The 127785-nt window shown below is 49.8% G+C and overlaps 4 protein-coding genes and 1 non-coding gene across 14 annotated transcripts; 2 read left to right on the top strand and 3 right to left on the bottom strand.

Moving 5' to 3' along the window:
• Window positions 1–11693: 11693 nt before the first annotated feature.
• TTBK1 (tau tubulin kinase 1) lies at window positions 11694–50761 on the top strand. Of its 2 annotated transcripts, none has more exons than XM_059701616.1 (15): window positions 11694–11925; window positions 14927–15084; window positions 19542–19689; window positions 19951–20024; window positions 20306–20446; window positions 21135–21239; window positions 21645–21710; window positions 22629–22721; window positions 22805–22930; window positions 24074–24228; window positions 25362–25593; window positions 25804–25982; window positions 28262–28823; window positions 47207–48777; window positions 49350–50761. In XM_059701616.1, the coding sequence occupies exons 2-15, from the start codon at window positions 14977–14979 to the stop codon at window positions 49735–49737; spliced, it is 3948 nt and encodes a 1315-aa protein (XP_059557599.1). In that variant the 5' UTR covers window positions 11694–11925; window positions 14927–14976; the 3' UTR covers window positions 49738–50761. The 2 variants fall into 2 exon arrangements, with proteins under 2 accessions (XP_059557599.1, XP_059557598.1); XM_059701615.1 differs by having other exon boundaries at window positions 14923–15084.
• An 11902-nt stretch (window positions 50762–62663) lies between these two features.
• On the top strand, window positions 62664–68594 carry SLC22A7 (solute carrier family 22 member 7). Of its 3 annotated transcripts, none has more exons than XM_059701607.1 (10): window positions 62664–63133; window positions 63731–63834; window positions 63969–64123; window positions 64239–64407; window positions 65113–65213; window positions 65533–65642; window positions 66042–66256; window positions 66388–66496; window positions 67247–67453; window positions 67861–68594. In XM_059701607.1, exons 1-10 carry the CDS (start codon window positions 62675–62677, stop codon window positions 67897–67899), a joined length of 1668 nt encoding a protein of 555 aa, XP_059557590.1. In that variant the 5' UTR covers window positions 62664–62674; the 3' UTR covers window positions 67900–68594. The 3 variants fall into 3 exon arrangements, with proteins under 3 accessions (XP_059557590.1, XP_059557589.1, XP_059557591.1); XM_059701606.1 differs by having other exon boundaries at window positions 65113–65236; window positions 67861–68590; XM_059701608.1 differs by lacking the exons at window positions 67247–67453; window positions 67861–68594 and adding an exon at window positions 66793–66863 and having other exon boundaries at window positions 65113–65236.
• A 201-nt stretch (window positions 68595–68795) lies between these two features.
• On the bottom strand, window positions 68796–74429 carry CRIP3 (cysteine rich protein 3). 3 transcript variants are annotated; one of them, XM_059701609.1, is made up of 8 exons: window positions 71350–74429; window positions 71017–71111; window positions 70552–70609; window positions 70323–70454; window positions 69481–69552; window positions 69272–69366; window positions 69117–69174; window positions 68796–68942 (listed from the first exon to the last, which is right to left on the bottom strand). In XM_059701609.1, the coding sequence occupies exons 1-8, from the start codon at window positions 71474–71476 to the stop codon at window positions 68881–68883; spliced, it is 699 nt and encodes a 232-aa protein (XP_059557592.1). In that variant the 5' UTR covers window positions 71477–74429; the 3' UTR covers window positions 68796–68880. The 3 variants fall into 3 exon arrangements, with proteins under 3 accessions (XP_059557592.1, XP_059557594.1, XP_059557595.1); XM_059701611.1 differs by lacking the exon at window positions 69117–69174; XM_059701612.1 differs by lacking the exons at window positions 70552–70609; window positions 71017–71111; window positions 71350–74429 and having other exon boundaries at window positions 69481–69580; window positions 70323–70439.
• Window positions 74430–94522: 20093 nt separating this feature from the next.
• Window positions 94523–127513, bottom strand: ZNF318 (zinc finger protein 318). 5 transcript variants are annotated; one of them, XM_059701604.1, is made up of 10 exons: window positions 126778–127503; window positions 124099–124250; window positions 117121–117760; window positions 114486–115931; window positions 112382–112481; window positions 109699–110003; window positions 100715–100918; window positions 100154–100253; window positions 99160–99278; window positions 94523–98892 (listed from the first exon to the last, which is right to left on the bottom strand). In XM_059701604.1, the coding sequence occupies exons 1-10, from the start codon at window positions 127231–127233 to the stop codon at window positions 95572–95574; spliced, it is 6843 nt and encodes a 2280-aa protein (XP_059557587.1). In that variant the 5' UTR covers window positions 127234–127503; the 3' UTR covers window positions 94523–95571. The 5 variants fall into 5 exon arrangements, 2 of the variants coding, with proteins under 2 accessions (XP_059557587.1, XP_059557588.1); XR_009453506.1 differs by lacking the exon at window positions 94523–98892 and adding an exon at window positions 100508–100605 and having other exon boundaries at window positions 99230–99278; window positions 100154–100403; window positions 126778–127513; XR_009453504.1 differs by lacking the exon at window positions 94523–98892 and having other exon boundaries at window positions 99230–99278; window positions 100154–100403; window positions 100508–100918; window positions 126778–127513.
• On the bottom strand, window positions 106640–106775 carry LOC132237809 (small nucleolar RNA SNORA21). The gene has a single exon (XR_009453637.1). It is a non-coding gene; the product is annotated as a small nucleolar RNA SNORA21 (small nucleolar RNA).
• Window positions 127514–127785: the final 272 nt, after the last annotated feature.

The raw sequence follows: 127785 nt of genomic DNA, 5'->3' as shown, positions 1-127785 counted from the left end.
CCAGGAAGGCGGGACTTTTTATCTGTTTGTTTCACTGCTATATCCCCAGCTTCTAATTTTGTGCCTGGAACATAGGAAGCATTCATATTGTTGAGTGAAAGAGTGGATTAAATAAGTTACATTTGGCAGCCCTTTGTAATCTGCTCAATCCTAAGAAGCTGGTAGAAGTAGGATCTTCAGGGAGACAGGCAAACACACCATGGCTCACCGGTAATAATAATGATTTCCCCCTCGTTTTATTATAAAAATAACACAAATATAGGACAGAACATTCAAATGGAACAAAGGGCATGCAGTGGAGAGTGAGGCCTGCGGCTCCAGTCTCATTCCCCAGAGGGAAGCACCCTTGGAGTGTCTTCTGAATGATAATGTTTAAAATGTCAAAGCATAGGGTCCCAGAGCAGGCGCAAAAATAAGAATGTTTTCAACATAATAATAATGTTTTAGCCCGGCCAGCGTGGCTCAGTGGTTGAGTGTTGACCTGTGAACCAGGAGATCACGGTTCGATTCCCGGTTGGGGCACATGCACGGGTTGCAGGCTCGATCCCCAGTGTGGGGTGTGCAAGAGGCAGCCGATCAATGATTCTCTCTCATCATTGATGTTTCTCTCTCTCTCTCTCTCTCTCTCTCTCTCTCTCTCTCTCTCTTCCTCACCCTTCCTCTCTGACATCAATAAAAATATATTTAAAAAAATAAAAAATAAATAAAATAACAAAAAATAATGTTTTAAAATACAAAGACACAAAGAGAAGGCGGAGAGATTTCAGGATATTTCTGTCCACTCCTGGGCACAGCCACAGATACACAAACCCTGGGACAAAAGTGCCCCCACCAGCACCCTCACACAGGACCTTCAGGAAGGAAGCCGCATGTGCCAGATGACTTGATGGGCCACCTCCTTCACCTTCATTAAGTGATGGGCTGGGGAACCAAGGGCGGTGGGCAGTCTAGTGAGGCAGCATGATGGGGGGCGGGGGCGGGGGCGGGGAGGAGTATCTCCAGGTGACAGGAGGCCAGAATCCAGTCCCAGTTCAGTTAGTTCAGTTACTAATTAGCTCTGTGACCTGGGTCAGGTGCCCTAAGCCCTCTGAGTCTGTTTCCTCATCTGTATAATTGGTGACAAATGATATCCTGCCTTACTCAGCTGGTTTATGAAAGCACTTTACAAACACAAAATGCTATGCAAACGTAAGTCATCATTCAAGTCAACAAAATTGTTTTCATTATGGAAAATGCCAAGTGCACATTAACAGAGAGAGTATCAGAAGAGTACATGTCGTATGATCCCATCCTATATAATAAAACCCTAATATGCAAATCGACCAAACGGCAGAACAACCGGTTGCTATGACATGCACTGGCCACCAGGGGGCAGATGCTCAACGCAGGAGCTGCCCCCTGGTGGTCAGTGCACTCCCACAGGGGGAGTGCCACTCAGCCAGAAGCCGGGCTTGCTGCTCCTTAGTGATGCCTTGGAGGTAGGAGTGCTCGCCAGCCATGAGCTGGGCTTCTGGCTGAGCGGCACTCCCCCTGTAGGAGCGCACTGACCACCAGGGGTGGACATCCCTCAAGGGTTCCTGGACTGCAAAAGGGCACAGGCTGGGCTAAGGCCCCCCCCCCCAGTGCATTAATGTCATGCACCGGGCCTCTAGTTTAGTGTAAATGTCCAAAAAAGACATATGTATTTAGAGAGGCAGAAAGCAGACCAGTACCAGCTGGGGTGGGAATGGGCATTGACTAGTGGGCTCAATGAAACTTTCTAAGCATGATGGAAATGTTCTAAAGCTGGATTGTAGTGATGATTGCACAACTCTAGAAATTTACAGAATGTTATTACATTGTATACTTACAACTGGTGAATTTTATCAATATGTAAATTATACCCCAGGAAGCTGTTTTTAAAGAAGCAAAAATAAAGTATGGAAAATAATCAATAGTATAATAGGATTCAGCAATTATAAATTTATGGCCCATCTTGTTTCACCTACACCCATATCCATGAACAAGATTTGTTGTTGTTAACCCTCAACTGAGGATATTTTTTCCACTGACTTTTAGAGAGAGTGGAAGGGAGGGGCAGCGACAGAGAGAGAGAAACACACGGTGTGAGAGAGACGCATCGATTAGTTGCCTCCTGCGCCCACCTGACCCTGGATCGAGCCTGCAACCCAGGTACGTGCTCTTGACCGAAATCAAACCCGAGACCCTTCAGTCCTTAGGCCAACGCTCTAACCACTGAGCAACCAGCTAGGGCTCCATTAACAAGATTTTTAAAAAATGTTTAATTTATGATTTCAAGAGAGGAAGGGAGAGAGAAAGAGAGAGACATCAATTTGTTGTTCCACTTTATTCATTGGTTGCTGCTTGTATGTGCCCTGACTGGGGATCGAACCCACAACCTTGGCATATTGGGATGATCGATGCTCTAACCAACTGAGCACCCGGCCAGGGCCCTTAACAAGAGCTTTTAACGTGATCAAATATCCCATGAGGGTTCAAATCTCCAGTTGTTTAGAAATGTTAGACATGTTTGCTTACAATTTATTTGTTTAAAAGCAGGAGTCACATGAAGTCCACATATTGTGATGGATGGACGTCTTTTGAGTGTTTTAACCGACATGTCCTGCGGCAGAACCTCTCCTCTCCCCTCATTTGTCCTCCAGTTTCCCCCGGTCTGGAGGGGGCTGGTTATACGTCCCTGTGGTCTCATTAAAGTGCTCCTCTGTCCTTTCGACTGAAGTTGGACCTAGAGGTGCAATATTGGGCAAGACTGCTCCACAGGTGGTGGCGTGCACTCCCCTCATGGGGCACAGTGTCTGGTTGTCTCTCTTTTTTGATGCTAGCAACTCAATGCCTAGATCCATCCATCATTCATTCAGGGGACATAACAATAAAAATATTTTTATTATAAAGTAAAACCCACCAGCTGAAAACCACTGTAAAGCAAATACATTGAGACAAACGCTCTTGCAATCACCACTTGTATTAAGAAATAGATCTTCAGCCACCCAGTGGTTTCCATCTGTGCCATCTCAATCACAGTCCCCTTGCACCCTCCAAAAATCACCACTGTGCTTACTTTAATTGTAAGGATAAACATGGACACACATTGCCCGGCCTGTGTGGCTCAGTGGTTGACCATCGACCTTTGATTCCCAGTCAGGGCACATGCCCAGGCTGTGCGCTCGATTCCAGTGGGAGGCGTGCAGGAGTCAGCGGAGCAATGATTCTCTCTCATCATTGATGTGTCTGTCTCTCTCTCCCTCTCTCTACCTCTCTCTGAAATAAATAAAAACGTATTTTTTAAAAAATAGACACAGCCCTAGCCAGTTTGGCTCAGTGGATTAGAACGTCAGACCATGGACTGAAGGGTCGTGGGTTCGATTTTGGTCAAGGGCATGTACCTCTGGGCACGTGTGGGAGGCAACCAATCGATGTGTCTGTCTCACATCGATGTTTCTCTCTCTCTCTCCCACCCTGTCTCCCTCCCTCCCTCTCTCCCTTCCACTCTCTAAAAGAAAAAAAATCAGTGGGAAAATATCCTCCGGTGAGGATTAACAGCAACAACACCAAAGAAGAAGTTTTTGAAAAATGGACACAAATCAACTTCCTCATGCTTCTTTATAACCCAAATGTGCATCTCTGCACATATGGTTTAACCTTACTCATGTTTTAATGTGTCTTTTAACAGTGTTGGGGAGACATCTTTAAAAATATGTTTTTATTGAGAGAGAAACATCCATGTGAGAGAGAAACATCCATGGCTCCCTCCTGCTCACCCCCTAATGGGGACCGCGCCCTAACCTGGGCTTGTGACCTGACCGGGAATCGACCTGGTCACCTTGTGGTGCAGGGGACGACACTCAACCACCTGAGCCACACCCGCCGGCCAGGGGACCCGTATTCAAAAGCATTCTTTTGTGTAGGACACTCGGTAGGCACTAAAGGAGCTGTAACAAGGAGGAAAGAGAGTCTGAGGCTCTAGCCTCCGTTTGGCTTTGGGAAGGGCCAGCCTTAGCTCGAGGATGGGAGAATCAAATCATGTCAGGCAGCGACGTGCAGAGGGCCGAGCGACGCAAAGAAGACAGGAACCCAGCACGCGGAGGACCCTTCCAGTTTAGCCTCACACGCTGTCTCCTGCACACCCAGATCAAACATCTGCTTCTGGCCACCAAGGAGGAGCAGGGACCAGATTTACCCTCCTGTGTTTTTGTTAGTTTCTTTCAAGTGTGATTTTCCTTTCTCATTTATGTTGCCGAGGAAATAGAGATGACAATCTCTGCCTGAATGTATACTACTAGAGGCCCGGTGCACGAGGTCCATGTACTGGGGGGGTGGGGGGTTCCTCAGTCCGGCCTGTGCCCTCTCGCAGTCTGGGACCCCTCACTCCTTACTGGCCGCCTGCAGCGGAGGCGGGAGAGGCTCCCGCCACCACGCCACCACCGCTGTGCTTGCCAGCCATGAGCCCGGCTTCCGGCTGAGCAGTGCTCCCACAGGCCAGAAGCTGGCTCCCTGCTCCCTAGCACTGCTACCGCCCGGCTTCTGGCTGAGTAGCACTTCCCCTGTGGGAGCGCACTGACCACCATGGGGCAGCTCCTGCATTGAGCGTCTGCCCCCTGGTGGTCAGTGTGCATCATAGCGACCGGTTGTTCCGCTGTGCGGTCGATTTGCCTATTAGGCTTTTATTATATAGGATACCCACCTTACTTGGGTATATTCTTAGTCCGATTTCCTCCCCACCCCAGTTGCTAGGGTGTTTCCTTGCTAGTGACACCCAGTTGCTAGGGTGTTTCCTTGCTAGTGACACTACTTCTGATGGAAATTTTGTGGAAGGGAAACATCTCAGCTCCTAGGTCGTTCTTCTGTGTCAGCATCTGTGGAGACCAAAACAGAGCCTTTGTGCTCCATTTCAGATTTTCTTGTGATAATTATTAATTTAAAAATGTATTACAAAATATGTCAAGTGTGAGAAAACTATGGAGAAAAGCATGCCAAATATCCTTGTGTCTACTTCCCAGGTTTATAAAATCTTAAAATTTTGTTATACCTACTTCAGATCTATCTACATATATTAGAATATCTATTATAAATATACTAGAGGCCCAGTGCATGAAATTCGTGCACTGGTAGGGTCCCTAGCGGTTGCCAGCTGCTGGCTGCTGGCTGCCAGCGGGTACTCCCTCCCTTCCCCTGGCCAGCCCTGCCCCCTGGTCAAACTGCCGGACAACTCCTGGTCGAGGGGACAATTTGCATACTATGCTTTTATTATATAGGGTTATCTATGAGGTATATGTATTATCTAGTTTGCATATAATAGTATGAATATGATATCTATGTATAATAGATATCCATGTATATAATAGATCATATAGTACCTAAAATAGATATAATAGATACACTATAACAGATAATATATATTATCTGTATATGATAGTCTATACACACATATACTAGTACATTAGACCAAGCTTGTTATATTTTTATTTTTCAAATCTTCTATATCCTTATTGTTTTTAGGGGATGCCCATTTTTTATCAATTACTGCGGTAATTTTGTTAAAATCTCCCTTTGACAGTAGATTTTAAAATTTTTCCTTGTAATTTTACCCATTTTTATTTATATTTTGAGACTGCCATGAGTACAAGCTTAGAACTGTTATGTGTTCTTGGTGGTATACTTTCTATCCTTATTATGTGATTCACTTTTTTTCTAATAAATTCCTTTGGACTTACATGTTTTTACATCTTTAGTTTCAGCCTTTCCATAGTATGAGTGTGTCTTTAATAGGCAGCTTATTGTACCTGCATTTTTTGTTGTTGTTAATCCTCACCCAAGGATATTTTTCCATTGATTTTTAGAGAGAGTGTTTGTGGGGAGACAGAGAGAGAGAATGTGAGAGAGGCTCATCGATTGGTTGCCTCTGTCTGCAACCGAGGTACATGCCCTTGACTGGAATCGAACCTGAGACCCTTCAGTCTGTGGGCTGGCGCTCTATCCACTGAGCCAAACTGGCTACGGCTTATTATACCTGCATTTTTAAAAAGCTGATGCTCTATTAATCAATGAATTTTATCCATTTATATTTGTGATTAATTCCACACTTGGATTTTTTCCTATTCTCCTCTTTTGTGCTATACCTTTACCATGGTTTTTCCTTGCTCCTTTTTTTGTTTCTCAGCTTTTTCTTATGTGGATTTAAAAAAATTGAGATATAGTTGACATATAACCTTGTATCAGTTTTAGCTGTACAACATAATGACTGGGTATTTGTATATATTGCAGAATGATCACCACAATAAGTCTAGTTAACATCCATCACCACATGTAGTTACACATTATTTTTTCTTGTGATGAGAACTTTTAAGATTTACTCTCTTAGCAACTTTCAAATAAATAACATAGTATTATTACTATAGTCACCACACTGTACATTACACCCCAGGACTGCTTACTTTATAACTAGAAGTTTACTACCTTTTGCCCACATTCACCCATTTCACCCACCCCAACCCCCTGCCTCTGGCAACCACCAACCCATTCTCTGTATCATGAATTTGTTGTTTTTAGAATTCACATATAAGTGATATGATACAATATTTGTTTTTCTGTGTCTGATTTACTTCACTTAGCATAATGCCCTTAAGGTCCCTCCATGTTGTCTCAACTGGCAAGATATTCTTCTTTTATTGGCTGAATAATATATTTTCTTTGCCCATTCATCCATCAATGAACACGAAGGTTATCTTCACATTTTGGCTATTGCAGACAATGCTGCAATGAACATGCGGGTGCACATATCTTTTCAGGACAGTGACTTCATTTCCTCTGGATAACTGTCCAGATGAGGTATTGCTGGGGCATATAATAGTTCTATTGTAATTTTGAAGGGATCTCCGTGCTGTTTTCCATTACACTAATGGCTACACTAATTTACAGTCCTACCCACAGTGCACCAGGACTCCCTTTTCTCTGCATCCTCACTGACACTTGTTTCTTCTGTTTTTGCTAGTAGCCCTTCTGACAGGTGGGAGGTGATTCCTCACGGTGGTTCTTTTTTTTTTTTTAATATATTTTATTTATTTTTTACAGAGAGGAAGGGAGAGGGATAGAGAGTTAGAAACATCAATGAAAGAGAAACATCGATCAGCTGCCTTTTGCACACCCCCCACTGGGGATGTGCCCACAACCAAGGTACATGCCCTTGACCGGAATCGAACCTGGCACCCCTCAGTCCGCATGCCGATGATCTATCCACTGAGCCAAACAGGTTAGGGCTCACTGTGGTTCTGATGTGCCTTTCCCTGATGATTAGTGATGTTGAGCATCTTTCCATGAGCCTGTTGGTCATTTGTATGTCTTCTTTGGAAAAATGTCTATTTCAGACCCTCTGTTCATTTTATTTATTTATTTTTATCCTTGCCTGAGGATATGTTTATGGATTTTAGAGAGGGAGGAAGAGAGAGGGAAAGAAAGAGAGAGAGAGAGAAACATCGATGTGAGAGAGAAACATCGATCGGTTGCCTCCTGTACACACCCAGCCAGGGATCAAACCCAAAGCCTAGGTATGTGCCCTGACCAGGAATTTAACCCCCAAACTTTTGGTGCATGGGACAATGCTCCAACCCACTGAGCCACCGGGCCAGGCTCCGCTGCTCATGCTGATGTTGTGAGCCTTGCTGTAAACCTCCCCATGTTTAATAACCAAAATCCTGGCCGGAGTACATGAAACAATGACGTCTGAACATTGGCCAGCAGCAGCACCGGACAGTAACCCTGGGAACCCTGAAAACAAGCCCGGTGAGCTCCGCGTGGCCCCGCGTGTGGCCTGCGGGGTGTCCGGGTGCAGGCAGGAGGAACGCAGGCTGAGCCTGGCTGTCTCCTCCAGCTGAGGAGGGGGAGTGGGGGGTCCTGGGAGGCCAAGGCAGCTGGTCTGCAGGACAGAGCCCAGGACAGGAGGGAAAGCTCTGGAATCTCCAGAGGGTTTCCCGTGACAGTCAGCTGAGGCCTGATCAGCACACAGGTGTGAGGAAACTCTCCAAAGTGGGGAAAGAACCATCTAAAACTGTGGTTCTCAACCTGGGCTGCACATTAGAATCACCTGGGAATCTTTTAAAAATCCTGATTTCTGGGCCGCATCCTCTGGAAATTCTGTTTCTTTGTTACTAATGTTGTGGCCCCACACCATAACAAAGACACAGAATTTCCGGAGGATGAGGCCCGGAAATCAGGATTTTAAAAAGATTCCCAGGTGATTCTAATGTGCAGCCAAGGTTGAGAACCGCTGCTCTGAAAGGAGCAGAGCAGACGGCCTCGGCGCTCACTCAAGCATGGGAATAGTGGCCGTTCCCTCCAGCTGACTGGGAGCCCTCACCATCCGCCAGGCATTGGGTAAACTGTCCCGGGGGTTTGCTTCAGGGGCGGGGAAAATTAGCCTTAGATTAGAGGCTGCTCTGGTCCCACCTGACAAACACTTAAAAAGTTAGTTTTGGAAAGATCAAACCATTTGTAAGTAAATAAACTGCATCCCAGAATAGAGTTCAAGAATATTTAGTGAAACAGAAAAATATCCAGGGTCCAGCAAGGTAAAATTCACAGTATTTGGCATCAATTAAAAATTTACAGTTTGGAAAGGAGCAGGAAAATATGACCCAGAGTGAGAAGAAAAATTAAAACTAATGCAGAGCCTGGCCGGCATGGCTTGGTGGTTGATTCCCAGTCAGGGCATGGTCAGGGCACATGCCTGGGTTGCAGGCTCGCTCCCCAGTGGGGGGCGTGCAGGAGGCGGTGGATCCATGGTTCTCTCTCATCATTGATGTTTCTTCTCTCTCTCCCTCTCTCTTCCTCTCTGAAATCAATAAAAATATTTAAAAAAACGAATGCAGAAATTACTCAGATAATAAAATTAGTAAAAAAGTGCATGAAGCCGAGGCCGGTTTGGCTCAGTGGATAGAGCGTCAGCCTGCGGAATGAAAGGTCCCAGGTTCGACTCCGGTCAAGGGCATGTACCTGGGTTGCGGGCACATCCCCAGTGGGAGATGTGCAGGAGGCAGCTTATCGATGTTTCTCTCTCATCGATGTTTCTAACTCTCTATTTCTCTCCCTTCCTCTCTGTAAAAAATCAATAAAATATATTTTTAAAAAAAGTGCATGAAAAGAGTTGTTATAATTACTCAATATGTTGAAGAAGTTAGAAGAAAAACTGAAGATTTCAAAATGGAAGATTTTAAAAGACCCAGATTGAACTTTTAGAGATGTAAGCTACAATGAAAATACAGGGGATGAGGTTATTACCAGATCAGGCACCGGAAAAGAAGAGATTAATAAACTTGAATACAGAGCAGTAGAAACTATCAGAAACGAACACAGTGAGTAAAAAGACAGGGCGGGGGAGAGAAAATGAAAAGAAAAAAGAAATAATGGCTGAAAATGTTTCAAACTTGATGAAAACTGTAAATCCACAGATACAATAAGCTCAACAAACCCCAAGCTCAAGAAAAATGAATCAAATTACAGCAAGACACTCCTAATGAAATAGCTTAAAACCAGTGATTAAGAGAAAATCTGAAAAGTAGTCAGAAGAGAAAAAGACACATTACATAGAGAGAACCAAAGATAAGGGCAACTGGAGACTTCTCATCAGAAACAATGCAAGCCGGAAGGCAGTAGAGCAACACTTTTAAGTCCTGAAACAAATGGTCAACCTAGAGTTCTAACCCAATACTCAGATCAGACTGGGTCTTATTGCTGCTCAGAATTCTTCAGTGATTTCTGGTCGGAAGGACTGATGGCCGTGGGCACGGCCTCTGAGACAGAGGTGGCCGTGCAGCGGGCTTACAGGTAAGTGCTCCGGGGACCAGCCTCTGTGGAGGAGTGAAGAAAGCAGCGCTGGGCGGAGGAAGCGGGGCTTCGATGCAGTCTCAACAGAAGCCTCAGCGGACCCTCAGGAGTTTTGAAAATGGATGTCCCTCCAGAGCTGTCCCGAGCGGAGGAAAGGGTGGAGGCCTTTGCACTCACAGGCTGATCGGTGATCAGGTCTGGGATGCCCCAGGGAGGGCGCGTGGTCTTGGATGAAGCATCTTCCTAGGCCAGCGGTTCTCAACCTTCCTCATGCCGCGGCCCTTTAATACGGTTCCTCATGTTGTGGTGACCCCCAACCATAACATTGTTTTCATTGCTACTTCATAACTGTAATGTTGCTGCTGTTATGAATCGTCATGTAAAGATCTGATATGCAGGATGTATTTTCATTGTTACAAATTGAACATAATTAAAGCATAGTGATTAATCACGAAAACAATATGTAATTATATATGTGTTTTCCGATGGTCTTAGGCGACCCCTGTGAAAGGGTCGTTCAATCCCCCAAAGAGGTCGCGACCCACAGGTTGAGAACCGCTGTCCTAAGCCAAGGGACCTTCCCAGAGAGGGAACCAGCCTGGGAATGGCGACCTGGACTCGGAAGGGGCCTCTGGATGACACCACACCACCCACTACACTTTCAAAAACCAGGTGGCGAAAATCCAGTCTTAGCACAGCACTAAAGGCCCTTCCTGGTCTTGCATGTGCCTCGCCTGCCCCCTCAGGCTCTCCTCCCAGCTGGAAGTCTCTCCCACCCTCCGCCATGGCCCCTTCTAATCCTTCAGATGACAGTGGAATGCACCTCCTCTGAGATGCCTCCTCTGACCCGTCTTGCAGACTCAATGGCACTTCCTGCCAGCAGAGTGGCCAGGAGTATGGGCTCTGGAGCCGGGGTTTGGATCCCAGCTCTGCCACTTGCCAGCTGTGTAGCCTAAGGCAAGTGCTCAAAGCTCTGTACCTTAGTTTCTTCATCTATGAAATGGGCACAGCATCAGTACAGCTACCTCAAAGGGTTGTTATGAGAATTAAATGAATTAAATGTGTACAGTCAGCATAGTGGCAGGAGTAAATAGCTGCTGCTATTGTTGGTGGTGTTGGTGAAGGCGCTCAGTATGCATTTATCCGAGGCATGAGGATGGAAGGAAGGATCTGAGAGAGACAATGTGCAAAGCGTGTTCAGTGAATGCTGAGCAACCCAATCTGTCAGAAGGACAGCCATAGCCTCTGTGGGGCCTTGGTGGGGGAGAGAGAATGCTTAATGTCTCAGCGAAGAGTGTGCATTTATTTGGTGAGCAGTCAGAGACGACGGCGGAGTTTGTCAGCAGATGGGAGAAAGGGCCAAAAAGAGAGCCAGCCAGGGTGAGCCAGGAGGTAAGGTGCATATGTGGGGAGGTGGGTTATAGGTGAGGGCTGGGTAGAAGGAAGGGGGTGGGGACGTATGGCCGGGGCGGGGAAGTGAGCTTAGAGGAAAGTCACATGAGCGAATGGAGGATGGAGTGAGGGGATGGGCTGAGGCTGATGGGGACCGGCGGGGAGTGACAGGGACGTGCTGGGAGCGCAGGGGTAAAGGCTGATGGAGACAGGTGAGGCGTCTGGGACAGGTAAGGAGTGAGCGGGCCCCGCTGGGGGGTGGGGATCAAGTGAACGGTTGAGACCGTGAGGAGAGCCTAGGAGCCAGAGCAGGACCACGCGCGCGAGAGTCCCCGCGCTGCCGGAGGAGAGCGCGGGGCAGAATGTGATGTCAGAGCCGGGGCGGTGATGTCAGAGCCAGGGCGGCGGGGCGGTGATGTCAGGGCTGGTGCTGATGCTGGCGGCGCAGTGCATTGTGGGCAGCTCCCCGCTCTGCCGCTGCCACCGCTGTCGCCCGGGGAGGATCGGGGCCGGCCGGGCCGGGATGGTCCCGGTCCGGAGGCCGCCGCCGCCGCCGCCGCCGCCGCGGGAGGGAGCGGGCCGCCCAGCGCCGCCCTGAGCCGCCCCCGCCCCCGCGCCGCCCCGGTCCCGGGGGATGCGCCGCCCCGAGCCGCTGCCTCCGCCGCCGCAGCCTCAGCCGCAGCGGGGACCGAGCAGGTGAGGCGGGCGGGCCGGGCGGGGGTCGGGGCGGGGCTCCTTCCGGGGACTCGCGGGCCGCGGGCCTGGCTCCCCTCCCAGCGCAGCCTTCCCAGCGCCCCCTCCCTGCGCCGTCTCCGCCCGCCGAGCTGGGACGCCGGCCTACGCCGCCTGGGCCGCATCCGAGGCCTGGACCAGCCCCTGCCCCGGCCACTGGCCACCCTCTCCCGCCCGCCGGCCGGGGCTTTGCTCCTCACTGCGACCTCTGCCCCGTCTCCACGGCTCCATCTGCGGCCCCCGGACCAGTCGCTCCCGCTGCCTCCATAACCTCGCTCCCTTGCCCTGCCCTCCACTCCTGCCACCCGCCTTCTTACCAACTTCCTCACCCCCTCAGCTGCGCCCAGAACCCCTCGCAGGGTCCCGTGGCTGCTCCTGCCATCATGCCCTCTCACCTGTCTCTATTCTACCCAACCCCCTCCTCTGGTCCTGCCACTCCTGGTCCCCTCCATTCCCCTCTGTTCCTCCCACACATCTCCTCACCGATCTCCATCAGCCCTCACTGGTCTCCGCTGCCTCTCCTTCCCCGGGCTCCCGGGTTCCCACACATGCTTGGCGCACACCTTGCACAGCCGCACAGCAACACCTACATTCACATACCATGAGCTCCCAACCACTCAGACCTCGCTCTCCTCACCAGCCCCACACTCTCAGACATGCGCTCTGACACATGTCCGTAGAAACCTCCTCTGAGAGCCGCGCCCACTCACACCCATGCCTCCACGCACCCCACGGGTCCTGAGGGGGCAGTGATGGGGCAGCCAACTTACTCGTGTTCGTGTCACCCAATCCCAGCCTGAGTTGAGTGTAGTCCTCTGAGGCAGGGAGTGGGAAGGATGGTGAGTAGGGAGAAGCAGGGACCCCTCATTTGTCCTCCTGTGTCCACTCTTCCTTTGCCACCTCATCTGTTCCTTCTGGGCTTGCCCATCCATACATGGGAGCAGGACCTAAACTTCCCCCATCAATCTATGGACTCCACCATCACAGGACTGCGAGGCCCACCAGAGGTCACCCTGTCAACTCCTCAAGGATCCCTCCCTACTGGTCAACGGGTCCTTTCATCTTGTCTTCAACCTGCCTCCTCCACGTGTATTCCAGACCCCCACCTTCCCACCCTCCTCCCAACCCTCACTCCCCTGCATCCTGCCCTGCAAGTTCCTGCCCCATGTGCCACTTGGCAGGAGGGCAGAGGCCTGTTTGATATTAGTTCTGATACCTGCAGTTGTGTGGACTGGAGGGAACAGTCAGCCGAGTCACTCGAAGAAAGACAGAAAAGGAGTGACAGCGCCCTCCCCATGAAGATCCCTTCTCCACCTGTCCCTCATGGCACACCATGACCCGTCGGAGGCTGTCTCCAGGCTGTCAGCATTCCATGCTGCTCCCCGCCCCCATCAGGATGGCTAGACACAGCAGCCCTGGGGCATTACCCCATCCCAAGGCAAGACAGGTCTATGGAGTTCCCACCCCACCCACAGACATCTTAGGCACTTCCCCTCTTCACCCAACCCCAACCCCAGGCAGAGTGACTTCCTTCCATCTGCGATGCCAGGTCATTGTGAGGGCAGAGCGGTGCGCTTATAAACAGTGCAGGGGGGAGAAAGGAAGAAAAGACCCTGGTTCCGCTCCTGGACTGGGCTGGCAGAGATCTCAAGTTCTCTCTTCTGGCTCCCTGCCTACACGTGCATATCACACAGAGACACAACACACACACAAGCACACACAGACGTGGATGTACAGGCATAGACACAAAGACACACACACACACACACACACACACAGGAACGCAAAAGGATAAAGGGGGACAAATACATGGTGATGGAAGATGACTTGACTTTGGGTGGTGGGCCCAATGCAATATGCAGGACGTGTATCATAGAAATGTACACTTGAAACCAATATGATCTTATTAACCAATGTCACCCAAATAAATTTAATAAAAGACACACAATACATACATGCACACACACACTCACACAGAGGGATACATGCACAGATACACACGCAGACACACATGCACACCCTTGCATTTCCCTGGGTAACACTGGCTGGCTCCCAGCCCTCACAGTTGGGACATGCTCCCTGATACCCAGCTTGTACCTGTTCTAATGCAACAGGAGCTGTGTTCTTTCCTGGTCCCTGGGCAGACACAGAAAGGTGTGGTCAAAGGCTCTCTCACCCCACGCCCCCCAGACCTGCTCCTACCTGTGTCTCATTTGTTAGGCTGCTTCCCTGCAGTCCCCAATTCCCCCCAATTCAACCTGCCTCTCTCCCTCTGAGGGGCCTGATCGCTGCTGTCCCTTTAAAGTCCATGTCTTGGGTCCATTGCCTTGTGTTCACCTCCTCACTCCCATCCTTGCACGCAGGCACACTGCATCCTCCTCACTCAGCACCAGGCTCGAGGGGCTGCTAGGTGTCTCCTCAGTCTCTGATGGTCACATCTCCCCTGGTGGGTTCACAGGTAGAGAACCCACGCTGTCACTCTGCTGTGTGTCCCCATGGGTCACCCCTTCGCCAGCAGTTCTCCCCTTTCAATAGCCTCGGTTGCACCTCTCCCTGGCATGTTGTGGCACAGGGAAGGGGTGGGTGCCAGGGGCCACAGGTGGAGTCATCAGATGGGTCCTTCTCGGCCTAGGTCTCCCCAGTACAAGCCTGGGACCCAGGCTGGTGTGCTCCTTGGTAGGCAGTCTCCCCCACATCCGCTAGCCTACGTCTCTTTGGGAAACACTTCCCCCACAGCCTGCTCACAATCATTGTCCTCTCCTTTTCCCATCCGTGTGTGTTGCTGGTTCTCACATCTCTAGTTTGTAGTTTGTATCTCCTTCTCCTCTGACCTCCACGGCTGCTCCCCCCAGCAACCCCTGGAGCATCTGCCTGGTGGGCCTGGGAAGGATGGGGCTCCCCTTCATCTCTGCAAGGTGGTCCTTGGTCCTCTCCACTCACAGCCCCTCCGCACTCCCCCAGGTAGATGGCCCCCCCAGGGCAGGCCCTGCGGACACCCCTCCCTCCGGCTGGCGGATGCAGGGCCTAGCGGCTGCTCCTAAGGACGAAACCAACATGAGTGGGGGAGGGGAGCAGGCCGACATCCTGCCGGCCAACTACGTGGTCAAGGATCGCTGGAAGGTGGTGAGTGAGTGACCGGCGGGTCCGAGGGAGGGGCGGGCGAGGAGGGGAGGAGGGGATCCGGAGACCAGTGAGAACGGGTGCCTTCAGCGCACCAACCTAATGAGGGAGGTGCCCCTGAACTCGTGTGCATAGTGCTTGCAGGTCCTTATTTTTGCCTGCACTTGTGGACACTCGCTTTCTCCCAGTGCCTCGCTCCAGCCCCGCCCTCTCTCACCCCTTTCCCGCTAGGTCACGCCGGTCCGTCCCAGCCTGGAACAACTCCTGGCTGGAAGTCTGAGCTGGAGCTGCAGAGCTCAGCGGGGGCGGAGGGAGGGTGGGGGAGGGGGCTCTTTCTCTGCCGGACCTTGGAGAAGGGCAGCGAGTGAGCATGTGTCCCTCCGCTTCCGCAGAGGATGGAAAGGCTTGGGTTCCGGGAAAGAGGCCCCGCAGCCTGCTCCCACCGCACCCGCACTCCCTCCATCTTCTCCATCCACCCTCCTCCCCTCACTGGTTCCTGCGGCAGGTGCAACACGCCGAGACTCCATCTCCCAGCGTGCCTTGCTCCCCCAGCCCAGGACTTCAGGCTGCTCAGCCTGCTGGGAGTTGTAGTCCAAGCCAGCCTCCGGCGCGGGGGCGGGGGGCTGGATGGGAGGGGGGCACTTGAAGGTTAGGGAAATGGCAATGTCTGGGGAACAGGACCTACTATAAACCAATCCCTGTCCCACCCCCACCCCCACCCCCGTCTTTCCGTCACATAAGAGCTTCTGCTGGCCTCTTATCATTGTGGGGGCAGGCTGCTGTGCCCTGGATTGCGGGGTGACAGTCTGTGAACTGTGGGTCTGCACCTGGGTGGGGAGCCAGGAGGAAGAGAGGGAAAGCGGTACAGGTCAGGTCTATACTGAGCCTCTCTCTTTCGGTGTGTGTGTGTGTGTGTGTGTGTGTGTGTGTGTGTGTTGGGAGAGGTTCAACTAGGTTAGGGGTTGAGAGGAGAGTGGGGCCTGGGTGCAGGTGGGTCTCCATGGCAACAACCACTCCGCTGGGCAGGTCCCTTAGAGGCCAGGGATAGGGGCAAAGGTGGCAGCCTTGTCAGGGACGTGTCTGGCGGGGGTCGCACTGGAGGGGCTGGAAAGCTGCAGGTAGGGGCTGGCTGTGTCCCCAAGGGGACTTCCTGAGAGGGAGAGTGACAAGACAGAGATGGGGGCGGAGGAGCCAGGGCAGTAATCAAAGGAATGAGGTCTGGTACAAGGAGGAGTGTTACCGGAGCTTCTTGTGCCGGCAGATTGGAGGCAGACGGACATTTGCACTGAAGAGGTGAGAAAAAGATGGTGTTCCTGAGTTCGGGTTATAACTTTCTTGTGTTTCTTTGAGAGGAAGTGGGAGATGAGTGGGAGAGAAGTGACAAGAGGGAGTTAGGGAAAGGGGCATGCATGCAGTCTTTGCCAGCTTACCTCTCTTTACTGCTCACTTCCTCCCTGGCCCCTGGACAACTAGCCATGGTGGGTGCCAGACGCTTCCCCTCGGCCATCTCCCCGTGAGGGATGGGACAGAGACGTGAGGCAGACCTCAGGAACCAGGAACAAGTTGCCAGAGACAGGCTGCAGCCAGGAGACAATAAGGGCCAGTGACACTAGATGGAGTATTTACAAATAATAACGCTGTATTCTTCTTGAGGCAGGGTTCTCAGAAGTAGAATCACAAACAACAATAGTAACAAAAACTTAGCATTTGTATTGAGCATTTACTATTGCCAGGGGCTGTGAAAAATGTAGACAGTGTTAGCCCAGTGTCACAGGTGTGGGGACAGAGGCACAGGGATTCCTTAACTTGTCCAGTCACCTTGACCGGTCGGTAGAAGCAGGTCTGTCTGAATGCTGGGCCAACACTAACGCTTTCCAAGAATCAGCCCATCCAAGAATCAGGACCATAGAGCTGATGGGTCTTTGTGACCAATTCTAGCCCAAGAGGAGGAAACGTGGAACCTCCGAAAATTGAAGAAACTGACCGCAGGTCACCCAGAGCTGGGCCGAGAAACCAGGCTTCCTTTTTCCGATGTGGATGCTGGTCCTGTTGTGTTAGATTTCTCCCCCAGTGTAGGGAGGCCCTTTGGCAGGGCAGGGGGTGTGAATAGGGTCTGGTGAAGGGAGTTTGAGAGAATATTCCTGTTACTGGGCTGTGGGCGGGGCTGCATTCTGGCTTTCCTGGGCCCCTTCCTCAATCATAAATGACTAAAAATTGTATTTTATGACTGCACTGGCATAAAGAGGAATACATCAGTATTACATATTTAAATTTTCTTTTTCACCTAAACGTGAATTTCTCTCTCCTTCTGATTTTAAAAGAAACGGACACATTTTCACTGTCTCCTGAAAGTATTATGGGCCTAGACACTGTGCCTGCTGTGGCCCATGGGTAAGGGCCCAGGGAGGAGGGGTGTTGGGTGAGTGGGTGGGTGACGATGCCCGGATCCCCACCCCAGGGAGGTGCTGTAAAGAGTGGGTGAGGGGTGGTAAGAAGGGGACTAAGGAAGGAACAATAGACTCTGGAAATGAGTGTGGTAGAGAAATACTAGTAACCTTGGGCACCCTGGGAAATTGGGGAGCCGGTGTCAGAAATGTCTTGGCTGCCCCGAACCCTCCTTACCACCCCCAGCAAGGATTGCGGAGCCTGGAAGATCTGAGCTTGAGTCTCAGCCCCAACACTTTTAACCCCAGTGTGATCCACTGTTCCTGTAGCGTCGTTGTTCAGAGAGTGGGTTCTGCATCACATTGCCTGGGTTTGAATGTCACCGGCTTTGCTACTTCCTAGCCCTGTGACCTGGGGCCAGGTGCTGACCTCTGTGCAGAACGGCGACTCCTGTGACTCCTCACCTGTGCTGTTGGGACCCTTTGGGGACGAGCTGAGATGACGTCTGTGAGTCTGGAGCGCAGAACCGAGAGGTGGTGGTTGTTCCACCCCCTCGCCCTTTCCTCCATGCTCACACACAGCAAACCACAAAGGCATCCAGACAATACTGAAATCTCCCCTGCGTTTAAAGTTCCCCAGGGAAGGCGTGCCGTTGCTTCCCGGAGTCTGCACCTATCCCTCCTGGTTCTGAAATTCTCCTAGAAGTTGGACCTTCAACTTTTGTCTCAAGTAGAGAGGGACTCTGGTTTCTCACTGTTCTTCCCCCCTCTCTCTTCCTGCCTCCTTCCTGGGCACAAGAGTCTCCAAGATCCCATCCGGCCTTCCACTTGTCTCCTAGATCTCCCTTCATCCTTCTCTTTCTAGAGAGGTTTCAGCTGTCACCTGCGGGGTGCTCCCAGTGCTCACAGCCCTGCCGGCTTCTTCCCTTCATTCCCACTGAATAAATACTGGGGGGTGGGGAGGGGGGGAGGGCTTAGTGGTGCAGGAGGCTCAGAGCCAGTTACAGGCTGGCGGATCGGAGCCCTCCATCCAATCATTAGCAGCTGTGGCTGAGTTATTAGCCATCAGGATGCAAATAAAGGCGCTAGAGGGCAGGCCACCTGCCAGGGGCAGGCTCCCCAGGAGGTGAGAATTGAGCTGTCCATCTTTCTTCAACCAAAGAACTCAGCACCTTCTCCCTTGTCCCCCCATCAGTGCCAGCAGCACCCTCACTCTCCAACACCCCTGGGCCTCTGACTTGGCATGACTTTCATCCCTCCCACAACTCAGCTTTGTCATCTCCGAGGCTGATCCTTCCTCCACCACAGTTCTCTGTCCTTCCTCACTACCTGCCCTGGGAGGAGGAGGAGGAGGAGCTGGGAGGTTAGCGCTGCACTGCACTGGCCCTGGGGATAAGCAGACTCACTCCAACCCGCCTTTCCCACATGCGGCCGTGTCCCCTGCCCCAAAGAGGAGGCCCACCCTGCGTTTGGGCACCTGCAGGGAGGGGCCTGGGGCGGGGTGTGAGCTTCAGAGCAGGAATGGTCTCCTTCAGACCTTTCCTGGTCTCCTCCCCAAATACTCCCCACCCAATACCCTGGTCACACCGTTTCGGATTCTGCTCACCCCTTGGGCGGGGGGGGGGGGGGGTCGTCTGCCCTGAAGCTGGGAGGTTCTGGAAATTGGTTTTCCTTCTGGAAGTTGCTCAGTCTAGGCAGCGGATTGGGGGGCATGATGTCGATTGTCTGTCCAGAGGAGAAAAGATTCATGACAGCCGATTACCTCCTCAGAATCCGCGTGACCATGGCTCCATGTCTCTATGAAGTCACACGTCTCATACCCTTTCCCACTGCCCACTGACATCTGGGTGTGTGTGTGTGTGTGTGTGTGTGTCCACCATGGCTGAGCTGTCTGTCTCCAGCACTAGGAGAGGGGGTGGGGGCCCTGGTGGGTGGGGCAAGGAGGGAGACATGAGGTCCTCCCCTTCAAGGATGGCCCCCGCCCCCATCAGTGCAGGGGACCACCCAGCAGTGGTTGGGATGAGGAGCTGCTCAGCCCGATCCCTGTGTCCCCCGCCCCCCTCACTGTCTCTGTAGCTGAAAAAGATTGGAGGTGGGGGCTTTGGTGAGATCTATGAGGCCATGGACCTGCTGACCAGAGAGAACGTGGCCCTCAAGGTGGAGTCAGCCCAGCAGCCCAAGCAGGTCCTCAAGATGGAGGTGGCCGTGCTCAAAAAGCTGCAAGGTACAGGCCTAGGGCAGGAGGATGGGCGGGGGAGCTGATGGAGCCAGGGGCCAGGAGAGGTGATGGAGCCAGGGGCCGGGAGAGGTGATGGGCTGAGAGGCTGGGGAGGTGTAGTGTGGTGGAGGGAAGAGGGGACCAGAGTGTCAGAGCGACGATGGGACTAAGGGCAGGGGGACCAGGAATCCAGAATACACTGGGAGCCCACCTGCGGGTGGAAGTGAGAAGGGGTGGGAATTGGGAGCCGCCTGTCTGTGTCCTCAGGGAAAGACCATGTGTGCCGGTTCATTGGCTGCGGCCGGAACGAGAAGTTTAACTACGTGGTGATGCAGCTCCAGGTGAGTCCACGTGGCCCACGCATCCTCCCTCCAGTCACCCAGGGGCGTGAGCTGCCACTCCTGTGGGGGCAGTGGGGAAGGGAGACTGCAGCCCCGGGAGAAGGGGGAGTGGGCACAGCCTGGGGGGGGGGCGAGGCTTGGCAGAGTGCCCAGTGATGGTGGGTGGCCCAGTGGTGGTGGGTGGGGTGGCCCAGTGGTGGTGGGTGGGGTGGCCCAGTGGTGGTGGGTGGCCCAGTGGTCGTGGTGGGTGGCCGCTGAGCAAGGCTGCCCCCCGCCCCCAGGGCCGGAACTTGGCAGATCTGCGCCGCAGCCAGCCGCGGGGCACCTTCACGCTGAGCACCACGCTGCGGCTGGGCAAGCAGATCCTGGAGTCCATCGAGGCCATCCACTCCGTGGGCTTCCTGCACCGAGACATCAAGCCGGTGAGGGCTGCCCTGCCCCACACCCTCCCTCTCGGGGCCCCTGGCTTCTCCATCCCAGGCCCCACCTCTGCCTCTTACCTGCCTCGCAGGAGCACAGCCCTGTCCGCCCCGGGCCATGCCCGTGCCCTCTTCTGTACTTCTCTCCCTTTCCTTCGCCCCCGACCTGAAGAGTCCTTGAACTAGAAAGGTGAAGGGCGGGGAAGCACGGGGGCACTGAGGGACGGGGACCAGGGTCTTTGTCAAGAACTCCAAGTAGCTAAGTGTGTGACATCTTGGCTCTTGGCTGAGAAGAGTGCCATTCTTAAGGGGTGAAAGCGGGGGCTCGGAAAGGGTGGTTGAATGGCCCAAGGTCACAGAGCAAGAGCACTGTAGGTGCCAGGCTCCTTAGTTAGACTAAGCCTCCCTGTCCTACTGGGGAGTCCCAGGGATTTAGAGGCAGGCAGACCTTGTTTCAGCCGTCAGCTCAGCCATCAGTGGCCCCCTATGCTCCTCAACCTTCATTTTCCCCATCGCTAAAACGGGGAGAATCCCACCGGCCCCTCAGATGAGGCGCTGTGCCGGCTGCAGGCTGGTGTTTTACTCTTGTGTGAGGGTATGTGGGCTGAGGGTCCCTCACCCTGTTTCCCGGAGCCCCGGGAGGTGAGCCAGGTAGGGGCGGAGCCCAGCTCACACTGCTGTCTTCCTGCAGTCCAACTTTGCCATGGGCCGGCTGCCGTCCACCTACAGGAAGTGCTACATGCTGGACTTCGGGCTGGCCCGGCAATACACCAACACCACGGGGGACGTTCGGCCCGTGAGTACCGCCTCACAGCCGTCCTGGCCTCCTGGGGACCTCACCCGGCTTCCCTGTCGCCGCCTGACCAGGCCCGGCTCGTGTTGGGTACCAGCAGCTCGCCACTCTGGGTCCACACCTGGCCATCCCCTCGCTCCCTCAGCCTGGGCTCTGGATGGCTGCCACACCCACACTCTGCGATCTGTGTGCCCCCTCTGGTCAAGGACGGACATGGGCAGGAGGCAGGGTTAGGACTGAGGTTGGAGTGTCAGGTTTGCTCCTGGCCAGGCCAAGGTGATGGGAGGGGGGATGCCTGGGGAGGCAGTCAGGGCTCCTGTAGGCAGAGGCGGGCGTGGTGAGCAGGGCTGGGCAGGGCCAAGGTCGGGGCAGCAGGCGAGGTTCCTGATGGTGTTCTCTCCGCTGCAGCCTAGGAACGTGGCCGGGTTTCGAGGGACTGTTCGGTACGCCTCGGTCAACGCCCACAAGAACCGGGTGAGTGACAGAGCCAGGCCTGAGGGGCGTCGGGCATAAGGTCGGGGCAGAGTGTGCTGCTGGGGGAGAGGGTGGGTGGGCAGCTCTGCAGGTGCGGAGAGAAGGATGGGGCAGGGGCTGGAGCCTGCCATTCCAGCGACCCCGATTGGAGGATGGTTCTGCCTGCGACTTCCCCTTCTTCCTTGTTTGTGGGGCTCCTCTCCTCTCTGTTCCCAGCACCAATCTCTGTGGGGTGAGAAAGCATATAGAAGTTTTTAAAAAACATATATGTTTTTATTGATTTCAGAGAGGAAGGGGGAGGGAGAGAGAGAGAGAAACATCCATGATGAGAGAGAATCATCGATCGGCTGCCTCCTGCACGCCCCCCACTGGGGATCAAGCCTGAAACCTGGGCATGTGAAACCTGGACCAGGAATTGAACCGTGACCTCCTGGTTCATGGGTCGACACTCAACCACTGAGCCACCCTAGCCGGGCAGCACACACAGAAGGTTTTTTTTTTTTTTTTTAATAAATTTTTATTGACTTTTTACAGAGAGGAAGGGGAAGGAATAGAGAGTTAGAAACATTGATGAGAGAGAAACATCGATCAGCTGCCTCCTGCACACCTCCTACTGGTGATGTGCCCACCCCCAAGGTACATGCCCTTGACCGGAATCGAACCCGGGACCCCTCAGTCCGCAGGCCGATGCTCTATCCACTGAGCCAAACCGGTTAGGGCCACACAGAAGTTTTGACTGTGATTCTCTGTGTGCTGGCCGATCGGGGAGAGAGCCACGGCTTCAGGGAGACCTCAGTTGTGCCCATAGACGCCTGGGTGTCAGGCCTCCTTGACTGAGGTGCCTCAGTGCAGGGTCAGCCGCTGCTCCCAGGGAAGGACCTGAGGGCTGTGGGTGACCCCCCATCTCTCCACCCCCAGGAGATGGGCCGCCACGATGACCTGTGGTCCCTCTTCTACATGTTGGTGGAGTTTGCAGTGGGGCAGCTGCCCTGGAGGAAGATCAAGGACAAGGTGAGGCCTGCGCAGCTGGGTCTGAGGCGGCGGGTGGGGGTGGGGCAGCTGGGGCTCCAGCTCCCTGTGCCTCTCGCCTCCAGGAGCAGGTAGGGATGATCAAGGAGAAGTATGAGCACCGGATGCTGCTGAAGCACATGCCCTCTGAGTTCCACCTGTTCCTGGACCACATCGCCAGCCTCGACTACTTCACCAAGCCTGATTACCAGGTGGGGGAGCCTGCCACCCGCCTGCGTCCCCGGACACCTCTCTGTGGGCGACCACGGCCAGCAGCACCCTCCTGCCGAGGCCCGCGCCCCTGCCGGCGTGGCCCTGACCGTCTTCCCCTGGTCCTCCAACTGCACGAAACTGTTTTGCACTCTCATGAACAGTAGGCATAGCTAAGATTTATCAAGAGCTTACCCTGTTTTCCGTGCTTTTCATGCATTAATTTATTTAAGTTTTAAAACAAGGCTTTGGTGATAATTGTGTGTTCCTTATGTCATTGTTTCAGCATTCAACAATTAAGCCAAGCGCTTTCAAGCACTTTACACCCAAACTCTGCAGGAGTCCAAGTGGGGTGACTGTGCCCATGTCACAAATGAGGAAACTGAGGCCTGGTAGCCTGGATAGGAGCAGGGCTGGCCTCAGGCACATCTGACTCCAAGTCCAGTGCTCTTTCCAAGGCGCCATCCTACACCCCTGTAGGACCCATGACCTTGATCAGAGAGTGGGGAAAACAGCTGAGCACAGAGCCCTGGTTGCTGGCAGAGATGCCACACCTGGGCAGTAGGAGGCCATACTGTCCCCCCCTTGCTCCCCCTGCCCCAGTTCTTAGCTCAGCCTCATGGGGTCCCCCAGACCAAACAGCTGAGAGCACACCCTGTGCTGGGCCCTGTGCTGGCGGCTACAGCGTAGAGTTGGCGGGTGGGTGTGAAGGTGGAGCCCATGCACTGTGCCCAACCAAGGGAGCTGTGTGGTGGGGGATCCAGGAAGGCCTCAGAGAGGAGAGCTGGGCGGGAGACATTGCAGCAGGAAGCTGCCCGTGCACACCCCTGACCCCAGGTGGTGGGTTGGGGAACTACAGTGGTTTGGAGCTGCTGTGGCTTCTGCTGAGATGCTGGAAGTAGCTGAGGATTCTGGAGCGGTAACAGGTCTCAGGGGCTTAAACCAACATGATAATTTGCATGCTGATCTGCATACTGTGTGCATGTTTTCACTCAAAAATCAATGTGCCCTTCTCCTTCCAATGCCTCCTCTTGGCCCTCCCTGCCCTGGAAGGCCCCTCTCCCCCCACTGCAATCCCAGCAACGCCCCTCCTCCCGGGAGCCCAGGGTCACCTCTCTGTCCTCCCGCCACCCCCGCCCCTGCAGCTGATCATGTCGGTGTTTGAGAACAGCATGAAGGAGAGGGGCATCGCGGAGAACGAGGCCTTCGACTGGGAGAAGGCTGGCACGGACGCGCTCCTGTCCACGAGCACCTCCACCCCGCCCCAGCAGAACACGCGGCAGACAGCAGCCATGTTCGGGTGAGTCTGGGAGGGGCGATGGCTGGGGGGGCCACATGGCCTCTGCCCAGAGCTGCCTGCTCTCTCCTCTTCCCACCTGGGCACACCTGGCCGTCTCTCCTATTCTTGGTGCTCAACAGCGGGGTTCAAATCCCAGGAAGTTCTGCCACATCAGCACCCTCAGTCGGGTGCGGCATTAGGGCCTCATTTGGGGCTGCTGACCTCAGGGGGGGCCAGGAAGCCCCAGTGAGACTGCGGAGCCCACAGTGTTATTTCTCCCGCTCACGGGTGTTCACTCGGGGAACATGTCGGAGGCCCGTCCCGCCCCCGGGGGTGCAGAGGTAAACCCTGAGGCTCCCAGTGGAGTCGAGGGTATTTGTAATGGTGGGAGCCATTTCAGCACCTGCGACAAGCACGAGGAGAAGGTGGCCACGTGAGAAGGGGCTCCCCACCAGCCCCAGGAGCGAGCCAGGGAGAGGCAGGCAGGGGCTCCGGGCATACCCGTGGGAAGGGGACTCCGCAGGACTTGTCAGCACGTTATGGTGCTCAGATCTATAAAGACGTCGCTCAGATGACTTCACAGTGATCCTTCTCTTAGACCCACTCCTGGACTAAAGCAAGCCAAGCAGCGAACGCAGTGGGAATCCGGCTGGGCCTGCCTGGGAAGCAGCTGGGTTCTCTCTCTCTTTCTCTCTCTTTTTATATATTTTTACTGATTTCAGAGATGAAGGGAGAGAGGGAGAGCGAGATAGAAACATCAATGATGAGAGAGAATCATTGGTTGGCTGCCTCCTGCAGGCCCCACACTGGGGATCGAGCCCGCAACCTGGGCTTGTGCCCTGAGCAGGAATCGAACCGTGACCTCCTGGTTCATAGGTTGACGCTTAACCACCGAGCCAGGCTGGCCGGACGGGATCTCTTAAACAGAGCGAGGTGGTGTTGTGCCCGTCGGTCCGGACAGCCCCATCTTACAACCCTCTGGCCTCAGAGGTTTTGTGAGCCGGGGTGGTGACGGGCCGAGGGCTACCCTCACCCCTGCGGGGGCCTCCCCTGTGCCCATGTCCATGCCCATCTGGCAGTGATCTCCAGGGCCGGTGCTGGCAGGAGAGGGCACCCATGCCAGCCTTGCCCATCACCCCTCCTGGCCTCTCCAGGGTGGTCAACGTGACGCCGGTGCCTGGAGACCTGCTCCGGGAGAACACGGAGGACGTGCTGCAGGGCGAGCACCTGAGTGACCAGGAGAACGCACCCCCAATCCTGCCTGGGCGGCTCCCGGAGGGGCTGGGCCCCGGCCCCCTCCTCGCCCCGCACCCCGGGGGCCCTGAAGCTGAAGTCTGGGAGGAGACAGATGTCAACAGGAACAAACTCCGGATCAACATCGGCAAAGTAACTGCAGCCAGGGGCAGGGCATGGCGGCCTTCCCAGCCCGCGGGCCCCTCCCCGTCCTCTGAGCGCCCTCTCCCCGCCACAGGCCTGCCCCCCATCTCAGGATCACTGCATCCTGGGGCTCCCCCTCCCTGTCTCCTTCACCCCGAGAAACCACCTGACCCGCAGCCGCCTTGCCAGCCCCGGCTCACGGACTCCCCTCTCCTGCAGACCCCCTGCATGGCGGAAGAGGAGCAGAACCGAGGGGTGGGGGTCCCCAGCTCTCCGGTGCGAGCCCCTCCAGACTCACCGACAACCCCAGTGCGTTCTCTGCGCTACCGGAGGGTCAACAGCCCGGAGTCGGAGAGGCTCTCCACTGCGGATGGGCGGGCGGAGCTACACGAGAGGAGGTGGGTCGGGGACCAGGGGCGGGTCCAGGGCACTGGCTCCCTCCGCCCAGGGCTGGGCTGGAGGAAAGGTCGGTTCAGGCAGAGGCGGGGGACTGAGTGCAGAGAGGCTGGTACCTGGTCTTCAGGACTCAGTCCGTGCCGGGCCCAGTGCTGGCGGTTGGAGCTCAGAGGAGCCGAGGTGGTGATGGCCAGCAGGGCCCGCGGGTCTGGCGGGTGGAGCGCTGTCCTGCCCTCCCGTGGCCCCGCGTAGGACCTCACCCCCCAGCAGGGCGGAGGCCTTCTCTGCTCCAGGAAGGGATGTCTCCCCCTGGCCCAGCTCCGGGGAGAGGGCCTTGCCACACCCAGTGCGCGGCCCCTCCTCCGGATTCTGCCCCAAACCACACCCCGCCTCTGGGCTGGGCACCGCGCTCCTCTGCCGTGTGGAGACCCGGACAGGGAGCTCCATTCCCGTTCCTGTGCGGACCGTCTTCAGGGAGCCGGCAGTCTCACGCTCACACTCACATGCTCACACACGCTCACACACACTCACACGCATGCTCACACACTCACACTCATGCTCACACTCATGCTCACTCGCTGGCCTCATTTTCACCTGGGGTAGCCTGGAGAGTTCCGGAACAGGGAGGAAGGAGGGAGGGCGGTTTGGAAGGGACATGAGTGGAGAAGAGAGGCGGGCAGCCCTGCAGAGCCAGCGGGCTTGGCTTAGAGTGAGCCTGTTTCAGGATGGTGGGCAAGGAGAGGGGTGAGGAGAGGTTTTCCCGGAAGGGAGTTTTCAGGATCTCATAGGCAGGGCAGAAGGTTTGGGTGGGCTTTGGGGTACTGGGGAGCAGGGGAAAGTCTGAAGCAGATGGGATTGGGGTTCCCCTGTCCCCCCTCAGTTCCCACGCCACTCCTCACCCCTGGGCGCCCTCTCTCCTCTATGTCCCTGGAAACAGTGTCTCAGGGAAGGAAGGGACAGCAGCCATCTACATGGGACTCTCAGTGTCAGGCCCTGGGCGGCTCCCTCAGGGTGTTTTTATTGTAACAAAATGGATTTATTAGCAAATCCATAAAAATAGTGTGTACAGTCAGAGGGGGCAGGTCCTACGTAGGCCGGCAGCAGTATGTTGGGAAAGCCCACAGGGGGCTGCGACCTGCACCCCTCCCCTCCCGGCCAGATGTGGGGGAGGATGAGCCAGCTCCCTGCCCGCAGGCTGAGGGCGGGGTGAGCACACCCAGGGCCAAGCCTCCCCGGTTTTGGGGGGACGGGGGCACTCGCAGGCATTTGGGAGGGGACTGTTCTTCCTTTTGTAGTGGCCTGTCCTCCACTCCCTGTCAGCCAGGAGTCCCCCACGCTGGGGCTGTGCACCCCTGGGTGACAACCTTGGGAAGTAATTTGAGGGTCACGGCACAGTCTAAGGTAACAGTGAGAGCTGTCCCGAGGCAGGTCCGTGCCCCAGTGTGAGCAGTCAGACGGGCCGTCCCTGCCTGGCAGAGCTCACAGCCCCTGGGAGCCAGGTACGTAAACTCACGGGCTCTGTGCTGAGAGGGGGCACAGGGAGCACCGGGAGGGCAACTCTTTGCCACGGAGGATGGAGAGGCTCCACACAGGTGACATCTGAGCTGGGATGGACAGCACAGGGTGGAAGGACAGGCCTTGTGGAGGGAACAGCACGCACAAAGGCACAGAGGCATGAGTGTGTGGGCCATTTGGGGAAAGCGTGTGAACCTGAGGTGGGTCTGGCAGAGGAATGGATAACGGGGCCTGAGTCTGGCGGTCAAGGGCCTTGGCGCCACACTAAGGAATGTGGACTTCTCCTCGGGGCTGGGAGCCCCGGAGTTGTCAGAGGTGGTGAAACCCACCAGGCAGGGCTGCAGGGTGGGAGCAGAAGAGGCTAGAAAAACCATCTGCAAACCCAAGGGCCGGGCGTTGGCCCGGGATGCAGCAGGAGGGAGCGCCTGGTGGGTGTGAGCACTGGACAGGCTGCCGGAAAGCTGGCTTTAGGAAGATGAAGGTTCCCTGGGGTGTCTGGGAGAGCGTTCTTGAGCACAGGAAGCAGGCTTTATTTCCTGTATGCTACATTCCTGGCATACAGTAAGCATGTCGAACGAATGCATGAGTGAATGAATGAGAGCTTTACTGGGAGTGAGGGCAGAGGGTGACAACCAGGAGGTGACGGGGCCGCTGCCAGGGTGGGAGAGGTGCCGTGGTCAGGAGGTCCAGATGTCGCGGGCCACCTGTGTGGAGTCCTGGGGGCTCCCGAGAGGCCGCACTGAGCCCCACCTGGCTGGCTTTGCAGGTCACGAATGGATCTGCCCGGCTCACCCTCGCGCCAGGCCTGCTCCTCACAGCCCGCCCAGATGCTGTCAGTGGACACGGGCCAGGCCGACCGGCAGGCCAGCGGTCGCATGGACGTGTCGGCCTCCGTGGAACAGGAGGCCCTGAGCAACGCCTTCCGCTCGGTGCCGCTGGCCGAGGAGGAGGACTTCGACAGCAAGGAGTGGGTCATCATTGACAAGGAGACAGAGCTCAAGGACTTCCCCCCGGGGGCCGAGCCCAGCACCTCGGGCACCACGGACGAGGAGCCGGAGGAGCTGCGGCCGCTGCCCGAGGAGGGCGAGGAGCGGCGGCGGCCAGGGCCGGAGCCCACCGCCCGGCCCCGCGGACGCTGCATGCAGACGCTGGCCGAGGAGGACCTGCGACAGACACCATGCCAGTTCCCGCCACCCCAGCTGAGCCAGGCCGATGGGCGATCAGAGACATCGCAGCCCCCCACGCCCGGCAGCCCTTCCCACTCACCCTTGCACTCCGGACCCCGCCCTCGACGGAGAGAGTCGGATCCCACTGGCCCTCAGAGGCAGGTAAGGTTGGGTTTGCACCCCACACCCCTCCCCTGGACACCCACAGTCTTGGCAGGAGAGCCTGGGTGCAAGGGCTCTCCCGGCCAGCCGTCAGCAGCTGCATGCGTTGATGCAGGCTGGCAGGTTCCAGGGTGTGAAATTCTGCGTGGGAGGCAGACGGGGCTTCCCAGAGGAAGTGCCCTCCAAGTTCTGAGTTGAGCCTTGCGTTATGGGCAGGGTCACCAGGTGACAGAGCAGGAGAAAGGCCTCCCAGGCCAAGTGGCCAGCATGGGCCAAGGCCCAGAGGTGGCCATCAGAAAGCTCTGTGCTGGTTGCATGTTGTAACAGGGAGGCTGCGAGGCGGGCCTGGGCCCTGTCCTGGAGGGCCTTGGGGCTAAGCTAAGGGGTTGGAGCTCGATCCGAAAGCTGGGTAAGCCACCGGCGTTTTTAAACAGGGGTGTGACGGGATTACATTGGTCCTTCTGAATGACCCCTCTGGCTGCTGTGTGGAAGGTGGATCGGAGGGCACAGAACTCACAGCAGAAAGGCCACGTGCAGGCACCAGCAGGAGAGCGCCCTGGTGGCTCGGACCTGGGTGGGAGCTCTGGGTGTGGGTCAGGGGGACGTAGCCAAGAGGTGTTGGGCTGTGACAGGCGGGAGGGGGCCTCGGCTGATGCCCGGCATTCTGGCTGGATGGCGGTGCCGTCACGGAATGGTTTGAAGGGAACATGGACTGAGATTTGGACACAGGGACCTCATGGTTCTGTGGGCTGTCCACATGGAGGCCTCAGAGCTCAGGAGAGATTTCAGCTGGAGACAGGATTTGGGAGTCATGGAAGCCACAGAAGTGGGTGACGTCACCCAAGACCCCGTGTGGGGTGGGGAGAACCAAGGCTGAGGGCAGAGCCAGGAAACACTCAGCCCCGGTGGGGAGCTGGGGGAGGGGGCTGAGAGAGAAAGGGGTTTGGAGAAGGACTAAGAGGGGCCAAAGCGTGGGAGCAGCACCCGGGAGAGGAGTCCTGGAGACCAGGGAAGGGGTGGCTGAAGGAGTGAGGGCAGCAGGGAAGGCAGGGAGGTTTCTGTGCTTGGGGCGGGCTCCATGCGGGAGGTGAGCCCTGAGAGCCAGGAGGAACAGACAGTGTTAGGGGGGAACCGAGCCAGGGCAGGAGGGACCCTGGACTGGGCACAGGGGCGGGCATGTTGGGGGCCCTGGGAGGACCCGGTTAGGCTGCAGTGGCACCTTCTCGTATGGGAGGACTGAGGGACAAGGCTGGAAGGACAGGGGTGGGCGTGGCCAAATCGCGAATGGCCGGCTGAGGGTGCGCAGCGGAAGGCCACTGGCCAGGCCTGGCTTCTCTGCGTGGGGAAGAGCCCACCTCTGTCTGATCCAGAAAGTGGCACCAACTCTTACCCGGGTGCTGCGCGGGGCCGTGTTCTCTCAGAGGCTGGGAGAGCCCCGGAGGGGGTGCGGGGCGCAGGGGCTGTGCCGCGGTTCACTTGGTCACTTTATCATGTTATTGTGCCACATTGGAGACATGCACCCGGAGATGGGACGGTGCAGGGCCGGGGCCGGTTCTGCTTCGTGCTCAGATCCGGAGGCCCGGCCCCGGAGCATGCGGCGCCCTGAAGAAGGGCAGGCAGGGCTGTGTTCAGCCCCATCCCTGTGTCTAGCAGAGGGGACTCTGAGGCAAGGTCCAGAGGAGTGTGCATCCTGGCCTTGCCCGGGACTCTGGAGAATTGGGGGCTCAAAAAGAGGGTTCCGTGAGCCCTCACCCAGAGAGTCTTAGCCCGTGTTGGAGGCTCGACCGGGGCAGTGTGGGCTAGCACGACTGTGCTGCTGCCCTGAGCATTGCCCTCCGGAACCAGCACTGGGGAAGCAGTAGGAGCAAGATCTGTTTGGGACTCCGTCACCGCCCTCTCACTTATTCACTTATTCGCTCATTCATTTGTTCATTCCACACCTACTGGGCATCTACTCTAGGCCGGGTACCCGAGGCATCAGAGGTCATATGCACAATAGGTTGTGCCCACGGGAAGCACGGAGTCTAGGAAGGAGCCAGTCTGGGGCAGAGAGAAAGCCCAGAATTAGTCAGGAGGCCTGGATTCTGGGCCTGGGCTTGGCCAGTCCCTCCTGGCGACTGTGTGCCAGGTGGCCTCAGAGTCAGCTGTCTGGGAGGCTCTTCTCACTTCAGACTCCCATGCGTGTCCTGGGAGTCATCCTCCCACTGGGGAACTCTGGCCAACGGGGTGAGGAGGGAGGTTTGGGGGAGCAGGTCCAGGCCTGCTGTGCAGTCAGCCAGCCAGTCTTGGGCTCCGTTTCTGCTCGTCCCTGTGAGCGATGACTTGTGTGTCTAGCGGGGTGTTGGGTGACTGCAGGCCTTGGTTTCCCGACAGGAGAGGTTGGTCAGCATTCTGCACATGTGCGTGTGCATTTCTGTGTCGGCTCAGCTCCGGGGTGCGACAGCGTTTCCATCTGTGTGCACATGTGCGTGGGGGCACAGCAGCGCGCCTGTGTGAGGTCGGGAGTGGATCTGCGAGTGTGTAGAGAACCACAGAAGCCTGGAAGGTGACTGACAATCACAGTGACAGTTCCAATGACAATAACAGTGGCTGTCACTGCTCTCAGCACTTCCCTACTGTGCATGTGTATTCCCCACAGCAATACGGCGAATGGGCAGCCCTCATGGAAAAGTAAGGCAAGGAGGCTCGAAGGAGCTGTCATTAGTCCAGGGTCACCAGCTGGTAAGTGGCAGAGCCAGGATCTGAATCCAGGCAGCTGGCTCCAAGGTCCTGCTCTGGGCCACTCAGTCTGAGGCCTGTGTGTTTAGGAGAGGAGCAAGCACAGGCCTGAGAGAGCGGATGGCTCAGGTGGGGTCAGAGAGTCAGACTGGTGTGTGTGTGTGTGTGTGTGTCTATGTGTGTGTATGTATGTGTGTATGTGTGTGCGTGTGTGTGTGTGTGTGTGTTGCACGCACTGGCTGGGCCATAACAGCAGGTGTGCCCACAGGGCGTGGCATGGCTAACCAAGTATTTCAGTTCAGGGTGAAGCTGAGACCTTCCTTGGTCAAGGGGATGGAAAGAGGGAAAATGGATGGGCATATTTTTCCTTTTTTTTTTTTTTTTTTTTAGTCTGTAGAGAGTCCTGAGCTTGACTTTGTGGGGGCTCCCACACCTGGCTGCAGCTGAAATTACAGTTGGTGGTATTCTCCCTCCATCCCCCGACCCCCAACTAGATTGAATGCTTAGGACAGGCAGGAAGTCTCTATAGCAGCGGTTCTCAACCTGTGGGTCGCGACCCCTTTGGGGGTTGAATGACCCTTTCACAGGGGTCGCCTAAGCCCATCGGAAAACACATCTATAATTGCATATTGTTTTTGTGATTAATCACGATGCTTTAATTATGTTCAATTTGTAACAATGAAAATACATCCTGCATATCAGATATTTACATGACGATTCACAACAGTAGTAGCAAAATTACAGTTATGAAGTAGCAACGAAAATAATGTTATGGTTGGGGGTCACTGTATTAAAGGGCCGCGGCATGAGGAAGGTTGAGAACCGCTGCTCTATAGGCACTCTGTGCAAGGAATCCCTCCCTCCCAGACCTAGCTTGTCTGCGCAGTCTCCTCATAGCAGCCGTCCTTAAAGATACAGGCACCTGTAACCCTGTCACCTGCCCCGTGAGGAGCAGGGACAAGGATGCTGTGGGGCCTGGCACACGTTTAGACCAGGCACCCAGGAGTGGTTGGGGTGCGTGCCATGATACTTCCGCTGCTTTTCCTTACACACACCTGGGTTCTTCGCTGGGAATTGAAGGTGCGAATTGGAAGTGGCTGGGAAAGCGAGGGCAGGGGGAGAGTGTCGTCAGCGTGTGATTTGGGGGCGGATGTTTGCCAGGTCATCTCTGGCTGATAACACAGCAGTCAGCATTCCCGGAGCCCATGGACATTTGCTGGCTCCACGAGGACATTGCCCTGCCAAGTGCCAGGCAGTTCACAGGGGCCGAGGGACGAAGGCAAACAATGTGGCTTTCAGAGCTCACAGTCAAGAGGGGTGGGGTGGGGTGGGGTGCAGCGTGTAGACCTGAGGTTCAGGCCCGGGAGGCACAGAGAGCTCTTCTTTGCCAGGAACAGGGAGGCTGCCTGGCAAACGGGAGGTCTCCCAGCGGGGATGCTCCAGCTGCGGTTGGAGCCGATCGCAGGTGGCACTGGCCGGAAGGGCAGGAGCATGCTGGGAGTAAGCCCCCTGGCAGCGGACCAAACTCTGGCTGTTAAGCTCGAGCCGTCCACACGTATGTGATGGGAGCTGTGGGCACCTGTGGGTGCCTCTGTCCCTGGTGACTCGGGGTGGGCCTTACACCCCACCCTCAGCGCTGACAGCAGCAGCTAGGACAGATCCTGGTCTTGACCAAAAAGAAGCTGGAACGCGAACCAGGGCGAGGGCAGAGACAGTCCCGTCAGAGTACCCTCTCGCCACCCCTCTCCGCGGGAGGCTCCTGGGTCCCTGGGCCCCCATTTGACATCGCAAGGGGACACTGGAGCTGAGTGTCCCGGGGCCCTCCCCCTTCGGCCCTCTAGCAGCTGGCCTGGCCCATCCTCACTGCCCCACCGGAAGCTACTTAAACTGGCCTCAGTCCCGGGCAGAAGTAGGGGTCAGGACGGGAGGAGTCTGGTGACACCCAAGCCACCATTTCCATCCCCACATGCCTGGGACCCTCGGTCCCATGTGCCCTTTTCCCTCTGAGGGCACAAGGCCAGGAGGGCACAAGTTAGGATTCTTCCTTGCGGCTCCACCTTGGCGAGGACGGGGAAAGCCACTGTGGAGGAATGATTTCTGTGTGCCCACCTCCTGCCAACCTGTCCTCAGGAGTGATTTAAAGGACAGTAAAGCAGCTTGCAGGCTGTGTGCTCCGGGCGGTGCTGTTCTAAGTGCTCTGCGTATTACAGCATCTAACCCCGGTAGCCACCTGAGGTGGGAGGTGGGAGCACCGCATCCCAGATGTCACCCGCATCACAGATGAGGCTCAGGGGGGTGAAGGAAGTCACTTGCTTGCGGTCACCCAGGTAGTAAGTGGTGGCGCTGGGATTCAACCGTGAGCAGTTGGACGCCAGAATCCTACCCTTTTGAGAGTCACTGAAACCCTGGCACCGCCTGAGATGGGCCGGGTGCGGGCGGAGGGGGTGCGGGCGCGCGCTAGACCCCAGGAGGCCAGCTGGGGAGACAGGCGGGGAGCAGCTGCCCGACACATGGCAGGGGCAGCTGCAGAGCAGGATTCCCCCGCGAGAGGGAACCCTGAGCCGGGAGGGCTGAGCCAGGCGGCTTCCTGCCGGCGGCGGAGGCCAGGTCTCTGCGCGGAGGCGGCGGAGTGAAGGGCCGGGGAGGAGGCGCGAGCCGGTCCCGCGGCAGGACCAGGACGGGGTGGCCCGCACCCCCTGCACCTGCCCGCCCCGCCCCCGCCCCGGGGCGCCGTCGCCGCGGGCTGTGCGCGGTGGGTGGTCCCCGAGACGGAGCTGTCCAGTCTGTGCCTGACAACTCTTTTCCCTCCACTCTCTTGGTCTCTTTCAGTTGGAGGAGGACAGACTCTCGGGGCACTCCCTCCCGCGGTACAGCCCCCTGCGACGACTGGCGTCCTCCGTGTTCTCCTCCTCCACGCTGGAGACCGAGCATTACCCGCACCCCGGCGGCGGCGGCTCCTCGGGCTCCTCCGGTTCCCTCATTCAGCGCAGCCGCTCGGCGGAGAGCAGCCCCGTGCGGGCGCCCCACCGGCGCCACGCGCCCCTCGCCGCCGGCAACCACAGACTCGTGCCCTCGGTGCTCCGCATCTCGCGGTCCCAGCTGCAGCAGGTGTGGGCCCGCTTCACCCACAAGACCTAGGCCGGGCCCCCCCCCTCCTGGAGGGGGCAGGTGGGGGGGGGGTGGGGAGCAGACAGAGACCATGGTTCCTTCCCAGGACGCAATAATCACCCTCACACGCCCCGTGCGCCCCACCGTGCAATACAGCCCCCCAGCGCTGGCCCCAGGTACTGTAACGCCCGCCCCCACGGCCCCTCCGGGGCCAGCCAGGTGGTGCAGGGAGGGGCGGTGCTGTCTGCGCAGTTTCAGGGACGGGGCAGGGGTACTTGGCTGGAGCCACAGCGAGTCCAGAGTCCGGTAGAAACCCAGCGTCAGGGCCACGAGGCCTGCTGGGTCAGCGGCGGTCTGGCATGGGTTACCCTGTTTAATCTGTGATCTCTTGGCGTGACCGGGTCCGGTCCACCCCGAGGGGGCGGCAGAGCTGGGCCTCTCCGTGGGGTGTGAATGCCCATCTGTCTGCGTGGGGCAAGGCGGTGGCCCTGCGTCTGAGAGGGGGGCCTGGCAGCCAGTTGGGGGTCGGGTGGGGCGTGCCTCTAGACTCGGTGATACGGGGAAGCAGCCCTGCGACCCAGCAAGCCTTTCCCAGGCGGACAGTGTCCCTGCCTCCCACACTCAGATCCAGGAGCCCGGAGCTCCGCCCACTTGGCTGCCCTTGCCACGGCGCGTGCCCTCACCCACCGTGGGGTGGCCTGGCCCAGCTCCTTGGGAGCTGAGGATGGATGAGTGGAGCTGGGAGCTGGAGCCAGGGGCGAGGGGCCTGGTCTGGAAGTAGTGACAGGGAGGGGGTCGTTAAGTACGAGAGGACCTGTGAACTCAGGACAAGCCCCACCCCTGCCCTCTCAGGGGCAGCTCCTTCCTGTAGGTGCTCCCCCAAGCTGGCTGGTCCCAAGGCGCCCGCGGGGAAGTCAGAGCACAGGGAGGCAGAGCAGACGGGGATCTGGAGATGGGGGGTGGGGATGCCAGACTGCTCATGCCCTTTCTGCCCATGTCTCAGCCCCTAACCTGGCACTGCGGGGACCCCCAAGGTTCCCTTTTTCATTCCCGTCCATGCCAGCCAGCACCTGTCCCCCGAGGCAATGAGGTGGTGGTGATGAAGGCGCCAGGAAGGACAATGCCTGTACAGGGAGGGAAGGAAGGGCGGCCTGAAGGTTTGCAAAGGCGTGTGTGAGGCTGTGTGTGCCTGCGCGCATGCCTGCTCTCTCGTGTGCTTCTATGTGAGCACTTGTTGCTTGGCAGGGCCGCCGTGGGTGGTCGCACTGCACAGTCCCGTGTGTGGGTGTGTTTGAGTGTGCACGTGTGTGTTAGGGAATCAGAAAGATGTCTGTGCAGTCCTTGATGGTTTCCTAGTTCCCACGCTCATCCTGGCTCCTCTCTCTATGCTCCTCCCCCGACCTCTGCTCCCCTCCCACTCCACTCCCTTCACCTCCCCAGCTCTCTCTGATTGGAGTAGAGCCCTCAGAGGCCCGGGGGTGCCATAAGTGGGTGGGTGGCCATAGCAGTGCCCTCCCGGAAGGCCAGCATTGTGGTGTGACTCATCCACGTGAGCTATGCACACACCCACCTCACTCCTGTCCCCAAAATCCACCCCTGCCATGTCTGAGCTGGAGAGCTTTCCCCCATCTAGGAATGAAACTTGTGCCCCACCCCACCCCAGTTCTGGCTGCTAAGATCAGGCTACTTTGGGTGCAGACGGTAGAGGAGGGGTCAGGGCAGAGCCTTCTCCAGAAGGGACAGAAAACACAAGCACAAAGGTGAGGGGTGGGATGAGCAGGAGCCCCTCCCGCCTTCCCCTCCGGCCGCCCCCTGGCCTCCCTGCTAGGGGCAGGCGGTGCAGTGAAGGGGAGTCGGTCCACCAGCCACCCCAAGGTCAGCAGCAGTGGGGGCAGCGCCCGCTCTCTGGGGTTAGATGAAGCCAAGCATTCCCTTCCAGAGGGCTCCCCCACGGGCCCCGAGCACAGCTCCCACCAGTGACGTGCACCCTGAGGTACTCGAAGACCCCGAAGTGCCTTGTGACTAATCAGACAGTGGCACTACCTTCAGCCTTGTTTTAGCATCAAGTGCATGTACTGTTTCCAAAGCCTTTGGAGGTGGCGGATCCATCCCGAAGGCGGCTGAATCCACACACACACACACACACACACACACACACACACACGCACACTCGCACACGCACACACACACACACACACACACACACCAGAACCGGTGCCTGTGGGAGTGGGTGTGTCCTTTAAAGATTATGATTCAAAACATGTTGTCCTTGGAGGGACACTCTTTTGCATGCCCTCTAGGGTGGGGGGAGAGTGTCTTATAAGCCATACGCTCTGAGCAGACTGGAGGTTACTGGATCTGTTATTATCTTTTGAGGGTGGCTTTGACTTTTGGAAACAGCTAAGGCCATTGGAAGCCACATGTTCAAGTTCACGTGGAGCTTGGCAGAGCCCTGCCTGGATTGGAGCTGAGTGGCCAGGCCCCAGGCTGGGCAGGGAAGTGTGAGCCTGCCATGTGGTCAGGCTCCTTTCTGGAGGTTTTCCCTTCCCGAGAGGAGAAGGCTCTCTGCCCCGGGAGAGGGACAGCTCCCCGGGCTCAGCTCTGCAAAGAGGCCGCCTCCGTCGTACTTCACAGTCACACCCAGCCTGCTGGAGTGGCTTCGGTTATTTATTTTTTATTCCATTTAACAGTCACTGGCACCCAGGGCTTATTTTGTGCCAGGCAGTGGTCTAAGCACTTTACAAAATTAACTCATTTAACCCTCATAATAGCCTACGAAGTAGATCCCCGTATTGTCTGCAGTTAATGGATTAATTAGAATATTTAATTTACAAAAACATTTAAAAAAATAACCCCTGCCAATGCCGAATAACCGAGGTCTTGTTTGATTGTTTTAAAGCATTTCGGTCTATTGACCGTCCTTCCTGGTCGGCCCCTCCCCACCCCATCTAGTAAGAAGGGAGTTGTCTGTGAGCCAGACTCGGATGGTGTCCAGGGGGGTCACTCCAGAGTACTGGGGTCGGTTGAAATCGCAGAGCCTGTCTCTCCAGAGACCCCAATCTCTCCATTCCCCACTCCCCCCACCCCCTGCCCAAGCATCCCCTGGCAGCTCTGGGCTGAGGTGGCTGAGTAAGAGTTATAGTGGAGAAAGCAGATGCTCAAAACCCTGACCTCGGGGGTCACTGTGGGACCCTCGTGGCTGGGCTCATCGACAGGGCAGGTCCTGACGTTGGTGAGCACTGACCGTGGGATTTAAGCTGAGTGTCAAGGGGAGCCCAGCGTGTCAGGGAGTGGGCCGATGCAGGGACACTGGTAAAAGGGGACCCACCACACCATCCTTTGCTCAGGCAATTGTTGCTGAAATTTCCAATTTTTTTACGTGAAGTCTCCCAATTTTTAATTATTGGCATCTAACTTAAAAAACGACAACAGCTTTTTAAAGAAAAATCACCATGTGAGCCAAACAAAACCAGTTTACAGGCAGAGACCCCAAACTCAGTTTGCCACTGTGAGCCCGAGCACAGTGGACCTCCCTCTGTCCAAGGCTGCGGCTCTCACAGGGTCAGGCGGGCTTCCTAGAGCGAGGTGTGCGGGTGCGCTGTGTGTGTGTGTGTGTGTGTGTGTGTGTGCGCACGCGCGCGCGCGCCTGAGTGTGGGGGCCACTGGACTTGTTCGTGGTGAGAAGGGCCCTCCTCATAGGACCAGTATTTTCTCTGTGGGACAGAACCCCGAGTCCGTGAAAAATGCTCTAGTAAATTCTCCATAATGAATAGACCCTCCACACACTCAAGGCAGCTTGGGTCACAGCAATAACTACTTAACATTCTCCCAGCCACTAGCATCCCACGCCCAGCAATCTCCCTCTGCATCTCCACTTTTGGGGAAATGGGTCTAAAGCTGCCCAGTGGGGGTGATGGCATCTCTGAGCCACGCTGGCACATTAACTCCTGCTTCCCCAGCCAAGGGGGGCAGGCCTCTCCAACCCGTTCACCATTCCTCTCCTCTGCCCTACCTAGGTCCCTTTTTCTGGGGAGGGGTGGTGCTTCTGCCAGGCAGGGGCCTGGGAGCCTGGGCTACTGGGGTGAGCAGGAGCTGTGTCAATGTGTCTGTATTGGGTGGCCAGGGGAGGGGACCATGCTTAGGGAGGGTGTGGGTGCCCCTGGTTGTGGGAGCACGGAGACTGCTGTGTCCCCTGCCATCAGCGGGTTGATGGAAACATAGACCCCTAAGGAGAGCCTGGACCCAACCCCACCCCACCCCACCCCAAACTCCACTGAGATCCCAACCTGAAGGGCAGGAATCGGCCACCCTCATGGGCAGACCTTGGTAACAAGGAGTGTGGCCAATCACTCTCCTAAGTTGGGGGGCATGTCCCCAAAGCTCACACTATTCCCACTAGGAGCAGAGGTGCCCCCGGGGGCCGGTGGGCCCGCCTCTGGAAATATTCCAGCAACCTCTCCCTAAGGGAGAACTCCCGGCCTGAGGACAGTCCCTCAGATGTCCCAATGGTTCCCACACCACCGTGGGCTCCCGGCCCCGGGAAAGAGCTGAGAAGCGCGGGGGTGGGGGGGGGGAGGGGCAACGACACCCAAAGGAGCACGGGAACCTCCCACACCCGCCTTTCCACTTGGTTTCACCGTCAGTTCCCCGCGTACCCTCTTTTCTCCCTGCACAGGCGGGGGGAGGGCGCGGGGTGGGGTCCCTTCGCCACACTGACCGGCCACGCACACACTCCGTAGCTGTGCGCACACGCCGTCCTCTCTCCGGACAGCAGACTAGCAGCCCCGCCAGGGAGAGCACAGGCCCGCCTCCCGGCCCCCCTCGCCGGTTCCCAAGGGTACCGGGACCCCAAGCCTCACGGTCCGCCCGCCCCCGTCCGCCGCCGTCGCACCACGAATGTACGCTCCGTCTTCCTAACTCGCTGCTGCGCGCCCCCAGGGGACTTGGGCCCTGGCCCCGCCCCCAGCCGCGAGCTGCCTGCTGCTAACACTCCACCTGGGCTGGCACCCCCTGCGCCCCGACGTCGCTCGGTCAGTCCTTGGTTGCTTTCCCCTCCGTCGGCGCCCTGGCCTCGGGGTGAGGGGGGTGCTGGAGTGAGGCTCGCCCCCCAGGGCTTCCAGGTCGGGGATGCCGAGGAGGGGCTGGGAGGGGGAGCTGGCCGGTTCTCCGGCTCCAAGAACCCCCGTCGCCCCACCCCTGCCTCCCTTACCTCACCGCCCCCGGCTGTCCCCCACTCCCCACATCACTGGCCTTGCAATTGGATGCCAAAGAGCCCAGATTGAGGGGGGAGCCGAGCTTTGAGTCTAGGTCTCTCAGAGCCACCCAAACCCCCTTTCGCCCGCGCCCCAGCGTCCGTGTCTCCTGCCCCACCCCACTCCATCACTGAGCGCCCTGGGGAGGGGGGACCTCAAACTTGCCCCCACTTCCGGCACTCCTCCCTCCCCACCTCCGAAAATAAAACTCAGGGACCAACATCTGCTTCCTTTGCACTTGCTCCGTCGACCCCTCCCCTCACTGGGAGGGGTTTCCGCGGGGGAGGAGGCGGGTTCGGGGCTCTGTGGCTGACTATTGGGCAGGAGAGAGCTGGCCCCTGCCTCCTGCCCCCTGCCCCCTGCCCCCTGCCCCTTGCCCCCTGAGAGGTGGGACTGGTGGGATGGGGGAAGCTCAGCCCCTTCCCTCCAAGGACCAAGGAGGCGCTCGCTGATGGCGGTGGAGAGGGGAGCGAGGGATGGGAAGGGGATGGCGAGAGGACCCTCCGGACCCCAGCTGGTTTATCCCCGCCTCCCGCCCGTCGTCAATCCCCGCCCGTTTTGTACTGCAATAATCCTGTATTATAGCTTGCACTGTTCCCCGACCCCGGCAAGCATGCACGAAAACTCAAAACCACACGCGCGAAGATGGGACGCTTTTTCCTCTCCGGGTGCGTCCTCCGTGGGCCGCGGCGTCGGGCCGGCCGGGTGGAGGCGCATGCACTGGGCCCGCCCCTCGGCTGCGAGTACTGTACACATCCAACACTTGAAACCGACACGCACACGCGCGGCGCCGCCACGGGGTGGGACACGGACACGCACCCACGCGCGCACGGGCGGGGGTGGGGGCGCCCCGCCGTCACACGTCGCTGTGCGAGGGATCTTGTGCCTTTTTCAGTCCCTGTATGTTAATCAGACAATCCGGAGAGCTTGTGTACTACCAAATCCTGATTAAAGACGCCTTCCAGGAACTGCGCCTCGCCTGCTTTCTTTCACCCACCTCCTTCCTAACCCACCCCTCATGCAGACCCTAAGGCTGGAGTCGGGGGAGGGCAGAGAGCAGAGGGCAGGGGCTAGTCTTTTGCTGACTCAGGGATCTTGTGGGGTCAAATTCCAGATCAATGGATCCAGTCCCACCCCTACCTCCACCCGCAGCTAAGACCTAGGCTGATGGGGAGGGGGAGGGGGAGGGGGAGGGGAAGGGGTCCCCAGGAGGCTTCAGCTTGGTGGGGCTGGAGCAACTCTCCCCGCTGGCTGTCTCCTTTCATCCTCCGGAGGAGGGGCTGGGGCTGGACTCTGGTCTCTGGGGCCCTCCTCCAAACGGTCCGCTTGCCATCTTGCCAAGGCCGGGAGGAGAAGTAAGGGGGGAGCACTGATAGTTCCTACATGGATCAGACGGCTAGGCTAGTCCGTGGGTGCGGTGGGGTGGGAAGCTAGGACGCCAGGGAGCTCTGTGCGGCGTCTGTCCGCAGGCCTTCCCCTGGGTCTCTGCTCCGAGGGGAGGTCTGAGGTAGCTCTGGCCTGCGGAGAAGGGTCTGTTGAGGGGGATCATGAGGAAGTGGGGGTGCGAGGATAGCATGTGGGTTGAGGGAGAACTAGGCCAACAAGAGGGTGGGGACATGGAGAAGGAGAGGATGGCGCAGACGTCTGAGATTGCAGGGGTGGGACTTCTGCTGGCACAGTGCCCCAAGAGGAAGACACCCTTCTCCTCGGGCCTGAAGCAAGTGTGGGGGCAGAGGCGGGCAAGTCAGAGTTGCGTTTCTGACTCCAGAGCACTGAGAGAGCCCCCGGGCTGCCAGCTCCTTGCCTTGGGGCAGGCAGGAACGGGTGGGGCCAGAGACCTGGAGATCAAGTGTGTGGAGATGTGCATAGGCCTAAGGCAGGCAGCCACCTTCCCAGGTCATCTCACCCTTTCTAAAGCCGGACAGCCAGTGGGTCCAGGCTGCCTGATGCTACTTGAGCCAGTTAAGCAGAGACAGGGTTGAATCCTATATGAGCGTTTATCCCAATAATGTGGGCAGTAGGGGAGAGCAGCAGGTCACCCAGGAAAACCTGCTCGACCCTCCCCATACGCCAGCTGTTTATACTGGGTAGAAGGGCAATGATGACATGGATGAATAGGAATTACAGGCATGGGGAAGTAGGCAACGTATAATGGTTACAGGTTACAGGCAATACGGGCCGTGTGTGTGTGTGTGTGTGTGTGTGTGTGTGTGTGTGTGTGTTTGTCTGTCTCGCGAGCGGGTCCAAGGTTGTTAATCTTCCCAGGATTCTGGGCAGTTCTCAGAAAAGGAGGATGGACTGCATTCCGATGTTTGCTCCCATGTCCCGGGGCGTACAGCTCTCGGCCAGGTTAGAAGGTGCTTTCTCTAATCAGAACAGAACCGTCATGGTTAACAGAACGAGCATGGTTCATATTTTTTATTGTTATAGCTGGTCCCCACTATCCTAGGTCTGCCCCTAACGCTTCCACTCGGAGGACTGTCCGGCCGTGAGCCTGGGGCGGAGGAACAGGGGAAGCGCTTAGCTTGACGGGTGTGGCTTGAGAGTAGACACTCAGACAGGCCAGTAAAGAATCTGGGAAAGATGGGGGTTGGCAGAGGAGGCTACGCTGTTGACTTCTCACCTCCAATTTTCAGGCTGGGCCATGATGGCAAGGGGGCGTTCCCCCTGGGGAGGAGGGCGACAGGAGGTGTGCACCTGGTGGCTGAAGGGGCGGGGGCACCGCTGTGAGAGGCACAAAGCCCTCCCCACCCCCACGGGGAGGGAAGGGGGGACATTAGGCTCACTCTCCCAGTTTTTGTCACTCAGCACCCCCCCTTCTTCGACCTTGAGACCCGTGTGCTGATGTGCAGCGTGCCGGACTGGGCTTGGCCCGGGTCCAGGCAGTAGAGCTGCTCAGTGCGCCCTGCTGGGCGTGTGTGTGTGTGTGTGTGTGTGTGTGTGTGTGTGTGTGTGTGTGTAGTAGCCTGTCCCCAGTGCCCGTGTCAGAGGAGTCAGGGCTGAGGAGGGTTCAGTTTTGCTGTTGGAGGGAAGATCAGAGTCTGTCCGCCCGCCTCTCTTTCCTGCTGACTGGAGAAAACATGAACTTGGGCTGGGCTCTGAAGCTAGTGAGGCCGTAGCCCTCTGGTCTGGGCTCAGTGGGGGCAGGGAGAGGGCTGGGCTTTCATTCTCTCTGTCTCAGCTCCAATGGCCGCCTCCTCTCCTACTGCCATCCACCCTTCTGACATTTGCCTTTTGCCAACTTTAGTAGAATCACTGGTAGCTTTAAACAGACAGATTTCTGAGCCTCATCTCTGACCTACAGACTCAGGGCGGGGGTAAGACTCTGTATTTGTAAGAAGCACCCCCAGAGCCCGGCTGGTGTGGTTGAGCGTCGACCTATGAACCAGGAGGTCACAGTTCAATTCCTGGTCAGGGCACATGCCTGGGTTTTGGGCTTGATCCCCCATGTGGGGCGCGCAGGAAGCAGCCAATCAATGATTCTCTCTCATCATTGATGTCTCTATCTCTCTCTCACTCTCCCTTCCTCTCTGAAATCAATAAATATATATTTAAAAAAAGAAGAAGCACTCGCAGGTAATGCTGTGCAAACCAGGCTGGGGAGCACAATGAGCAAACTGGAATCGTAGAGGTCGCTGCCCTGGAAAGGGAGCAGGCAGGCGGGAGCTTCCGGGACTCCTGCATCCCCTGCTGACACCCTGCACTCTTGCTTCCCTCTGAGCTGGGATGGGGGTGTCATGGCTGGTCCCCTTCCGTGGTGTTCTCAGCCTCCAGGGCCTAGCACACAGAGGCTATCTGGTGGTTGCTGGCTGATAGATGAGCACTGGTTTGCATGGGTGAATGAATGAATGAATGCTCATTGGGCTCAGGCATCCAGGAGAGGCCTGGCGAGAGGGAGGGAGGACTTCCCACATGGAGCCAGATACGGAGGGCAGAGGGATTTTGAAACAGAAAAGCCAGCATGCCCAGGAGGAGGTGGGCTTGGCAGGGATCTCTGGGACAAGGCTGCCCCACTATGAGGTTCACAGCCCTTCCTGTTAAAGGGCAGAGGGGCCCAGGTTTCCCTGCTGGGGGCGGGCAGGGGAAGGGAGAGGGAGGACAGTGAGGCAGTGGAAAGAGTTCTGGGCCACCCTGGTTGATGGGTTCTGTGACTTGGGCATGTCAATACCTCTTTCCAGGCCTCCGTTTTCCAGCCTGATGTTATCACCAATGACTGATGTTCAGTTCTCTTTCCTCCTTCCTCCCATGTAGTGGGAGAGGGGGCTTTCAGATGGCATGGGAGTCTTCCAGCTGGGATCAGCTAAATGGGCTCTGTGAAAAGCAGGTCCACCCGCTGGATGGGGCTTTGTCAGAGATCCAGGCCCTGGCCAGAGGGCAGAGTGGTTCTGCCAGGGATGCCCTACGTGTCAGAGGTGGGGCAGGGCAAATAGGCAGAGGTTCTGCTGAGAAAGGATGCCTGGGTTGAAGGGCGTCCCTGCCAGGTGGGATGTGTCTGGTGCTGGGTGGGTGGGTTCTGAGCTGGACAGGAGACCTGACTAGAGCTCTGCATCTCTCCGCCTGCCCTGCCTGTCAGTGCCAGCACCTGCCCGGTGGTCCCCACAAACCCAGGAGCTCACAGCAACCCCCTCCACCCCTGCCCAGTCATCTTCTCTAACCTTGATGTTGGAAACGAAACATGGCTAAGGGACCCAACGCAAGGCCTGGCACAGAAGCAGTGTTAATGTTTGCTAGGTGAATTAATAAATTAATGAATAATGAGAATGGTGCAGAAAAAGAAAACAATTGCTGGAGACTTCCAGCCGGATCTATGAAGGGGACAGTGCTTGAAGGAAGTCCCTGTCCAGCTCAAACAGGGCGTGCTGGGGTCCTGCCTGGGTCTGATGCGGCCGTGTCTTGCATCAGTTTCCCACCCCCCTCCCCAAGCCTCCCCAGCAAGTCCTCACCTAGTGTCTGGCTGTGAGGGAGACTGTGGCAGCTGGGGGTGGCAGAAAGCACAGACAGCTGTGGGCAGGTCCTCAGCCTGGGGGTTTCTGCCTTTCCCCTCCACCAGCCTTTGGGCTAACTGTTTGCACAAAGGCCTCCCTTCCTTTCCCCACCACTCTGCCTCCCCCCTCCCCCCGCCCCCATAGATGTGGTATTTGGGTGTTTCTGGGGTCAGGGATAGAAGCAATGATCTCCAAATCAGAGTAGGGGGTGGGTGGGAGGGAGCTAACATTTATCAAGAAACTGCTACATGCCAGACCCATTGCTTATACGGCCTCATTTATGATCACAGCCTTGGTAGAGTGTGCATCGTCCCCATTTTGTTTCCTAATATAGAGATTGCACACTCCATGAACACAGGGACCATGTCTATCTTATTCGCTGCATTCACAGGTTCAGGGCTTTTGAATGAATGAATGAATGAATGAATGACCCTCAAGGGGCTTAGCGTTTATGGAGAGAGCGAACTATGTAAACACCTGCTTGTGGAATAGAGGGGGAAGGGTCTCTAATGGAAGGATGTGGGAAACAAGTACAAAGGAGGCTGTGAAGTCTGCTTGGTGGGTGGACAGGAAGGCTTTGGAGAGAGGAGCTGTGAGAGCAGGTCCTGGAATAAGAACGGGGATTTTTCACGTGAATAGAGCGGGTGAGAAGGAACCCGGGGCAGAGGAAACTGCCTTGGGAAAGGCACAGAAATGTGAGATGCATGACCCACTTAGGGAACATGGTGGCATCTGAATGGCTGGGGTGTAGGGCGGGGGATCAGAGGTTGCTGCTAGAAGTGAGATTGGAGCAGAAGATAGGAGCCAGATGATGGTGCGGAGGGGTGTAGGGGGCAGTTTGAAGCAGAGAGAGATGGGATTCGATTTAAGTTTCAGGGAGATCCCTTGGCAGCCATGGGATGGATGGATGGGCAGTGTGGGATGGAGAAAGCAGGCCAGTGGCCAGGGAACCACCAGGCAAGACAGGGCTGTGCCCATGGGGCTGGGGCAGCAGACGCAGATGTGTAAGCGGGGACTTGGCAGGACTCCCTGAGAGTCTGGACGGCCCCTGAAGGTGTTGGGAGTGTCAGGATCTCTCTGGGGCTCTGGATGGGCTGTGTTTAGGAAGATGGAGGCCCAGTGTGTTCAAAAGGCTAACACAGTGCTGGGCACTGTTCACACCATCAGCCTGGAACAGAGCCACGTCAGCCTGATGGCCCTCCCCGTGGGTGCCCGGGGTGTGTGGATTGACAGGGCCGAGCTGGAGAAGATGCAGCAGCTGCGTTCTGATCTGGTGGCCAGGCCTTTCCAGTCTGGAAGGAAGGAGGCTAGGGGGAGAGGTGGCAGGAGTCTTAGGAAACCAGACAGGGCCATCGAATTGCCAAGGACGCTCTACAACAGAGGTTCTCAACCTGTGGGTCGCGACCCCTTTGGGGGTCGAATGACCCTTTCACAGGGGTCGCCTAAGACCATCAGAAAACACATCTTTAATTACATATTGTTTTTGTGATTAATCACTATGCTTTAATTATGTTCAATTCTTAACAATGAAAACCTGCATATCAGATATTTACATGACGATTCATAACAGTAGCAACATTACAGTTATGAAGTAGCAACGAAAATAACGTTATGGTTGAGGAGCTGTATTAAAGGGCCGCGGCGTGAGGAAGGCAGAGAACCGCTGCTCTACGAAGCTTCAAAGGGGAAAACTTAATTAAGTGAAAAGAAACCACCTGCACAGGTGGGCTGTGAATTCCGGGGGAAGTGTGGGCTGCTAGCCCTGTAGGGGGTGGGTGGGAGGACAGGGTCCTGGAGCTCCAGTGGCCCAGCTTGCACTGGGGGCTGGGGGACAGCCTGGACGCTGCCTGTCCCGCACAGGCCCTGGGCTTTGGGCAGCCAGCTCCTGGCTGCAGAGGAACTCTGCCGCGAGGAGGCGGTGAGGGCCCCTCTTTGGACCTGGTGTCCTCGTCGGTAAAAGGGAGGGTTAATCTGCCTGGCAATGGTCATTTTATTCTACTGATTGAACTAGCGTGGCTCTGGGGTTGGGGATGCACGTGGTGAGGTGAGGAGAGGAGCGGGGAAATGGGAGGCTGAGAAACAGAAAAGCCCCCAGGATCAGGGCCTGGGACCTCAGGGGACCCGGAGCATGGACACAACCATTCATCGGAGACCCTGGGTCCTGGGGATAGAGCAGTGAGCCCAACAGACCCAGTGCCTGCCCTCAGGAGCTCGCTGTGGACACACCCGGGCCCGTGGGCCTCTCAGCTGGGGGTCAGTCAGGTCTTCTCGGGCCCCGGAGGGGGTGGCCTCAGCCGGTCCCTGTGTGTGCCCCTTGCAGGTGTTCTCCGTGGCGCCCCCATTTGAGGTGAACGGCCTCCCACGAGCTGTGCCTCTGAGCCTGCCCTACCAGGACTTCAAGAAAGACCTCTCCGACTACCGCGAGCGGGCGCGGCTGCTCCACCGGGTCCGGAGAGTGGGCTTCTCGCACATGCTCCTCGCCACCCCCCAGATCCCGCTGACTCCTGTTCAGCCTCAAGCTAATGGGAAGGAGGGAGAGGAGGAGGACGAGGAAGAAGATGAAGAAGAGGAAGAGGAGGAGGAAGAGGAGGAGGACGAGGAGGAAGAGGAGGAAGAGGAGGACGAGGAGGACGAGGAAGAGGTGGAGGAAGTGGAGGAGGAGGCAATAGCGCTGGGGGAGGCACTGGGGCCTCGCAGTGGCTCCAGCAGTGAGGGGAGCGAGAGGAGCACCGACCGGAGCCAGGAGGGCGCCCCGTCCACGCTGCTGGCTGATGACCAGAAGGAGTCCAGGGGCCGGGCCTCCATGGCTGACGGGGACCTGGAGCCTGAGGAGGGCTCCAAAACGCTGGTGCTCGTCTCCCCTGGTGACATGAAGAAGTCGCCTGTCACTGCCGACCTGGCCCCTGACCCTGACCTGGGCACCCTGGCTGCCCTCACTCCTCAGAACGAGCGGCCCCAGCCCACCGGCAGCCAGCTGGACGTGTCTGAGCCAGGCACCCTGTCCTCCATCCTCAAGTCTGAGCCCAAGCCCCCCGGGCCTGGGACAGGGCTGGGGTCCGGGGCAGTCACCGCAGGGGCAGGGGGAGTGGCAGTCACCTCCTCACCCTTCACCAAAGTTGAGAGGACCTTTGTACACATTGCAGAGAAAACCCACCTCAACGTCATGTCTTCCGGTGGGCAAGCCTCACGGCCTGAGGAGCTCAGCTCTGGGGGCGAGCTGGGCCTGGAGGTGCCCTCTGAGGGGAGGGCTGCTGAGGAGGGGACCTCTGTGCCCCTGGAGAACGGTATTCCCCAGTCAGGGCTGGAGAGCTGTGCCCTGCCTGGCCCTCCTGGGGACAGCCCCATGGAGGTGGCCATGGACTCACTGCCCAGTGGACCACCCCTTGTCGATGGGCCAGCCCCAGCACCCCCGCTGGAACCAGACCCCGAGACACTGGCCGCCATCTCCCCCAGCCACCGTGCCATGCCAGGCCCTCGCTGCAGGAGCCGCATCCCTGTGCTGCTGTCGGAGGAGGACACTGGTTCGGAGCCCTCAGGTTCACTGTCGGCCAAAGAGCGGTGGAGCAAGCGGGGGAGACCCCAGCAGGACCTGGCCCGGCTGGTGATGGAGAAGAGGCAGGGCCGCCTGCTGCTGCGGCTGGCCTCTGGGGCCTCCTCCTCCTCCAGCGGGGAGCAGCGCCGCGCCTCTGAGACGCTCTCGGGCACAGGCTCCGAGGAGGACATGCCCGCCTCGGAGCCCTCGGTGCCCAGGAAGGCCGGGCGGGCGGCTGCCACCCGGAGCCGGATTCCCCGCCCCATCAGCATCCGCATGCCCACGCCTGCCCCAGCCCAGCAGTCCCCTGGCAGACCCCACGGTGCAGCCCCAGCATCGGACACAGCCATCACCAGCAGGTGAGAAACCACCGCCAGCCCCAGGGTGGGCAGAGGGCGACCACAGGAGGCCTGCACCAGCAGGGGCTTCCCCAGGCTAAGGTCAGGGGCTATCGAAGACTCAGGAAGTCCCCTTGAATGTACCTCCTGTCCACCACCAACTGAGTCTCTCTTCTGACTCCGTTCCCAGTCCTGTCCCTGGGCTCAAGGGGGTGGAGACAGTGAGCAGGCCTGGAGGGGTGCCAGGGAGGCCAGGTTTGGGAAAGGCTGATTGGGGCCTCTAGTGTGTCATGGGGCATTTGAAGCCAAAGGAGAAAGCTCAGAATAGTCAGGAGGAAACTTCATTCACATGAACAAACAAGGGTATATTACAGAGCAGAATGTAAAATCCATGAGGATTTGAAAGATGAAATAGAGATGCCGAAGAAAGCCTGCAGGGAGCGGCCGGGGAGTGTGCGGCCCCTAGAAGTCCCGCCCCGGGCAATCGGCTCAGTTTATTTCTGTGTCAGGTCTCAACCAGGTCTGTGGGTACAAGACTCTAGGGCTCAGTGCGATTCTGAAAATGTCTCTGCTTCCCCCTCCTCCTCCCGCAGGCTCCCGCTGCAGAAGCCTCCAGGGCCGGCCACTGCTGCCGACTCCCGTCCCAAACAGCCCCTTGGCCGGGGCCAGGGCCCAGGGCGAGGCCAAGCCAGCGCCAGGCCCCCCGCCCCGCGCAGTCCGGGCCTCCCTGCCTCCGCCGCGCGCAATTCCAGCGCGTCCCCCCGCAGCCAGTCCCTGTCCCGCAAAGAGAGCCCCTCCCCCTCGCACCAGGCCCGGCCTGGAGGGCCCCCACCCCGAGGCGCTTCACAGGCCCGGGCCGAGCCTGATGGCACCCCCTCCCTAGGGGGGCCCAAGAAAGGACCCAGAGGGAAACTCCAGACTCAGCGCGCAGCAACCAAAGGCCGGGCAGGTGTCGCGGAGGGCCGGGCCGGGGCCAGATAATGACGCGCGGGCTCTGTGTGGGCCCCCACCCTCACTCCAGCCCCCAACCCGCAGCCGGCCACACTGGATCAGCTCCCAGCACAGCCTTACGCGCCCGACGCGCCACCCGCGGCCCCAGCTTCCTGCCTGCACCCGCCGTGCTCGCCCCAGCCAGGCTCCACCGGTGGGGGCACCTCGCCGCAGGGGTAGAGCTCGCCTCCCTTCCTTCCCCAGTCACCTCCCCGCTCCTGCCGCCCCTCCGCCGGGAAGGCTCAGCCACTCTTCTCGGAGGACCCCGCTAATCGGGACAGCCCGCGCTCCCACCAGGCCTCTGCAGCTCTCCTTGCTCCACCCCCGACACACCTCTGCTTACACCTACAGAGCCTTTCCCTCCTCCCAACCCTCTTCCAGCCAAAGCCCCCCTTTCAGAAAGGCAGCCTCAATTTCCCCAAGTGGAGGCTCCAGCCTCCCCAAGAGGCCAACCCCACAGTCTCCTGGGAAGGACCACTTCTCAGCTGCGAGTCTTGGGGCTGGGGAGGTGGGACCTAGGGCCATTGGTCTACTCAGGTGTGAGGGGGCAGGTATGACCTGCCCCAGAGCTCCATCCTGGACACCCTGTGGGAGGCAGTGAGCAGGTGTGGGGGTTGCTCTAAAGTGCAAGTCCCCCCACCCCCTGTATTTGGGTGGGGCCTCAGTGGGAGCCACAGGGTGTGGGCTGCCTGCCTGGGCCTGTATTTCCCAGTGGGAAGTCGGAGGAAGGGCTTTAAAGAAGTTTCACTGGTCCTTGGCCCCCATCTAGTGCTCAGGACCCCTCAGCATCCGGAATTCCTTATCGCCATCTAACTCAATCTTGCCTCCTGCAGTCTCAGCCAACTCCCTTCTCTCCTGGGTTCAGTGGAGGTGGAGAGTGGCTGCTCATCATCTCTCGCTGGCCCTTGGGAGATTCAGGGACACAGTTCTGGCCAGGCCACCCTCCCTGTTCTCCAGGCTGTGACCATCATGTCCCCCTGTGGGCAGAGAGAGCAGAAACAGACAGACAGACAGACAGATGACAGCTGGCCCCTGGACTCAAGGCAGAAAGGCCCTTCTAACTTCCAGATTATATGCTTGTGTGATGGGCCCAGCCCAAGTCCTCTCCTCCCCAGCTCACCCTTAGCTCATCCCTCTTGTCATAATCCCACACCATGCAGCCGAGCTGTCCCTGCAGAGATGTGAGGACTGCTCTGCTCCGTGAATGATATGGGGCCTCCTCTTAGGTCTGGCTCCTGCATAGCTCTCACCCCGGCTCATCACAAGCCTCAACTGCCCACATCTGGGCCAACCAGTACACTGGCTGCAGAAGGGACAGCCAACCCTGCTTATCTGGGACAGGTCCTGGCAGGCCTCCTCCATGCTCAGCACCCGCAGCCTCTGTCCCCTGACCTGCCCCTTCTGTTTTACCCTGGGTCATGGAGAACAAGGCACGGCAACCAGGGAAAGAGGAAGAAAGGCCCCTGCTATGCCCAGTGATCTGGCAGCACCCAGCCACCATCGCTTGAAAGGATGCCCACGAGGAAGGTGACCCAGGGAGCAGCCTGGCGATGCCCGCTGAAGCCCTTCATGGAGAGGCAGCAGGCTTGGGCAGCTGCTTCCATGCCGAGGTGGTGGCATCTCTGCAGACCAGCCTAGGGGAGGACTCCAGGGTGGACAGCCCCCGAGGTCCACCCCACGCTGACGCAGAAGCTCCCAGAACACTCAGGAAACCTCTCTGGACAGAGCCCTCTTTGTCAACCCGAGACCCTCCCAAGACCTCTACTGCCCTCTGGGTCCAGCAGAGGGGGTGGAGGAGGGGCCATGCCCTCCCACCTAGAGCTTCTCTGAATGACAATCAGCTCCTGCCAGGTGGGGACCAGGGCATGACCCCTGGTACCCAGGTCCTGGGCCTGCTCCTTGCTACCAACCGAACTGTGAATGTAGGGCCCCAGCCTCACCCCTGCCCCAGGACCAACAACACCCTGGTTTGGTGTTGGGAGGAAAAGGGGGTGACCTGAGAGAGCCCAGGCCCATCCTACCGTCCTGCTTCACCCCGCACCGAAGGTGGGCAGAGCTGCAAAATCCTGTCTGTCCTTGGGAAACCAGACCTCCCCAGGGCTCCTAACTGACCTCAGGCCTCTGCGTCATTGAACGTCACCAGAGTTGGGAAGGAGGAGCAGGGGCGAGTGTGGGAGGAGGCTAGAGGATTCTGCTTCTCTCCCCAGGAAGTATCCAAGGCAGAGGAAACCATGTCTCCCAGTGCCCCACCCCCAGCTGCAGCCTCTTCTCCCTTGAGCACCATCCCCTCCACCAAGCTCTGCAGGTCCTGAGCCCCTTCTCTGTCAGAGGGTCACACCACCACCACCACCACCACCGCCGCCGCACTCCAGCACTTCCTCATACATGCCTTCCCTCCCCAGCCTCACTGTGCACCAAGGGGGTGCAGGAGAAGGCTGTAGCCCAGGCACATGGGCGCCCCCTTCCCAGCTCCTCACAGGGGCCTGGCTTGCTCCGTCTTCTCTGGGGACCGGCCCGGTGGGCTGGGGTTGGGGACAGGGAGTTGCCCTCCCCTTCTCCAGGGAAGCCACAGAAGAATGTTTACATGCCAAACAGAATGTAACACCCGCCCCCCCCGTCACTGCATGGCCTCTGCCCACCCCGCACCTGCCCACCCCTACCCAACATCCAGGAAGCCGCTGTCATGATTAGATCGGGTCTCAGAGGGAAGTAGCCATCACACCATTAAAAAGCCTGTGGACCTTTCTTTCTGTTGGCCTGGACTCTTCTTCCTTTGGGGGAGAGGGCAGAGCCCAGGCCCTGGGCTGGGGGTGGCAGGAGAGAAGACCTCAAGTTGGTGGGCAAGTGTGGCCGTGGACGGACTGTCATGGAGGCGGACTGTCTCTACCAGCAGAAATGGAAGCTTGGAGGACGCAGGTAACCTGCTCAGGGTCGCACTGGTGGGAGGGACTTCCTGCTGCCTCTGACGGCAAAGCTGCGCCCTCTCCGCTCGCTTGGCTGTCTGACCAAGGGCCAGAGGCTCTCAGTCCAGCTTTGTGCAGAGAGGAAGGGAGGAAAAATTGTCAGTGCCCAGAAGTTAACAGGTAAAAATGAGTGTGTTTGGAAAACCATGAAGTACAACAGCCCACAGGCAAGGAAGGACAATGGTCATATTCTAGCAAAATCTATGAAAATCACAAATGGATGTAGCCTGTGGCTCAGCCCTTCTAGAAAGGTATCCTACACTCACAGGATTGAGCGTCTAAAAGTATTCATCGCAGCATTCTCTGTACAGTTCCACAAAGCCTCACCTCAATTCTGAAGCCCAAAAAGTTCTGAAAACTGGAAGTTTTTCCATTATTCTGGCACAAGCCTCTGACAAGACTATTTGTAGTCTTTTAAAAAAAATTATATTTTTTCCTTTAAAAAAATTTTATTGTTGTTGATTTCAGAGAGGAAAGGAGAGGGTTAGAGAGAAACATCAATGATGAGAGAGAATCTTTGATCGGCTGCCTCCTGCACACCCCCCACCAGGGATCAAGTCCAAAACCCAGGCATGTACCTGACCGGAAATCGAACTGAGTCCTCCTGGTTATAGGTGAACACTCAAACATTGAGCCAAACTGGCCGGGCTATAGTCATTGTTAATTCCACTTATCATACATGTTTGCAGTGGAAATAATACTGTGATTATGGAGTGCTGTCTTAGATTCTATGAGGGGTTTTCCTAATGTATGGAATATACACTGAATTGCCTTTTTAAATAGTATATACACATGTGTTTGAATTGTAAAGAAATCGGGTAAGAGACTGTGGACCTGTAGAAGCAGAAGTTCAGATGGAATTTCAATGCCTGGTTGTTGGGGCTCATTCTATCGAGCCGCCCACACGATGGGGGCCCCACTGTCTGGTACTGTGAAGTGTTTACTGCAGGTGGCTCTTTGTGGACACTTTCGACTGGTCTCTAAGAGAGTAAAAAAAATGTGTGTATAATGTGCAACTATTTTTATTTTATTTTTTATAAAAATATATATTTTTTATTTCAGAGAGGAAGGGAGAGGGAGAGAGAGAGAGAAACATCAATGATGAGAGACAATCATTGATTGGCTGCCTGCTGCACACCCCACACTGGGGATCGAGCCCACAACCCGAGCATGTGCCCTTGACCGGAATCGAACCTGGGACCCTTCAGCCCACAGGCCGACGCTCTATCCACTGAGCCAAACTGGCTAAGGCTAATGTGCATCTATTTAGATGAGTTAGAGGTCTCGAATTGCTTCTGGGAGGCAAGCAAGGGGGAAGGGGGTTTTACAGTACTGTATTTGCAGTACCTTTTGCATTTTGGACCCTACATTCACTAAGTGTGAATCTTTCATCTGGATAATATCATAAACAATTTCTGTCCCAGGGCAGGCTCCTGGCCCTGCCTGGGGTCTGAGGTAAGAGAGCCCAGGCTCCAAACTCATGCTCTCCCCTTGAGAAGACCATCAGACACAGCTCTAACACCCCAGAACCCATGTAACCACCTTCTGTGCCCCACAGGGGCCTCCTGGAACCCCCTTTTCTCCGGCATGGGTGCCGGGGGCTCTTGGGCCTGATTCACCAGCCTTGAGTAAGGCGCTCACATGCTTTCGTCTTCCTCCTTGTTCAAAAATGTCAAAAGCAAGCCATGTTTGCAGTAAAAAGGCAAATGCTAAAAGCGTATAAACTGCCCTAGCTGGTTTGGGTCAGTGGATAGAGTGTCGGCCTGCGGACTGAAGGGTCATGGGTTCGATCTCTGGTCAGGGTACCTGCCCATGTTGTGGGGTTGACCCCAGTAGGGAGCGTGCAGGAGGCAGCCCATCAATGATTCTCTCTCATCATTGTTGTCTCTCTCTCTCTCTCTCTCTCTCTCTCTCTCTCTCTCTCCCTCCCTCCCTCCCTCCCTCCCTCCCTCCCTCCCTCCCTCCCCTTCTTTCTCCCCCTTCCTCTCTGAAATCAATAAAAAAATATATTTTTAAAAAGCATATAAACTAAAACATGAAAGCCCCCTATCTATATGGAATATGATCATGTAAAGGTAGTATATTTAGAGTTGTGCAGCCATCACCACAATCAGTGTCAGAACACTTCCATCACCCACTAACAATCACTCCCATTTTCCCCCAACTCCTCCGGACCTAAGCAACCACCAACCTACTACTTTCTGTCCCTGTACAGATTTTTTCATTTTGGGCATTTCATATAACTGGAATCCCACAATATGTCGTTCTTTGTAACCACCTCCTTTCACTTAGCATGTTTTCAAGGTTCAACCATGTGGTAGCATGTATCAGTACTTCATTCTTTTTTATGGCTGAATAACATTCTGCTGTATGGACAGACCACATTTGTTCATCCATTCATCATGGACTTGGGTTGTTTTTCCTCCCTGTTGGCTATTCTGAATAATGCTGCTATGAATGTTTGTTTACAAGTGTTTATGCGGGCATACGTTTTCATTTCTCTTGGATATATATCCTGTGAAAATACCCAAAGTAGAATTGCTGGGTCATATGGTAACTCTATGTTTAACATTTTGAGACATTATGAAGCTTTCCCACAGGGGCCACACCATTTTACATTCCCACCAGTAATGTATGAGGGTCCTTACGTCCTTTTTAATAGCTACTTAGTAGTCCATGACATGAATGCTCCACCTCCTCATCTACTTAGCCAGCTCCATGCTGATTTTCATTAGATTTTTTCCAAGTTTTTACTATTTCAAATAGTGCCGCAATTAAAATCCTTGCTTTGATGTTTGTTACTTTTCTAAGTCTAATTCTAGCAAAAATCCCCAGAATAATCAAATAGATGAAAAATTATATCTTGTTCTATTTTTTAAAATATATTTTATTGATTTTTTACAGAGAGGAAGAGAGAGGGATAGAGAGTTAGAAACATCGATGAGAGAGAAACATCGATCAGCTGCCTCTTGCACGCCTCCCTACTGGGGAAGTGCCCGCAAGCAAGGTACATGCCCTTGGCCGGAATCGAACCTGGGACCTTTCAGTCCACAGGCCAATGCTCTATCCATTGAGCCAAACTGGTCAGGGCTCTTGTTCTATTTTTAATTTATTTTATTATTGAGAATGAAAGAATTCTATGGATCATTCATTCATTATTTTGCATTCCTTTAATCATTCATTCATCCAATTAATTCTGCAGCCTATTGCTGAGCCCCACATGTACCAAAGGCTGCCAGAGATGGGGAATTGAAACAGTGCACAGTGAGCTGGGAAGGAGGGGGTTGTAAATTAACTTCCATTTTACATGTGCTATGTACACTGACACACAAGATTCAGGCAGACTCCCAGCCCAGACTGGGAGCTTCAAGGAAGGCTTTCAGATCAATGTGACTCTTATACTGAATTTTGAAAGATAAACAAGAGTTAGCCAGGTAAAGAGCAGAGGACATTCTCGCAGAGGGAGCAGCATGGGCAAGGAAGTTGTGAAGGTGTGAGAACTGCTTGTGATTCAGTGTGGTCACAGGTGTGAATTGGGGAGCAGAGAGAGGAGTGAAGGGGGCAGGAGCAGGTCTGAGGCAGGGGTAGGCTGTGCCCAGGAGAATGGCTTTAGAGCTAAGTTTGCAGAGAACCCCCTACCCTCCCTCCCGCCCTCCCCCCCTTCCCCCCCAGGAGCCCGAGACCTTTCAGGCACACTCACTTCCCAAGGCCCAGTTAGGGCCTACCTGCTGCTTCACCATGTTAGGACCTGCCCAGCCCCTGGCAGACCTTTTTTTTTTTTTTTTTTTTTAATATATTTTTATTGATTTCGGAGATGAAGGGAGTGGGACAAAGAGATAGAAACATCAATGATGAAAGAGAATCACTGATTGGCTGCCCCCTGCCCACCCCACACTGGGGATTGAACCCGCAACCTGGGCTTGTCTGGACCAGAATTGAACCTGAGACCCCTCAATCTGCAGGCTGCTCTATCCACTGAGCCAAACCAGCCAGGGCCTGGCCGGCCTCTTCCCCACTCCCCCAGAAACATATTTCTCTTTTCTGTCCTGTGGCCAAGTGAGCTCTGAGGACAGGGGCACAGAGAAATAAGTGGCTTGAGCAAGTTTGCTCAATCAGATGCTAGCTACATAGGGGCTACAAGATCAGAGACATTGGAGGGGCCTTTGTTAATGGGGAGGAAAGGTCCCTTGAGGACACCCTGGAGAAAAGGGACAAAGGTGGGAGTGTGAAGGGTGTCATGTCTGACCAGCAGACACTGGGGCCTGCTGATATTTTCCCATTGGCTACTCTTGTCCTGGCATCAAGACCAGGACAAGAGCTGAAACTAACTCAACATTGAAGGGAGGTCAAAACAACTTCTAAGACCTCAGCAGATGTAGGAGCTTGATCATTGCCCATGGTAATGAGGTGATGGGCTGGAGAGTCAGCAAGGTCATGGGAATTGGGCCGTAGGTTAGAAGGAAATATAATACAAGCGCATTTTCATCAGCCCCAGGTGGCATCTTCTGCATTCCTCCTTATCCCATGTAGTAGTAAACTCAAAGTGGTGTGACATCACCCATTACACTATCAATTTTATCATAATCATTACTATCTCCCTTATCCACCTCTGACTCTCCTACCCACCATTCCAGCACCATCATCACTCAAATCACAGATACCCTTCTCCCAAACGAGGCTCCATCACCACCATCATTGCTATCACCATTACCACCACTTTCATGACTACAACCACCACCACCATCAGTACCATCTATACAATCCTCATCATCACAACTGCCCTCATAACCACATCACTATTACCATTATCCCTAGCCCCATACCTTCATCCTTACTTCAATAACCCCATCACCATCATTTCTACCATCAGTATTCCCACCTCCATCACTACTACACCATCTCATCATCATACTTACCATTACAATGATTCCATCAGTACCACCATCAACATAGGAAATGATTACATGGGTTATTGCAATGGGTAATGGTCAGTGAAACCCCAAGATAGGGAGGTTAGCTGAGGTCACTCAATGCAGAGAGGAGTAAAAGAGTAAGAAGTCCTAAAGTATAAGAAGTCTCTATTGCAAGCAATCCCAAATAGGGAATTGTTTGTCTTAGGAACTCATCCTTCCCCAAATCTTCTAACAGTTCTAGTAATAATTTCAACTAAGGAGTTATTTTTCCAGTGCACCAGGTTCCTTCCCATCTAGTCTGGTACAAATGAAGGTCTCCTCCATCTTGGCCTCTGAGCTCAGGTTTGGATTTCCAGGAGGGAGGAGGATGGGGATAGTTAAAAATTTAATCAAAACAAGTCCTTAACTGGTGATTCAGAGCTTATCTGCCTTCTGGTTAGACTCTTGGCATTTCATACCTTGCCTGTCCAGATCTATCATCTACCTCTACACATCATGGTCATTGTTCACCACCATTCCTTGATGCCATCAGAGAGGCGAGCCACCATATGGGCTGAAGGCAAGGAAGTAAGATGAAACTAGGTGTACAGTTAATGCCAAAATTACTCGCTGTAGAAAGGAGCTGCAGATTTAGATCTGGGTTTCCTAGGCGCCAGTGCAAAGAGGGAAAGGTGACCATTACATGACTATCAGCTATCTTTTATGTTAAGGCAGGAGAGAAATCCCGATTGTGAAAACAAAGGCATCACAGCCAATGCCCAGGGCTGGCCTCATGGTTGTTGTCTCAGTCTGTGGAAAAACCTGAGTTGTCCCCTGTAGAGCCACTGAATGAACCATAGAAATGAGATGGCAGCAAAACTTACCTCCCAGGAGCTGCAAAGTGTTGTGGTGTTTTATATTTTAATATAAATAATATGATTATACTAGAGGCCCAGTGCACAAAAATTTGTGCACTTGGGGGGGGGTCCCTCAGCCCGGTCTGTGCCCTCTTGCAGTCTGGGACCCCTCAGGGGATGACCACCTGCTGGCTTAGGCCCGCTCCCTGGGGGATCGGGCCTAAGCTGGCAGTCAGACATCCTTCTGGCAGCCCGGAAGCCCTCGGGGGATGTCCACTTGTCAGTGGGGACCAGGCCTAGGCTGCAGTTGGACATCCTTAGTGCTGCTGAGGAGGTGGAAGAAGTTCCCACCACCACTGCTGTACTGGCAGCCGTCAGCCTGGCTTGTGGCTGAGCAGAGCTCCCCCTGTGGGAGCACACTGACCACCAGGGGAAAGCTCCTGCATTGAGCATCTGCCCCCTGGTGGTCAGTGTGTGTCATAGTGGCCAGTCATTCCCAGTTGTTCTGCTATTAGGGTCAATTTGCATATTACCCTTTTATTATATAGGAGTGCCTGGCCAGCCTGGGTGAGGGGCTGATGGCTGTTTGCAGGCTGGCCACAGCCCCTTCAGTGTGGGGGTCCCCACTAGGGTGCCTGGGAAGCTTGAGTGAGGGGCTGAGGGACATTTTCAGACTGGCCAGACCCCCTTCAGGGTGGGGGGGGTCCTGCTGGGGTGCCTGGCCAGTTTGGGTAAGTGGCTGATGGCAGTTTGCAGGCTGGCCAAGCCCCCCAGAGGGGACCCTCACCCCATGAGGGTGTGGCCAGCCTGGGTGAGGGGCTGATGGCTGTTTGCAGGCTGGCCACAGCCCCTTCAGGGTGGGGATCCCCACTGAGGTGCCTGGCCATCCTGGGAGAAGGGCTGAGGGCCATTTGCAGGCTGGCCACAGCCCTTTCAGGGTGGGGGGTCCTGCTGGGGTGCCAGGTCTGTCTGGGTGAGGGGCTGAAGGCCGTTTTCAGGCTGGCTAAGCCCCCAAGCAGGGACCCTCACCCCATGAGGGTGTGGCCATCCTGGGTGAGGGGTTGATGGCTGTTTGCAGGCTGGCCACAGCCCCCAGCCACCCAAGCTCCCAGTGGAGGCTGGCTGGAAGCAGGTATCTGGGATTTGTTTATCTTCTATAATTGAAACTTTGTTGCCATGAGCGGGGGCCACTGTCGGCTCAGGGCTGGCAGGAAGCTTGGCTTCCTCCATCGCCCGGGCAACCAAGCCTTCTGCTTGCTCCAGCTCCGTGGCTGCTGGCCGCCATCTTGGTTGGGTTAATTTGCATATAATCACTCTGATGGGCTGGTGGGCGTTGCTTAGGGCATGGCAAAGGTGTGGTCAATTAGCATCTTTGTCTTTTATTAGTTTAGATAATATTAAATGACAATATTAAGTGTGGGATCACATGTGAGTGATAGCAAATGGGACAGGAGTGGTCTTACCCTTGAGCTGGTCTCCAGAATGCCTTGGGCATCCACCAGAGGAATAAAACGAAGGCCAGTGGTGCAAGGTGTGAGGTGCCAACAGGCTGGTGTGTTTGGGGAACTGGAGGGAAGGGGGCCTTGTTGGGAGGGGCCAGAGGCAGGTGGAGAGAAGCCAGTCTTGGGGTCATATGGGTCAAGCTAGGGAGTTGGACTTTTGTTGGGGTCCAGCCCCAGCAGGTCCAGGGGTTCCCAAAGATGTGGACGGAGTCGGCAAAGAATAAAGGATATGGAGGCAGCATTCAGATCATCAGCATAGTTGGGTTCTCTCTTTATTGTCCTGTTACATCTGTATTTATACCATTTAATCCTATATAAGCATGCCTCTATAATCACATCAGGGTATGTTTTGGGTAACCTTCTACAGTTCCTTGTTTCATTTCCATAGTTTCTTATCTGACCTTTGCCAAAAATCTTGTCTCTATCTAGTTCTGTTGATTTTAATCTTGTCTAGGTTAATCTCTGTGTTCCATTATAAGGGCTATTCCAAGGTCACAGTTCTACTGCACTACTGATAAGCTACAAGGAAGTGACTGAAGGAGATTATCCTACCCAGTAAAGGTTATGTCCTCCCAGCCTCACTGCTTGTCTTCCCTGGGACTGCCCTGTGTCGGTGGGTCTCCAGGGGTATAGGCTTTGGTGCTTTCCCTGGTGGGCAGACCCCTGAGGATGTGGGCCCAACAAGTCCCAAATTTATTGCCAACAGTCTTAGTCCAAGTTCTTCATAAGTAGTACATGGTATTTCTGTAACACTAAGGAGTTTTACTGATTTATTCTCTTCCTTAGTCCTGTTAATCCCTAACTCCAGGGAAAAATCCCCACCTGGGAAAACAACCTTTCTCAGGGAGGTGGTTCTGGTTATAACACATAGTGCTAAAAAAGGGGGAGCAAACATATTAAGAACAGTATGCCGTATATTCCAGGTACCTTGAAACATATGCTGTGCAGATGTTTCTTCCCTGCAGTGACTGTGTCAAGCAACAAGGATGGACCAGCTTCCGGCAGACTTTCACCCTCCAGCAGTGAGAGATGGGGAAGGCTTTAAGCAGAGACACTCCTCTGTAACATTTGTTCTGAAATGTTCATTGTGGCAGGTATGTGGAGAGTGGGTTGAAAGGGGTGAGATAAGTTAGGAAGGTTCATGTAACTCATTTGAACCCACCTGCTAGACTGCACCCTCACTGAGGGCAGGGATTGTGTCTGAGACATCTTTGTACCTCACTCTAGTGGGGTAGCACTAGAGACTCAACAAATATCTCTTACTTTTATCACCTCCTGTCACCACCTCCAAATCACTGCCCTCACCCCCATGCCTGTTATACCACCATGAACACACCGTGTCACTGACAGCCCTTTCCTCAGAGCTCTGTGAGGGTGCCCAGCCCAGTGCAGACTGGAACAACCCTAGCTCAGCAGCTGAGGTGAAAGGCCTGGGCCAGAGTCAGGGGTCCTAGTCCCTTCTTCAGTTCTGCTGCTGAGTCACCGTGTGATCCCAGCAAGCCACACACCCCATTTCCTTATCTGTTCAAAGTGGGGGCTATATGAAATTTATCATTTTCAATTTTTTTTAGAAAACTTGGGCTCTTAGAAGCCTATTTGCTACCCAGCTGGCGTGGCTCAGTGGTTAAGCATCTACCTCAGAACCAGGGGTCATGGTTTGATTCCTGGTCAGGGCACATGCCCAGGTTGCATGCTTGATCCCCAGTGTGGGTGTGCAGGAGGCAGCCGATCAATGATTCTCTCTCATCATTGATGTTTCTCTCCCTTTCTCTTCCTCTCCGAAATCAATGAAAATATATTTTAAAAAAGAAGAAGAAGCCTATTTGCTTAGAAACCTGGAGCCCTTGGAACACAATTTGATAGCTTCCCAGCTCTGCCGACCTGGTGTTTGGAGAATCAGATCAGAAACACTTGACATTGCTGGTTTCTGCTGTGCTTTTGTGGCAGGGCTGTGAGAGAACTGAGTGGGGAAGACAGACACAGGCCGAGTCTTCGGCATTACACTTACCTATGGCAATCCCTCTCCTTCCTTACCATGCCCTCGGGGTAATCTAGGAAGCTCTTGGAAATAGGGGTGGGGGCAGACAGGAGGGACTGTGTGTATAGGAAGAGTCCCTGAGTGAAGAAGGGGGAGGGTGATGGGTCTGGGATCCCCAGATTGGCCAGGCTGCTCAGTGTGGTTCCAGGTGTGTCTCAGGCCAGGGCATAAGCTCCAGGTGGGGGACATAAATCTGAGAGGGTACAAAGAACACTCGTAGCTCAGCAGTAAAAACCCTTCACCTGGTTTTGAATCCCGGGCTGCTGTCCAGGCTGTGGTTGCAAATAGGCAAGGCTCACCTGGGTTTCACAGGACAAAGGGCATGCAAGGAGGTCTGGCACCATGCCGGGGAGACTCCTCCTCTTCCGAACCCTTGAAGCTCTGCTGATCAAGGGGCTATGGGCTCAGCTCCTACATACCCAGCTGCCCATCATGGCAGCCCACGGTTACCCCACTTAGTCCCTGAGCACTAATATGTCAGTCCCAGAGCCATGGAGTCAGTGACCCCTGAATGGATGGCAGCCCCCTCCTTCACAGACACTGGGCTGCACAGGCAGGGATCCCCAGGTGGCCAGGGAAGGCCCAGTCCTGGGCCAGCCTCCAAGGGCTGGATTGTGGCTGCAGGCTCTCTGCCCATTAGTCTATTTGCTCCCGCCTCCAGAGTCCAAGGGTCCATATGGTGGGTGGACTGAGCTGTGCTGACTACTACATAGGGAGCCCACACGGGGGACAGCTATCTGTGGGTGGCATGGGATTCGAGGAGCTGCTAGACCAGGCGGGTGGCTTTGGCCCCTTCCAACTGCGCAATGTGGCCCTGCTGGCCCTGCCCCGAATTCTGCTGCCCATGAACTTCCTCCTGCCCATCTTCCTGGCTGCTGTGCCTGCCCACCACTGTGTCCTGCCTGGTGCTCCTGCCAACTTCAGCCAGGACATGTGGCTGGAGGCCCACCTTCCCCGGGAGTCGGGTGGCACACTCAGCTCCTGCTTCCGCTTCACCTACACCCAGGCCCCCAACACTACGCTGGGGGGAGACGGGCAGAGTCCTGGGGAGCTGCAGGGTGAGCCCTCCACAGTGCCATGCCCTCAGGGCTGGGAGTACGACCACTCGGAGTTCTCCTCCACCATTGCAACGGAGGTACCTGAGCCAGGAGGCGGGGGGACACGTGAGTGGGGTGGGTCTCCTTACTTTACTTCTCAGAGTCTGTTTTCCCCTCTGTCGATATATTAATTGAAAGCAGAGGTTGTAGTAAGGAGCCCATACATGCGAGTTGCTATTATTAATTGGGAGGTAATTACGGCAGGAAAGGGCTGAGGTAGCTCTAGGGAGCTGGGGCTGAGAGTTGAGAAGGGTGTTTCTGCAGTAAGAGGTGGAGAAACAACAGAAGCCTCCTTCTCTTTCTGCCTCATTTGGGCCCCTGGTCTAGGATTTACAGAATCTGTCTGTAAATGGAGGTGCATGCAGGTGGGAAAAGAATCTCTCTGGGGAGGTACAGGTCTCCTGTTGTCATAATCAAGGCCTTCCGTGGGAAGAAGCTGCAGCTGCAGGATTGGGGAGGGACAAAGTCTCCCACCCCCAAGCTGAGGGGAACAGTTAGAGGTTTATTGTCTGACATGGGGGTACAAGGTTGGCACAGTTGACCTCAGAGGTACCCAGGGTCTGGAGTGGAGGGGTTGGTGCCAGCTGGGGAGGGGCCTGTGCCCATGGGAGGCCCCTCGTTGCCTGTCCCTGCAGTGGGACCTGGTGTGTGAGCAGAAAGGCCTGAACAGAGCCACTTCTACCTTCTTCTTCGTCGGTGTGCTGGTGGGGGCTGTGGCCTTCGGATACCTGTCTGACAGGTGGGGTGAGGTGGGGGGTTAATAAGGGAGTGGGGTGGAGAACCTTCTCCCACTAGCTGGGGTCTGGGCCTAGTCGACCTCTGTCTCGGGACCTCCCCTCTGCAGGGAACTAACTCTGCATGACCCCTGTGTAGGTTTGGGCGGCGCCGTCTGCTGCTGGTGGCCTATGTGAGTGCCCTGGGGATGGGCCTGGCATCTGCAGCCTCAGTCAGCTACATCATGTTCGTCATCACCCGCACCCTCACTGGCACAGCCCTGGCTGGCTTCACCATCATCGTGATGCCACTGGGTGAGGCAGGCAAAGAACGGGCAGGGCCCACAGGGCTGGAGGGAGGCAGTTGTCAAGGGTGATACTGAGCCATGTGTCCCTGGCTAACTGTCCTCCTGTCTCTGGCTGTGGACAGAGTTGGAGTGGCTGGACGTGGGACACCGCACCGTGGCAGGGGTCCTGAGCAGCACCTTCTGGACGGGGGGAGTGATGCTGCTGGCGCTCGTCGGGTACCTGATACGGGACTGGCGGTGGCTTCTGCTGGCTGTCACCTTGCCTTGCGTCCCAGGCATCATCAGCCTCTGGTGAGGCCTGTGGGCAGCTGGGGAGTGAGAAGAAGCCAGAGACAGAATAATTAGGGGCTGAGATTCGAAGACAGTGAGACTGAGACAGAGAGAATGAAAAACAGTCCGTGACCCAGAGACAGAGGCCAATACACGAGATGCAGAGAAACACAAAATATAAAGAGATAGAGAGAGACAGACCAGTGAGAGAGAGTGAGTGACAGAGCCCAGGGCTGAAAGGCAGGTTCAGAGAGGCAGATGGAGGTGGATGCAAGAGGGACATGAGAGACAGAGCCAAGCACAAACTGAGGCTGGTGCCCTGGAGGACAGAGCCAGCACGGAGGTAGGAAGGCCAAGTAGAGGGAAGGCCGGGCAGTGTGGGCATTTCATTGCCTCCCCCAAATGAGCTGGCTTTGAATGACACCTCTGGGTCTGTCTCTCATTCATCCTATGCCCTCCTGTCACCTGTGGGAGAAGTGGGTGGCTGGTCCTGGGGGCTGAGGTCTTGCGGGTGACACCAATTCGGTTGAACAGAAAAGTGACTCCGGGCTATGGAGAACCTAGGCCTGGGGAAAGGCGGCTTCTAAGTTGGGCCTTAAAACGAATAAAAGTTCATCAGGTGAGGAGGGTTGGGAAGCGGCTGCAGGCTGAGAAACAGCTTGTGGTGTGCCCAGGAGGGAGACATGACTTAGAGTGCTGACTGAAGGGCCTCCTGCTGTCCCCCAGGTGGGTGCCTGAGTCTGCACGCTGGCTTCTGACTCAGGGCCGTGTGGAGGAGGCCCACAGGTACCTGCTCTGCTGTGCCAGGCTCAATGGGCGGCCTGTGGGTGAGGACAGCCTGAGCCTAGAGGTGAGGGTGAATGTGTGTGTGAGAGCATGCAAGTACATGTGAGTGTGTGGCGTGTGTCAAGCACTCCCTTCCTGGGGCCCACTGTGTGTGCAGGAAAAGCTCCCTGGTCCAACGGAGAGTTCTCCCAGGATATCCTCTGGCGGGCCACACCCTCGGCGGTTTACCCTGCTTAGCTCCCATGTGCATCCATCTCTCTCCTCCAGTGCAGAAGGGAGGAATAGAGACCCAGAGAGGGCAATGTGCCTTGCTAAGGCCACACGGTCCACTGCATGTCACAAACTCTCCTCTCCCACCAGGCCCTGCGCAAAGTAGCAGCCGCGGAGCGGGTGGTCCGAAGACCTTCCTACTTGGATCTGTTTCGGACCCCGCGGCTCCGACGCATCTCGCTGTGCTGCATGATGGTGTGGTGAGGAGGGGCTGGCCTGGCGGGGTGAGGGTGGGGGCGCGGAGGGAGGGGCTGACCTCAGGATGCTGCTGAGTATAACAGGAAACAGGACAAGTAAACTGTAAATGTGGAGAGCAGGGTGGGGGTATTGGATGGGGGTGGGGATGATGGAGCTCTGGAAGGTCAGAAGATGGAGTCGGCATCAGTCACGTGGGTTCAAATTCAGGCTCTTCCCTTTCCTTATTGGGAGACCTTGGACAGGTAGAAGGGACGCTGTTAGTTCCTACCTCGCAGGGTGCTGTGAAGATTAGGCAAACCTTTGGCCACAAGGGGGAGGTGGTCTCTCCTAAAGGCCAAGTTTCCCGAGAGGACACGGTGGGTGGGAAGGAGGCCCCTGAGTGGCCCTGTGACCCCTCTCAGGTTTGGAGTGAATTTCTCCTATTACGGCCTGAGCCTGGACATATCGGGGCTGGGGCTGAACGTGTACCAGACGCAGCTGCTGTTCGGGGCCGTGGAGCTGCCCGCCAAGCTGCTGGTCTACTTGTCGGTGCGCCACGCTGGACGCCGCCTCACACAGGCAGGGACGCTGCTGGGCACTGCCCTTACCTTGGGCTTCAGGCTGCTGGTGCCCACCGGTGAGCCTGGCCCTGGCCCCGCCCGCTCGCCCAGGCCCCGCCTCCTGGCCAAGAGCCCCCGCCCTTTCCCAGCCAATGACGGTGTGCCCTCTCTGAAGACCCCGCCTTCTGTCCTGAACCCTCTCCCCCAGAGAAGGTGTACTGGAGCACCGCCCTGGCCGTGACCGGGAAAGGGTTTTCCGAAGCTGCCTTCACCACTGCCTACTTGTTCACCTCGGAGCTGTACCCTACTGTGCTCAGGTGAGGGGAGCCCGAGTCCAGGCAACCCTGGGGAGAGGGTTTGTTAGTCTCATCTCTTCCCAACACCCCCACATACACACAACACACTGCACCCCCGTCCCTCTCACCCATTCCCTGCACAGCACTCGGAATACGGAGGTAATCAGAGCCTCTGTTGGCCTCAATCTGGGAGAAGGTGGGCCATTTTATCTTCTTCACTAAGTGACCCTGAGGGAGGCCAGACGTCTCTGGGCCTCCTTTAAAAGAAAGCAGTGGCCAGAAGCCCCGTCTGCCCACCCCGTCCCATCTCCCCGCAGCCCAGGCAGAGCTGCCCTGGGGAGTTGTGTCTGGACATAAGGCCTGGCCCCTTTCAACCAGCTATTGGCAGGTGAGGAGGCGGCTGTAGGCACCCGAGAATTAGAAAGCCTTGCACCTCCTCTGACAACATGGCATAATCTATGAGCTGCTGGCCCTCTTCCTCCCACACTGCTTTTCCCCACCCCCTTTCCTGTGACGTTTCTTTTCCTTCAATGATACCTGACTGGTCCTGTCAGAATGCGGGCCCCATCCTCTGGTGGGTGTTGACTTGGGAGGGGCCTTGGCCAGGGGTGGGTGGGAAGACCACCCAAAAGGCGCCTCAGTGTTCTTAGCTGTCTGGGGAGGAAAGGGGGTACCAACAGGGGTATTCTCTGCCAGCCGGGGAGAGCCCCATGAGGCGTGACTCCGAGTAGCTGTGAGCACCAACCCCTCCCCCATCCTTTCTCTGAACAGACAGACAGGGATGGGGCTGACGGCACTGGTAGGCCGGCTTGGGGGCTCTTTGGCTCCACTGGTGGCCTTGCTGGATGGAGTATGGCTGTCACTGCCCAAGCTCACTTATGGGGGGATTGCCCTGCTGGCTGCCTGCACTGCCCTCCTCCTGCCAGAGACAAGGAAGGCACAGCTGCCAGAGACCATCCAGGATGTGGAGGGGAAGAGGTGTGTACACTTGCATGTGGGTATGGGCGCTCAGGTACCTGACACCTTAGGTAGGATTCAGAGGAAGACATGTCTGTATCTGGTACATCTATGCAAGTATGCTTTGGTGCATGACCTAAAGTATGTAAATTGTGTGTATAAAAGCATGCTCGAGTCCATATCCATGTGTGTGTACATAAATACCTAAGACTGTCTAGGAAGAGGTGGATGTATGCACACTCAGGTATACCTGTACATCAGGGATGTGTACAAGCATGTGTAGGAGTCCCTTGTGGGAGTACACACATTTATGTACCAAGAGCTGGGGAAACCCTAGGTCAGCACTAATGGGGAAGGCTGGGGTGGTAGACTCAGGGGCTAAACCCCACCATTATTCACGACTCCTTCCTCCCCAATGCCCCGTCCAGCCTTCAGGAAGAACAGATGCCCATGAAGCCGGTCCATGACTGAGTGGTCTCAGGAGCAGGCACTCCACAGAAGTTCTGGGCCAGGGCTGGGGGCACCGAGCCCCCTGCTCAGGGCTGGATTTGCCAGTGCCATTCTCTGTGCTCATCCAACTGCTAGCAACAGAGTGACTTCCAAAATGCAGTGGACTGCTGGAGAATTCTGGTACCTCTCTCTTGGCTAAGCGGATTCTATAAATAAAGGTCCCCCTGGGTTGGGGCAGCGGTATGGAGCTGTGGGATGAGCCCTGAATGGGAAGCCACTGAGTCTGGTGCTGGCTTCTGACCTGACCTTTGCCACTGACTTGCTGTGTGACCTTGGGCATTTCCCTTTTGGAGCCTCAGTTTGTTCATCTCTCAGATGGATAATGAAACTTCTTAACAGACCTCACCACAGGATCTATCTGTTGTCACACTCAATGAGGTGCAGAATAAGGTGCTTCTTCTAGAGATGGTGCTATGATGACATCTGTGGGCATGCTTTTCACTGTGTAATGCTGGAGGCCGCCCAATGCCAGGCCAGGAGAACAGAGCTCTTTGTTCCATAGCTGGTCTTACTACCTCCCTGGCACTTTGCAGGGTAATGCATTCTCCACCGCCACCCCCGCCCCCGAACCCACTGTCTAGGCCTCATGCCCAAAGAAGAAATGAAGACATGGGAGCCAACATTTTATTGGAGAAGGCTGAATAAACACAAGTTTTATGAGTACCTTGAAGTTATAGAATTTGCTGGGGAAAGGAACTGGAAAGGACAAGAGGCCAACATTCAACATGGGGTGGACCAGTTCCCCTGAGCAGATAGGAATGAGAAAGGGAGGAGTTGGCAGAGAAAGTCTAGACTTTCTGGTCTGCTGTGGAGCTGAGGCCCACACTGCCAGAATCCCATCCTCCCCTACCTCTATGGGATTGAAGAATTCTGTAGCTCCCATTGGATCATGGAGGGGATGATGGGAGGCCTGAGTTAGGGTGACTTCTGTAAGCATCTCATTTGGATTTTATCTCCACAGGGTCATAGATGTAGCAGCCCACATCACCAATGTTCACACCTGAGGGAGAGAGCCTCATCACTCAGGGCCTTGGGGCTAGGGGGGACTGGGCTTAGGGCTGGAGGGAACTGGGAGGGACCTGGGATATAGCTGAGTACAAGGGAAGTTGTCCACACATCCCCACAGACCCACATGCCATACTTTAAGCCCAGTGTCTAGGGTGGGGCTGCCCACCTTTGGGGCCAAACAGGTAGCCGTAGCAGGGGATGTGGCAGTAGGGGACGCCGTCATGCTGGGACACAGAGAGAAAGAGAGCACTCTCAGCTTGGCTCTTTTCCTATCTCAGCCTCTCTCCTCCCAGCATAACCACCCATTCCTTCACTGCTCACCTCAGCATGACTCCCAGCAGTCAGGGTCTTCCGGCAGCGCTGGCACCTCAGACAGGGTCGGTGCCAATTTCTACCCAAAGACATCACCTTCTCAGCTGGTGGTGGAGAGAGTTAGTAACCCTAGGGGCAGGGCAGGGACCCTTGCACCACCTCCCTGCCCTTTGATGCCCACCTTGTACTCCCCTCCTTTCGCTTTCTCTGTCACTTACCAAAATAGACAGGTTCCTCACAGCCAGGGCACAGCGAGGTCTCCCCAGTGAACGTCTTCATGTGGGAAGGGCCTTTAAGGGGAAGAAGCCCTGGCTAGGGCTGAGGTGGAGGCCAGGCCTAAGTAGGGCCCTCTAGCACCAGTCTGCATATGGCACTGTCCTCTTCCCAAAGCCATGCTCACTCCAGAGCTTCCCATCAGGTGGCCATAAGTATGCCTTCCTCAGACAGAGCTGAGTCCCCTCTGATCCCACCCCCTGTCCCATCCCTATCTGCAGGAGGGACCACCTACTTCCTTCTCGTCCTCTCAGGGGTTCAGGTGCCCACCAGCCCAACCCTGTCAGCAACTCAATCCTCAGGAAACCTGAGCTGATATAAGAGCTGCCCAGGGCAGGGGTGTCAGGTGTTTGGGGAGCACGGTGTCACTGCCCACTGTAGGGGACAGGAGAAAGTAACAGAGGGGAGCAGTGGAAGAATGTGAGGGACTGGCCTGTCTCGATGACTCCTCGTAAGTCATTCCTTCCATGGTCTTGCCTGGGAAAGCCTGACTTCCAGGCTAGCTTTGCCTCTGACTGGCTGTGACTACACAAGGTCAGTTGCCCTCTCTGACCTCAGTTTCCTCGCCTGTAAAATGGGGGTGGTAATGCCATTTGTCCACTTTACCTATGAGCTCAGCAGCTGACATGAGGAAACATAAAAAAACTGGTCTTGGATAATGGAAGATTTTGCCATGAACAAAGTTGTAGGAATGTGAGGCATAGGACTATGTGAGAGACTGCTACCTGCTTCCACCCCGTTCCCCAGCCTAGGAAGGGTCAGAAGGAGGGGGCTCAGCCTCACTTACTTTTCTTGCGCTGGGGGAGGCCAGTCCTGGGTCTTGGGGGGCTGAAACTGCTGGGGTCGAGGGGGGTGGTGTTGGCACGGGTGAGAATGGGAGAGTTGTAGAGGTAGGAGCCCACACCACCAATGTTCACCCCTGCAGAGAGAAGAGGGTGAGTCAGACTTGAGTCTCCAGGTCCCTGCCACAGAGAGGGTTTCCGCTGCACTCTGTCCCCTTCCAAGCTGGTACTTACCACTGGGTCCGAAGAGAATCCCATAGCATGGCTTGTGGCAATACGGCCTCCCATTGTGCTAGGCACAAGCAGAAGAAAAGGGGCTGCTCAGGGATAAGGGGGCTTCTCCTGTGCCTCACAGGTCCTCCTACCAAACACACTGCCAGGTGTCTGCCTACTGGCCTGGGCTGGTGGGGCTGGGAGGGGCAAGGGTGGGCTGGCATGCCAGAATTGCCGCTGTGGTCAGGGGAAAAGGGCAAGAGCAGGTCAGGAAGCAGTGCTGCTGCCTTCTCCTCCCCCTCAAATGGCAAGGGGCTCACCAGTACTACTCAGGGTCCCCAAATCCTGGCTGGTGTGGGGCCCACCCTGGAAGGGGTTTGGGAGTTGGCACTGAGGTTGCCTTTGGTGAGCTGACAGGGCCACAGTGGGGCTGGTGCCTGGGGGACAGTAACAGACATAGGGTGGTGTGCCCCAGATAGGTCTCACCTCTGCATGCCCTCCTGGGGACAGGACACTGTGGCAGTGCTCACATTTCAGGCAGAAGCGGTGCCAGTTCTTGCCCAGGGAGCTCACCTTCTCCGCTGTAGGGAACAAGGTGGAACCAGGCTGCCAATCGCCCTCCTTTCCCCCCTCAGCCCCATCCTGCTTCCGGGAGACGGTGGGGAGTGTCTCCAGGAGGCCAGCTCCATCCCCCCAGAGTGCCGGTCCCACAGCTAGAAGGGAGTCTGGGGTTGCACCCACGCCTGTTCCTCGTGTCCTCAGGGAACCCAGCGGCTCACACTCGCCCAGTTTTCTCCCGCTTCTCAGCCCGGGCCTCACCGAAGAAAACGGGTTGCTGGCAACGTGGGCAGGTCCAACTCATGGCTCCGCTCAGGTAAGCTGGTTGCTGCACACAGTAGGCACCCAGCAGGGACTCCGTTCCACCCTCTCCACTGGCTCCACCCATGACTCAGCTTGGAGCCTCATTGGGCTGAACCCCCTGTTCCTCAAAGCCCATTAGTTGCCAGAAATTTAGCACTACTCCACCTGGGGGACGCTGGCGCCTTCGCAATTACTTCCAAACACTAAAGCCTCTCACCCTCCGAGAAGTGAGAAGGTCCTGAAGCCAGACTGTGGGAAAAGGGAGCAATGAAGACACTTGGTACTAGTTTCTGACTTGGTACGGAGAGGGACAATGCCTTGAGTGTAGACACCATGAAAGCACTATTATTTCAAACCCAAAGCGAGGGGTTAGGGGTTCTTTGAAATGGTTTAATTCCATCCTGGCAGTCTCACAGGTGGTTAAGAGCACTGGAATCTGCAGTCCATCTCTGCTACAGGTAAATTACTTAACCATCCTCTGCCTCTGTTCTGTACAATACTATGATGATAAGTCTCTACCTCATAGGATTGTTGTGAGAATTATTTACGTTAATACATGCAGAGTGCCCAAACAGCACCTAGCGTTTAAATGCCATAAAGCAATCTCTACCATAATGAAATCTTAGTTTGGAAGCCTCAAAGGGTGGTTCTGCAAACAATGGTTTGCTTGTAAAATTATGCTTATTAAATTTAAACTATAATTCAGTCACCAATCACATATTCCTAATTTAGTTTGTTTTAAGATGTTTTAATATTTATTAAAAGTAGCTCAACAGCCCAGCACGGTGGTTCAGTGGTTGAGCATCGATCCATGAACCAGGAGATCATGGTTCGATTCCTGGTCAGGGGACATGCCCGGGTTGCAGGTTCAATCCCCAGTGTGGGATGTGCAGGAGGCAGCTGACCAATGATTCTCTCTCATCATTGATGTTTCTATCCCTCTCTCCCTCTTCCTTCCTCTCTGAAATAGTAATAATTTTTTAAAAAAGTAGCTCAGCAGTGCTTCAAAGGACACTTCAAAAATGGAACCTCATAGAATGGCAGAAAAACATTTGCAAACATGTATCTGATAAGGGTCTAGTAACCTGAATATATATAAAGGACTGTTACAACTCAATAATAAAAAGACAACCCAATTAAAAAAATGAGCAAAGAATTTGAATAGGCATTTTTTCCAAAGAAGATAGAAACATTGTTAAACCAAATAAGCCAGACATATAACACCACCACATATTTTATGATTCCATTGATATAAAATGTCCAGAGTAGGAAACCCACAGAGAGAGATTAGTGGTTGCTCAGGGTTTTGGGAAAGGGCTAATGGGTATGAGATCTCTTTAGGGGAAGATGAAAATGATCTGGAATTAGATATTGGTGGTAGTTGCACAACCTTAGGAATATATGAAAAATCAATGAATTGTACACCTCAAAAGGGTGAACTTTATGGTATGTGAATGTCTCAATGTTTCAGTTTCTCAGTAATAATGATGATTATAACAATAATAATGCCTTAAGTGAACTACTTAAAAAAAAATGGTAGCCTAGCAAATGAGGGATTAAGAGAGAGCTGATTACTTTGTACCCCAGCAGAGCAGACCAGCTTGATAAAATATCACGGTGAAATGAAGTTTTTTCTGGAGTAAGTTCCTCTGTGGGTTTTTGTTTTAAATATGTTTTTACTGATTTTAGAGATAGAGAGGAAGGGTGAGGGAAAAAGAGATAAAACATTGATGTGATTGCCTCCCATAAGCACCCCAACTGGGGATCAAACCCGTAAGCTGGGTATGTTCCCTGACTGGGAGGTCAAACCAGGGATCTTCCAGTGTACAGGCTACACTCAACCTGAACAACACTGGGGAAGGGCTAAGTTCCTGTTTTGTAAAGTCAGTTCAGAAGGGCTTAAGGGTGTGTGGGTGGGTGTGCACGCACACATCATTGGGCTGCAGTGCTGTGCCCTGTTGGGTAAAAAGAGTCACTCTCTGAACTTAAGTCTCCTCAGTTGGGCCATAGGGATGGGACTGGTGTCTACAAACTTCCACATAGCACTCCTGTTTCCCTCACTTGTCTTCATCAGTACTTTCTGATCATAATTCCTCATTGATTTCTAAACATACAAGTCTTGCACACTGTGAAAGAAACTTTTCTATACTTTCTCATTATTTGTTTCTTGTTTCGGGGAATATTTCAAGATCCTTAGATTTATAACTTTTTCTTGAAGGGCTTCTTTTTAACAAACTTGAAAAATATTAGTTTTGGTCTCCATTGATATTTTACTCTTATGTTTCTGCCTCTCTCATTTGTTTCTTCTTGTAGAAGGTAGCTCGAGGTTCGGTGCCTTTGCTCTCTACAGCACTAATGAAGAAGGTCCCATTTCAGGAGATTGGAAGGACTTGTTGTATTTATTCTTAGATATGCTGCCTCCTTTAGGAAGGGCTAGCTTCATCTGCCCAAGAATCCATCTTCAGCATTTCCAGGGCACATCAGTTAATCCTTTCCTAAGACTGCCTAGTTCTTTCTGCTTTGGATCATATTATACACATGCCCTGGCCTCCTAGACAGGTCATTTTTATCCTAGCATCCAGCACAGGGTCCCACTAGAAAAAACAGGCATCAAAGTGTGAGTACCATGCTGCTTCTACACAACTTACAATGTCAGAGGGACAAATGCTTTACTGCTCCCCATCTTCTGTGGCCTTCCTATATTGTATGTCATGACAAACATAGTATGTCTCATCTCTTCTATTTCTTCACTTAGGAAAGACTAGTTGAGACTCCTCCTTTCTAAATATTTGCCATCTACATGCAGGTACAGCAAATCACAATATTCCATTCTTCTTGTCTGGTTTCCATTATTCTGACTCTAAAAGAGGCTTTGTAAAGAATGCTTACAGGGCCCTAACCGGTTTGGCTCAGTGGGTAGAGCATCGGCTTGCGGACTGAAGGGTCCCAGGTTTGATTCTGGTCAAGGGCATGTACCTTGGTTGTGGGCACATCCCCAGTCGGGAGCGTGCAGGAGGCAGCCGATCGATGTTTCTAACTCTCTATCTCTCTCCCTTCCTCTCTGTACTTGCAATCCAGGGAGCAATGGGCAGCGGCAGTTAATCCTGGGCTAACCTGTCTCCAAGGCCCCTTTTCTCTGATTTTGCAGTGAGCAGCCCCACCTAGGTTCATTTCTTTCCTATAACATTTCTAGAGCCAAAAGCAGCTCTGTTTAGATTCTCTCCTATTGATTCTTCTGTCCTAAGCCCTTCCTTATTTAACTGCCCCCAGCTTTAATAAACATACTTAAAAATGTTATTAAAAAAAGAATGCTAACAGGGAAAATGAACATTTCTTATAGGAATGTACTTACAGTTGCTGACAATGGCTGTTTTGAATACTATGTGACTAAACCTCTAAAATGATATTATAACAAAAATCACAAATGGTAAGTCCAGTTGAGTGTAGGTACAGTAGCCCCCCTTATCTGCAGGAGATATGCCCCAAGACCCTCAGTGCATGCCTGAAAGCACAGATAATACTGAACCCTGTATAGACTTTGTTTTTTCCTATACATAATTACCTATGATAAAGTTTAATTTATAAATTAGATACAATAAGATAGTAACAATAACTAATAACAGAACAATTATAACAATAGAAGCAAAGGATTACATGAACGCAAGCACTGAGATGCAGCAACAGTTGATCTGATAACCAAGATGGCTACAAAGTGACTAACAGACAGGTAGCAGATACAATGTGGATATGCTGGATAAAGACATGGTCACATTCCAGGCCGGATGAAGTGGGACTACATGAGATTTCATTATGCTACTCAGAACAGTTCACAATTTAAAACTTAAGAATTGTTTATTTCTGGAATTTTCCATTTAGTATTTTAGGTTGACTGCAGGTAACTGAAACTGCAGAATGTGAAACTGTGGATAAGGAGGGACTATTGTATTACGTACTCAACTGTCAGGGTGCAGCTTCTGCCATCCCTTTTTTTGTTTAAAATATATTTTTATTGATTTCAGAGAGGAAGGGAGAGGGAGATAGAAACATTAACCAGCTGCCTCCTGCATGCTCTCTATTGGGGTTCAAGCTTACAACCTGGGCATGTTCCCTGACTGGGAATTGAACTATGACCTCCTAGTTCAAAGACTGATGCTCAACCACTGAGCCACAACAGCTGGGCTGTGTCATCCCTTATAGGGAGGCAGCCCCCACTTTCATAACGATGATTGTTCTCTTGGTGTCCCCCACTCCCTGCTTTTCCTGCACAGACCTCTGTCACAGTATCTGTAAATGCTGTATTACACTTACTATTTATTTGTCTGACTTTCTTCAATTAACAGGATTGACCAACTAATCTGTGTACCTATAGCACTAAGTATGGTATGGGTGCTCAGTAAATGATCCTTATTATTATTAAAATTTACCATTAACACTTTTTACCTCATGTTTTTAGGTAGATGTATATTTTAGGATTGTTGTTTTCTTGATGAATCAATCCCTTTATTTTTGTTGTTAGGCAAGAAAAAAGCGTTTCACTCCAGGTGAGTAGTGGTGGAGAATTACTTCAAACACCCGGAGGGCCATCACATGGAAGAGGCATTAGGGCACTACCAAGACCCCTGGCTAGAGGGGTCTTAGTAGAAAAATACAGGAAAGCAGATTTGGATTCAGTCCGAAAAAAGAACTTTCTAATAGAGCCCAAACATGGAGTGGCTGCTTTAGACAGCAGTGAGCTTCCTGTCTCTGGGTGTCATAAGTAGCAATGGACAACAAACCAACTGATCCTCAGTGTTGCAGAAGGGATGCAAGACAGACGAACCTTTAAGGTTTTGTCACAATTTGAGAATATATGATTTTGTAATTCCATTCCCAAAGAGAAGTTTGAAATTTGTATTACCAAGGAAGCATTGCTAAAATAGTGACAGCTACCACCTATGGAATGCCAGTCATAGGCACTGTACCCGTTATTTCTGCCCCTACAACAACCTGATGAGGTAGTTGTATGTTACATTACCAATTGTACCATAAAGGAAAGTAAGAAAAGAAATGGAGAAGCTAAGAAATGTGTTTAATATCACATAGAACCAAGCATTCTGATTCTTGAGCTCATACTCTTTGCACTTTATATTCCTAAGTATGGTTTCTGCTAAGTTGCCCATGTGTTTCAGTCTGAAAGGGTACTATTCTGGTTTGCACAGCACGTCTATATCTGAAGAGAGCCTATTCTGGCAAATAATGTCATTAAAACTTTCTTAGTGCCCTTATGATAAAAGTTTTCAACTTCGCTCCAGGACCATCCACCTTTTCAGTCTTCTAGTCATTTCTCCTGTTGCATAACTCCTCCAAACACACTAATTGAGCTGACAAAGCTCTTTCCTGTCTCTTTTGGGGAACTTACTTCCCAAGAGCTTCACCTCACTGATTCCTGCCTAACTTCAGTGTCTCCTCATCTACTCAATAACAGGATATTGGCCCAGGCACACTCTCATTTAGCATCCTGTGCTGGAGCATAGGGTGCATACAACCTATGACAATTTATTTTCCCTGAGTGCTGAACCAAATGTGGGGAAAAAGGCAGATGGAGACCTATGATAAAAGGCTAGGTTTGTAGATTAATGGGAGAGTAAAACAGGTCCCATTAGTCTATGTGCTCCATGACAGCAGGGACCAGGACTGCTTTGCCAACCACTGTGTATGCTTCCCATGCCTTGCTCAATCTCTGGAACAGTGTTCAGTAAATACTTGCTGGTGAATGAATGTTAAATGTTATACACAAGTCTCTCTCAAGTATGAGCAGATGAGGGCTGATGGGATAGATGTGGGATTAGGAGGGGACTGGTAGGGGTGGAGAGTTTTACAACAAAAGCCCTGGAGCAAGGGAAACCCAGTTGTTTTGAAGTAAGGACTCGGAAGTTTGTTTCTTAATATACATAAAGATCTGCGTGTATGATGGAGTATGATTTAAACTGATTCTGGTTTTAAATACTAGGTAACTAATAAAGTAAAAAGAGAACTGAAAATTTGCCTTGGCAGGAAACCAGCCCCACTAACTACAGTAATTTACACGAACTTACTAATTAGGCTCAATTAGCAGGAAGTACAATTAAGTCTATAATTAAATACATGGCAAATGAGAGAACATGGGAAAGTGTCATGTAAGCTATAAAGCATCTTACAAATATGGCTGCTTATTATGACAACTATAAATTCTGCTCATTTTATATCTTTGTAGACTTGCTTAAATACATGGCTATATGCTTGTGACTTTTAAGGCATTATCAAAAACTTTGTTCTTACATGACTTTTTTGAAAGGTTTTACTTGGTTCTGATATATTAATAAAAATCAGCCTTACCTCTTTATTGTGTTTCTTAATTTTTATAATCCATAACCCTATGCTTTCTCACTCTATCTTCTGAATATAACCTCCAAGTAAAAAGCTTTACTCTCTGTAGTTTATATTACTTTAAAACACAAACAATAAAAATAGAAACACACACAAAAGAAATGCTTTCTTAAACACATACTAATCCTCCCACCTGCATAGAATTGCTGCTGTATAATCATATTATTTATGGTTCTTATAAGAGTCTGATTTTTTCCCTTTTTTCCAGTATCAACATGCCATCACATGAACCTGTTGAGAGTACTTTGTATATAGCTACTTGTGGTTAGCTATTGAGTTGACTACATTTTGTGACATCAGCTGGACTAATTCAGAATCAAGACTACAGAAAAGGATCCCCTGACCCTTCACCATGGCTACCTATGCTCATGAAAAAAAATCAACAACAGCTTTTAAAAAGTGTTTTCCATACAGAAGGCCGAGAGACATATGAAAACATGCTCAAAGTCACTAATCATCTGAGAGATGCAAATTAAAACAACGAGATACCATATCACACCTGTCAGAATGGCTATCAACAGATCAACAAACAACAAACGCTGGTGAGGATGTGGAGAAAAAGGAACCCTCATGCACTGCTGGTGGGAATGCAGACTGGTGCAGCCACTGTGGAAGACAGTATGGAGTTTCCTCAAAAAGTTAAAAATGGAACTCCCATTTATCCAGTAATTCCACTTCTAGGACTATATCCCAAGGAACCAGAAACACCAATCAGAAAGGATATATGCACCCCTATGTTCATAGCAGCACAATGTACAATAGCTAAGATTTGGAAACAACCTAAGTGCCCGTCAACAGATGAGTAGATTAAAAAACTGTGGTACATCTACACAATGGAATACTACGCTGCTATAAAAGAAGAAGGAACGTTTACCATTTGCAACAGCACGGATGAACCTGGAGAGCATTATGCTAAGCAAAATAAGCCAGTCGGAGAAAGATAAATATATCATAGACTGATAAATATCAACATAAACTGATGAACAAAAATAGATCCAGAGACAAATGGCAGGGGAGGTGGGGGGTGGGGTTAGAGAGCAACCAAAGGACTTGTATGCATGCATATTAGCATAACCAATGGACACAGACACTGGGTGGTAAGGGCTTGCCTGGGGTAGGAATGGCTGGGGTGGTGGGAGGGAGGTCAATCAGGGAAAAAGGAGACTTATGTAAAACTTTAGACAATAAAAAAATAAATAAAAAATAAAATAAAAAGTGTTTTCCATGCAAAGATGTAGTTGGCTTCTCAATTATCACTCAGAAATGCATATTTCATCTAAAAGTATATAAAAATAACTACCTATAAATAATTTGTAGCATGAAAAATGTATCCATATGCTGGAAACTGAGAAGAAAAAAAAGAGAAGTGAGATTTGGTGGTCAGCTTGTTTATAAAAGGTGACAATGCCCTACCAGCAATTTCCTCATCTTCTTATTAAGGTCTTGGTGGTAATTTTTTTTACAATATACAAAAATAGTCCTCACCACCATCATCACCTCCACTACCTCTTCTCCCACCCACCAGAAAAGAATAGTCCTTCCAGGTCATGAGACTATGTTAATGGAACTAAAACAATTTAATCTGATTAATTAAGGCAAGTACAAATGCTTACCTTTATACAGTTTTCAGTTTCTTCAAAAAGCTCAAGGTCACAGAATCAGCAGTCAATTTCCAGCCTCTTGCCAACTCCAAAATGTTTGATCTTTTTCTATCCTGAACTTTTGGAACAGGCAGAGCTATAAGAACTTTATTTCTAATCTCTTACAAGTCCCCCACCCCAACTATTACACACACAAAAGAGGACAGCAATTACCAGTATCTCAGTAGGGACAAGGACTTGAGCACCCATCTCTTGATAAGCAGCCACAAAGAAAATGGCTAAAAAGAAGGCACTGAATCTTTGTAGCTCTATAGGCGACATTTTATTTTCTACTTAGAAGCAATTCCTTTGGAGAACTTAGTCTCCCCACATTCCACATTAACTCAACTTAGTCTAGATTGTTCAGTAGGGTAGACTCTGCCTTCCCATGGTGAGCTTATGACCTGGGCCTGGTCTGAGTACTTCATCTACCTAGCCACAGTAATTGTTCAGAAATAGAAATGTGGCCCAAGTTACACTAATCAACATCCTCCCTGAGACGTTTCTAGTGTTATAAGGAAAAATACACTCTTATTTTCTAGAGCGAAGCCTATAAGGACCATGGTAGCTTGAGACTGTAGGGCTATCTTGCCCCTGAGTGAGAGAATAAAGAGAGCTGAGGGAATAAAGAGAGTCCTGATGACATCTCTAACCTCCTGAATCTAACTGTACCTCAATTTCTCAGTTACCAAGGTGTAAGTTTTTTAAATCCTTTAATATATATATATAATTGATTTCAGAGAGGAAGGGAGAGGGAGAGAGAGATAGAAACATCAATGATGAGAATCAATGATCGGCTGCCTCCTGCACGCTCCTTACTGGGGATCAAGCCCACAATCTGTGCCCTGACCGGGAACAGAACCATGACCTCCTGGTTAAAAGGTTGACACTCAACCACTAAGCCACATGAGTTAGTCACCAAGGTGTAAATTAACCTCTATCCATTTTTGTCTTAAGCTTGCTTGAGTTAGATTTCTGTTACAACCAAAAGACTCTAATTAAAACAGTATGCACTTTTACACAGGTAGAAGTACTCCTTCTTGTACTTTAGCATTACATCGTTTTGTGTGAAGTTCTGACACTGTAAATAGCTTTGTATACATATTTATTTTTTAAACATACATATTTTCTTAATGCATGATTTTCAGAATAACCTTTAAGAAAAAAAACTATAATCCGGCTGGCATGGCTCAGTGGTTGAGTGTCAACCTGTGAACCAGGAGATCACAGTTCGATTCTCAGAGCACATGCCTGGGTTGTGGGCTAGATTACCTGTGTGGGGTATGCAGGAGGCAGCCAATCAATGATTCTCTTTCATCATTGATGTTTCTATCTCTCCCTCTCCCTTCCTCTCTGAAGTCAATAAAAAATTTTTTTAAAAAAAGACTATAAAATAATACGGATCTAAGAAATGGATCTTAGATAATACAGTGGGGCCTTGACTTACGAGTTTAATTCATTCCGAGACAGAGCTCGTTAAGGAGCTCATTAACTCAAATTACTCTGTCAACTCAATGCAAAAAATTAGCCGAGAGACAGCTGGTATCTCAAAAAACTTGTTAGTCGGGACACTCGTAAGTCAAGGCCCCACTGTACAATTAAAAATGGGCAAAGGAGCCCTGACCGGTTTGGCTCAGGGGACAGAGCATCGGCCTGTGGACTGAAAGGTCCCAGGTTCGATTCCGGTCAAGGGCATGTACCTTGGTTGCGGGCACAACCCCAGTAGGAGGTGTGCAACAGGCAGCTGACCGATGTTTCTGGCTCTCTGTCCCTCTCTCTTCCTCTCTGTGAAAAATCAATAAAATATATTGGAAGAAAAAAAAATGGGCAAAGGATTTGGATAGTTCTCCAAAGAAGATAGACAAATGGGCAATAAACACATGAAAAGATGCACGACATCATTAGAAGAAATGCAAATCAAAACCCTAAGGAGATACCACTTCACACCCACTAGGATGGCTACATGAAAAAAAGAAAAACAGAAAACACAATTACTGGAAAAACTGTAGAGAAAATGAAACACATTTCTGGTAGGTGTGCTGGGTTGCATATCTGGTGCTTCGGCCAGGCGTGGCACGCTGTGCTCTCTGTTCCTAGAACACATAGACAGGAAGGTGGTCACTACTGATGCTGTACTGTGTTGGGAACAAATTGTGTAAACAAGGCTTTGTAACTAACTTTGTGGTTTTTGCAAATAAAAACGCTGTAACTCCTATAGTCGGCACTGCAGTTCAGCCTTTGCTTCGGCAGTGTGCTGTAACTGTAGTCACTGGCCAGCTTAATAAAGGCTCCTAAATCTTGATCTGAGTCCCTGGTGGTTGTCTCCACGGGTCGCCCCATTACAGTACAACTGCTGTGAAAAATAATCTGACAGTTCCTCAAAAAGTTAAATATAGTGTGATGTCACAGAAATGGCAAATTAGAGAGCTCCAAGAATCAGTTCCTCCACGGAAGCATCATTAAGCTGGCAAAAACTGATAATCAACTTGTCTAGAACTCTGGAATCTAATTTTAAAAAAACTACAATGGAGTGCAACCAGTGGTGTGCTTAATGAAAAAAGCAGCAGCTAAACTTTAGTAACAAAGCGCTGTGATATTTGTACTTACCTGTCTACCAACCCCTACTTCCAGAGCTTGATGCCAGCCATGGGGACAGCAGCCACATTTCTGGTATGGTTTACTGGTACCAGGGGAGGCAATATGTACCTTGTTCTCAGAAGTTTGTGGCTGAGAATTTTGCCCTGTCTAGTGGTTCCCTGAGGAACCTGTGCTGAGGTTGTCTGTTTTGCCCTTCTCAGGCTAGAGCAGCTTTCCAAGTGGCATCTGCTGAAAGCATATAAAGATATATACTATCTGTGGCTGCCTAGAGGAAGGGACAATGAATGGACAAAAAAATGCAGACAGATCTAAAAGCCTGGAAAGTAGGAGACTGAGGAGCAAGATACATGAGAAAATAAGGACTTGGAAGGGCTATGGGGAAATCTGGCAAGCAAAATGCATGCCCAAGACCGATGCATGTTCAGAAAAGACTTGAGAGGACTCTAGGCTTGCACCTTTGGCTGATCTTTGTGATCCATGCAACCAAGAGGTAAAGGCTAAGGCAGCATTTTAGACAAACTGACTTAGCATTGAAGTTGCTCCAGTTCAGAGCCAGTCTGCAAAAACCAGGAGAGATGATTTTTGGTGTGTTTTTTTCTGTTGTTTTGTTTTTCACTCCAAACATTTAAAGAAATCTCTGTCAGGTCACTGACTGACTGCTAAGATAATGAAACAGAGATTTCAGTGATATAGCCTTAGCAAAAATAGTTTGGAAAAGTCAATAAATGAATGATTACAACCTTGAATAATCAACAGCAAACCAGGGGAGAGAGATCTCATTTCCAGGCTGAGATATAATATTAAAAATGTTAAACAAAAAGTCACAAGTTTAAAATAGAAAAAATATGGTTCATTCACAGGTGTAAAAGAAGTTTATAGAATGTTCATAGCAGCACAATTTACCATAGCAAAGATCTGGAAACAGCCTAAGTGCCCATCAGCAGATGAATGGATTAGAAAACTGTGGTACATCTACACAATGGAATACTATGCTGCTGTAAAAAAGAAGGAATTATTACCATTTGCAACAGCATGGATGGAACTGGAGAGCATTATGCTAAGTGAAATAAGGCAGTCAATGAAAGAAAAATACCACATGATCTCACTCATTTATGGATAATAAAGACTATTATAAACTGATGAACAAAAATAGATACAGAGGCAGAGCAGCATCGAACAGACTGTCAAACTACAGCGGGAAGGCTGGGGAGGGCTGGGGGGCGGGAAGGGGAGGAGGTAAGAGATCAACCGAAGGACTTGTATGCATGCATATGAGCATAACCAATGCACATAAGACACTGGGGGGTAGGGGAGGCCGGGGGACTGTCAAATGGGGAGTGGGGAAAGGAGACATATGTAATACTCTTTGTAATACTTTAAGCAATAAAACAAAATTAAAAAAATAAATTAAAAAAAGTTTATAGAAACCATCACCTAGGGATCCCAAATATTGGATTCACTAGACAAATATTTTAAATCAATTGTCCTAAATATACTCAGAATAAGGAAAACAATGGACATAAAATTAAAGGGAACCAGGAAAATGAACAAATAGAGAATATAAAGCGATATAAATTGTAAAAAGAACCAAATAAAAATTCTAGAGCTAAAAAGTACCGTAGCTGAAATAAATAACTCACTACAGAGGTTCAATAGTAGATTCAACCTGGAAGAAGACAAAAATGAGTAAACTTGAAGATATAACTATTGGAATTATTGTCTGAGAAGCAGAAAGAAAAAAGAACACAGAAAATGAACAGGCCCTGGCCAGTGTGGCTTAGTGGCTGGAGTGTCAGTCATCCTGCGCATGGAAGAGTCAAAATTCAATTCCCAGTCACAGCGTTTGCAGGAGGTAACCAATCAATGTGTCTCTCTCACATCAATGTCTGTCTGTCTGTCTGTCTGTCTGTCTGTCTCTCTCTCTCTCTCTCTCTCTCTCTCTCTCTCTCTCTCAAAAGCCATGGAGGCCAAAAGGTAGTCAGGTGGCATATTTAAACTGTTACAAGGACTTTCAACCAAGAATTCTATATTCAACAAAACTATCCTCCAAAACAAAGGGGAAACTAAGACCTTTTCAGAGAAACAAAAGCTGAGTGAGTTCATTACTAGTAGACCAGCCTTACCAAAAATGATAAAGGGAGCACTCTAGGATGAAATAAAAAGGACACTAGACAATAACTCAAAGCCATACAAAGAAAAATTTTAAATGTGTTAAAGGTAACCACATAGGTAAATATAAAAGCCAATATTATTCTGTATTTAATTTGTAACTCCTCTTTTTGTTTCCTATGATTCAAAAGATAAATGCTTAAACAATAATTATAATTATATGTTAATTGGCACACAATATATAAAGATGTAATTTGTTATAAAAACAACCTAAGGAGGGAGACAGAGCTATATAGGAGTAGATTTTTTGTATACTTTCAAAGCTAAATAGGTATCAATTCAAACTGGATTGCTATAAACTTATTATGTTAATTGTAATCCTCATGGTAACCATTAAGGAAATAACTTTTAAAATATAGAAAAATATGGAAACTCCTTCAATATGTTAAGGGCATTTATGAAAAACCTACATCTAACATCATAAGGGTAAAGACTAAAAGTTTTACCCCTAAGATTAGGGACAAGACTAAGGATGCCACTTTTACCACTGCTTTTCAGTATTGTACTGGATATTCTAACTAAAGAAATTAGGTAAGAAAAAGAAATAAAAGGTATCCAATGAGGAAAAGAAGTAAAACTACCAATATCCAGATGACATGACCCTATGAATATAAAAAATTCCCAAAGAATGAAAACAATGACACCAGAACAAATTAACACTTTCAGCAAAGTTGCAGGGTTATAAGATCAACACTTAAAAGTCAGTTATGTTTCTATATAACTGCAATGAATAATCTGAAAGGAAATTAAGAAATACTTCAATTTATAACAGCATACAAAATAATAAAATATAGGAATAAATTTAACCTAAAATATATAGGAATAAAAATAAAAATATACAAGAAAAGCACCTGGCAGTGAGGCTCAATGGTTGAGCATCGACTTATGAACCAGGAGGTCAGGGTTCAATTCCTGGGAAGTCAGGGCATGCCAAGCTTGATCCCCAGTGTGGGACATGTGAGAAGCAGCTGATCTATGATTCTCTCTCATCATTGATGTTTCTCTCTCTCTCTCTCTCTCTCTCTGAAATCAATAAAACAATATATTTTAAAAATAAAAATATACAGGAATAAAAATAAACATACAGAAAAACTACAAAATACAGTTGACCCACTAAAAAATCCACATGTAAGTGGACCTGGGCAATTCAAACCCACATTCAAGAGTCAACTATAGCCGAAACCGGTTTGGCTCAATGGATAGAGCGTCAGCCTGCGAACCAAAAGGTCCCAGGTTCGATTCCAGTCAAGGGCATGTACCTGGGTTGCGAGCACATCCCCAGTAGGAGATGTGCAGGGGGCAGCTGATCGATGTTTCTAACTCTCTATCTCTCTCCCTTCCTCTCTGTAAAAAAAATAATAAAATATATTTTTAAAAAAAGAGTCAACTATATTTTCAATCAGAGGTTGGGAATATGCATATGAGGAGGGCTGACTTAAGTTACATGCAGATTTTTGACTGTGTGGGTGGTTGGCACCCCTAACTCCCACATATTCAAAGGTCAACTGTACTGCTGAAAGATATTAAAGACGACCTAAGTAAATGGAAAAGCATACCATGCTCATAGATTGGAAGACTTAATATTGTTAGGATGGCACTACTATCCAATGCAATCCCTATCCAAATTCCATTGGCCCTTTTTTGCAGAAATAGAAAAGCCAATCTTTAAATTCACATAAAATTTCAAGGGGGCTCAAATAGCAAAACAATCTTCAAAAAGAAGCCAATTTCATACTTCTCAATTTCAAAACTTAGTACAAAGCTACAGTAATCTAAATAGTGGTACTAGCATAAGGACAAATATATAATCCAATGAAATGGAATTGAAAGTCCAGAAATAAACCCATATATCTATGGCCATCTGATTTCCAACAAGGGTGCCAAGTCCAATCAATGAGGAAAGACAGTCTCTTCAAAAAATAGTGCTAGAATAACTGGATATCTACATGCAAAAAAATTTAGTTGGACTCTATACTATATACAAAAATGAACCACGAATGAATCAACAACCTAAATAAAGAGCTAAAACTATTAAACTCATAGAAGAAAACATAGGGGTAACTCTTCATGACCTTGGATTTGGTAATGGATTCTTAGATATTACACCAAAACCACAAACAAAAAAATAGATAAATTAAGATATTTTGTGCATCAAAGGACATTATCAAAAAAGTGAAGCTGTCAGCCAAAATCATACTCAATGGGCAAAAACTAAAACCATTTCCCCTAAGAACAGGAACAAGACAGGGATGCCCACTCTCACCACTCCTGTTCGACATAGTACTGGAAGTATTAGCCATTGCGATTAGACAAGAAGAAGAAATAAAAGGCATCCAAATTGTGTGTTTTTTTAATATGCACCTTATACTTTAACATAACATTTTATTTTTCAAGTTATTACTATCCAGCCAGCGTTGTTTAGTGGCTGAGCGTTGATCTATGATCCAGGAGGTCACAGTTCGATTCCCGGTCAGGACACATGCCTGGGTTGTGGGCTCAATCCCCAGTAGGGGGTGTGCAGGAGGCAACTGATTGATGATTCTCTCTCATCATTGATGTTCCTATCTCTCCCTTCCTCTCTCTGAAATCAATAAAAACTATCTCTCTCTTTTTTTAAGAAACCCAAAGAGAAAAACATTATTCTAAAAAATGTTCCCTTTCCTCCTGCCCATCTCCCAGGTCAGCACCTCTTAAAGCGGGGCTTCAGACACAACTGGAAAATGGAGGTCTAAGCAGCAAACCAGGGACTGGTTAGTAGGTGAGTTATAGTGAGGAATGAAAGCTGTGACCAATTCCCTTGATTGCCCCTGACCCGAGGAATGTGGTAGCTGATGAGAAGCCTATCTTGGGCTGGAGCACGGGAGATAAAGTGGTGGTGACAAAGTGTTGGCAGCCTGGCACTAGGCTGTTTTCTGTTGCTTCATCTTCAGGGTCATGCTTTAGGAATGAGTAGCCCTTAATTGAGTTCAGCAGCAAGAGGCCCCAAGATACTTCTTACCCTTTACTTCTTATTCTATTGATGCCTTTGTTTGTACATTTTTAAATATTTGTAATGTTATGAGTATTCCCAAAAGTTACCCAAACCATATACTTATCTGGGCAAAAATTAGACTTACAAGACACTGAAAGTGCCTGGAATTATATATAGGGAACAAAACTAGGCTACTATTTTTAAGGGTAAATCTGGAGCAGGAGAAGCTCAGACATAAATGAATCTAGAGTTTATAAAGGACTTAAAGCTCAGCTAAATTTTATTTGGTTCTGGTTCTCATCTTCACTGTGTTCCTAAGCCTACAATCCCAAAGCACAAAAGAAGGACCCACTGGCAATTTAGATGGAGAGAGTAAGGTATTTCCTTGGTATTTTGAAATGATGCTGCTTGCTTCTGTGTACCAAATGTTTCAATGTATGTAGGAGAGATAGTAAAACTGATTGGAAACTGGTTAACAGCTGAAGTCTGAAGTTCAAGGATTATTCAAACACCTCCTTTGTGATTGTATGCCTTTCTTTGAGCCCCTTTTGTCTACTCATACTCCTCCTCTAAGGATATACCAATTTTCTACCTTGATTCTTGTATGAACCAGTAAAGAAGTCTGAAATCAAGATATGAGATGTTCTCCTTGCTGGGAACACTTGGATCCAAGGCCCAGGAGGCATGAGATGATCTAAACTACACATCTTTAACATAAGTATTATGGCAGAAAATGATTGATGGAAGTTAGATGATTTGAGATGAGGAGTGGCAAGTTTAAAACATCTCTCTCCTATGCCTCTCTTCATCTTGTTCCTCCTCTACTGACATGCTATATAATAAAAGGCCAATATGCAAATCGACCAAACAGTGGAACGACCGGTCACTATGATGCACACAGACCACCAGGAGGCAGACATTCAACACAGGAGCCGGGTTCACGGCTGGCAAGTGCACTGGCAGTAGTGGGAGCCTCTCCCGCCTCCACGGCAGTTGGACATCTGCCGAGGGCTCCCAGACTGCGAGAGGGCACAGGCTGGGCTGAGGGCCCCCCACCCGAGTGCACAAATTTCATGCACTAGGCCTCTAGTACATACATATTTGCTCACCCAATTCACCATTTACTAGCAGCTAAAATGACAGGACCTCCTCCACAACCCACTCCTGCCCCAGCAGCCATACCCACCTTCTGGAAGTCAGACTCTAGAGGTGACTGCCTATTGGCCCCAAGGACACTCATCATTTCTGTGGTACCTGTGGCTTCTATCACTGGGGCAGAGATGTCTTCTGTGGTCCTTCCTTCTGGAAATCTGAAGGCTTCTGCAATTACTCCTGAAAAGAAAGGAGGATAGGTAGGTGAAGGGTCAGTAAATGTCATCATAATTTATCCTTATGTAGGTATGCTATAGGAGGGCTGGATAGAACTTTAGCATGGACAAAGTAGCAGAGAGATAAGAGAAAAATAATACCTTAATATGGTTGATTTTATCTCTTTGCTTTCTTTCTCTACATCCTCTACCATTATTTAACTCTGACTCCATTTTTACCCTGCTCATTCACTTCCATTAAGCATGCTCATTTCCCTTATTTTCTACAAAACTCCTTTCTTGCCTGATCCTCAACAAGTAGAAGGAAAAGCCGGTTAAGCTTCCAATCAATACATCTGGATATGAGTTGTCTTTTTGCATGCAACGAAGACTTTGTGATATATAGAGTACCTTTATTAAAATAAGCTTTGTGAAAACAGGAATCTTGATTTATGTAATATAAATCCAAGTGCTTATACAGCATGAAAGGAAATACATAACCAGCTCAACAGACATCAGGGCAAGAGAAAGGGAACAGAAGAGAGGAAGAAGAAAAAAAAATGGTTTTCATCAAGAATAGAGATTCTTGAAGAGAGTGTTTTGCCCAGCCTTGATGGGAGTTAGAGGAATCTAGGGAGTCTTGAGGGAAAAGCAGCAAGACCTATTTTTAATGATGGAAAACAGGAAAGAGGAGTGAAGACAGGAATGCACTGAGTGGGAGACACACAACTTAAAAAAACAAAACAATTTTTTAATATATAAAGTATATAGAAGGAAAAAGAAAAACCTGGTCTATCATTCCACAGCACCAAAAAACACTTCCTGACATAAATATTACATATTTTATGTGTGTGTACATGTTTTGTGTATAGAATATTTTATTTTATATAAATGCATTTCAAGGTCAGAATGTTTGAAACAAAAAAGATACAAAATAAAAAGTGAAAGCATCCCTCTTCCAAAAGCAACCTTTTTTGGTTAATGTTTCTGCTTCCTTACAGAATAAAATTGGCAGCTTGATGTAGTTTTGATGAGGTGACAAGATGATGTTGAGCCATAAAGGGTTGAATTATTCCTTCAGCCAAATCAGAGAGATCTGGAGTTTGACCAACTAACTTCAACATGCCTATAAAATCTGGCTGGAAGGAGAAAGGGAGTCATCTGAAAATCAGAGTCCCCAAAGCCTTTTATTGCTAACTCTAAGGTCAGTTTACCCCCATTTCCCATCCTCAATTTTTCTTCTAGGAGTTTCAGAGCCAGTGTGTCCCCCTTCTGGCCTGGCACCACTATTCCAGAATGCTATTGAAATGAAGGGGTCACTGGCAGCCTTGACATGCACTCATTGTAATAGACAGTGCTTTGTATACAAAGATCCAGGACAGAAGCAAGAGGACAGACAGCTGGCTTGTGCAGTACTAAGCATCCAACAAATACAATCAATGTATAGCTTTTACCCACTTATAAATTGCTAATCAGTTATTAATAATCAGTTAATAAAAAATAGTTACTATTACCACATTGCTTCTATTTTTTTAAAATCCTACCCGAGGACTGTTTTGTTTGTTTTCATTGATTCTAGAGAGAGGAAGGGAAAGGGAGAGGAAGAGAACATGTATGGGAAAGAAACATTGATTGGTTACGCGCCCCAACAGGGAATCAGCCCACAAACCCTTCGGTGCACAGGACAATGCTCTAACCACCGAGTAACACCGGCCAGGGCCCCACACTGACTTTTTATTTTTTTTTAAAATGTATTTTATTGATTTTTCACAGAGAGGAAGGGAAAGGGACAGAGAGCTAGAAACATTGATGAGAGAGAAACATCGATTAGCTGCCTCCCGCACACCCCCAACTAGGGATGTGACCGCAACCAAGGCACATGCCCTTGACCAGAACCGAACCCGGGACCCTTCAGTCCCCAGGCCGACGCTCTATCCACTGAGCCAAACCGGCTAGGGCCACACTGACTTTTTAAATGAACTTTTATTGCGCACTCTTTTGTGCCAGGCAACTATGCACTGTAAATACAATGGTAAAAAACAGTAAGCAATGTCAGACTACTTTGGGGAGTTTGTAATCTAGTTGAGGGGAAGGGAGGCAATATGAATCAAAGAAACACATAAATGTCAAATTACAATCACATTAAGTACTACAATGAAAATGTACATGGTCTTTTGAAAATGTTTAAGGGTTGAGGGCAAATCAAGATGGTGATTTTTTTTTAATGTATTGGTTGATTTTAGAGAGAGAAAAGCAGTGAGAAATATCAATTCGTTGCTCTACCTATCTATGCACCCACTGGTTGAGTCTTGTATGTGCCCTCACTGGGGACTAAAATCAGGACAATGCTCCAACAAACTGAGCTACCCAGCCAGGGCAGTGATTTTTTTTTTTTTAAGGGCAAAAGATTTTCATTGTAAGTTCAACAGCTTGGCTTATCAATGAATATTGTCACTGTATGCATATTTTTTTATTTAAAATTACGTAAACATTATTGCAAAATTAAACTCCACATAGAAGAAATGTGCTCACAACCCCAAACAATTTTCATTTGTCCATTTTCTCAAAAAATTGTTAATAAATGAAAATCTTGACAGAACCTAGACACAGAACCTACACAAAACCTAGAGACAGAAGAACTTCGCTGGAGAGAACATGGCAAAAGATCCTGGACAGAAACTGGCCACACAACCTAGAGACAGAACCTAGCGAGAGAACATGGCAAAAGATCCTGGACAGAAACTGGCCTCAGAACCTAGAGACAGAACCTAGAGACAGAACAGAAACTGGCAACAGAACCTAGTAAGAGAACCTGGCTGAAGATGCTAGAGACAGAACCTGGCTACAGAACCTGGATAGAACATGGCAAGAGAACCTGACTAGAACCTGGTGACTGAACCTGGCTGGAGAACCTGGACAGAACCTGGCTGGAGAACCTAGTGAGGGAACATGGCTACAGAACCTGGCTGGAGAACCTGGAGAACCTGGCTGGAGAACCTAGCAAGAGAACATGGACACAGAACTTCGCTGGAGACCCTGAACAGAACTTGGCTGGAGATCCAGACCAGAACTTGGCTGGAGATCCTGGCTAGGCTGCTGATCAACTGAACGCTGTCTCCGTGTCATTCCTTCTTCGCCGACTCCGTCTACACCTTTGGGGACCCCTGGACCTGCTGGGGTTGGACCCCAGCATGTGGGAGGGAAAACTCTATGAGGTATCACTGGGACACAACCAAGATTAAAACTGAGGTTTACTCAACTCCAAAACCACCCTCCCCCTAGATTAAGAAAAAATACACCAAAAAATAAACAAAACTCCCAAACCACTCCCTCCTAGGAATTATGAAAGAAATTGATGATGGAAATGAATTGAAAGTGATAATTTGTGTGAACAATTCACTCTCCTCATTTTTGTTTTGTGATTCCAAGTAAAATGGATTTAAAAAAAAGAAAAGAAAATCTTGCTCATTAGATTCTCATCCTGGTCTTGGTAGGTAAGCTTTGTTGAAGTGAGAACCAAGTTTTAGGGATGTATTTTTAAAACCCCACCTCACTTCCTTTTTATGCCATTTCCTCTCTGAACTCACCTCTACCCTTTAAAATATAAATACTTAATGCCCCCATTGGATGTCTGTATACTGTAACTCCAACCCCCACTCCAACCCTAAATACACACACACCTCTCCCCATTCTTCCTCAGTCCCTGAACCTGGTAATCGGGCATATGTTCTGTCATGCTTTACTACCAAAACATTAGATAACTTTTTTACTTTTTAGATTTTTTTAAAGAGATGGAGTGGCATGAGGTAAAGTGGGAATACTTAATAGAAAGGTTATTAAGAGTATTATGTGCCCTGAAGCTAGCTGTGAATAGGAGAAAGATGGCTTATAAAACAAGAGGTCTCCATTCACAAAACCAAGGGAAATTTTTAGAGAGTTATTTATACAACTTAGGTAAAAATTAAGTGTTTGACCAAATTTAAACCTAACTGCTCAATTGTTCTCACAGTTGAGAGGATCCAATAAAAACTGCTTCTGATGTTTGCAGAAATTTAAAAGTTATATTCCCTAAGCCACATGTTAAGATTAGGGACACTCCCTGTGTGTGCCTTTGTCTACTAAGGTAAAAATGTATTCCATACCATGATGGTACTGAAACTCTAGGACAGTGGTTCTCAACCTTCCTAATGCCGCGACCCTTTAATACAGTTCCTCATGTTGTGGTGACCCCCAACCATAAAATTATTTTCGTTGCTACTTCATAACTCTAATTTTGCTACTGTTATGAATCATAATGTAAATATCTGATATGCAGGATGTATTTAGGCGACCCCTGTGAAAGGGTCGTTCGAACCCCAAAGGGGTCGCGACCCACAGGTTGAGAACCGCTGCTCTAGAAGCTAGTGACCGGGTTAGAGTTCTGCCCTTTCTTTCACATGGCTTCTCTGGATGGGCTTCAAAGCAGATCCCACTGACTAGAGGAAGCCAGCCACACTTCCTGCCCAGACCACAGAATCCTAAAAGCTCTCCCTCTGCTGGTTTCAAGGCAGATATGAAGAATACTGTTGCTTCAGCTGTTATAAGGAGCATTATTCTAGAAAAACTTTGAGAATGGCAGATGCCTTTAGCATAAAGCTTTAAGTTATCAAGAGAGTATAAGAGGAGTTGCTCAAAGTACTCCAGCCCCAGCTACTTGAATTAGTTCTGCCCTTCCTTTCCCTTCCCTTCCCAAGTGGTCCCCTCCTGACCTGGAAAAACATTCTACCTCCCTCAGAGATGAAGTGAGGTTAGGAGTATATTCTAGATAGGATTAACCCCACGTCACTCTTTCTCTAAACTTACCCACCTTTCCCCAAAGGGTGGTGGAACTTACTAAGGGATCAGTGCTGAAAATCAGTAACAATTGGTATTTTATTTTATTTTTTTAAATATATTTTATTGATTTTTTTACAGAGAGGAAGGGAGAGAGATAGAGTTAGAAACATCGATGAGAGAGAAACATCGATCAGCTGCCTCCTGCACATCTCCTATTGGGGATGTGCCCGCAACCCAGGTACATGCCCTTGACCGGAATCGAACCTGGGACCCTTCAGTCCGCAGGCCGACGCTCTATCCACTGAGCCAAACCGGTTTTGGCAACAATTGGTATTTTAAACTTTTATTTTCTCTGAAGATAGCTGTTCATAGCTAGCCTTCTGGATCAGTCTGGTTTCCAGGCCAGAAAAGTGCATTGAATTCAGGCTTCAGCCTAAAAAAGCAGCCCTAAACAACTACTCAGGAGGCCTGACCAGTGTACACATTTGGTGCTGAGATGGAGATAATAATCTTCATCTTAAAGAAGGGGGGAGGGGGCTCCCTGTGGCATCATGAGGTGAAGTAACATGTCCCAAATCACAGCAAGGCAAATGGCTGAGGAACATTAAAGAACCTAAAATCTGTGCCCTTTCCACAACATGAAGAGAGGCCAAGACAACTTCGAAATAAATATTAGTCAAGGCTCTAGAAAAAGCAAATAGTCCCCCAAACTCAAAGTAGGGATTCTACAGCTCTGCACACAAGAAAATAGGGACAAAAAGAATTCTTAAGAAAAAAGATTAGCAACTTTGCATTATTTTTGAAAGTTGGGGTAGGGGAGGTTGGGGGAGAACAAGACTCTGAAGCCTCTGTTGAGAGTTTATAGACTGCTGACAACTGATGTTAGAATACCTGAGGACCAAGCTCCCTGATTCCCAAGAGCACTCTCAGCAAGAACATGAGTGTTCTTGGGGAAGCTCAGTTCCCAGAGGAGCATAGGGAGAGTCAACACAAGGTTATATAAAAAGTTTCACAAGTTTTGGAAGATGCCAAAACTAGACCACTGTCCACTATTTACTACCCATCTAGGCAGCACTGGAGCACAGACTATAATCTAACAATCTGACATAAAGAAAGCCCTAAAAAACTGGAGGGAGTATAGAAAATAGAGCAGTGGGGATTCATTGCGTTAGTTTTCCTGGATGTCAAATGTGTGTGGTTTCAAAACAAAAATCCAGAAAGAAACATGAGATTAACACATTTATTCCAAGTAATTAACACATTAAAAATAAAGTTAAACTTGTCCAAGCCAACTCATAAATTCTTTAATCTTTTGAACAAAATGTACAACCCAAAACATCACACTATGGTGGAAATAACTTGGGAGAGGTAGAGAAAGGAATACATATGGGTTGTGGAACAGAGAATAAATCCAATCCCAGAACAAGTTTCAGATCTTCTACCTCTTCAGAACAGAAATGACTGCTACACAATTTAACACAAAGTATTACTGCATCACAATACAATAAACAAAGGCCATTTTCTAAATAAAAGTGACCCCAAAAACATATCTGCTTCTGGCACTGAGCTATGAATAAGCCTTACCGATTTGTCGTCTTCCAAAAGTGAGCCTGCTAGATTTTCTTCCATGTTTACTGAGGCCATTTCCAAACAGGTTTGTGAGTTAGTAGGACCATTTCAAGCAAAAGCAACAGAATGAGGAGAGTATGGGGGTTGACATGCCACAAGGAAGTAAACAGTAAACAAACTTAAGGCAGGCCCATCCAAATGGAAGCCTAATAGAGGAACAATCTTTCCTTCATCAGTTTTCCATTTCTGTAGGCTTTCTTGTGTTTCTCCCAGAGACCCATCAAGCTGCCTAGAAAATTGGGTGGGGATACAACACAGCAATTGGAGAAGTCAGTTCTTCCTCCTCCCCCACATTTCAGAAATGGCAGAGGCAAAGGCAAAAATATAATCAAAGCACACTATGTGGTAAGCCAGATAGACATTTGATTTTAATGACAAAGTAGGAGAAAATAAATTGGCAAAAAATTTTAACAGAAAATACTTTTTTACAGATATGTATAGAAATTATGATTGCTTTGTCTGATATCTTGGGGAGAAAGGGAAAGAAGGAAAGGAGGTAAATATTTTTTTCTTCCATGAACATTTAGATGCTGACTGCACATCATGGTGTAGGTTCCAGATGAGATAGCCAAATAGTCCTGGATCATTTGGGCACTGGATTTCTAGAAGTCAATTTGATTCATCCACAAGCAGCTCTGGATATTTACTAGTTGTGAACACTGGATTCTGTGTTGTTCTGGATGGCATCAACTGCAGCTTCTCGTGCAAGTATTTCCTGAGTGACAATATTGCCTCCAACTACCTGATCCCTTGTAGAGGACTGGGAAGCCAAAGATTTTACCAAATTCAAAGGGTTTTCATTATCTTCATCTACTTGAGGAACTGCTACCCCTGTGATGGACGCATTCACTATTTCTGGCTGTAGTGGTACCATCTCTAAGGAACTACACTCAGAAGGGTCACCTGGCATAGAGAGATGAGAACATAACTTCTCTTTCTGAACTCCAGATGTCCGTGCGACAAAGTCAACAAGGTCTGGAAGGCAAGGAGATGGCCCAAGGCCTGCGGGGTTTGTTTCTGATTCCAAACAGAGTGAACCTTGTTTCTCTAATTGAGAAGTTCCTTCTACTTCCTCAGGCATCATTCCTCCTGCTAACAGGTCAAGGGCCTGATGTGTCCCCTCTAGACTCCCCAAGCCAAAGTCAACATTTTCTATAGGATGTCCAGTTTTCAAAATGTTGGGAGTGATCCTCCCACTTCTGGGATTAGATGAGGTTTGTTCACCCTCTGCTTCAAAGTTAAGCACCGGGTTTTGGGGAGAATCTAATGGAAACTCAGAAAAGGATGGGATTGGTTCAAAGTCAGTGAGAAGTGGGGCATTACATCCTATAGTTGACAAAGTATTTTCTTCATACAATTTCTGAGGCAGGGCAGTTGGGGATCTATGTGCTGGGTCTCCTTGAGTATTGCAGAAATCAACACCCAAATCCCCCAGGTTCCCGAGGGCAGGAAGCTTTTCTACTTTCAAGTCTGTAACTTCTAAGTCTTCTAAGGCCTTGCTCTCTACTGTCACTGTTAATTGTGGGTGAATATCTCGTAGCTCCAGGGCATCTGCTTCTGGTTCCTCCTGGCTCTCCCCAGTCTCTAGCTTCTTGTTCTCATCCCAACCAGCCAGTTCACAAATCAATTTACCCTGAAAATCTTTCGATCTTTCTCTCTTGAATTTGAGACTTCTGTACCTTGAAGCTCTAGAAGCTGATTCTGGAGTTGAATTTTCTAGGCACTCACTACCAGTTGAAACTCCTTGCTCCTGTGCACAATCTGTTATATATGTATCTGATCTGGCTGGGGACTGAAGAAGCAATTCTGGAGTAGAAATTTTCACAGTTGTGTCTTGTGGGTTCTGGAGTAAAGACCTAGCTTTTGGTGGAAATGAGTCTATTTTTGCCTTTGTGGAAGAGAGAGTCTGTGCACTCAATTCAATCACTACTTTACTTTGAGTTTCACTTCCTATCATCAATTTCTTGGAGTGTTCCATCTTTTTGTCAGTCATTTGCAATTTGTGCTGTTCTATTTTCCCCTCCCACATGTATCTGTTCCTATGATTCAAATTAGAATCCTCTATATTATTGAGCCCAACACTGATACCTATTCCCTTTTCTACCATCCTCTCAGAGAGCTTTGCTCCCCTTTCTTTTAGTTCAGTGTTTGCCTCTATCTGACTTTCTCCACAGTCCTTAGATTGGTGAAGCTCTTGGCTTTCCTCATCCATGTTACCAGATTCCATAAGATGGGTTTCTACCAATTTCTGAGATTCCATGATTTTACAGTGTTTATCTGACAGCCTAGGGGCTGGCTCTACACCTGGTGGCCCTGGCTCTCCCAGGTCAACCTCAATTTTCCCCTCTGGAGCTATATCCCTATTAGTGACACCCTGGAAGGAGCTAGAAGTCCACAAAGCCAAAGTGTCTGTCTTTGGGGTAATAGTTTCATAAGGCTTGCTTTGACACAACCTTGTCAGAGGCTGTAGGAAGCCAAAGCTGCTGCCTCTGCTTTTTGAGCCTACAACGGACCATTTCCCTAGGGACACCGGAGTTTTTGCAATGGGTTTTTTAGGGTTTCCAAATGAAGGAGCAGAAACCAAACTTCTATCTCGAGGCAACTCCTCTTGGGATGCACTGCTGTTCAAAGTAGAAGTGGAAAAGGTGTCTGAACTTTCGACTTTAGAAAAGTTGTTATTTTCCCCATTGGCCAATGGACCACCACTCAGCTTAGTCTCAGGGCCCCCCTTTCCACCACTACTATAGAATATGTCATACAGGTCCTTAGCATTGGCTGTGGCTAAGCATGAATTTCGTTTTTCCAATTTTTTGGCTTGTTCACTGAACACACTTGAGAGGGGAGGTGGTGGACGCACTAACACAGAGAATAGGGTCTGGTCCCGGTCACTCTCACTCACCCCAGGAGCTGTCTCATCTGAAGGAATGGCAGTTGGCTGTGCTGAGACCATGATGGCTGCCGGCAACACTGGATTCAAAATGTTAGGACCCAGCAAGCCAGGGCTGAGAGTGTGAGATACAGTTGGGTTTGATTTTACTGAAGCCAAAACAGACTTTGCTTGAGCAGAAGGAGCAGTTGCAGCTGGATGAGGTATAACTGGGGGTGGTGGGGGTGGGGGTGGAGGAGGTGGTGGTGGAGGTGGAAGCATTTGTTCAGGTATATGGGATGGCTCATTCTTTTCAGCCAGCATCATTTTTTCCTCTGGAGACCCTTTTAGAATCACTTCTTCCCCTCCAAATGCTTTGGAGATGATATCAGGAGGCAAGAGGAGATCAGATGAAGATTCTTTAACCACTGGCAGAGGTTTAGCAGTGGTTCCAGAGGACTTGATGGATAGAAAGGTGTTAAGAGGAGCTGGCTTGCTGACTGTGGCTAACCCTGACTTACGGAGAACTGTGGATGGAATAGGCAGGTTGGGTCGGATCTTAGTCTGGGTTGAAGTTGTCACAACAGGCATCCAAGGGCTAGTATGTGCAACAACAGTTTTCCCAGATAGCTTGATTTTGATGGGCTTTGCCTTCCCAGCTTCAGTTTTGCCATCCTCTTTGTCCTTACTGCTTTCCACGGTCTCTTCCTTGGGCATACTTTGGGCCACTGAACTTTTTTCCTCCTCTTTTTCTGGCTTCTTCCAGCTGAATTTTCCAAAAGAGGAAGATGCTGGTGATTCTTTCTTTACTTCTTCTTTTAATTGTAGTTTAATGCTACCCTTCCTCTTGTTTTCAGCCTTTCCAGGGGAGTTACTGTCCTCAGAGAGTTGGTCCTCTAATTCCTCAAAGACCTTGTCATCTTCCTTTACATCTTTCATGATCTTTGCCTTTTTTTCTTTTTTATCTTCCTTTGGTTTCTCAGTAAGTTTGCGCTTTAGCTCACTCTGACGTCGGCGTTCTGTCTCTAGGACCACAGCCAAGCCAGCTTGGTGGTCCAGATTCCGCCGCTCCTCATATAATGGGTTTTCAACCACATATTTCTGGGAAGAGAAAAGATAAAGGCTCAACAACTGGTCAAAATACTATTAGAGAGAAAATCTTGACCCCACTAATCCCTAGACATCATCTTCCTCAAGGATATAGATGGTTCTATCAGGTCAGCATCTCTCATTAGAATTGAGAATTTCCTAGTGATCATATGGAATTTGAAGTGTTAATGATTTTTTTCTGGCTCTCAACTTGTTTGACAAAGGCAAAAGGATTACTGCAGAAAGTGGGAAACTCCACAGGCAATTACAGAAACCAACCTTATATTTCTCATTGTGTTGGTGACCCTTCACATGTTGCTCTCCAGAAATTGAATCCCCCAAAAATTCCTCACAGAGCTGGCAGTAATATCCAGTGATGGGAATCAGAAACTCAGAGCCTGGAGGAAGTGGAAGAAAGTCAAGAAACTAAGTTATTTCCACCCAGGATGACAGCAACCAAGGGAAATCCCACTTCCCCTTTACAGTAAAATGTTAATATACAGAGGGGGCCTTACCCACTTTGAGTAAGTAGCAGTATTTAGATGAATTTCAATGGCACAGTCTTTCCAACTTAAAGCTTGAACTCAGGATCTATGCCTTCTACCTCTTGGGAACATTAATTGGTATATTCAGGAGTTTCCTGTGCCAGACACATTTCTATTGCCAATTCTTCTCAAACTCCAACCAGCACTAAGTATTTTAGGAGATTGAAAAACTATACTCCCAAACAGTTAGCCTAGTACCATCTGTATGAGAATCTGTCATATTGATATTAATTACTCAGAAATCATCAACCTCCTTCAGATCTAAAGGATGTAGCAGCATTGACTACTTATGAAGGAATGAAATCGAGAAATTTAAAAATAAAGAAACTTCCTATTTCTCATTTTACTCCCTTACCAATGACCATTCAAAAATATAACTTAGCTGAAAAGGCAGTTAAATTATTGCACCTTATTGTTCTTTTTCATCTGGATTCCAAATAAATAAGATTTTAGTGCATAATCCAGTGACAAGATAAATTATATTTTTAAGTGGTCTACATGTTTAATATCAGTTAGATTTTTGGCCATTTGAATAGGGAGCATTCTTGTCTAACACAGTTCTGTATTTCTTCATGACTTAGTAGACTGCTTTACACGCAGAAGGCATTCTTACAGTTTTATCAAAAGTATTTATGTCTCACCCTATGCTGCTTCCTAACACTTTAGTTCAGGGATACCTCCTTGGCTGAATATAAGGAAATCACAAAAATGGTAGAGAGGAAACATACCTTTTGCAGGAACAGTTATCTTGTCAGTGCGCTTTATAGCATCTTGCTTGGCCTCATTCTGGGTCTTTGAAGCCCAAGGTCTGTTGTAGGGATCCAATGTCTATTTGCAAGAGGCAGAGGTGCTCACACAACAGCACTAACAACTCAATGACCCGCTTTTCTTTTTCTTTCTCCCCACACACCAGGGGGGACCAGACGTCCCCAGCTACCCACCCCCACCCACTCTGCCAACTGTTTAAATGGAAATCACCTGTGGAAAAGGTAAACAAATGTTAGAGAAAGTACCAGCAATGGATAAAATGAAACAAATAATCAGGTACTCAAGGAATCAAAAGAGACTGAAGCCTCACTTACACTTGTCATGGTGTTTAGTTACAGGCAGGTCCCCTAGACTGAGCTCTGGGGATGGTGTCTCCTTTGCTGGTATCTCTTGGCTCTTCATATTGGGGCTCCTGCCCATATGAGAATGTTTCATTTGCCAGCTTTGTAATGCAGATGGGGGTATAGAAGTTTGAGGGGAAGATGGGTGAGAGTAGAAATAACAAAGGACAGAGTACCTACCTGTGCGTGCTTCTTATTGTGCATATGGGTGAAGAAGTCAAACATGGTCCCACAGATGGTGTTGCAGTCCTTGCACCAGTGATTGCCAGCATCATAATACTCATAGGCAGCAATGGGCTGATCAAATTGCTTAGTAGTTGGCTGAAGGCTCTCTGCAGGCTTGGGACTCTTAGTACAAGAATTCTCATTGTTTACCTTTGATTCCTACAAGGGAAAAAAAACCCTGCACTTAGAAGGAATTCAAGGTAGTCTAGATCTGTCTTCTCTCAGAAAAGAGGTCGCCTATCACAATTATAGAAATAGGCCTGTATGATCATATTTCCAGTACCTAAAGCTCCATAAACTGGGGTAAAGTCCACAAGAAGTCTGTAAGGCTCAAACATAACTAATTAGACTCCATAATGCTATCTCCTCATGGAGAATAAATCACAATGGCAATATATTTACTTATATATCCTACATCATCTAGAAGAATACTCAAGATTATTGGAATGCTGGCTGCCTCTTGGAAGGGGAAGTAGAGAAAAAGAATAGATAAGAATCTTTTTATTATATACCCGTTGGTAAATGTTGAAAGTGTTACCTATGCAATTAAATATAACAGTTAAATTTAAAAATCATAATGACAACTATGCAGGGAAGAAAACCCAAATGGAAAAGGTAATTGACAGGTTACACAAATGCAGAGAATAGATGACAGTCAACTCACTTATCACAGATGCTTACTGGTATGGAACACTGGAGAGAGCAGGGCTGATGTTGTACACAAAGCAGATAGTAGTCTATGTGGGATGACAACAGAATCTGGGTAAAATATCTTTTTAAAAAATATATATTTTTATTGATTTCAGAGAAGATGGGAGAGGGAGAGAGATAGAAACATCAATGATGAGACAGGATCACTAAATGGCTGTCTCCTGCACGTCCCCAACTGGGGATTGAGCCCACAAACCAGGCATGTGACCTTGACTGGAATTTAACCCAGGACCCTTCAGTCTGCAGGCCAACGCTCTATCCACTGAGACAAACTTGCTAGAGCTGGGTAAAATAGTTCTAACCACCTAAAATACCACCATTGGTATTATATACCACCAATTTAATATCTCTCAGTTAACATAAATCCTCTTTTAAAATATATCACTCCCAAACATTAAGTTATCAATAACAAATATTTTAGTATAAATTCATTTGTCAGTAAGCTGAGAACAAGACACTTAGGAAATAAGAATTTTGGTTAATGTTGGGGAGGAAAAGAAAAAAGATAATTTTGGAGCCTGGCCAGCGTGGTTCAGTAGTTGAGTGTCGACCCATGAACCAGGAGGTCGTGGTTCAATTCCCAGTGAGAGCGTACGCCTGGGTTGCAGGCTCAATCCCCAGTGTGGGTCATGCAGGAGTGAGTGATTCTCTCTCATCATTGATGTTTGTATCTTTCTCTCCATCTTCCTTCTTCTCTGAAATCTATAAAAAATATATATATACATACACACACACACACACACACACACACACACATATATATATATATATATATATATATATATATATATTTTTTTTTTTTTTAAAGATAATTTTGGAACACAGAGTGGGTTAAGTATACATGCAGTTCCATAGTGGACAAGATCAGGGAACTCGTCACCTATAATACTGACTGGTGGGAAAAGGACAGGATTGAGAAACGAAAGCAATTAGCACACCAAAGATAATCTTTCCCTACTAGAGTATTATTTGAGAGTCACTAGAGAAATCACACCCAGCAGGTAAGGGTTGGGCATATGCATACATTGCTGGTGAGTATTAACTGGCACCATCTTTCTGGAAGATAATCTAGAAATATATAATACATACCTCAAATTCTTTATACTCTTTGACCCGGCAATTTTACTCCTTGACATTTATTTTATTTTTAAAAAGTATATATTTTTATTGATTTCAGAGAGGAAGGAAGAGGGAGAGCGAGCTAGAAACATCCATGATGAGAGAGAATCATGGATCGGCTGCCTCCTGCAAGTCCCCCACTGGGGATCGAGCCCACAACCCAGGCATGTGCCCTTGACTAGAAATGAACCTGGGACCTTTCAGTTAGCAGGACGATGCTCTATCCACTAAACCAAACCGACTAGGGCAGTGGTCGGCAAACTGCGGCTCGCGAGCCACATGCGGCTCTTTGGCCCCTTGAGTGTGGCTCTTCCTAAGCCTTAGGAGTACCCTAATTAAGTTAATAACAATGTACCTACCTATATAGTTTAAGTTTAAAAAATTTGGCTCTCAAAAGAAATTTCAATCGTTGTACTGTTGACATTTGGCTCTGTTGACTAAAGAGTTTGCTGATCACTGGACTAGGGCAAAGAAGTCTATTTATTGACATGAAGAAATGTTCATTATTTACTGAGAAAAGTTTGTAACAAAATACATTTGAATAATCAATAGATATGTGAATAGGCATAGAATATCAAATGTTACCTTATCCAAAAAACTTTCCCTAACTGCTCTATATCCCTTTCCTGTTTTCCTTTTTTTAGGCACTTGTCATTACTTAACCTGAACTTGTTTATTTATTGTCTATCAGCTCCTATTTCATGAGAATAAAGAACAAGAACTTTGTCTATACAGTTCCCTGCTATACTTCTCATATCTAGAATAGTGCCTGGCACTTTCTTAGAGATCAGTAAGTATTTGTGAAATTAATTAATGAACAGAAGAAGAGTATTTGGAATAATACACAACAAGGTATTAATAATAGTGGTCTAGGTGAATAAAATTATGGAAATATGTGTTTATTTTTATGAAATGAATAGAAAATCGAAAACCAAATATGCATTTTAAAGAGAGGCAAAGAAAGAAGAAATACCAAAAACAGGTAGAAAAGAGGTTACAGATATAACGTTCCTTACTGCTGAAATGAAAATCGAATTGCAACATATGCCTGCTAGCTTCAGAGAACATGAAGACTCAAAGATGATAGATTATCATGAGGTTGGTGAATAAACAGAACCCCAAACAATGTATAACTCAACTACAAAGGGCCAGAACTTTTAAGCTCTTCTCCCATTAAAAGCTCTGAACTCAATGACCCTGGTATAAAAGAGTATACATAGTCTTACCTGGTTGAGTAAGAGAACTCTCCCAGGAAGATATAGAATAATGAGGTTTTGGTGAATAGAGTATACAGAATATCCTCTTCTCTATACCCCAAACATGAACTTAGCATCTATATATACTAGACATAATGGATGCCATGGGAAACACAAAGATAAATAAGTTATACTCTTTTATTCTCAGGAAGTTCTCATTTACTAGAAGAGACAGGCATGAGAATAGACATACTGTAGATCATGTTTTAAATATGATAGGATGTAATACATCTTACAAAGAAACAAAGTAATATATTATAGAAGTATTAAAGAAGGGCTGACTAAATCTGGGTAGAACTCAGGAATCCTTTATGGAGAAAGCAGTATTCAAGTTGGACTTTAGTGGATGAGTGAGGTTGGGAGAAAGATTACACTAGGCTAAGAGGATTATTAATGCAAAATTAGAGAGGCAAATAGCATATTGAACATGTAGAAAAGAGCAAGCATTTTGAGGCAGTAGGAGTATAAGATGTAATTTTTATTGAGCACTACTCATTTACTATGTGCCAGGCACTGAGCTACATATTGGGGACTATATTGAAGAATAAGCAGATATAGTCCCTATCCCTTGAACCTTAAAATCTAATTGGGGAAACACATGCAATTATATAATTATAACTGTCATAAATGCAAAGACAGCCCAGCCAGCGTGGCTCAGTGTCAACCTATGAACCAGGAGGTCACAGTTCAATTCCCGGTCAGGGCATATGCCCAGGTTGCAGCTTGATCCCCAGTGGGGGATGTGCAGGAGGCAGCCGATCAATGATTCTCTCATCATTTATGTTTCTATCTTTCTCTCTCCCTCTTCCTTCCTCTGAAATCAATAAAAATATATTTTAAAAATGCTAAGGCAAAAAATTGGAATTATTGTGAGTGTATATCAGGCAATTTTAACAGTTTGGGAAATCAAGGAAGGGAGTTGGAATTTATTTAAGCTGCAACCTGAAATGATGAATATGAATTAGTTAGAAGGGATAAGGAAAGAGTGGGGTTTGCATGATAATCATAGGGAAGAGAAGATGTAAAGACATTAGAGAGAATGACAAATTTTCAGAATGAAAAGACCAGTAATGAAATTATAGTGAGCCAGGGAGAAAAGATGCGTAAATGAGGGTGAAGAGGTAGGCAGGGAGTACCGTGATCACTGGCTGTATCTGGAGAAAGAAAAAGGAGTGTAGCAGTACAAGCAAGAATTGAAGGTGGCCGTAGCTGGTTTGGCTCAGTGGATAGAACGTCAGCCTGTGAACTGAAGGGTCTCAGGTTTGATTCTGGTCAAAGGCACATGCCCAGGTTGCGGGCTTGATCCCCAGTAGGGGACATGCAGGAGGCAGCCGACCAATGATTCTCTTTCATCATTGATGTTTCTATCTCTCTCTCCCTCTTCCTTCCTCTCTGAAATCAATAAAAATATATTTTAAAAAGAAAAAAGAAATGAAGGTGCTTGAACTTGGATGGCAATGGAGATAGTGAAATGGATGGAATTAACATTTACTTTGGAGGGAGAGCAGGTAGAATTTGGTATAAAGCAGCAAGGGAGAGGAAAGCACTAAGAATGCTTTTCAGGTCGTTGTCATGAAAACTGTTGGACAGTAGTGCCATTCATTGAGTTGGGTAACACCAGAGGGAGAAAAAGTTAGAGAGGTTCAGTACAATCATTAGTGTAGTTTAGGATATGTTGAAGTGTCTGAGACATTGAAGTAGAAATGATGAGTAGTCTCTTGGACTCTTAGATTTGGACCTCAAAAGAATCATAAAATTAGAAGATGTCAGCATGGTGTTTCAGCATACAACTGGATAAAATGACCTAAGGAGAAAGCAGAATTTTGGAGAGAAGAACTAGTTAAAGATCAGGTACAAGAGAATAGGCAGTAAAGGAGACTAATCAGCAGCAGCCAGCATACTAGGAAGGAAAGAAGTGTGATAGCAGCCAAGGAAAGAAAGCATTTCTGAGAGTCAGTGATTCCTGTATCAAACACAGCAAACCCTCCATTTTGCAGACCTCAATATAATGGACTTCACATTTAATGGACAAAATTTCTGGTACGTTATATGTGAAAATTAACACCTTGTTAATTTTAAAATACCTTTAACCAAGATTTACTTATAATTAAATTAACAGGTTATTTTTTTTTTGTTAATTCAATGTTTTTGTTTGTTTCTTTGTTTTTGTTAATCCTCACCAGAGGATATTTTTTCCATTGCTTTTCAGAGAGAGTAGAAGGGAGGGAGGGAAAGAGGGACAAAGAGCAATAGAGAGAAACATTAATGTGAGAGACACATCGCCTGGTTGCCTCCCACACACACCCCAACTAGGGGATGGGGAGTGAACCCGCAACCCAGGCACATGCCCTTCACTGGGAATTGAACCCAAGACCCTTTGGTGCATGGGCCGACACTCTAACCACTGAGATCACCAGCCAGGGCTAATTCACTGTTATTTTTAACAAATTTTAGTGAATAGGCCATATGTTGGAAAAAACACTGTAGTTAATTTTGCTGACATAAATAAATATTACATAGATACAACTAATGTCTACATATTTAAATCCAAGAGTCATTACTCATAAACAGTGTTCAGTGAATGATTATCACTTGATCACAGGTTGTGCATTGAGTGGGAGGTAACTGGTTCTGTTGTCATGTAATATGACTTTCTGCAACAGTTTTAACATGTTCAGGCCAATGATATTCTGATACACGTTAAGCCATGCCCCAGCTATGTGCATTTGTTTACTCGTGGTGACTGGTGAATGCATGCATTTATTAGACCTATTCAGTATAAATTTTTTTTTTTCCTTGTCACACCACCGATTGAAGCAAAGCAACACAACACGCTGCCGCTTCACCCAAAAGCGGTGTTTTTCCTTTGCCCTTTCTTGACGGCTCAGTGGGTCATCAGCAAGAGGCCCAACAAGTGCTTTTAAAAGGGGCTAAATTTAAAATTATAGTAATACATATAAAAAACTTTTTTGTGAAATTAAACGTTTCATACACACTTTTTTTTAAATAAAATCTTTATTGTTCAGATTATTACAGTTGTTCCTTTTTTCCCCCCATAGCTCCCCTCCACCCGGTTCCCACCCCACCCTCTGCCCTTACCCCACTGCCACTGTCCTCATCCATAGGTGTACAATTTTTGTCCAGTCTCTTTCCGCACCCCCCACACCCCTTTCCCCCCAAGAATTGTCAGTCCACTCCCTTTCTATGCCCCTGATTCTATTATAATCACCAGTTCATTCTGTTCATCAGATTATTTATTCACTTGATTTTTAGATTCACTTGTTGATAGATGTGTATTTGTTGTTCATAATTTGTATCTTTACCTTTTTCTTCTTCTTCCTCTTCTTAAAGGATACCTTTCAGCATTTCATATAATACTGGTTTGGTGGTGATGAACTCCTTTAGCTTTTCCTTATCTGTGAAGCTCTTTATCTGACCTTCAATTCTGAATGATAGCTTTGCTGGATAAAGTAATCTTGGTTGTAGGTTCTTGGTATTCATCACTTTGAATATTTCTTGCCACTCCCTTCTGGCCTGCATAGTTTCTGTTGAGAAATCAGCTGACAATCATTTGGGTACTCCCTTGTAGGTAACTAACCGTTTTTCTCTTGCTGCTTTTAAGATCCTCTCTGTCTTTTGCTCTTGGCATTTTAATTATGATGTGTCTTGGTGTGGTCCTCTTTGGATTCCTTTTGTTTGGGGTTCTCTGCGCTTCCTGGACTTGTAAGTCTATTTCTTTCACCAGGTAGGGGAAGTTTTCTGTCATTATTTCTTCAAATAGGTTTTCAATATCTTGCTCTCTCTCTTCATCTGGCACCCCCATAATTTGGATGTTGGTAGGCTTGAAGTTGTCCCAGAGGCTCTTTATACTATCTTCATATTTTTGAATTCTTTATTCTTTTGCTTTTCCAGATGGGTATTTTTTGTTTCTTCGTATTTCAAATCTTTGACTTGATTCTTGTGATCCTCTAGTCTGCTGTTGGATCTCTGTATGATATTCTTTATTTCAGTCAGTGTATGCTTAATTTCTAGTTGGTCCTTTTTCATATCCTTGAGGGTCTCACTAGATTTATCAAGGGTCTCACTAAATTTATCGGCAGTTTCTAGAAAATTCTTGAAAAACTTTATAACCATGGTTTTGAACTCTATATCCAGTAGTTTGCTTTCCTCCATTTCTGTTATTTGTGACCTGTTTCTTTGTCTCCGCATTTTTTATGCTTCCCTGTGTTGATAGAGTGGCTTTCTGTGCTAGGTGTCCTATAGGGCCCAGTGGCTCAGCCTCCCCAATTACCTGAGGTGGACACTCTTGGTGCACCCCTTTGTGGGCTTTGTGCACAGTCTTGTTGTAGTTAAGCCTTGATTGTTGTAGGTATCACTGGGAGGAATTGACCTCCAGGCCAATTGGCTGTGAGAATCAGCTGTGTCTGCAGTGGGAGAACTTCTGTGCTGGAGACACCCTTATGAGGCAAGACTTGCTACAGTGGGGCTTTGATGCTCTCTGAGTCTGCCCCCTGAGTGTGTCCCTTATGGATCTGAGGAGTTGTAATCTGGATGGTCCCACTCTGAACACTGGGTACACTGGCTCTTGGATCTCTAAGGAGGTGCTAATTTAGCCTCTGCCTGAGGCTACCCAGCAGGAGCTACAAAGAGATCTGCAGATTCCTCTTCTTTGTTTGGGGTTTGGAGGTGCCTAGATGAGGCCCAGTTGTGAAGCAATGCAAGCTGCTGGGGGGTCTTGGGCCTTCTTTTGGAAGTTCTGGGTCTCTCTGACCCAGCTGCAGTTTGTTAGGTAATTTTAGATTGCAAAGGGCCAGGCCATTCATATGCAAAAGCCTCTGCGCACAGCTTGGGTGGGGTGGGTCTCAGGGAATCAACAGGGCCGAGCAAACAGCTATGGCTGATCCTCAGCCCTGCCCTAAGAGGCCCCAGGTCTCAGTGTCCCGCGGTAATCACTTCAAGCACCTCTGAGAGAAAGCCACCCTCAAATTTCGCCTAACGCCAGACAGTCCAGTTTCTCCCTGTATGAGCCTGGGTCCCCAGAGACTCGCCGGGAACTGCAGTTCAGAGCTGTCGGGAGCTTGTGACTCCCTCCTGATTGAAGAATACCACCGTGTCCTCAGTTGCCAGCCCTTTCCGCATGCGCCTCTGTACCTCTGCACTTTACTTCTACACCTCCTCTGAGTCTGAGTGTGCTTTTCTCTTTCCTTCTAGTTGTAGAATTTCCACTCAGCCAGCCTTCCTGTGGTTCTGGATGATGTTCGTTATGTTTTTTAGTTGTATTTTTGAAGTGGTTGTGCGAGGCAGCAATTTCAGGTGTTTACCTATGCCGCCATCTTGGTTTCTCCTCATACACACTTAATTTTAATTACACAACTATGTCTACGTAAGTAAAAACTGATTAACTAATTTGTCAATATTTTAACATGCATTTTGAAAACCTACTTTATTATGTAACAGGCTCTTGGCTTTAATAGATACCCCCTTGCCCAAATTAGCCCATTACATCGAGGTTTTACTGTACTGATTTGAGAACTGAAATGTACAACCTTGTTGCAAAATATGAACCCACAAAATGATATATATGTATTATGGTAAGATCAGAAGATAAAACTGGAGTAAATGCTAGAACAAGAACATGGAGGACCCTGAATACTAAGGGTTTGGGATTCTACCTTGTCAGCAATGGGGAACTGCTAAAATTCTGGAGAGTATCTGATCGATCAATGCTTTACAAAACTCTAACAAGAGTAAGAACAGGTTGGAAAGGGAAGCTAAGAAAATGGTTAATTAGAAAGCTTCTTTAGGAGGCCATGAAAATTAAAAAAAATAGAAATGAAAAAGTTGAGTTTTTACCTTGCTTTTCGAAGAGGAGTTTGAGTACATTGATACTTTTTCTGGGCTCTTAGATTTTTCTGTTTTCCCAGGCTTCTCGGTAGACTCTTTATAGTCATTTGAAGACTTCTGGGATTTGTCCAAAATGTTAATTCCCAAGATCTGAGCCACTTTGTCCAGTTCAGATTGCTTCTTTTCGGCCTCTTCTGCCTCTTGTCGAAGTTCTGCAATATCCTTCATAATGTTATCCTGAAGCCGACTCACTTCCACCAGGAGAGGGTCTTTGTGGCCATCCTTCTCCCTTCGTTTCTTGCGCAGCATTTCCCCTGAGTAGTCAAATGTCAACAGAAAGAAACACAAAGAAAGTAAGTTAAGACATTGTTTTCCAATCATAAGTAGTAAACTCTCAAGACTTTATGGTCACGACATTTTCTCCCATAAAACTTTTAAAAAGCAAGTGGAACTCTCCTTCCACATGGGCTGGTTGAAGTGAAGTTTCTATGGAGGTAAAGGAAGAGTGATTACTAGTACATTATCTTTCTTTTTTTTTTTTATATCTTTTATTGATTTTTTACAGAGAGGAAGGGAGAGGGATAGAGAGTTAGAACATCGATGAGAAACATTGATTAGCTGCCTCCTGCACACTCCCCACTGGGGATGTGCCTGCAACCAAGGTACATGCCCTTGACCAGAATCTAACCTGGGACCCTTGAGTCCACAGGCTGATGCTCTATCCACTGAGCCAAACCGGTTAGGGCGTACATTATCTTTCATACAGAGTTTATTAGCTAAGGAACCTACAGATTGCCTTCAGGGGCTCCATGAATCCCCAAAATGGTATATACAAGTTTGTGTGCATGAGTCTCTAAAAAGGTTAATAAATGATATAACTATGAATACAGAGTCTGTCATCTCCAAAGAAGGAAAGAATTATTCAGAGAGCAAAAATTAGTCACATATTTGACTTTGTCTGATTTAAGGGACCCTTCACCAATGCCTACATTGAGTTTTAAGTTTTGCCAAAGGCTCACTTAATGTTATCTCCTATCCAAATGGCAGGTCCTCATGAATTAATCCTCACAGGATTAGTAACTAAGATTCTTATCCCTAAATAGTCCAAACCAAAACAGAAGAAATGATACCTTCTCACACTCTAATTTTCCATTATTATCACCAAGCTGTAGTATTTAGAAACCTTGTTATGTCCTTTCCTTGGGGTGTATATTAATTCTTAAAAGCATAGATGAAGAGAAAAATCAAAAGAGATATCATGGGCCTTGGCTGGTGTGGCTCAGTTGTTAGAGTGTTGGCCCATGCACCGAAGGGTCAGGGTTCACGTACTTGGGTTGCAGGTTCGATTCCCAGCCCCCATCGGGGCATATGCAGGAGGCAACCAATTGATGTGTCTCTCTCACACTGATGTTTCTCTCTCTCCCCACGCTCCCCGCCATTCCTTTCTACTCTCTCTATAAATCAATGGAAAAAATATCCTTGGGTGAGGATTACCAAAAAATAAAAAAGAAAAGAAAGAAAGAAAGAAAAGAGGTATCATGTAACATCTTTTTGGGCCAAAAAGTGAGGAAGTACTCAAAAAAATGATGGGGACATATTAAAAGAACACAGGAGTCAACCTAAAGGGATCCCACTGACCAAATTTGGGACAATTTGAGCATAAAAACAAATATTGATAGCATTTTATTATAATTTATTGAATGGAGAATCCATGAGTTGACTGATATGAATGGATAAATAAATGGAGAAGGGGAGGTGGGTGGGAAGCTCCTCCTAACAACAGAAAGTCAATTAATGAAGACAGAATGATGAAATTAGAAAATCACTAACAACTATCATAATATCAACTCATTCAGGCAAGAACATCAATAAATGCTAAAACTAGCAGGCAGAAGTTTGAGGAGCAACTGAATATTACATAGTCTCAAAGTATTTCCGCTATAAGATACTTACTAAAAAAAGGTTAAAATAGTTAACTTTACAGTGGAGAAACCTGGCAGACACCACCTTAACCAAATGATCAAAGTTGATATCAACAGTAATGGGACAAAGCAACACTTGATATGAACTCAGCATCACTTCTGTGATGTTCCTGCCTAAAATTCACAACCTGAATTAAATAAACATCAGACACACCAAAATTAAAGGACAGACTACAAAATGTGACCTTTTCTAAAATGTCAATGTCATGAAATAAAAAGATTCAGAAATTGTTACAGATTAAAGGAGACTAAAAGAACATGACAACGGAATGCAATGCATAATCTTGCATATTCTTTTGCTTTAGGACATTATTTGGACAACTGGTGAAAAATGAATAATATCAGTAGACTAGTATTACTGCTAATTTCCTAATTTTGATAAATGTATTATGGTTATGCAAATCAATTCTTTATTGTTAGGAGATACATGCTGACTCAGGAAAAATTACACACACGCACACACACACACACAGATTGAGAAGGTAAATAAGGATAGAGCAAATACAGTAAAATGCTAATAATCATGGAGAATACCTGCTAATTATTTATACTACAATTATATCTTTTCTATAAATCTAATTATCTAAAAAAAAATTTTTTAAGTGAGACTTCAGGTCACTGAACCTGTTTGAGAGTCCCCAGAGAGCTTCATTTGGGTCTCCTACTCAAGTTACCACAAAAAGGCAGTCATACAAAGGAGTGTCTGATACCTTGTTGTTTATGAAGTCGCTCCAACTCAGTCCTGAGATAGTACATTTTCTTCTGGCGAGCTTCCCGGTCACTCTTTAGTTTTTCCCTCTCTTCAATAACCTGCAAAGTACAAAATGGTAAGTGCTTCAGCCTCCAACATCTTCCCTTTCCTACTGCACTCATCCATAGCCCGCATGCTAGGTAGTATCTGAATGTGATCATCTAAATGCCTGTACACAGAGGCTCTGACTTTATAGTAAAGGTGGTTTTATTCCAATCCAAATTCCAGAACTGAATTAGCCTTTCCAGAGCTACATTGCCCAAAAAGTATTATTTTTATGCAGGAAGCATTACACTATTAATTTTAACCTAACACTACTGACAGCAACTGCTAGATAGTAGCTCTAAACCCAAAAAGAACCATCAAGAAAACTAATCTGCATTATGGGTGAGGCACTGTTAGTTGCATTACATATACCATTTTATTTAATCTTCATGACATTATCTCTATTTTACAATAAGGAAATTGAAGTTGTGAAAGATTAAGTAACATATCCAGGGTCATATAGTAAGAGTGTTTAAAATCTAGGTATAAATGACCTAAAGCTCATGATCTTTCGACTGTTTTACTACCACTTAATGGAAAAAAACAAATATGGCTTGTCCATAATGGGCAAGTGTGAAACACCTCTGTTATCAACCCTGACTTACATGCTAGGTTCTTAAATGAAAGCACTCAGTCTCGCCCTAGCTGGGTCGAGGATAGAGCATCAACCTGTGGACTGAAGGGTCCCAAGTTCGATTCAGTGGGACCTAGGGCCAGACATGTACCTCGGTTGCAGGACCCCTGGTCGGGGCATGTGTAGGAGGCAGCCAATTGATGTCTCTCACACTGATGTTTCTCTCTGTCTCTCCCCTCTCTTTCACTTTCTCTAAAAATCAATGGAAAAATATCCTCAGGTGAAAATTAAAAAAAAAAAAAAAAAAGCACTCAGTCTCCAAACAGTGTCTCTGCAGTCTTAAGTTTTGTCTTTTTTGAACCTACCCTCCTTTCCCAAAAGATTTCAACAAAATGAAAATTCAGGGTATCCAAGTACAATGGAAAATTAAGATCTTTTTTTTTTTGTCTTCTCAAGGATTAGCTAAATTTCTTCTAAACTGGAAAAAAATGAGATTGGCCCTCGTCTTTTTTTTTTTTTTTTTCTTTCTTTCTCCTCAGGTATTATTTTATTAGCAAATCAAATGTATACAAATGTATTACATTTTTATGTTCCTAATCAAAGTGTGTTATTAGTTTTTAAGGACCTTTAAAATTAACAATATGTATCAATTTTTCCATTCAAAATTCTTCTACTTAGAATTGTATGTCCCTACAAAATTTTTACCTACTCCCTTAAAACATCTAGAATTATATCTTTACCACAGCCACTGACCCCTTCTTACAGCCTGGGAACCCCATGAACCTGACAGTAAAAAAAAACACAAATCTGCTTTTAAAAAAAAGTGTTATAAAAAATGTGATTCCTAGACTCTAAAATAAACGAGAACAAGAAAAATTTATTTCTTGATTTAACTGACGAACAACTATTTATTAGATATTGACTCATAATCACTACAAGAAAAGGATCCAAAACTTAGAGGGATGAAAAATAGATTTATCTATTTTTGGGTTTTTTTTAAGAGTTTATTAGTGAAGCAGTGAGACTGCGAGTGGCTACTCCACAGACAGAACAGCTGAAACATAAGATTTATTGATTCTCCTTCAAACAACCCAATTTTGGTTCCTCACTCCCTGATGAGGTCATATTGAAGACTTCAAGGCTCCCAGCTCCTATCCCTAAGTGTTCTAAGGCAAATAATTTGAATAAAGAAATAAACTTAAAATAGAAAAAAGAAGTCTAGCAATTACAGTGGGACCTAGGACCAGACTTTAGTTGAGTCTTACTGAGAAAACATGTGAGAAAAACAGAGGGGATATATACATTACTTAGGGTGATGACAGCAGCCTCCAAAGAACTTAAAGTAAAAGGGCCTTATGTTTTTTTCAGCTCCTTCTAAAAGACAAATACAAATTTATATTAAAATAAAAGACTGAGGCACAGGATCCCCAAAGCTAATATTCACCTTCTGCTTCTGGGAAGCACGATTCTTCTCATCAGAGATCTTTTCCGGATTATATCTTATGAGCGGTGGGATGGACACCTGGACAGGCACTTGGGCAACAGGAATTGAGCTTAACACTGACTTTTCCTTCTTGGGCTTAGCAGGAGTCACAGTAGGGATCACACGGAGATTGGGACGGCTACGAGTAGCTTGTTTGGTAACTGGCATTACTCTGTGTGGCTCAGGTAGAAGGTGCTTTAATGGTTGAGAGGTGGGGTACATGGGCCACCTTGAGGTTGCATATGCCATGTAATGCCTATAGGCATCAAAGGAAGCAGGGGCGATGGCAGGACCCTGGTAGTTTGAAGGTATCCGAGCTGCAGCAAACTGAGAGGTCCTTGGCACATGAAACTGAGATAAAGAAGCAGAGTGTGGAAGTCTAATTGGGGGAGACGGGGCTGATGACAACAGGCACCTGACTGCAACAGATGACTGAAACCCACTGCCAACCACCTCTGGTCCTGCAATATGACCCATTGGATGGTCAGACTTTAGGAATGGGGGACTGTTTTGTGTAAACAGGTAAGGATCCACAGGGGAGACTGGATGTGGATAGGACACCTCTGGGGAATGAGTATTGCTATGGTGTGCCTCCCTACTCCCCAGTTTGTGAGGTTCTGAAGAACACTGATCAGCTGAAAAACAACTGTCAACTGAGGAACAGCGGTCTGCTGAAAAGTGCTGGTCAACTGAGGAACGGCGGTCAGTGGAGGAACGTGATGGTTTCTTGCCATGAAGTCGTTCCTGGGTGCGTGCAGCCAGTTGACTAATCTCTGTTACCCCAATATCCAGGCCTATGGTCTTGAGCAAGTCATGAATCTTGGCATATTCTGGATTGGTCTCTTCTATTGATTCTAGCTTTACAGCTGGAGCTGAAGAGGGCAGGGAGCTTGCCTTCTGCCTCATAACTTCACTATCACAGCTCCCAAGGGGCTTTGGTGGAGATTCTGCCTTTAAATCCTCTTCTTCATCTCCATAGAGAAATTTCTCCTCATCCTCAATGTCAGGGAAGCTATGTCGTCTTTTTTCCTGTGTACTGGTAGAATCTGCCAACATGCTCAGAATGCGGGAAAAACCACTGCCATCCTGGCTAGCTCTCTCATGGGGCAGCAAGAAGTCTGTGTGTCGCTCAGGTCCCTCAGCCTTCATATCCAATTTCTCTTTGTGGCACGGAAAACTTCCAAACTTCTCTCTGAGAGGACTGTTGTCCTTGGACATCCCAGGAAGAGGACCCCATTGGTGGAGATTGCCCTGAGGTTCCTTCAGGGTTGTCTCTACCATAGTCCCCTTGTTGTTTTCAATCTCTGAAGCAAAAGCAGCAATAGCACCACTCAGAGAAACAGATGGGTGTCCAGAGAAGAGAGGATGATCCTCGCTAGAGCCGGTACTGCTCGAAAAGCTTTCAAGCTGCAAAGACAAACACAATGAATTTGGCCCATATGCAGAAACTCAGAGAACCAGCAATTGAGGGAAATGCTCAGATGCTTGGTTATTCCTGAATTAATAGGGGATGAGGGAGGTACAGTATCCTTAGCCAGGTTCAAGATTTGGGTACCCATCTCTCCAGATGTTTGTTATGAGAAGGAGAAATAGGAAATAAGGCAGATTGGATTGAATTCTCCCTTTTGCTCATTTGTTATCAAGGAATTTGAATTCAAAAAAACTTTAGAGATATCCTAGCTTACTTGTTTTCTATGAATTCCTAAAGAAAAAACACATAAAAGTAGAGCTGCTTTGGTTTAAGTGGAGTTAGGAAACTTTGAAACACTAACTGATCAGCCTCCCCTTGCTTCCCTAAGTGCCCTTAGGCACCTCTTCAAAAACCTTTAGTTCTTAAAAGGACAGCTAAAAGCTAGTGCTTATGCCTGACCATCTTTTTATAAGTGAAGAAAAAATATCAAGGCCCAGAATGGTGAGGAGAACTTGTCTAAAAATCACACGGCAAATTGGTGGCAGAGTTGGGTTCAGAATCACCTGATTTTTGGCCTAGTGTCCTACCACTCATATATTTTGTCTTCTCTCTAAACAGAGATGAGATGCCTGGCTGGTGTGGTTGAGCATTGACCCATGAACCAGGAGGTCACGGTTAGATTCTGAATCAGGGCACATGCCTAGGTTGAGAGCTTGATCTCCAGTAGGGGGCATGCAGGAGGCAGCTAATCAATGTGTGTCTCTCCATCTCTTTCTCTCTCTCTCTCATCAATGTTTCTCTCTATCCCTCTTCCTTCCTCCCTCTAAAATCAATTAAAAAATAAAAAACATAAGGAAAATTCAGATCACCTCCTCCCTTTGCCTCAAACTTCATTTCCAAAAAAACAGTTAAAAGATTCTTAGAGGGCTACCCAATTTAGAGAAATAGATACAATGGATAGTCTCCAAAATGTCTGTTTAGAAATATATAACAGTAGAGCGCTCTACTGATGCACTATGAGACATACAGTTTCCTTTGGAGAGTTCTGGAAGATGCAGCCCATAGGCATAACAATGTTGGTCCAGCACATACAAAGATGCCTAGGGACAGAGCCCCCACCTAAGTAACCAGGCTTTAAGATATAAAGTAACTAGCAAGAGGCCATAGAAGAAACGCAGCAGAGACCTGCATAGAAGACTCCATGTCCACCTCAATCCGCTTCTTCAGAATCGACTTCTTGGGCATCACAGATACTTCCTCAGGCCGATGTAAAGAATATCCTGGCTCTGATGCTGTTAGGACACCTGACAATCCAGGGATGGGACAGCTTGTGCCACCACCATCAACTCCCACCAGCTCCTGACTCAAGTTCCTACTTCGTTCCTCCTCTTCCTCTCGTTTTCGCCTGGCAAGATCCAGCTCTCGAAACTCAGGGTCTAGAAACTTAGGGCTTGGGCTCTGTCTATGCTGTCGATAGCTGCGGGTCCCTGATGTAAAATTTGGGTGATCATTTCCCATGCTGTGCTTCTTCTCTGTATCATCATAACGGGGCCTTTTGGCTTCCCGGCTTCTTTCCTCAGGTCGCATAGAATAGGAGCTTTTGAATTTGTCTCTACTCCGTTCTGTTCCATGCAACATCTCATCATGACAACTGATATGGGGACTATAATCAGAACGATGCAGGAAAGTTTCTCTTGTTCGGTAGTCCTCATCAAGCTGTCCCAAGAAGGGACTGAGAGGCCCCTCCTCCTGGGAAATATATCGTTCAAGACCTCGAGTGCATTGGGAGCTTCCAGTGAAGACAGAATCATCAGTCAAGTCATCCCTGAGGAAAGAGACAAGACTTACTAAATACAATAGACTTGGAAAGAGCAAGACCAGACAAGGCTAAGAAACTGAGATTCCACAAGGATGCTACAGAATGCTTAGGACAAAAGACAATACAGTGGGGCCTTGGCTTACAAGTGTCCCAACTAATGAGTTTTTTGAGATACCAGCTGTCTCTCTGCAGATTTTTTGCATTGAGTTGCCAGAGTAATTTGAGTTAACAAGCTCCTTAACAAGCTGGGTCTCGGAATGAATTAAACGCGCAAGTCAAGGCCCCACAGTAATCATGAAGTCCAAGAACAAATCTCTATATATACATGGAACATTTTCCCTCCCTTTCCCCTGAGGCAGACACAAGAAACTTCAGCCTCTAACCAAGGGGATATATTACTAATCTAAATATGTGTGGGGGGGGGGGGGGTGGAGGGCATTATTGATTTCAGAGAGGACAGAGAGGAATAGAAACATCAATGAGGAGAGAGAATCATTGATCAGCTGCCTCCTGCACGCCCCCTACTGGGGATTAAGCCTGCAACCCAGACATGTGCCCTGAGTGGGAATCGAATTGTGACCTCATGGTTTATGGGTCAAGGCTCAACCACTTAGCAACACTGGCCAGGCAAGATATTACTAATCTATGTAAACAGAGCTCTTAGGTGATTTCTTTGACTTGACTTTGGGGGTGCAGAGTATCATGCTAGGTTTTGGGTAACGTGAAAACACCACTACCAGACTACAAAAAGCCCTGGATTACAAAACTCCACAACAGGTAAATTCTAGCTCCTTGCTACTAAAAGTGTGGTCTGAATTAGCAGCATCAGTATTACCTGAGAACTTTTTAGAAATACAAATTCTCAGGCTCCTTTGAGGCCTACTAAATCAGAATCTGCATTTAACAAGATCTCCAGGTGATTTGTATGCACCTTAAAATTTAAAAAAAAAACACCAGTTCAGATCATTGATTTTTAAGTTGTGCTCCACAGAGATTCTGAACAGTGCTCAGGAGCTACCCAAAAAAAGGACATATTAGGAAAACAGAGTCTAGGCCTCACCTCATTGAATCATACTAGCCCCAACTTTATCTGTTTATCTAGTAAAGTTCGGTATAATATTTCACTTGGAAAAGAAAGATTTCACTGTGAGAAGAAAAAAACAAAACATTTTTAACTACTGATCTATCTAATTGGCATGATTTTCTCATGAGTTTTAGAAGGCTCTCCAATTCTTTGTTTTGCTGGCTCATAAAACTCCCTCACAGCCTGTTTTGTTATCCTCTTCCCTGCCTTGCCTGGACAGCCACAAGCACTCTGCCAATCTTGGGCCCAGGAAAGAGTTTGTGATGGTTTGGCTCACTATATATTTTTATTTCATAGAAATAAACTTTGACATAAAGGTACATATAGAGGAGGGGACATCTGTCCTTTCAACTCAGAGCTCTATACCACACGAGTCCTAACCTTTTTAGGCATTATGGTCACAGAGTTTCTACTGTCCAAAAAAGAAAGTTTATGATTTAAATCACAGATGGAAATAAAGATCCCCTAGCACTTTAAGCATATGACTTTTAAGTAATCTGACTGAAAAATTTACTTCACTCACATTCCAGAGTGAATTACCATCCAAAGGATGTTAATTATTGGTATCTTCTACAGTTTCTGGTAGCTGCTCTTGTTTTTTGTGTTTCTAGAAATGACTTACTTTTTCTTTTTCTTTTTTTAATAGTTGCTTTCCTGCCTCTGGGACTAAGTTAGAATATCAAAGAGCTGACTTTTCTTATTCACCAGCCCAGCCTTTATTCAAAGTTTTAGGCCTGGTTAACAGCTATAAATAACTTTATCACCTCCTCTAAAAGAGTGTCACCTGTGGGAATACAGGTTCCTGTTATTCACCTCCTCCACAATAATCTGAGGAATTTTTAATTCTCAATATAGAATGAAATAGGATAGGATGGGAATAAACCAAGGACAATCTCTGAAATCAAATTTAATTAAAATAAAATATTTTACTTTGTAGGATTGTCATCCATGAACCCCCTATTTCCAGAAAGTATTGTCCATGAGGTGAGTTACTCCATTGCTAAAATACCACCTACCATACAAAAAAGTCTCTGATAATATTAGTGAAGGGGGAAAAAAACACAGGCTCCATGAGTAGTAGCAAGGCCATCCATGCTCCCACATTCAGCTCCCCACTAGAACTATTACATGTCACCATCAAATGGCATACTAACCCAAGATCTAATCCAGCACTAAATACCAAGAAGCTAGAAATAATGAGATGACTGTCAGAAAGTCTCAGTCAAGACTTGGAATCTCCAGCAAAAGGAGGCAAAAAACAATGAATGAAGGCATAGAAAGAGTAAAAAAAATTTTCACGTAAATATAGGCAGAAATCAAGTTGCTTATTAGACGTTCCTATCCTCCTTCCCTAGATCTCCCAAAGGATAAGTGAAAAAAACTGGCTGCAATAAAAGTGAGCCTCAGATAGTCCAGTGACATACTCTCTATAAAAGCTTTGGTTAAGGCCAATTCTTTCCTAAAGTAAGTTCTACCTATTTAAAAAAATTGATTGTTGGGTGTGGGTGATGAACACATGGGGCTCACTGTACTATTCTCTCTACTTGTTTTTGGGTTTTTTTAAATATATATTTTATTGATTTTTTACAGAGAAGAAGGGAGAGGGATAGAGAGTTAGAAACATCGATCAGCTGCCTCCTGCACACGCCCCACTGGGTATGTGCCTGCAACCAAAGTACATGCCCTTGACCAGAATCGAACCTGGGGCCCTTGCATCCGCAGGCCGACGCTCTATCCACTGAGCCAAACCGGCCAGGGCTCTCTACTTGTTTTTGCATTTACAAATTCCATTAAACAAATTAAAATTCAGCCCTATCCGGTTTGGCTCAGTGGACAGAGCATCAGCCTGCGAACTGAAGGGTCTAGGTTCAATTCCAGTCAAGGGCATGGTACCTTGGTTGCAGGCACATCCCCAGTAGAGGGTGTGCAGGAGGCAGCTGATCGATGTTTCTCTCTCATCGATGTTTCTAACTCTCTATCCTTCTCTCTTCCTCTCTGTAAGAAATCAATAAAATATATATATTTTTTAAAAATCATATACAGCTCAGCCAATATGGCTCAGTGGTAGAGCGTCCACCCAGGAGCCAAGAGACTGCAGTTCAATTCCTGGTCAGGGCACATGCCCGGATTGTGGGTTCAATACTCAGAGGGGGCATGCAAGAGGCAGTCAATCAATGATGTTGCTCTCTCATTGATGTTACTACCTCTCTTTCTCTCTCCATTCCTTTCTCTCTAAAAATCAATAAAAACATATTTATGTCCACAAATAAATTTGTACACCAATGTTCACAGCACTAGCTATATATACAAAAGCCTAAGTAACCAAACAACTGGTCACTATGACACACACTGACCACCAGGGGGCAGATGCTCCACACAGCTGCAGCCTGGAGACTGCAGCGGAACCACAGTGAGCCTACCAAGCAGCGGCAGGTGCAGTGGGGCAGGGATGAGCTGGAGCTCAGGCTCCTGGCCTCCTCCCTTGCTGCCTGCCACTTGGCGCACTACTACACCCCTTGGGGGATGTTGGACTGCCGGTTTTCACCCGTTCCCTGCAGGTGGCCAGCGGGAATCTGGCCAAAACCAGCAGTCCGACATCCCCTGAGGGGTCTTGGATTGCGAGAGGGTGCAGGCCAGGCTGAGGGACCCCACCAAGTGCACGAATCCGTGCACCGGGCCTCTAGTTGTTCATAATAGCCAAAAAGTAAAAACAACCCAAATGTTATCCATGCATTCATCTCTACTAAATGGATAAACAAAATACCTACAATGAAATATTATCTGCAATAAAAATGAATGAAGTACAATTTTATGCTGCAACATGACTAAATCTTGAAAAACTGCTATGCTACCCTGGCCAGGTGGCTCAGTTGGTTGGAGCGTCATCCCGTGCACCAAAAGACTGTGGTTTAGATTCCCAGTCAGGGCACATACCTAGGTTGTCGGTTCAGTCCCTGGTTGGTATGTACAGGAGGCAACCATTTGATGTTTCTCTCTCCCTTCCTCTCTCTCTAAAAAAATCAATGAGCAACCATATCCTTGGGTGAGAATTAAAAACAGTAATAATGAGAAAAACTGCTATGCTAAGTGAAAAAGGCAGTCACAAAGGACCATATGTTATATGATTCTATTTATATGAAATATCCAGAATGGGCAAATCCATAAAGATAGAAAGTAGATTGGTGATAGGCTAGGGCAGAAGGTATGGAGGATTAGTAGCTAAGAATGCAGGTAATAAAAATGTTCTCAAATTAATCATAGTGGTGTGGATGCACAACTCTGTGAATATACTAAAAGTCACTGAACTGGACACTTTAAATAGGTGAACTGTATGGTACATGAATTATGGCTCAATAAAGCTATAAGTAAAAAAAAAAAAAAAAAAAAAAGAGGCTCTTCAGAGCCCAAACTTTCCATTCCTTTTTTCTTCTGATTCCCCAAAATGCCTAAAGAAAGCTGTTTGCTTCTGTCATTCCCTAAGGCAAATCAGAGGGAGAAAAAACCCTACTCTTTCAAAGTATGTCAGAGCAAGGAGGAATTAGGGTATAGCAATTTCAAGAATGGAACTTACAACATGCAGAGTACTTTGATAACCAGGGGAAATCAACCTCACATCCACAAGTCTTTAGAAACTGTCTTCACACAACTTGATCATGTTCCCTTTTCAGAATAAGTTGCAGTCCTACATACAGAGCCGCCAAGGGTGAAGATACTGATAACCCTGGCAATCTGTAACCCAAACCTGATAAAAATTTAACAGCTTCAATAAGGGAAGAGAAAGAATTTTGGGATCTCAGGAAAAAAATAACTAAAAACCTACATACAAAGGATGGACATGGCCTGTTTCATTAGCTGAAAATTGGACTCACTTTCAGGAGATATCCTGAGATTGCCAATGGTCCTATGGCCTGGTTTTAGTGGACAGTAATTATTCACACAAACCATATTGCGCAAGAGTGCAGGGGCAAAAGTCGGAAGAATAGCCTCCTTTTAGCACCTTAATCTCATTTTCTCTAAAACAGACTTTTCTCTATGAAATATATGATTCTGGAAAGATTACTGCCCAAACTCCCTAAGAGGAAATTTTTAATTTTTATAATTTAAAAACAGACAATTGACTATCTGAAGAACACATGCATAATGAAGCTCATAGAAAAGGAGGTGACAGCCTAGGCCTAACAAGAGGAAATGCTAAAGTTACTTCAAAACCTCAGCAAGGAAGGAAGACAATCACATTATGCACCACCCACTCAATCATTTCCTAAAATAGAAATTACAGAGGGGCAAGGGCTGTTTCCTCAATTAAGTGATATAGTCACATACCCTGAAGCCCTATCTTCAGAAGCTTCAGTGTTATATGACACTGGACTGGACTGCCTTGCTTCAGTGCATCAAATAGCCACTGGAACTTTGAAGTAAATATTACCAAAGGGCAGCACTGGTCCTCAGACTTCCTGCCAGCTGTCCTCCACCTGCCTGCCCATGCTCTGTATACCACTGCATGGAAGTCTAGTTTGAAAGAACATTACATTGATTTATTGCTACAGCTAATCATTTGTGAAAACTCCCAATGTGCTGGGTAGAGACCATCACAGACATGGTTCTCAGATCTCAGAAACTGAGTGCTTTCCCTGCACTCCTGTCCTTACTTTTATACTTTTGTGAGGCGAAAAACACCTAATATGATTATTTATTTCCCATATATAGTTAAGTTCCTAGTACCTGAGATCTATATTTAATACTCTGTGGAGTGTACTTGCCCTTCCTCAGCACTTAATAGTTGTAAAATAACACTGTTAAAGATCCGTAACTTTCTATTCATGCTTATATATTTAATATAGATACATATATTACACATGAATTTATCTAAATGCTTTCTGAATCTATAGTTCAGCCTGGACAAGCAGAAAAATAACACTATCAATGATTTCCTATTTTGTCCAGAACTTTCCTTTTGCAGAAGAGACCCCTAGTACCAGTATTTTAGAATCCATATCCTCTCATCTGTTTTAAATTTAGGGGACTGTTTATGTCCCCTCAGCCTTCCCCATTCCAGTTGGACCAAGATGACCTTTAAAGTCTTTTTTTTATATAATTCTTTCAGCAACAGAGTCTACATCAGTATTCTTTCCCCACTCATAGAGGAAAGTTATCAAGCTTAACTTGACTGCTGGCATCACTCTTTCAAATATACCATTCAGAAAACATCAACGTTTCTACCTTCAACCACTATTATAACACTGCCTCAGATGAAGCCCACCTGTCCACGTCCTCCAGATTATCCACTGGTGAACCCAATCTATCACTAAGCCGCCGCCGTTCTGGTATGCCGACACAGAAGTGATCATTGCCAACAGTGATTCTTAAGCTCTGTTCCAAAGAAGAGTCAGAACGAAGACCAGGAGATCGTCTCTACAAAAGTAAAAGATAATGTAACAGTTAGGTCAATACATCCATCCCTATGCCCAAAAATGTTCTGCTTAGTCACAAAGTTGTGAATCAACAAGGTGAGAAATGGCTATAGTACGATACCACTCTAAAAATAAAGCACTTTGAAGAAATATCATTTTCTTAAATGAAAGTCCACACTTCCAACCCTCCCAATCAGTGACTTCTCATTCTTTCATTTACTGGTACTGGGCATGGGACTAGAGAAGTGAATTACATCTGCTCACAGAACCTATACATTTCTAGTGAAGGAGGCAAGGCAAGTTGAAAAGTACTTCTGATTGCAGTAAGTGCTATAATGTCATTTAAACACAACACAAAAGAGATTGGAGAAAGGGAGCTGCTTCTGATAGGATGGTTACAGGATTTTCTGAGGTGATACCACTTAAGATGAGGCCTGAGTGATGAGATGCCAGTCTTGCAAAGAACAGATGGAAGGATGTTTCAGGCAAAAAGAACAAGCTCGGTAATGAGCTCACCATGTTTTGGGCAACAACAGAAAGGCGACCACTGTGATTACATAAGAGTGACAGAAGATAGGAGAAACCAGTCATGAAATTTGGATTTTATTCCTTTTTTGTGGTTAATCCTCACCCAAAGATATTTTTTCCATTGATTTTTTTTTTATAGATTGAAAGGGGGAGAGAGGGAGAGAGGGAGAAAGAGAGACACATCAATGTGACAGGTCCCTGGAGCAGGGGATCAAACCTGCAATCCAGGTAAGTGCCCTTGACCAATAATGAAATTTGTGACCCTTCAGTGCTCAGGCCGACGCTCTAACCACTGACCAACACTGGCCAGAGCTGGATTTATTCGTGAAGCCACAGAAGAGTTTCAAGCAGGAAAGTGATATGATCTGACTACATTCTTCCCCCAGATGCTCACACTGCTCATACCCTCACCTCCTTCAGGTATTTACTAAAAAATCACCTTCCCAGAAGCCTTCCCTGGCTACCCTATCAAAAATTATTAACTCCCTTCTCTGTTTTTCTGTTTTCTTAAGCATTTTACATGCCAAACATTTTCTCTATTTTATTTACTCAACTCCCTCTGCTAGCATATAAACTCTACAAAGGCAGAGTTTTTAACTGGTTTGCTCAGTTATGCCCCTAGTACCCGGAAAAGCGCCTAACACATGGTAGATGTTCAATAAATACTTCTCAAACAGATAAAATAAAGTTTTAAAAATCATGTTGATTGTCGGGTAGAGAATAAACTGGAAGGTAGTAAGAGTGGCGTGTAAGGAGCGGAGTGTAATACTCCAGGCAGGACACAGTAGGGTTTAGACGAGAGTGATCGCAGGACAGTTTGGGGGATGCGTTTCGGAGGGAGAGCGGCCAGGTGGGCCAGATGGAGTTAATCTGACAGATTCGCTTGGGAGGAGGGAGATGGCGGGCGAGCCATGGGTGAGCGAGGGCACTTACTGACAGAAAAGCCCGAGCAAACCCAGTCTGCTCCGCCGAGGCGGTGCACGGAGAAGGGGGCAGTTTGGAAAAGGGTCCTGCTGTCCTCGCTTGCCCTGCAGTAACTAACACCCGGACCACGGCTGCCCATCTGTGAGCACCTCAACGCGGTGGCCAGTCCATTCACCTGCGACCGGGGTGCCGAGCGCATCCGGTCAGGGCCACCCCCACCCCCCCACCCCCACCCCGAGAAAACAGAGCGGGTCCGCGGCGGGGTTTTACCAGAGACCGGACCCTGCCCGGCGGCTCCCGAGCGGGTGCTCGGGTGGGAGCGCGACGTTGTGTCCGCCCTAAACTCTTGTCCCCCCGCGCCCGGCCCCCTCGCCGGGGAACAGGGCGGCGGAAAGCACGGGTGCCGAGCAGCGGGGACCGCATCACAGCATCGCCCCCTCCGAGCGGAGCCCGGGGTTCCGCAGCGGCTCCTCGGAGGGAACCACCGTGAACGCCTCCCTCGCCTCGAAGGCTGGGAGCGCTCCGCGGAGGTGAGGGTAGGGGCTCGGCCGAGTCCCCGCCGCACAGCCAGGGGCGGGCGGGCCGCACCCCCTCGGAGCGCCCCCCGCTCAGACGCCCGCAGCTCCACGCCGGGGTCCACCGGGCCGCTCCGGCGACCCTAGCGCCAGAGACATCGCCGCCTCCCTCCTGCGCCCGGGGGCAGCTCCTGTCCGAGGGGACACAAAAGCGCGGAGCTCCGAGGAAGCACCGGCTCCGGGGAGAGCACCGGTACGGGCTGCAGACAGGCCCCGCTGGCAAACTTTCCCCCCGCCCCGAGCGCGGCCCGCCGCCTCCTCCCCGGGGCCGGCGCTCCGCCCGCCCGCCTGGCGCCCACCGGGTCCCGAGTCCTCACGGCGCACACAAGCTCCCGGCGGGCAGGGAGCCTCGGGTCCGGCGCCGCCCAGGGGATGAAGGACCCCCGACTCGGGGACCTGGCCTGGAGGCCTGGCGGCGCCGGGGTGGAGGGCGTCTGGGCAGCGAGAACCCGGGGAGACGGGGCTGGGGCAGCGCGAGTCCCGGTCGAGGGGTGGGATTACCCGGCTGCCGCTGTCGCCTGGATGGTCTCCGCGGCCGTCCCGGGCGAAGTCGGAGCGGGACTCCCCCCGGCTGCTGCCTCGGTAACCCGCCGGGCCCGGCGGGAAGAGCCGTCGGCCCCGCGGCGACGACGGGGAGCCGCGACGAGTCCTCGGCGGGGAAGGGGAGCCGCGACGACCCCGCGGCGGGGACGGCGAGGCCCGGCGGCCGCGGGGCGGGGACGCGGAGCCTCGGCGACCCCGGGGCGGGGAAGGCGAGGCCCGGCGGCCGCGGTGCCCTGAAGGCGAGCGGGGCCGGCGCGCCGAGGTCCGCGAAGAGGAGCCGGAGGGCGGCGGCGGCGAGGTGCGGCGACCCGGGCCCGAGGAAGCGCCGGAGCTGCGGCCGGAGCGCGGGCAGCCCCCGCCGCTCTCCTTAGGCCGGTGCGAGGAGGCGGAGGAGCGGGAGCCGCTGCGGTACATGGTTCCGGCGGCGGCGGCCGCGGCGGCGGGTCTGACGCGCGGGCGCCCCGGACGCGCGGACCCTGCGCACCGCCGCAGCTGCAGCCTCGGCCGCCACGGCCGCCGCGCGCCGCCCCCTCAGCCGGAGCCGCCCCCTCCCCTCCGCCCCGCGCGGTCCAGGGGGGGCCGGCCTAGCGCGCCCCCGCGGCCGCGGCTGGCGGTTGGAGGGCGCGAGCACACGCCGGACACACCCCCCGCCGTCTCCCCGCTTCTTCACTCAGGGAGCGGCCACAGGAGCCAGAAGTGGGGAGGAGCGCGGGAGCGGGCGCGAGGAAGGGCGAGGGGAGGGGACACGAAGCGCGCGACCTGCACTCCGCACGCCCCGCCTCCAGACCCACAAGATGGCGGCGCTGAGCCGCCCACTCCCCTTCCGCCCCGCCCCCGGAGGCCACGTGACCCCGAGGGCGGTGGGCGGAGTCGGAACGAAGGGGCGGGGCCAAAGGGAGGAGCCAGAGCGATGCTGCTCTTTCCTGGATGCTCCGGGCCTCAGGTCAGGTTGTGCGGGGGAGGGGG

This window comes from Myotis daubentonii, chromosome 6 (genome assembly GCF_963259705.1).
Source record: "Myotis daubentonii chromosome 6, mMyoDau2.1, whole genome shotgun sequence".
Classification (NCBI taxonomy): Eukaryota; Metazoa; Chordata; class Mammalia; order Chiroptera; family Vespertilionidae; genus Myotis; species Myotis daubentonii.
Note: the sequence above shows the minus strand (reverse complement) of the source record. Positions and strands in the feature narration are given on the sequence as shown.

Bases quoted from the DNA above. Each gene is read 5' to 3' on its own strand.
- TTBK1 (XM_059701616.1), top strand. From the start codon at position 14,977: ATGCAGGGCCTAGCGGCTGCTCCTAAGGACGAAACCAACATGAGTGGG. The intron at 19,690-19,950 runs GTACAGGCCTAG...CTGTGTCCTCAG, and splicing joins CGTGCTCAAAAAGCTGCAAG to GGAAAGACCATGTGTGCCGG. The intron at 25,594-25,803 runs GTAACTGCAGCC...CCTCTCCTGCAG, and splicing joins TCCGGATCAACATCGGCAAA to ACCCCCTGCATGGCGGAAGA.
- SLC22A7 (XM_059701606.1), top strand. From the start codon at position 62,675: ATGGTGGGTGGACTGAGCTGTGCTGACTACTACATAGGGAGCCCACAC. The intron at 65,237-65,532 runs GTGAGGGTGAAT...CTCTCCCACCAG, and splicing joins AGGACAGCCTGAGCCTAGAG to GCCCTGCGCAAAGTAGCAGC. The intron at 66,497-67,246 runs GTGAGGGGAGCC...TTCTCTGAACAG, and splicing joins CTGTACCCTACTGTGCTCAG to ACAGACAGGGATGGGGCTGA.
- CRIP3 (XM_059701609.1), bottom strand. From the start codon at position 71,476: ATGGGTGGAGCCAGTGGAGAGGGTGGAACGGAGTCCCTGCTGGGTGCC. The intron at 70,610-71,016 runs GTGAGACCTATC...GCTTGTGCCTAG, and splicing joins CCCCAGGAGGGCATGCAGAG to CACAATGGGAGGCCGTATTG. The intron at 68,943-69,116 runs GTGGGCAGCCCC...TCTCTCCCTCAG, and splicing joins CTACCTGTTTGGCCCCAAAG to GTGTGAACATTGGTGATGTG.
- ZNF318 (XM_059701604.1), bottom strand. From the start codon at position 127,233: ATGTACCGCAGCGGCTCCCGCTCCTCCGCCTCCTCGCACCGGCCTAAG. The intron at 99,279-100,153 runs GTATGTTTCCTC...CACTTCCTCCAG, and splicing joins GATAACTGTTCCTGCAAAAG to GCTCTGAGTTTCTGATTCCC. The intron at 98,893-99,159 runs GTTGGTTTCTGT...TTCTCTTCCCAG, and splicing joins AACACAATGAGAAATATAAG to AAATATGTGGTTGAAAACCC.